The following is a 144179-nucleotide window of genomic DNA, read 5'->3' on the forward strand; positions in this document are numbered from 1 at the left end:
CAATGTACACGTCTACAGTCACCTTCCATAGGCTAAGTAACAAGCACTGCATGTACTTGGGATGTGGGAGGGATCAACATGGAGTATGCAGATTAAAAGCCTCACAGACACAAGGAGAATGTGCAAAATCCATACAGACAATGACCAGGCATGGGATTTGAGTCCAGACAGCTGAAGCTTTGAGGTCACCAAAACAGTCAAGTGTACTTAATTATTTTTACAATTAAATAATGGATCATAAATGAATATTGAGAAAATGCAATAATTCAATTTATTTATTCCTGCATAAACTAAATACAGCAATCACTGGGCTGGAATTTCAATAAAGTGCTCTGGACCTGGACTATGAAGCAGCCATGATTCCCCTGCCACTGTCTGACCATTGTCTCTGTTTTACCATCATTTCACTGGTGCATGAACCAGGACTATTCCATAAGCTATAGTGAAAAACAGAAACTGAAAATGAACATGCATAATTGTGTGTGATGGTAGTTAAAACAGAAACCTTGACAACCTTTAAGAAAAATCTGGATGAGATATTGGGACAGCTTAGCTATTAGCTATACAGACGGGCTTGATGGGCTCAATGGTCTCCTCTTGTTTGCCAGATTTCTTATAGTTTTAGGTACTATGGCTTTGTTCACAAGTCTTCGACAGGGCAATTCACAGGTAGATTAGCTAGTGCTGCCGAAAAGTATGTGAAAAAGACTCCTGTGCCTTCAGAGAGTAAATGGCACTTACAGTAGGCTTCCAATGTCACATTTCTGTTGTGAATTGCATGTCTGGTTTGGGTTTTGGTCGATTTCATTAACCCATTTTTTGATGCTTATTTAATGCAGTCATTTTTTTTTATATTTATTTCATGCACCGTCTTTTGGATGTTAAGTTCATGGACTCATTTTTGATGTTTATTTTACACATTCATTCTTATGATACTTTTATACACTTATTTCTTTTAATGTTAATTTAATGAGCCATTTTGTTAGTTTACATATTGATTTAAAAAATCACTTTTTTTATTTTATCCTCAATGATTTTTACTTTTTGCACTCTTGTTAATTTTGCATTTTACCCTTCAGGGCCACCCTAATTTCCTGCAGTCTTTATGAACACAAACACTCTAATATTTAACTATAAATTAAGAAAGTGGAATTATGTTTGACACTTTGAGATTATGTGTTTTTGTGAAGTTGTATCTAAACAGAATCTTTGTTTTTTTTTTTTTATTATTATTATTTTTGTAAGGTTTTAGGAAAATGTTTTACAGTCACTTTTTACCCAGATCCCAGTCTGGCCACTTTAATTTTTTCCTTGATTCTGCCTGGACTTTATGCTGGTTTTCTCCCTCATGCCAGACTCATGTATGCTAAGCTAATTGGACACTCTTAACAGGTCCCATTGTGGATGAGTGGACTTTCAGTCTAGTGATGTGAGGGTAAGCATTGACCATGCAATGCTGAACTGTAACCTTAGATGATGGCTTGGTTAATCAAAGACTGACTCATACCACACCATCATTTTTACTTATTGCTTGCACATTAACAATAAAAAATACTCCCTCAAAAAACTTTTAAGTTTTCAATATACAGTATATCATATTATATATATCATATACCTACAATTTTATTTTCCATGTCCTTCAGGATGGACGTGTTCAACAAGTTCTACGATAATATGCCTCAGGGTGTAAAGGAGAAGATTGTCCAGTGGGTGAAAAACAGTGTCATCATGGAGACGCTGAATTGCACAATGGGAAACCAGATGACCAGTGAAGCAGGGATGATAAAAGGTGTGTCATGACATGGATGGTTTAAATGTGAATGCAACAGAGTCACAGAGCCAGAAACGATTAAGATTAATGGACAACTTCAGTTTGGTGAATTGAATAACAACGGTCAATTTCATATATGTGCTTGTTAACAACAGTATGAAAAACTAGCCTTTGTCCAGCTGTGTGAATACTGCAGTATAGCTGTGACAGAATTTTGAAGGTATACATGGACAGGAGTGCCTAAAAATGTGAATTCTGGACTATAAAGTTTTTATAATAGTTTGGATAAGTCTTACACTTAGTACAGAGTCCCATTCAACTTCCTTACTTTCACACAGAAGATGTCTCATTTCATTCATTACTCAAAAATCTTCCATTAAGGAATGATATCTGCATCTCAGTGACCCATGATCTGGTGTTTTTCCTCTCATGCTTATACCTTTACTTGGCAAAAAGATTTCATTGGAAAGGACAGCAGCTATATAGTCTAAGACAAGTTAATGCACTGGTTAAACTCATCCTCTTCTAAACAGTGAAAGCTCGATTACAATACATAATGTCAATCCTACTAGAATTAATGTTTAATCTTTTTTCCAAATCAGCTCTTTTCTGTTACAGAGTCACATGCAGTTTAAGCCTATTTTTGTGGCAAGGCAAGACCCAGTCCTGGAGAGCACAATAGTTCGTCACAAGGCACAGTTGCACACACTAAAGCCACAACAAAATCCGCTTAGTCTAACATGCACACCTTTGGGACACTAGAGTTTCCTCAAGCTCTATATAGACAGTTATTGGGCAGAAATCAAAGCCAGGATTCTTCATCTTTTAGGAGGAACTGCTTACCACTAGGCTATACATGTGTAATCCTAATAATATTATTTTATATTTGAAATAAATGTATAATATTAATCAAACATAGGTTATGGTGAAGCAATAGGCTTAATAAGTAAGCTAAGGGGTCAGTTTACTATGTCCACATTTGTCAAAACTACTTTTTCTTTCAATAGGCTGAATTCCTCAGAAGAGCTGAATATTTGTTTTGTTTTTAAATTGTGCCACATTAATGCTGGCACACGTTTACACCCATGAGGCCCACCACCACCTGATCAAAGCACTGTGCAGTCCTTACATTGATGGATTGAAGGACAGAGGTCCACATGACCATCATCATCTAATTCTTCCACGTGAAGTATGAAAGCCATGAGGACTGGTTTAGATCATTGATGTTAGATAGCATTCCCAATGGGGTCTCGTGGCCTGGAACCTCTGCACATTTTCTTTTTTTTTTTTTTTTTGTTTTCCCCAGCCCTCTGGAGTTTTATTTTTTCTGTCCTCCCTGTTCATTGGGACTTACTTTATTCTTTGTTAATTAGTATTGCCTAATTTTTATATTGTTTTTTCTTTTTTTCTTTCTTCATCTTGTAAAGCACTCTGATTGACCTCTGCTTCAAGTATTTTGATCTAAATTATCCCTTAGAGGCTCAGTTTGATTGTGATTTGGTGACAGTAGTGGCATTACACTAAGCAGAATTCACTGGCATGTTCCTGGAGCCATTTAGAACTTGCCTAACCATATGACACACCCTAAAAAAAACCAAAACAAAACAAAAAACACAGACACAAATATGCTACTGGCATAAAGGGTTCATCCATGATAAGAAATATTGAATTATGTTACCTTTCTTTGCCCTCCATGGTTCTACATGACTAATACTGGACTAACTGTGGTTCATCTGTTAACCAGCAAAAGGCAAGTCAACCTCAATTTGCCCAGTCCATCAATGTCCTCCAAATTTTTTTTGTCACCTTACACTTGCATTCTCCTACTGTCCATGACTATCCCAACAGAGCTGCTGTTCTTGTCATGGTCATATTGGTTTATTTGGTACTCAACACCATGCAAAGTACAAAAGCAGTTAAATATGTCCTGACTAGCTGCATGTGGTCTTTAGGACAAAAAAAACAAACTGAAGTCTCTCTAGCAGCTTAACTATATTTGTGAAATTGGAGAAGCGTCAGCTAAATCTTAAGAATTATCTAGTACAGAGGATGTGGTCCCAACTGCGCTTGCTGCCCCACTGGCTTTCAGAAGAACACACTGCCGATACCATATCTTACCCGTATCACTGGTATATGAGTCCTATTAATCTATGTCTCGAGAAAATACCTCCAGATAGACAATGTTTTTAGTGAAAACTTCAAGCCTTACTCCACGTTGCTAAGGAGTTTACTTACATGTTGCTGCCCTGCAACGTTTGCCGCGTTTCTATGTTGTGTTTCTTCATCTGTGTCATTAGCATGACGTCGTTGTTGCACGGCAGCGTTTGCTGCACACAGCTCTTTCATAGTGAGAAGGGAGGTGCATGCGAGCACTGAAAAAATTTGAAAGTGCATGCATGCACCATCTAGTGGCTGTGGTTGAGTGTGAGCCGAGCGGACTGCTCCATACACACATACACACTGGTCTTTCATTTATATATGTCTAAAGTTTATTCTCCCCATGATTTACATACACACCACACAATCAGCTCAGCTGTTCTAAATGAGATGGATACAGTAGATGTACCAATCAAAGTGGTCAGAACATGTCACAGTTTGTCATGTACAGCACTAGCCTAACTGAGAATTACTTACCTTAGGTTTGCATGTTAGTTCAGACCTTCATCCCATCTAGGAGTGCCTCCTGTTCCTGTCAAGTGGGACTCACTAATAGGCATTATTGAAAAAAGGGACTTGTATTGGAAAGTGGTGTTGCATTGATGTAAAGTGAAAAATGCAGCTTCTGCATTAGAAGCTAAAATGAGAATATTTAAATAGTTCTTAATTAATTTTAATTACAATATTCCAAATGCTTAAAGAAAAAGTTCAGTATTTTTCAAGTCAAAGCAATTTGTTCACCATCACGGTATATATTAATTTACTGCATGAAATTGCGTTTTGAAGTGGAGCACATTTTCTAAAATTTAAAAAAATAATTAGCCCATTCTTGCATTGTATAGTTTTGGGGTACTGGGGTCCCATTGTGAAAAAAAGCTTTAAAAATTACCAAATACATCTATTATTCAAGACAAAAATGGTTCTAAATGTTGATCAGTATCGTGAGATTGCACACATATTGCAAAACAGTGTATCCATGATGCTTTAATAAGGGCAAAAGGCAAAAAGCAAAACATTGTTGTGAGGTTCAGCCATTTTAAAAGGAAGCCAGCTGTGTTCTTCACTTGGCCACTCTTCTTTCCACTGCATAATTCAGCCCCAGGGGGGTGGATTCAACAGAAAGTCATCTCAAATGTGGTCATTAGGACTGAATGTTTATGCCCAGATGTGATTTGCTGTCTCTGTTGTGTAGACAACTTTACAATAACATCTGAAAAAAGTCACACTTACTATGGCTTATATTATACAGATGCTTATTTTGTTATGTAGAATATTGAGATTGTACGTAGCATGCAATCAAATGGCAAGGACAGAACAGACATTGTAGGAATCCACCCATCCATCCATTCCATCCATCCATCTATCCACCCATCCATCCATCTTTCCTCTGCTTATTCAGGATAAGGTTGCAGATCACATCAGCACTGTCCCAGCAAGCACTGGACATCCATCCATCCATTATCCAACCTGCTATATCCTAACTACAGGGACACGGGGGTCTGCTGGAGCCAATCCCGGCAAGGCAGGAAACAAACCCCGGGCAGGGTGCCAGCCCACCATAGGGCACACACACCCCACACCCACACAACAAGCACACACTAGGGACAACTTAGGATTGCCAATGAACCTAACCTGCATGTCTTTGAGGAGGAAACTTGAGCAACCAGAGGAAACCCAAGCAGACACAGGGAGAACATGCAAACTCCACGTAAGGAGGATCTTTGAAGCAAACCCAGGTCTCCTAACTGCAAGGCAACAGAGTTACCATTGCGCTACCGTGCTGCCGCATTGGACAGGAGGCATGGAAATCCCTGGACTGAGTGCTAGTCCATTGCATAGTGAACACACAAACCGACACACATACATACTACCGACACACATACACATGCATACGACTATACTTCCTTAGAAGACTGGTGTCCTTCAACATCTGCAATAAGATGCTGCAGATGTTCTATCAGACAGTTGTGGCGAGTGCCCTCTTCTATGCGGTGGTGTGCTGGGGAGGCAGCATTAAAAAGAGGGACGCCTCACACCTGGACAAACTGGTGAGGAAGGCAGGCTCCATTGTAGGCATGGACCTGGACAGTTTGACATCCGTGGTAGAGCGACAGGCGCTCAGCAGGCTCCTGTCAATAATGGAAAATCCACTGCATCCACTGAACAGTATTACCTTCAGACAGAGGAGCAGTTTCAGCGACAGACTGCTGTCACTGTCCTGCTCCACTGACAGACTGAGGAGATTGTACCTCCCCTACACTATGCAACTCTTCAATTCCACCCGGGGGGGTAAACATTAACATTATTCAAAGTTATTGTCTGTTTCTACCTGCATTTTTATTACTCTTTAATTTAATATTGTTCTTGTATCAGTATGTTGCTGCTGGAGTATGTGAATTTCCCCTTGGGATGAATAAAGTATCTATCTATCTTTCTATTTATCTATCTATCTATGGCCACATTAGCAATGCCAGTTCACCTAAGTTTAATCAGGTTGAAGTTTAGTAAATTTAGTTCTGAAGTTTTAACATTGTCAGAGTTGTACTTCAGAGCTGTCATTTCTGCCTCAAAGTGCCAGGTTCCACATGGAGTTTTCATGTTCGCTCAGTGTTTTTATGGAGTGACTGAAATCAGTGAGTTTACTCACTCAAAAATGTTGTCCTCAGTTCTTTTATCACCATAAAATTTCATAAAACTGTAAAACCAATCATTTACTACAGTATTCAACATATCATAAAACGAAAACATGAAAGCTACTGGGTAGTAAATGAAGGCAAAATATAGTCATGCACAAATTCCCCTGTATTCAGCTTGTTGTGTTGGCAAAATTAGATTTTTATGTTTTTCAAATATTGGCTTAGAGGTCACTTCACCATCAAGTGTGAAACTGCTTATCATTATAGTACAGATGAATTTGTTTCTGTTTTCAAAATTACATAGCCTGCCTTGAAAAGTAAAATGTGATGCTCTTACAGTGCATTGGAAGTCAGAAAAACGCATGCTCACTTAGGTGGGAGGAGGAGGAGGAGTTGGAATATCATTTGTACCACAATGAAATAAATAAAACTGCAATTTGAAATAAATAATCACATTTCCCACTTCCTTCCATGTTCTTAATAAGCCTTGTCTGCCTACGCCCCACTCCAAATCTCTGGGCCAAGTGGAGGGCTCTCTTTAAACTCAGGACCCGGGAGTACTTCAAGAGCTTAATCTATTGCCTCTGAGAAGCTCTTCAGGGCCAGGCAGGATTTCAACAGACCCCGTGTGTTCAGTATAAAACAGTTCACTTTGGTGGCCCCCACAGAACCCAGTAGGACAGGCCCCTGGGACCACAACTCCCATGCTGCCCTGTGGGCTTCCATACTGGGGCTTGCCAAACAGGATACTGCTCCCCAGTTTATGGAGGGATGCTCTGCTCATAGCAGGGTGTCAAAATTACCTTGATTGAAAAATTCTTCTTCTTGAAGAAAAGAGGCATTTTGAAATAAGTAACAATGACATTAAAGAGATTCAAAAATGTGCCATTTGGAAAAGTTCCACTGTACTTAAAAATATGGACATTTTGATATAAAACTTGTAATACCTAAAAGTACCTACATTATTGAACCATATTAAAATAATGAAATTGTATCAATTATGCATTATTTTATATATATATTTAAAATCCAACGTCTTACTGTCTGTATGTCAGTCGCTTTTCACAAGAGAACTACTGAACAGATTTAGATTGGATTTATCTCTATAATTTGCTTGAACATTCAGGTTGATTTTGCAACTTCTCTCATTGCACTAAGTATCATAATTTGCTCGCAGGAATAATTTTTTTGTGCTAATCTGAGAAAGAGGCAGGGTCCTCCTCACTCAATGCGCCCATCTCTGTTCGAATCAGTCTACCTCTGGCCTCATTTTGGAGCATACCTTGCCTCAGTTTAGCTAGCAATACCTGTGTGTTTATTGATTTTTATAGTTTGTACTATTTCACTACTATGCGGTTGGAGCCTCGGGGGACAGCTAGTAGTAAATAAAAGGGAAGAACACCAAAAACATATGGGGCAGGCACTCCGTATACTTGGAGATTCAGATGTCTTTACAGAGATGAGTCCAAAACAGAACTGATTCTTTGTTAGCATTTTTATAGTCGGGTGGAGGAAGCAACATCATCAGGTCAGGAACTGGAAGTGTTGTTGACAGACCCAGGTTGGATTTCCCTAAGGTGGTCTCCAGAAGAAAGAGAGAAAGGGTCAGTGTGCTACACCGGTCCGGTGTAGGATTACCATCTTTCAAACCCTTTAGTTGCCTCCCATGTGCACGTGTGTGACTATATATATATATATATATATATATATATATATATATATATATATATATATATATATATATATATATATATATATACAGGGTGATTCTAAAAGGTGGGGCCCCGAGGTATGATGTATTACTGTGTTAAGAATTTAGCAATCCAAACGAAATGAAGATCACAACATTCCTGGATAAATGTAGGAAAAAGAGAGGCATGGCGATCTTCTGTCAAGACTGTCGGCGGGCAGCAGAACATCGGTGTCTGTCTTCCAGACTGGCACCTACAGCAAGCTCCTATGTACACAAAGTTAATGTTTTGGCAGTTCCCCTCTAAATATACTGAAAATCTCACAGTACATTTTCATGTGATTTTTAATTTCATTTTCATGTAATATTTTTTTATAATTGCCATTTTATTTATTTTATTTGAGTACAAATGGTACTCCACAGAGGAGTTCCCTTTAGCTCATAAGCTGGATAAGCTACTGATTAGAGATGTGGAGGCCCCTAACTTGTGTCCAGTCTTGCCATGTGAGAATGTGAAATGGAGTATACTGAGGCCCTGACCCAGCAACAGTTATACAATATGATAAATTTCAATTTATCAATTTATATTTATAATTTGGATTTTATATATAATAAAAATGCTAAATCTTATATTGGAAAGAAATGTGTTGATAGATTGGAATGTCATATAGATAAAAAAGTTAAGGCCTCATTTTATAAATTCTTAGTTTTTCATATTCTGATTTTATCTATGGCATGTTTGGTTTTATACCAAATATAAGTATTTTTAATTTCTGAATAAACCTTGTGGTCCGAATAAACAATCTTTACACAAAAAGTTTGCTGGCATTGATTAGTGGACACAATTACTGCATAAACTTCTTTTTTTTACTTTAAATGAAACAGATGGGCATTTCAGACTTAGTATTAACAATATCAGAAATTGTGATTGAAAAAGATAACTTTTTCTTCTCCAGGTAAATGTCCAGAGCCACCAGTTTGGCTGAAGTCAGATGCTTTGAGTACCCTTGGCCGTTTTCTGCCTCAGGTTTCTGACTCTGACCTTGAGCAAATACCAGCAGACGAGGTGTGTATTTTATTACAATCTAAGTTTGATCAATCAACTTGTACAAATGTAAAGTCACCTACAGTGACTTGCTTTTCAGTCTATCATATCAAAACAGAACAACATGCAGTTTTCGTAATAACCCAGGCAGTTCAGGTTCATAATTGGATAATAGGCTTAAATGGTGAAGTAATTGTTTTGTTTTTATCTGCTTCTTGGTTAGGGAGGCATCTTGCCCCAATGGTTACGTTTGCTGGCTCACATCCACAGACAGGACTGCCATTTGCAAGTTCTTCTATGCCACTTTTTTTTGCTAATTTATTACCTTTCTATTAATAAGACATGTGGAATCACAGACTATGCTGGAAAATTCAGCCAGTCAAGTCAGGAACCCACATTCGATAGAACAGAAGGCCATCACCACTTATTATCACTTGGCAGTCACAATTCCAGTGAGGCAATATGCATGTGTATTGCTTTTGGTATAAAGAATCCTCAGTCAAAACAGAACAACATGCAGTTTTGTAATAGTTCAGGCAGTTATATTCCTTGTGTTCAGGTTCATAAGAAAGTTGGGTTTCAGTCCAATTGGTGTGAGTGAACCATAGCTGGCAATGATGGCAAACAAGTGAATATTTTAGTAGCTTGCCCCAGTCTGAAAAATGATCTTCTTTCCTTCTTTTTGAAATCTTTTACTTAAGTGTCCTGGATGAGATTTCCACTCTTTCAAGGATTGCATTTAAGTTTTAGCTAGCTTTAAGGGTTACTCTCACCTTAGGTATGTCTGCATTTTAAGATGAAGCAGTTGTCACAGTATTAAGAAGTTTTAATGTGTTCCTGACCTGGTGTGTTCAATTTAGTTTCTTGTTTTAAAATGTTTCTAATAACACTGCACAACGATTTTTTTGAAAAGTATTGTTTCCTGATTGTGACAGGTACCTACGGGGTATGCACAAATATAGTTTTGGTTTTACTGCATCACGTAGGAGAAACAGACATTTATATGTTTACTGACAATAACGTATATAGTCACTTTTATGTTTCGCATAACCTATGTAATTCAACAGAATTAAACGTGTTTTGCTCCTGATTTTATTTTGTATTTAATGTCTGGTGCATCACGTTGCAGTGTCCAACAATAGTCAGCAAGCATTGACGGGTTCCAGTTGCCCTGGTATCATTTCTCCATCGTAGCAATGTCCTGGTAAAATCTTTCACCGTGTTCGTCACTGACAGCGCTGAGATTTGCGGGAAAGAAGTCCAAGTGTGAGTGGAGGAAATGAATCTTGAGTGACTTCATTGCACTTCATTGTCTTGTATGCTTTGAGAAGTTTGTCTACTAGCTGAATGTAGGTTGGGGCTCTGTAATTGCCCAGAAAATTGTCAATAATGTCTTTGAAGGCTTTCCAGGCAATTTTTTCCAGCCCAACTAACAGATCTTCAAACCGCTTGTCTCTCATAACATGTCTGATCTGGGGGCCAACAAAAATGCCCTCTTTGATCTTGGCGTCAGTTATTTTGGGAACATCCATCTTAAATAACGAAAACCTTCGCCTTCCTTGTTCAGTGCTTTCACAAAATTCTTCATGAGTGCCAGTTTTATGTGAAGAGGAGGCAAAAATATCCTTGCCGTGTCGACAAGCGATTCATGTGCCACATTTTTCTGTCCTGGAACTAACTTTTTACAGAGTGGCCAGTTCTGTCGAGAATAGTGCGACTCTTTGGCATGGCTATCCCATTCACAGATGAAACAACAGTACTTTGTATAGCCGAGCTGCAGTCCTAGTAACAGAGCAACAACTTTAAAATCTCAGCAAATATTCCAGCTGTACCTGCTATACTGGACATGCTTCAGCAAGAGTTCCATATTCTTATACGTTTCTTTCATGTGTGCTGCATAGCCAACAGGTACTGAAGGATAAACGTTGTCATTGTGTAGCAGAACAGCTTTCAGGCATAACATTGATGAATCAATGAAGAGACGCCACTCTTCCGGGTTGATCACAACCCAAGGCCGAGAATAATCCTTCAACGTCACAACAGAAACAAAGACTGTCGACTTTTGCAAAAAATTTGGTTATATCATGATGTCGGCCTCGAAACACAGACATTTTCGTACCTGGTGACAGTAAACACCATTCCTGCAGTCTCAAACCCAGCAGCTCGGCTTTTGCTTTTGACATACCCAAATCTCTGACCAAATCATTCAATTCGGACTGTGTTATCAGATGTGGATCGCCTGATGAGCATGGTTCAAAATCCGGGTCAATGTCACTGTCAGTACCCTGCATTGCAGTTTCTTCATCTGGTTCGTCTAAGGTCCAATCCTCTGGTGGTTTTGGAATTGGAAGACTGTCGTCATGTGGCACGGGTCTTATTGCTGAAGGCAGATTAGGATATTCATTTGACTTCTTGTTTTTGGCAGAGAAACCAGACACATTAGTCAAACAGAAGTAACAGTCCGTCACATCGTTTTTCTGTTCTTACCATATGATCAGAACAGCAAATGGCATCGTCTTTCGAGTGCCTCTGAGCCAGGCTCTCAGACTGTCGCACAGCAAATGTGAGGCACCCATTCCTTGTCTTCATCACCAATTTTGCAGCCAAAAAACAAATGTTAAGCTTTCTTCACAAGAGCAGTCATCCAACGTCTCTGAGTCACAAGTGTATATTCGCCACAGATATCACAGATATCTCAAGCTTACTGTTATATTGCTACAGATATTATACTTTACTATACTGATACTATATATACGCACTGACTATGTATATTAACCAAATGAGCAGGATCGGTGTATGCAAGCCACCTTTATAGCATGCTGAGACAGCATCAAGCTCGCTCAGACCTGTCCAGCATGTCAACCTCCACAGAACAGCTTCCAACCTGTTCAGGCTGCACAAACCGTTGTTGATAAGTCACTTACGGGAGCAAAAATGTTTGGATACAAATATAAGAAAAAATCATGACAAAACTGAAATGGTACGTGATGGGTAAATTTTGATGTGATGTTCATGATCAGCACCAAAAAATCTATAAGAAACACCCAACAGTGATCAAGAAGCAAAAACTTAGTCGTACAGATTACACTGCACAACAAAAAAAATTCTTACTCTTTTTTGTCATTTAATTTTTTAAAAGTATTTTCAAGTCAAATGGCTTTTTAATCATACTTAATTGTCCATGGCTTAACATTTATTTATTTGCACTGATATTCACAATTAACTCTTGCAAACAGCTGCTCCTTTTATTCACTTGCTGCCATTGTTTCCAATTTCAGCTTTGCAAATTCTTCAATCAAAATACTTTTTTTGACACATTTAAGCAGATGTATGATCTGAACCAGAAACAGGGAAAGATGTTAATGTCCAAACTGTCCTCACAATGCCTTGACTCTAAGAAGAGCGAGAGCGTGTTTGCCAGGTGAGTGGGTGTCAGTGACTACTTCTAAAGCCAAGCTGTCTGTAATATGTTTAAGATTTTTGGTGTCTTGCTTGTGTAAAGTTTTTTTGCTAAAACTTTAATCACTTCTTTGGTAAGTACAGAGGTCTGAACACTAGAGCAAACTATGGGAACAAGTCTCCTTGTATTGCTCTTCAACATTCTTGCTTTCAGAAACTCACCCTTTCACCTCTATATTTTGAAATCCACTTTTTCCTGGTCATTAATATAAAGAGTTGGAGCTCGCCCATTCAGGATTAGGCCCATGGCAGAAGAAACACTTCAATTCAGCAGCTGTGTTATTGTGTGTCTCAGCATCATATAATCAGTTAATTACCTCCACATAATTTTGAGCCTACCTAATCCAAATAAGGGTAATGGGATTGATTAATTAGTTAAAATATAAAGTTTAAACACGTGTCCATAGTTGAGATTTCTGCAATCCTGTAAAGTGGGCCTACTGAATTTAGTTTTTTACAGAAAACAAAAATTATACATCTGAATGAATATAATTAATATTTTCTTCAATCTTTAAACTTAAGATAACTGGAATGTGGTCTTGGAAATTTTAAATAATTGATGTTTAGATATCCTGTGACATTCAGGCATTGCTCTGTTCATGTATCAAGAGGCCCAAGGTGTGCCATATAAATCACACCTCACACCATTACACCACTACCACCCACTGACATGCCTGATATCCCACGGGATGGATTAATGGACTCAAATCCTGGTTATTTCTTCAGGCTGAATTAGCTGGAAGTGCAATTTATCAGGTCAAATGGCGTTCTACCAATCGTTCACCTTCTACAATTCATGGTCTTTAGCCATAGCAGCACCTTATTACTTTTTGTTGCATATGAAGACCCCAAATTGGAACTTTGGTTGTGTTATTGGCTGCCATACAAAGCACAAAAGAGTGTGCCTTCTAGTTTGCCTCTTTGCCGACCATTGTTTTATTATTTTTATTATTTTGTCACCTGTCTGCCACTCTGCCTAAGTTGAGTCATCATCTGTTCTCCCCTCTCATCAGTGGTCTGGCTGGTTGTTTTTAGGGAGTTTAAAAATTCTTGATCCACCTTTGACATTCAGTGCATGAAATCCCAGAAGAGCTGCTTCACTTAAGCTGGTGTGATGGAATTCCTCTACTGTGTTGCTTTCAGTGTTACTTAATTCTTTATTTTAGGTTATTCTACCACATAAATTGTACACACACAAGCCATTGGTACCTGCCTAGCTGTCACCAGATGATATGGCCTAGCAAATGCTTCAGTCAGCATAGGAGATATAATTCATTGTGAAATTATAAAAATATATTAATATTCAATGTTAATTAACAACTGTAATAAGTTATCTAAAAGCTACAAAGAAGATCTGACTCAAACCTAAATGAATAACAGGCTTAAGTGGTAAACTGATTGTTTTGTTTTTATCTGCTTCTTGGTTAGGGAGGCATCTTGCCCCAGTGGTTACCTTCGCTGGCTCATAGCCCACAGACAGGACTGTCATTTGCAAGTTCTTCTGTGCCACTGTGTTTTTTCCTAATTTATTACCTTTCCTCCCTTTTTCTATTAATAAGACATGTGGAATCACAGCCTATGCTGGCATTATCAGGAAGTCAAGTCAGGAACCCACTTTTGATAGAATAGAAGACCATCACCAGTTATTCTCACACAGACAGCGGAAAACGTCTGACTTGGCAGTTACAATCCCAGTGAGGAAATATGCATGTATATTGCTGTTGGTATAAATGAGCCCCAGTAGCCTGTTTTTTTTTTTTTTTATTTGAAGAAAATAACATTTGTGGAGCCGACCCGGACACAGACAGGCAGACATGTTGTAAATCACCACCACACGTATTTATTTACAATAATTAGGTCACTAAGACACAGTCCAAATAGTGGACAAACCCCAACACACAGTCCTGGCCACACAAATGCCTTTTCTTCGGCCTGCCTCCACACTCCTCACGTGCCTTGTTCTTCTTCCACCCGACTCCAGCCCTGAATGAAGGGAGATGGCCCCTTTTATCCATGACCCGGATGAGCTCCAGGTGTTTCCGACACTCCCCCGTTGGCCACGCCCTAGCGTGGCGGAAGTGCCGGCAGTTCTCCCGGCAGCGCTCCGAGTATCCTTTTAATTCTTCCCCCCAGCACTTCCTGGTGTGGCGGAAGTGCTGAGGTAACAGGTCCCCAAGGCATTGGGGCGCCTCCTGGCGGTGACCACGGGCCCCTACAGGGTGGGGCTTCCATGCCCTCAACCCGTGGCCCCCAAAGCAACCAGGATGGCAGCCCCCACGTGATCCAGGGTGGGCGCAGACCCACATCCGGTCCCTCACGGCGTCCAGGCCGGGTTGTTGCCCCTGGCATCCCTGTCACATTCCATACAATCAAATCTAACTTATACAATGAAGAAGATAACATTAAAAACAATCAATTTGAGCTTAACAAAACAGAATTCAACCCTCACCCAAGAGAAAGAGAGGGGAACTAACAGCAAAAGCAAATCTTTTAAAAACAGCAAAGAAAGGAGAATGTCCTTTCCCCTGACTTAAACGCTTACTCTAAAATTATATTAATAAGATCTTGCCATATTTTAAAAAGTTTTGAACAGATCCAGATTTTTTCCAATTTCAAATAGTATAGAACATCAGTTACCCACTGACATATAGCAGGTAGGCTGAGATTCTTCCAGTCAAGCAAGATAAGTCTACACGCTAATAGTAAGGTAAAGGCAATTACAATCAATTGGTCCTTCTCCACTTTAAGGCTATCTGGGAGTACACCAGACACAGCTATTAACAGATTAGAAGTGATTGTGACACAAAGGCTGTCTGATAGGCATTCAAAGATTTTTGTCCAAAATAATGTTAATATGGTGCCAGCCTGAAACATGTGGCCCAGTGAGGCTGGAGCTAGATTTTAACGCTTACAGGTTAAATCTTACCCTGGATACATTTTGGGCAATTTTAAACGAGATAAATGTGCTTGATATATGTTGATATATAGTTGAATGATTGAATGCCTTGCGTATATGGAGCTAGAGTATGTTCTATGCAAGGCTTCCTTCCACTCCTTTTCTGAGATATTAAGTGAAAGATCATTTCCCCACCATACCCTAGGATCTTTGAAAGGCAGAGACTTTAAGATATTTTCATATATTGTTGATATACTGTCTGACTGACAGAAAGACTGAACAGCATTTCTTCTTGAATAGAACAGGTGGGAGTTATGGAAAATTGGGCAGGTTCCTTTTAACAAAGTTTCTGATTTGAAAGTATTGTAAAAATTATGTTGATGGGAAGTTAAATCTGAAACATAATTGTTCATAAGATGTGAAGACATTATCTATATATAATTCTCTGAGTGTATTAATCCCAGACATTTCCAAAACATTAAATACTGTGTTGGTTTAAGAGGGTAGAAAAATGTGATTATCATGTACAGGTGCATTGAAGTACTTCCTACATTGGTTCCATATTCTGTGTGATATTATGAACAATTGGAGTATTAGTACATTCACAATATTTTGTATTTACTGGGGCACAAATCAAAGCAAATAAAGAAGTACAGCAATATGTTATTTCTATTACAGACCAGACTTGTGTATATACATCAATTTGTGTTAATGTCCAGAGCCTTTGTAGCTTGTATATTTTCCGCCCAGTAATAAAATTGAAAGCTAGGTAGTGCCATGCCTCCTCCTGCTTTAGGACTTTGTAGAGTCTCAAATTCCAAATAAATGAGGTTATAAGTGAGTCTAATTTCTGAAAGAACAATTTGTTATTATGTATGGCAATGCTCTAGAATAGAAAAAGAAGCTTGGGAAGGATTTTTTTCTTGACAGAATTGATTTTCCCTGCTGATGTGAGATGAACTGTACACCTGTACACATCTTATTTGATTTTTTCCATGCTGATAGCAAAATTATGTTGAAAAACACCTTTACATTCACTTGTGATGTTTACCCGTAGGTATTTAAACTGATGCAGTAGAGTTTCTTGACACATTTCTGCTAAATAATTTATTCGCTGAAAATCCTTAGTGTCAGTGTGTCAGAGAGAGGATATGCAGCATTGTTCATAATGACACTCAGTTTTGTTTCAATCCTCTCATTTGCTACTACCTGCAAGGAGTCCAGAGTGTGTCCCATTACTGTGCCTGCCGCCTTACTTAGCTTGTTGATTTGGTGGGCCTCTCCTGAAGTGATGTTTCCAGCTCAGCTAGCCATCAAAGAGTTGTAGAAAATGTGAAGGATGTCACTTCCCAGATTAAAGGAACGCATTCTCCTATGGAAAAAGAGCCTGCTCTGCCCTTTCTTATATAGTATATGTCATGAGATTAGTCCAATCCAATTAAATTAGACATATAAATGTTTTAAATAGGTAGCCACTTAGTACTTTTTTAGTCTTATAATCCTCTAAAGGTGCTTCAAAGTGGAATGACCAACAAATCTGAGTGAAGTCTGGTGGAACCTCCATCCATATTCATCAGACTTCCATGTTCTCAGGGAATGAAATCAAATAAGAGTGTAGGAAATTAATTTTTAAGGACAAGGAAGAGAGAAGGTCCTCAACTAGTTTCTTTTAGTTTTCTGCCTTTACATTCCCAAGAATTTTGCAAAATACATTTTTTTTAGTAAAGGAAATCTGTGTTTTTTTTTTTTTTCATTTTTTACTTTTACACCCGATCAAGACAATGAATAGATAACCCAAACTTGCATATTTCTGTATAAAGAATTTAAACAACAACTTTCTTTCTTTTGTACAATACAAATCTTTCTAACATTCTAACCATACATTTCTGCCTTTTCTGAAGTAATATAAAGAGAGAAAATTAAAATACTGATTAAGGGCAAAAATGTTCAACTAATAAATGATTTTGTGTTGTTTCCACCTTAACTAGCATTAAGAATAAGGAAGACTACAATTTTTCATCCCAAAATATACACCAAATAACATTCTGGGTATGGAAATATACTTATTACATAAGACAAAGATAACATTTTTAACAGCATTTTTCACTGAATGTGATATCTCGTGGAAAGTTCCAATTTCAGAAATGGATTCAGCACACCTAAATCTATACAGTTCGCAAAGTTTTTTGCATGGGAGGATTTTGGTGCAGACCATTATAATTTTATTACATGAGTTTTGCCATGAATCACAGAATAAGGTCACCATAATGGGATATTCAAAGTCACATACTGTATGACCAAAGGGATTTAGGGCCACACATCTAATATTTTACACCTCAGCTCTATTCAGCTAAAAAAAAAAAAACAGTGTTCCCACCATGAAACACTGATAAATTAGGATTATTCATATTTTTAGTGGAAGAGGCACGCCCTCCCCATTTGAACTGAGCTTTTTATTGTACAAAGTGCTTTGGAAGTTGAAAGATGAAGTAAATAAGAGGGGAAGAGATACAGATTAAGATAATATTATGAAATGAATACAAGGAAAAACAAGGTTGCTTGTGTTGAACCCTCAAGAGAGTCTCTTTGCCACCATAAAAGAGATGGGCACCTTATCTAAATTTCACAGTCCTGACTTATCTGAGTGTATTTCCTCTAGGACAATGGGCTTTAAAGTTAAAAAGAGAACACATCATCTATTAGCACGGACCAAATATCACACCCAATATCTGACACCTGCAATAAGTTAACATTTCATTTTTAGTTTGAGCATTCATTTAACCAGCCCTTACTGACGTCTTTACAACTCTACTTGACTTGAATCTTGCAAAGCTCATAATTGTTAAGGTTGAGCCAGCACTGAAAGTTTTCCCTCATACTTGAACGCTGCCATTAGTTTCCTTAAAGCACCTTTATTCAGCAATGTTTACCTAAAGATAATCCATTTCCATTAGATTTATAGAGGTAGAAAATGTAATTTGTCCCCAAAAAGGTAAGACATTAAGTTATTTATTGTGCTCATAAACCAATATAGTTGGCAGATTAGTTTTAGACATAAATGCAGTATTCCATTTCATAAATAAAACCTTATTTGTCAAATAATACCTTTTATGCATTAGTGTGAATTTGGACTTCTCCTTTGTTTCACACTGTCATTTACACAACTTTCAAAAGACTTCACTGAAGTTAATATTGTTTGTTTTCCTTATCACTCTGTAAAAGCAGCATCCATAAAAAAAACAATGACAAGTGTACCATTGTGTTCAATCTCTTGAATATTACGCTTTCACCTCTTTGAAAAAGCCACACAAAAGACAGAATGTATAATCCCAAGGGGCTCAGATGAACCAGCTCTGATAGTTTAGGCACAATGAAGCAAATTTGTTCAGAAATTAGAATTTCATTCTCTAACAATTGTGCTTCTTCCAAAAACAAATTCTGGGAAAAGTTGGCAGAGAGAGAATCTCTCTGCTTTTTTTGCTTTGTATTAATTAATTCAAAAGGATCTGTTTTGTTCTATTCCACATACGGACCTGTCATTAACAATATGCATTTCTCTAGAGCTTAATTACAGATAATAAACAACATAAAGCTTAGTAACAGTTTGTTTGTGCAGTTGATTCATTAAACTAGCAGCCTCTGTGGGGGATCCCTAGAACAGAAAAACGTTTCTTGTCCCTCCATTTTTCTAATCAGTGTGTTTACTTTTGTTTCTTTTCCCAGGCTTGGCGCTCTGGCCTGTTTCTATGACAATGTGGACTCACTGAACAAGAACCAGAGCCAAATCCTGTTACCTCAGATGTCTGGTTGCAAAAATCCTGGAACTAACAAGGTTCTTCCACATTTTATTACATTTTAATTTAAATATCTGACACATAGGCATATCAGACAGGTCTGGGATGCTGCACCTCAAATTAATTTATTTTTAGTAATTAATCAGCAATAATAGGCTTCATTTTTATTTGATCTAAAATTAGGTCAGTGTAAAGGTGTGTTGTCTGTCAATATAGATTTTGCATTTTCTCTCTGTGTAGTTTCCTCCTAAAATATTCCAAAGACTTACATGTTGGGATAATTGGTGACGTCACATTGTCCCTGCACGAGTAAATATGGGTTTGAGTGGAGTGATTCCTGCTCTAACATTTCTTCCAAGATTCTGTTAAAGGCTCTGTCACCCACTGACACTAAAGATGGGATGAATGGGTTTAGGAAATGAACTGATATGCAGCTGGATGGATAAATAGACTGACGGCTCTGCCAAGGCTGGTTTATGCCTTGTGTGTGTGAATCTCAGGAGAGTCTTCCTCTTCCTACAATCTTAAAAAATGAATGAAAAATTTAAAAGTACACCTTCATTACTGATTGTTTGGTGTGTGTTTGATGAACATTCAATTAAGTCTATTGATATCTTGCTACTCTGCGGTGGGCTGGTGCCCTGCCTTCCATCCTGTGTTGGCTGGGAATGGCTCCAGCAGACCCCCGTGACCCTGTGTTAGGATATAGCGGGTTGGATAATGGATGGATGGATGGATATCTTGCTACTGGAAAGATACACAATGATGGGTCATTAACATTTTATTCTTCATTTGTCATTTCTGAACATTGAAAGGCTCTTATCTGTGTGACCCAGCACCAGATTTTCAACCAGTGAGTTGAGATGCTAGGTTATCACACTTCCCCATATTTCCATTATTAGGTTGGTGGGAAAGTTGCTTTTGTACATGTGCCAGCCTACCTAGAGAACAGGAATCACTTTACCTTGGCTTGTGGTTTTCCATTGCTACAGCACCATTCAGTTCTAAACTGAAAGCAAACACCATTAAAAAGTATTATGTGATTCTCACTCCAGGTCAAAGCAGTCTGGGAAAAGCTTACATTCACTGTGGTCAAAATCACAGGTTAGCTGTTAAATTAACAGGATGTTATTGAGCACTGTAAAGTGCCATCATTAATGTTTGGGATATTATGTTTTCCTTGATTTATCCCTCTGCTCCACAGTTTAAAATTACAAATCAAATAATTCAGACGTGATTAAAGAACACATTGCATAATTTCATTTAAGGGTATTTGCATACTTTTGTCTTTTTTTTTTTTTTGCTGTGGAATGCTGGGGGTGTTAAACATATTGATGGGGATGTTATGGCTTGGGCATGCATGGCTGCCACAGGTACTGGCACACTTATCTTCACTGATGATGAAACTGCTGATGGCAGTTGCTCAGTGAATTCTAAGGTATATAGAGACATCCACTCAAGTTCGAGTAAATGCATCCAAACTCAAAGCGCTTAGTGGCGCTTCATCCCACAAGAAGATAAGGCTACGCAAATGAATAGAAAATTCTTGCAAGGTCAGTTACCCAATTTAAATCCAATTGAGAAGACTTCCATATTTTGAAGTGAAAATTAAAGGGGACTAGCCCCCAAAACAAGCATGAGCTGAAGATAGCTGCATTAGGGTCTTAGCAACTATTTGTAACTACAAAGAGGACTATTTCATTTATGTTAGGTAGAATGCCCAGAGGATCTTACTCCTTTTCTATGTTAACTAATGTTGTCTTATTTTAATTTCTTATTTTGTCTTTTATTTTTCTTTTCTTCAGTATGTAAAGCACTTTGAGCTACTTTTTGTATGAAAATGTGATATATAAAGAAATGTTGTTGTTGTTGTAGCAGTGCATCACCAGAACAGATCCTCAACACATGGTGAAATCTATGAATCACAGACTTCAAGCAGTTATTGCATTGAAGGGATATGCAACAAAGTGAAGAATATGACTGCTTAAAAATACACCTGCCATTACTATGTCACAAACATTATGGTACCCTGAAATGGGTGGGACCATGTGGACAAAGTATTGTTATTTTTACATGATGTGACTGAAATGTATGCATATACCCATACATGAAAGTCGCCAACATGCACTTCAATCGTGCCTGAATTGTTTGATTTGTAATTTTAAACTGTGAAGCAGAGGGATAAATCAAGAAAAAACAATGTGTCTTTGTCCCAAATATTACAGAAGGTAGTGTATACGTCAGAAAATGTCTTTCAAAACTTTTATACATGTTACGTTATTATATACAAGCGTAAACATGCTAATGTAAATATAATATGCTATTCTTATGACATAGTTAAAAATAAACCTGCAGTGTGACTTAGCTCTACATATGTCTGTGAATGTTGTGATACAGTAATTTTCCACTTAACATTTTGTTTAGTAACATTACAAACCTAGAAAACAACATATTAATAATAATAATAATTACAATGAGCTAAATACATTTTAACCTGTCTAAATGTTTTATTTATATAGCACCTTTCCCATGCTCAAGGCACTTCACAGAGTCTCAGAAAGAAACAGCAGGTATTTGTAACATTGGATACCCTGACCACTAAAACAGATAGATACAGGATACACAAAGCATTAAGTGGACAAAAAGACAATAAACCAGAGTAAAATGCTAAATTCAATTCTAAAAGAAAGCCTGAACAAATAACATATTTTGTGATATAACACGCGCACAGAAATTATACTGAGCACCTGGACAGAGGTAAACAAAAGAAGGGGCAGAATGTCAAATTAAGTTAAAATCCTCCCTGAACAAATGAGTTTTAAGTTAAGTTTTTAAAAGAATTAATGGAGTCAGCTGATCTACAGTAATTAATTATTAATATATTAATATATAATATTAATTAAATATTGAAATGAAGGCCCTGTCACCCACAGAGTGAAGGTTAGTGTGGGGCACAATAAGTTTGCCAGAATCAGAGGACCTTAATGGGAGAACCGGAGCATAGTGATGGAGAAGGTCACTCATATTTTAGCTGGCATACCCTAAGACATCTGGGATCTAATGATATTCCATAGGATACACTGAATGAGCTCTAAAGCTGATGCTCAACTGACCTGCTGATTAAGTCATTAAAAATTTATATTTTGCATAGCTTTCCTATGTGAGCAATAAATGAAATATTCATTATGATTTATTACAGATAACATATTGTGCATAACCCATGTATTTATATTATTGTTTACATAGCAATTTATACATCTATAAAATAAGCCTGTGATAGATAGATAGATAGATAGATAGATAGATAGATAGATAGATAGATAGATAGATAGATAGATAGATAGATAGATAGATAGATAGATTGCCTGCAGTGGGCTGGCGCCCTGCCCGGGGTTTGTTTCCTGCCTTGCACCCTATTTTGGCTGGGATTGGCTCCAGCAAACCCCTGTGACCCTGTAGTTAGGATATAGCGGGTTGGATAATGGATAGATAGATAGATAGATAGATAGATAGATAGAAAGATAGATAGATAGATAGATAGATAGATAGTATTTTATGTGTCCCAAGGGGGACATTTGACTTATTAGAGATGCTCAATAACAAATATCAACAAATAAACTCTTAAAAACACACCAGAGTGACTAAAAACAAAGAAAACTAAAAGGAAAGAAAATAATTGACTTGGCTAAAGATAAAAAGAGCAAAATGTTTAAATTAAAAAAACAAACTTAAAAGAAGCTATTTAATAATACTTTAAATTATTCATTTATGAAATAATTCAAAGTAATTACATAATTATATCAAACTAGGAAACTGATTAATTTACAATAGTTATTAAAAAGAGAAAGTTCAATAATAGGCCCCAAGAGGAATTAAGCAGTACAAATTATCAATAACACAATATTAATTAATCAACTAACACAGATACTAGATAAAATTAATGAGGCAGCTAAAACAAATAACAAAATAAAGAACGGCAAATTAAATAAGAGTGATTTCATTATAAGCCAAAACATGGATTAAAAACAAGGCCAAGGCACAGGAATAATATTCTAAAGAGAAAATCCTGATACATACTATATTAAAGAACTGTGCAAATGAAACTGTTACAAAATATATCCAAAGACACAAACACAACCTAAATGTGTGAACCATCAATGAAGAGCAGTGAACAACGTGGTCAATTTAAAGTCCTCTCAAGTGACTGCACCCCAAAGAACAACAGCAACTTACTGTGCCTGAGGCAATTTCCCTACTGGCTATGATCTACATTGAAGATATTTAACAAATAAAAGAAAAGGGGATGGGAGGAAAAGCATTTAACACAAAAAAATGAAGCTGAGATAAATCCTGACAGGATCTTTCACAGATCTCATGAAGGATCTCAGAATTTAGAATAATCAGAGGGACACAGGCAGAAACCCAAGGGCATATGGATGATAATTGTAGCATTTAGATACATGTTCAGAATGTGTGAAAATCCTGTTAGAGACAGCACATTACAAAGGGTTACCTTAATATTTTGGGATGGGACTTTGAAATCCAACAATGGTTAGAAAAAGAGCATGGACCCCAGAAATAGCTTTTTACATTTCATATTTAAGAAGTGTGGTTTATCTTTGAGCTTTCTAGTGTCAGCCTTACCTGAAGGCTATGCTAGCGACCACTGACCCTAGAATTGATCTTGGGATGCTAATAAATGGATGCCCCCTGCTAGGCATCATGCGTTGCATTCAGACATACCTATCATTTACTGTTTATTACTAACCATACCTTTCACATTTAGTTTCTTGGAAAATAAAGTTATCCTGTAGTCACTTAACATTTTGGTTCTTGACCTAATATCAGTGCTCACATGTTAATATTTTTGTGTCCTTCTTTATGTGCTTTTTCTGTTCTGGAATTTGTATTTAGTGAAAATTTTGTTTACTGCATTTGTTAATATTTTGATTGTTTGCTCTTTCCACAATACTAAAACAATTAATCTAGTGACATTTCCTTTAACACCCCCTTGTAAGGAGCAGATATACTTTTAAGGACAGCCTGTGTAGAAATAATGAAGTATTAGTAGGGTTTCATACATGGAATAATCAAAGAGCTCTGTCATACCAAAATAGCCAAAATGTTTTAAAAAAAAATTACATAAGCAAAGATCCAATACCATAATTTGTGTCTTATCTTTATTTATAAACAATTTTCCAAGGATTTCCGATGGCTATACCCAGGGTCCCAAATTTAATCCCAGAGGTTTCACAGTAGCTGCAGGTTTTTGTTTCAGCCCATTTACTTAATCAGATGTTGATCCTTGCTGAGAATGTAATTTGTTATCTAACTTAATGGCTTGTCATTATGTTTCAATCCTGATATTCACCCCACCGTATTTCAATTGGGTTACAGTCTGTATGAGTAGGTTGAAGGCAGAGTGTGGGTCAATTACTATAAATATATTGCACATACAATGTTCTTGTTGAATCTTGTGTTTCAGATCATTGCAGATATGATGAAAACTGCAATGGGATCAGAACCCTTAACAGCACAGATGTTGAAAATCCTGGGAAACACAACAAAGTCATTATCTGTCAGTCAGCTGTGCAGCATAAATGGGAGTGATATTCGAAATAACATTGAGGACCTTGGTAAGATCAGCTGGACCAAAGAACAATCAACAGCCTTGGTCCAAAAATACATTAAGGAGGTCAAGGTGAGTAGAGTTGTGTGCCATAGTTGCATTTTCCGCTGAAGTAAGTTTAGACAAATATGTTAAAAATGATTGTCATACAGTGAGAACACATAAAATGAACAACAGCTCTTTCCTTCAAGGATAAAATTCATTGACCCAATGAAAACCAGCTTGAAGGGGTACATGTAAGTTCAGGTTCAAACAATTCATACTCCCCGAGAATAATTATTAAATTAAATAGAATCAAAAAAATTAATGGTTAACAATGGCATAAAAAAGGTTCGCCAGGATTAAAATTTACATAGATTTAACGCTAGAATTACCAGAGCCTACGAGAAAACTCGTAAATCCGGTCCACCTTAAATCCGTTCGCACCTCTCCGCCAGTGTCTTTTGTCCTGTAAATGTGTCGATAACAGCAAGCAGCCTGCTATCCCATCCCCCCCCGCCCACTGCTGCAGTTCAATTCGCAAAGAAGTTTGTCAGTGCTCAGTGTTTATCTTGGAGTGAAGTGCTGGAGCTTTATAGGGTAAAAAAGTACATCGTCATTTGGAATACATACATTTCATGTGTGTTCAGTGTCATCAACAATCTCTGTAAAAACGTTAACACAGAAACGCTTTTCATGTTTTAGTAATAATTGACAAAATGTAGACATGAAATGTATAATGTGTGAATCCTGAAGTACAAATATCAAATAAACACTTTCACAAAAGGTACAAGTATAACAGAACAAGTGCACTTTTATTCAAGAATATAAATGAAGAAAAAAGAAAGCAGGTTACGGAAGGCGGTTGATACGACAGCTTGCATGGTGCAATGCTAAGAACTGCTGCCTTCCAATCAAGAGGTCGCGGTTTGGATATCAGCTCCTTCCCAAATTTACCATTTTGAGTAGTGTGCTGCTCTTATTGTTTATATTATGCAATAAAAACATGCATTTGATTTTTTACACCCCCTCTTTATTTAAAAACCGTGTCAGATCTTGTGCGCGAACGAAACTAGGAAAACTGTGGACGTGGATGTGAGTGTTGTGTGTGGCTGAGAATGACTGTGGATGTGATTTTTTTTTATTCAGTTTTATTCTTGAGTGTTCCTGCTCACACTGAATTAGTATGCACCTTCTGATAAATGATGTCAAAGCTGCACTGACAAAAAAAGAGAGACTTAGGTATATATGACATTTGGAATGATTCATTTTATAATCCAAATGTATTGTACTTTTCGGAAAACGTCTTTGCACTAATGCAACATTATATTCATTTGCATACGTTCATGCAGTTGTAATCATGACATGAAGCCTGAAGTCCAAATATCAAATAAACACTTTCACAAAAGGTACAAGTATAACAAAACAAGTGCGCCTTTATTCAAGAATATAAACGAAGAAAAAAGAAAGCAGGTTACGGTAGGTGGTTGATACGCCAGCTTGCATGGGGCAGTGCTAAGAACTGCTCATTCCCAATCAAGAGCTTCTGGGATGGATGCTGGCAGCTTCTTAAGTTTACCGTTTTGAGTAGAGAGCTGCTCTTATTGTTAATATTATACAATAAAAACATACATTTCATTTGCGTCTGTAACAGCCGCTGTAAATATATAGTACTTGTCAAAGTTAATGTCTTTTTTTTTTTTTTTTTTTTTTTTTAATTTTATTACAATCAATACATAGCAATCAAGTTTTTACAAAAAAAAAGAATTATGCTAAGAACAGATCGATCCCCACCCTTGAGAGAGAGAGCAAGCCAAGCGGTGTAAAATTTAAGGCTTGTAAAAATACCTAAATCAACAAATTCTCTGTGCTTTATAAACTCATTTCAAAATATTACTGATTAGATCCTGCCATGTTTTGAAAAAGTCTGCACAGATCCTCTAACTGAGTATTTGATTTTTCCAATTTTAAATAATATAACACATCAGTTTCCCACTGACTTAAAAGAGGAGAGTTTGGGTTCTTCCAGTTTATCAGAATAAGTCTGCGTGCCATCAGTGTAGTGAATGCAATCACAATTTGTTTGTCCTTCTCCACTTTAAGCCCCTCTGGAAGAACCCCAAACACAGCTGTTAATGGGTTAGGAGGGATTGTGAGTCCAAGACTGTCTGAGAGGTAATTAAAATTTTTGTCCAGAATAATGTTAATTTGGAGCAGGCCCAGAACATGTGACCTAGTGAGGCTGGGGCTTGGTTGCAACGTTCGCAGGTTGGATCATGCCCTGGAAACATTTTGGAGAGTTTTAGTCGAGACAGATGTGCTCGATATATAATTTTGAGTTGTATAATTCTATGCTTTGCGCATATGGAGCTTGAGTGAATTCTCTGCATTGCTACTTTCCACTCTTTTCTGATATATTAATTGAGAGGTCATTTTCCCAGTGTCCTCTTGGATCTTTGAAAGGAAGGGATTGTAAAAGGATTTTATATATTGTAGAGATGGAGTCTAACTCCTTGAAATTGAGCAATAATTTTTCCAGCGTGGATGAGGGTGCAAGATGAGGAAAATCTGGAAGGTTCTGTTTAACAAAGTTCCTGATTTGAAGATAGTGAAAGAAATTTGTAGCTGGAATGTTAAATTTGGAATGTAATTGTTCATAGGATGCAAAGACGTTGTCTATATAAAGATCTCTAAGCAAGTTAATTCCAAATTTTTCCAGATATTAAAACTGCATATGTTTGTGAGGGTTGAAAGAGGTGGTTCTTTTGCAGGGTGCCACAGAAAGAAGCTTCTCCGTCTTAAAATGCTTTCTACATTGGTTCCAGATTCTAAGTGAGTGGAGCACAATTGGGTTATTAGTGTATTGCCGATAGCGTGTGTTTATTGGAGCGCAGAGCAAGGAATACAAAGAAGTACTGCAGGATTTTACTTCTATTGCGGTCCATGCCTGTGTATGTTCTTCTATTTGTGTCCAGGTTCTTATCGACTGTATATTTGCGCCCAGTAATAAAACTGGAAGTTAGGTAGAGCCATGCCACCTTCTGCCTTTTGTCTTTGTAGGGTCGCTCTTTTGATGCGTGGATGTTTAGAATTCCAAATAAATGAGGTTATTGTTGAATCTAATTGCTTAAAGAACGATTTATTAATGTATATTGGTATGTTTTGAAATAAAAAGGAGCTTAGGAAGAATATTCATCTTAACAGTGTTAATTCTTCCAGCTAGTGTGAGATGAAGGGTTGACCATCTATGCAAGTCTTGTTTAATTTTTTCCATGCAGACGACGAAATTTTGTTGATAAAGAGCTTTATGTTTACTTGTGATGTTTACCCAGGTATTTAAACTGTTCTGCAATGATAAAAGGAAGGGTGTCTAATCTAATATTATATGCTTGCGAATTCACGGAAAGAGTACACTTTTATTCAGATTAATTCTGAGACCAGAGAGCTTTTGAAATTCTGTGAGTGCTGCTAAGACTGCAGGCACAGAATTTTCTGGGTCCGATATATACAGTACCATGTCATCTGCATATAATGAGATTTTCTGTTCCAGTCCTTCTCTGCTAATCCCCTTTATCTGATCAGTATTTCGACAATGTATTGCCAGTGGTTCAATGGCAATTGCAAACAGCAGTGGTGACAAAGGGCATCCTTGTCTTGTGCCACGTTCTAGTTTAAAGTAGTCTGAGCAAATGTTATTGATGCAAACTGAAGCTTCTGGGTTAGTATACAGTAATTTAATCCATGCACAAATGTTGGGCCAAACCCAAACTTCTCCAAAATAGTAAAAGGTATTTCCATTCAATCATGTCGAATGCTTTTCTGCATCCAATGATAATAATATTTCTGGGGTGTTTGATTTAGTTGGTGAGTATATTACATTAAACAGGCGTCGAAGATTTGAAGATAAGTGTCGGCCCCTAATAAATCCAGTTTGGTCTTGTGATATTACGAGGGAGCACTTTCTCCATCCTTCTAGCTATGATTTTAGAGAGTATTTTAACGTCGTTATTCAGAAGTGAAATTGGTCTGTATGATGCACATTGTAATAAGTCCTTATTTTGTTTTGGAAAGACAGTGATTAGTGCTTGGCTTAAAGGTTTGTGGAAGAGATTGGTTATCTCTGGCTTCTGTAAATGTTGCTAATAGGAGGGAGCTAGCTGAGCGGAGAATTTCTTGTAAAACTCTGCAGGGTAGCCGTCAGGGCCTGCTGCTTTTCCACCTTGGGTGACTTTATAGCATCCAGTAATTCTGATAATGACAGAGGTTTATCGAGTTCCTCCACACTAAAAGCGTCAATTTGTGGTATCTGTAATTTATCCAGAAATGCATTAGATTGTATATTGTCTTCTTTAAACTCAGTAGTATATAGGGATTTATAGTAGTCTCTAAAAGTGTACATTATATTTTTGTGTTCGATGATTTTATCTCCGTTAGTGTTAGTAATTACGAGATTGCGTTGCGTACATCTTGCTTGTGAATTTGTTGCTAAAAGCTTATTAGCTTTCTCTCCATGTTCATAATAATGATGTCTGGATTTGTAAATTAGTTGTTCGGTTTCTTTAGTTGTCAAGAGGTTTAATTCTGAATGTAGAGCCTGCCTCCTCTTATGTAGAGTCTCGCTTGGTAGTCTGGCATGTTCTTCATCTATTTTAGTAATTTCGCTTTTTATCTCTGCTACTTTCTTCGCTTCGGATTTATTTCTGTGGGAAAGATATGAGATAATCTGTCCTCTTAAGAAGGCCTTAAGAGTTTCCCAGAGTATTCCTGCAGAGATCTCAGGGGATGTATTTGTCTCTAGAAAGAATTCAATTTGTTTGGATATAAATTCAGTACAATTCTCGTCAGCTAATAGAAGCGGATTGAGGCGCCATCTGCGGGGTGAGTGTATGGGGCTTAGTAATTTCAGCTCCAAGATCATCGGAGCATGGTCTGAAATAACAATAGCATCGTATTTACAAGATTTAATCTTAGGCAAGAAGTTATTATCTATAAAGAAGTAATCAATCCTTGAGTAGCAATGATGTACTGGTGAGTAGAAAGAATATGTTCTTGAATTTGGGTTTAAAAACCTCCAGGGATCTGATAAGTTGTGATCAGTTATAAACTTTGTAATTATCTTTGCGGTGTTAGTTGCCGTTCCCCCTGTGGAGGAACTCTTATCTAAAAGTGGATTTAGAACACAATTAAAGTCCCCAGCCATTATAAGTTTATGAGTGTTCAGATTGGGAATGGATGCAAATAAATTTTGTATAAATTCCTTATCATCAACATTAGGTGCATAAACATTTATCAAAATCATTTTACAGTTAGATAAGTCTCCCATGACCATCACGTATCTCCCTTCAGGATCCAATACTACATCTGATGCTACAAATGGTACTGTTCTATGTATGAGAATGTCTTTTTTTTAGATTTATTCTCTCACTCACATTCACACTCCCACAACACCTTCCTGCCCCCCCAAACCCTGACGCTGTTTTCAGATAAGGACGTGTACTTGACTGGAAATAATTGTGCATGTCAGTAGTGTTTTGAAACAAAGGAACTGGAAATTACAGGGAATTCTCAGATGTTTTCCCAGTCTCGCTTGCGCACAAGATCTGACACAGTTTTCAAATAAAGAGGAGGTGTAACAAAACAAGTTTGTACCACGCCTTTATCTGAAAACGGCGTCAGATCAGGGGGGCGGGGGGGATTTTGGTGTGTGTGAAATCTTGAATCTTGAGTGAGAGAATAAAACTCAAAAAAAATCTTTGACAAGTACTATAAATTTACAGACGCAAATCAAATGTATGTTTTTATTGTATGATATAAACAATAAGAGCAGCTCGCTACTTAACATGCTAAATTTGAGAAGCAGCCTATTCTCGAAACTGAGACCTCTTGATTGAAAGGCACTAGTTCTTAGCATTGCACCATGCAAGCTGTCGTATCAACCGCCTGCCGTAACCTGATTTCTTTTTTCTTCAGTTAAATTCTTGAATAAAAGTGCACTTGTTTTTTTATACTTGTACCTTTTGTGAAAGTGTTTATTTGATATTTGTATTTCAGGATTCACACATTATACATTTCATGTCTACATTTTGTCAATTATCACTAAAACATGAAAAAAGTTTCTGTGTTAACAACGTTTTTACAGAGATTGTTGATGACACTGAACACACATGAAATGTGTGTATTCCAAATGACAATGTACTTTTTTACTAAAAATTTCTTTGAACCTAGCTGGTGAAGGATGTCACAAAGTTGTCCGTCGCCCAGTTGTCTTTTCGCCGAATTGTCTGTCGCCCAGTTGACCCTGAACAGGGTAGGTGGACTGGCGAGGCAAAACTGGTCCCTGACGTGTGTGTGTGTGTGTGTTTACCTTGTGATGGACTGGCTTCCTTTCCGGTGATTCTTGCTTGGTTAGGTTTCAGCTTCTTTACATCCCTGCTCTGGATAAGTGGGTTCAGAAAATGGATGGATTGATGGAGAGTTAGAGCATATTTTATTTTTTATTTACTTCATCAAAGAGGTACCTTTAAATTAAATATTTTGTCACAAGATGTGTGTGGCAGCACAGTGAGATTTGCTCACCGTACAGCTGTTTGTACAAGAAGGATATTCAAGCATAAGATGCAGGCACACAGACAAACGTGTGACTCTGTGGTTGATTCAGTCACTGAAACTGACTGCTTGAAAATCTGTTTTGGCAACAGGAGTGGACATTTGACATGTAAAAGAAAGTACTGAATACAGAATTTACAAGCTGAAGTGACATCTTTCAAGCTAAATGTGGAACAGTAAACTAATCCATAATTTATGTAGCACAGGCTAGGTGACATGCAAGAAACAGTTGCTTAAGTAGGATAAGTTAAATTGATTAAATTGATATTTGATGATTATTATTATTACATGATTATACTAGCTGTGACCTTAAAAAATTCTCCTTGCACATTTCTTTTGATAACATAGTGTTATTATTAGTCTATTAGGGTAGCCAGCAGCCCCGCCCCCTTAAACTCCACCCATGTCTGTAAACACTGGTGCTAACTCAACAGCACATTGAGTGCACTTACATGTACATAAATAACTGGGTTAAAATGGATAACCTGGTTAAGGCATAAATCTCTGTTTACATGTGCAAGTAATCTTCTGGAGTTCAAAATATGTGCATCTTGACATATAGCTATTTGGGGTTGGGCTATGTGGGTAGGGGATTTTAGAGTGCCCCTTAATTTTCAAAAATGGTGTGATTAAGTCCTACAAAGTACTTCGTACATGTGCTTCTTTCCTTACACCCAGTTCTTTTGAAATACTAATAATGCACATATTTTTACATTCAGTAAGATAAGTATTATGTTAGGTTACTCATAATGTCCATTACTTTTGGTAACTTTTGCTGCTCTTGAGATTGTGTTCCTGAGTTTAGCACTATACATTCAACTTGTCAACATAAATTTAGCTATTTCTGAAATATTAAGACAGATTATTTCACCCAGTTGATGGAATAATGCAATCCCCTGAAAATGTATCTCTGGAAATGCATTTTTGAAAAATTCCTCCCATTCCTGCTGAAAGTGTGTGCGAAGCAAATACATGCAGAGACTACAAAATCCTTAACAGTAACCCGTTTAATGCTTTCATGGCTGACATAATTGGGTTATTCGCTGATAAATTTACCTGGAATATTTAATTTAATGTTTCAATACATCCTCTTAGGGGCGGCACGGTGGTGCAGTGGTAGCGCTGCTGCCTCGCAGTTAGGAGACCCGGGTTCGCTTCCTGGGTCCTCCCTGCGTGGAGTTTGCATGTTCTCCCGTGTCTGCGTGGGTTTCCTCGGGCTCGGTTTCCTCCCACAATCCACAGACATGCAGGTTAGGTGGATTGGCGATTCTGAATTGGCCCTAGTGTGTGCTTGGTGTGTTTGTGTGTTTCCTGCGGTGGGTTGGCACCCTGCCCAGGATTGGTTCCTGCCTTGTGCCCTGTGTTGGCTGGGATTGGCTCCAGCAGACCCCCGTGACCCTGTGTTCGGATTCAGCGGGTTAGAAAATGGATGGATGGAATACATCCTCTTTCACCTGGTCCTCCTTTTCGCTAGCAAAATAAGGTGGATTTTCATGAGCAATAAAATTTTCCAGGTTTTCTTTGAAAAATTATGAAATTCTGGTGGATAAGATAAAATAGACACTCGAAACTCGTTTACAGTTTCAAGAGGTTGTGCCAGCTGCAGTCTTCAGTATCCTGGTAGTATGAAATCATGCTTGAATTTGGTTCTGTCTGTCCACAGAAATGCACACCAAACAGTAGCCAGTATCAGCGTGACATGATCTGCAGATCTCAACATCCTTTGGGTACTGTAAACTTCCTTCAGAGTGCTAGTGCTAACAAGATTGGGAAATAAGAAAACATAAAACAAGATTGGGAAATAAGAAACAGATTTTTAAAGAAATTTAGCTTTATTGAAATGACCGTATCTGATACTGAATGTATCCTTTGGAGTGTCGGCACATTTGTTTCAGTTGCAAATAAAGGTACTCTTGTTCCTGAATCACACATGGAAACAGCAAAACATAAAAAAAACATTCAAAATAGTGAATATGTTTGGTCGATGATCATAAACTTCATCATTCATTGTGGATCCAGTGAGAAGATCATTTGTGCAGCTGAAGGAACTTTAGCATTTAATTGTGTAAAATATCAAAGCAGCTATAAATCATTGTGCACGTGAAAAACAAGTAATAGTGAAGTCAGTGATTTCTCCTCCTGCTGTTAAAACTGTGATAGACAGAATGGCAGGCATTCCTTTTCGTAGTGTGGCTACTAATGCATGTAATCGGATTTCAGTGTGGAAATGTTTACCCTAATGATTCGGTATTTTGATAGGGAAAGTAGTGGAATACAGACTAAACTTTTGAACAATCAAAGGAAACCAAGTTATTTCACTTTATGTGTAAGTATCACTCAGAAAGGTTGGCCTTGTATAAAAGACTTTTGCTTTTTCAGGTGATAGTTCCACACATAAGAGCTGTCCAGCGGAGCTGCTGAATTGCAGATGTGCAAAGGTCCACAGCTGGACCCTTCTCAGTAATTCAGGTGTACCAATGAGAACTCCACCAGGAGAATGCTGCTCCCCAGTGTATGTGGGGAATATACACTATCTATCTATCTATCTATCTATCTATCTATCTATCTATCTATCTATCTATCTATCTATCTATCTATCTATCTATCTATCTATCTATCTATCTATCTATCTATCTATCTATCTATCACTAGATACAGTATATAGAAATGAGTGGAAAGAAAGGCAAGTTTTACATAAGATGTCCTTTTTCTTCGACAATGGTAACCCTGGGTTTCTCTAACCACAATAACGGTTTACATTGTATTTTTGAAACCAGGTTTATCGTTTAAAAAAGACTAATGTTTAGTCCAGCTGCTTTGTGAAGGATCTGCTTCTGAAAGGGGGTGTTGTATTTATTTATAGGTAAATGAAGATTGAATCAATTTTCTTAGCACTATAAGACCATATAAATTGTTTTTGAGAAGATCTTGCTAAATATTTAAGATTAGAAAATGATGTTTTTGCTGTTTCGTAATAAAACTTGTCTTTTCCATTTTGACTCCCCCCTATCCCCCCCATCATTTAAGGGCACCCAAATATTTAGTATAGTGTAGATTAATACAATTGATAAATAATTAATTAATATGGGGAGTATGCCAAAAATCCTAATAACAGTGCAAATAATATTAATGGGCATACTAGAACGATTCACATATTTAAGGAGAAGTCTTTAAAATCAAAGCATTTTGATTTTGGTCTTCCAGACTCCCAGCTCAAGTGACCTAGCCAAGATGGGGAAGTTAATCAAAGGTGTGCCTTGTTCTGTGATTCAAAACATGAAGGGGGACCAACTTTTCAATATAGCAGGATTGGAAGACAATGCCCAGGATCTCTCCCCTGCTCAGAAAAAAGCATTCATAAACACAGTGAGTACTTTTTGTTTTGCTGACTTAATGTGTGGATTACCAGCATTATTTTAATGGTATATGGGTAGTGCAGTGGTTAGCATTGGTGCAAGAGACCGAGTTTGATTCCCAGCTCAATCGTTTGTGTGAAACTTTATAATCTCTCTCAATGTCTATGTGTGTTTTGTTTTTTTTGGTGTCCTTTAATTGGCTCTACAAGTGATTTGGGGCTGGTGCTCACTGCAGGATTGGTTCCTGCCTGGTACCCGATGTCGCTACTTTAAGCTACGAGTCCCTCGAGCCTACATTGGATTAACTAAATTTGAATTGCAAATGTCTTAATGGCTTATTCTAATAGTGCTATAAAATGAGAGAAACTAAGCTCTCCATGAAGATGCCCACAAGGCAACTCAGCTCATAATTACTTAATAGTATCTTAAAAGACCTTAACTTTGGCTGTCATTATGCATATTGACAACAAAATTTGGCAGTGCCATTGTTGTCTACCTAGGCTGAAGAAGTTGTTTCTCATTAGATACAGAATACAGATTAGGCACCAAATTGTGAGAGATGTTGGTTTGAGTGAGAGAATCATCTCTGCTTATAAATGTACTGCGTTGAATGCTGTCCATAAAGATGGTGCCTATCGGGACATGTAGTATTTAATTCATATTAGTCATTGGTAAAGTAATAAACTGTGATCTTGACTTTCATTATTTTAGTGAAGGATGTAGTTTAGACCTTAGAGGTTGGGATTGAAAAAGCATCATGCACAGGGCCAGGTGGCCACCAGTGGTTTTGCATGCTGAAAGGATATTGTTAGTGTGGACAGTCCACCAAGAGACTTTTAATTTTATATTAGTTCTTCCACAAACAACAATGGTTAAACATCAAGTATAATTGTGGAATTCCTAATCAGACATAATAATGTTTTTGGCGAACCCCCAGAATCACTGGTGGTATTGTGCCACTGAGCATCTTGGCTGTAGAGTAGTGTGACTGATAGATAAAAACAAAATCATGTTTATTACTTTCATGTTTTACTGAAAGAAAATAAAAATTCAGGATACAGACTCTGAAATTTCCATTTGCATTGTATCAAACCAGTCAAAACTGTACTAGTAATCAGGGAAACATTTCTGTGTGCACATATCTCTTGCAATTAACAACATCCATTTGAATCCAAAAGCGGAACAGTTTCATATCACTGCATTGAGTAGGTGGGAACAAGCATGTGACCTCAGGGCTCTTTTTAATGTTCATGAGCAGTGAGAAGCTGTCAAGGCATTGTCATGCACTGTCCTGGGGTGCAAAGCATGCATGCTGTCCACAGAAGAGTACCTTCATGTTTTCTCTGACTCATTCGATCTATGCCAGTTTTCGCACAGCTCCCAGCCAAGGGCCAGCTGTCTCTGACTACTCACATGTACTTTTCACCCAACAGATTCTGAAGAATGTGAATATTTCCACTGTACTCCAGACATTTTCTGGCCCCTTAATCTCCACCCTGTCTCTGTACACTATACAGCAAGCCAACATCAACGCAGTTGACAGGATAGTGGGCAAGAACTGGACCAAATGCCAGGTGAGTCAGAAGCTAGAATGTCTAAAACCTTGCAAGTTTTTATTCTAAGAATTATTTAAAGATTTAAGAACTGTTCTTTAGTTTAAAGATTTGTAGGAAAGTAAAGTCAGCCATCAGGGTTTGGAATCACACATACATAACTAAAACAGAACACAGGGATTTCGTTGGTTGTTAATTTTGCACGTAATGGACAAAGCTAATGGAAACAAGGTAATTCAGTTCTGTTAGTCATCTAAGGATCATAATAAGGATAATGTGGGCATCAACCTGCTGCTGCTGTGTTAGCACTGTTGCCTCAAATCCCCCAAATGTCTGCGTTCAAACCATAGTGTAATCACTTTATCTCAATTTTTCCATGTGATAGTCTCGTTTTCCTTCAATTTAACAAAGCCTTCAATGTTTAACTAACTGATGACTCTAAACTGGCCTGCTGTGAGTGAGTGTGCCTTCCAATGGACTGCTGTCTCATCAAGGCCTAGTCTTTCCCTTGCATCAGTGCTGCCAGGACTCTTGCCCCCACAAACATGTAATTAAGTGGGTTTAAAAATATTGGAAAGATGGAACTTAGAGGGCAGATATTTTCACCAATGGATGATAAATGTTTGCAGGGCCATATATAATTGATTGTATCTGACATGCTGCAATCTCAATGGTCTAAAAGGTGCACCTCACTGTTTTGTTATAATTAATTGTATGAAAAGAAATAGCCAGTGTCTTACATGCTAAAAAGAGTTTGCTGAACACAATCCTGGGGACAACTTACCAAAGTGTATACAAATTGTCAGCATTAGTGATGTCCAAAAGAAAGAAGTTTCAATTTTACGTTAAAGTTTTCCAAAACCATCACCAAAAATTGTTTACACTATCAATTTTGCAATTGCAAAAAGCAAAACTCACTATCAGAATTTAAAAAGTTTTTTGGGTTAGAAAACAAGAACTATTGCTCCCTAAAGACATTTCCATGGCTACTTATGTTCTTTTCTGCAGATATGGCAGGTAGTCACTTGCTCACCTTTAAAATGCTCTGTTCAAATAACTAAACGAAAGGTATAATGATTATACGCTACCACCCCCAGAGCTGCAATACAATGAGTGGAAAAACTGGGTGACCAACACTATGTCCCCCTGATCTCACATCAGAATACAGAAAAAAAAAAAATATATATATATATATATATATATATATATATATATATATATATATATACATATATATATATATATATATATATATATATAGTATATATATGCCTCGCAGTTAGGAGATCCGGGTTCGCTTCCCTGGTCCTCCCTGCGTGGAGTTTGCATGTTCTCCCCGTGTCTGCGTGGGTTTTCTTCCGGGCGCTCGGTTTCCTCCCACAATCCAAAGACATGCAGGTTAGGTGGATTGGCGATTCTAAATTGGCCCTAGTGTGTGCTTGGTGTGTGGGTGTGTTTGTGTGTGTCCTGCGGTGGGTTGGCACCCTGCCCAGGATTGGTTCCTGCCTTGTGCCCTGTGTTGGCTGGGATTGGCTCCGGCAGACCCCCGTGACCCTGTGTTCGGATTCAGCGGGTTAGAAAATGGATGGATGGATAGTATATATAATACAATACAGTACAATTTATTTTTGTATAGCCCAAAATCACACAAGAAGTGCCGCAATTGGCTTTAACAGGCCCTGCCCCTTGACAGCTCCCCAGCCTTGACTCTCTAAGAAGACAAGTAAACTCCCAAAAAAACCCTTGTAGGGGAAGAAAATGGAAGAAACCTTGGGAAAGGCAGTTCAGAAAGAGACCCCTTTCCAGGTAGGTTGGGCATGCAGTGGGTGTCAAAAAGATTATAATCCCACCCGCAACACTTCCAAAACACAAATATGAATATTACCCCAGACGTATAATACAAACAAACAAAGACAATAATAATAGTCAATCACTGAAAGTCAAATTGTTTTAAATAGTTTTAGAGAATAAAAGACAAAGTAAATGATTTGGGGCACCTGAAGGTGAACCCCGTATATTGTAAAAAAACAACAAAAATGAATTTAGATCTATCAATGAACTGTCTTTAAAAGTCCCAGTGCAGACTGAAGTCAAGATGTTTTCTTCCATAGAACATACAGATGTTGGTTCACTAGATTGTCCTGAATAACAACATTAAGGCTACATTCCATGTTTCTTGCACATCTTTTTAAAAATTCCATTTTTTTGTTCATTCTACTCATTCTTTTACAAGAGAGCTTCCTAGTTAAGCTCCACTCCTTCCTATTCTTGACTGTTTGGACCACGTTCAGACTTTTCTACCTGTAACACTTGTTTTGCATCACCATCAAGACCATGAATTCTACTGTAGTTGTAAAAAGGTGGCATTATAAAAACAAGACAAAAATGATGCAGACACTTCTGACTCATTACACATGCACATACAGTGCATCTGGGAAAGTATTCACAGCGCATCACTTTTTGCACATTTTCTTATGTTACAGCCTTATTCCGAAATGGATTCAATTCATTTTTTTCCTCAGAATTCTACACACAATACCCCATAATGACAATGTGAAAAAAGTTTACTTGAGATTTTTGCAAATTTATTAAAAATAAAAAAACTGAGAAAGCACATGTACATAAGTATTCACAGCCTTTGCCATGAAGCTCAAAATTGAGCTCAGGTGCATCCTGTTTCTCCTGATCATCCTTGAGATGTTTCTGCAGCTTAATTGGAGTCCACCTGTGGTAAATTCAGTTGATTGGACATGATTTGGAAAGGCACACACCTGTCTATATAAGGTCCCATAGTTGACAGTTCATGTCAGAGCACAAACCAAGCATGAAGTCAAAGGAATTGTTTGTAGACCTCTGAGACAGGATTGTCTTGAGGCACAAATCTGGGGAAGAGCCCAGACTTGAATCCGAACATTCAAGAGAGATCTTAAAATGGCTGTGCACTGACGCTTCCCATCCAACCTGATGGAGCTTGAGAGGTGATGCAAAGAGGAATGGGCGAAACTGGCCAAGGATAGGTGTGCCAAGCTTGTGGCATCATATTCAAAAAGACTTGAGGCTGTAATTGCTGCCAAAGGTGCATCGACAAAGTATTGAGCAAAGGCTGTGAATACTTATGTACATGTGATTTCTGTCCACCCTGGCCATCGGACCTTACTTATTCTATGTTAATTAATGTTGACTTATGTTTATTTTTTGTGTCTTCTATTTTTCTATTCATTTTGTAAAGCACTTTGCGCTACATTTTTTTGTATGAATATGTGCTATATAAATAAATGTTGATTGATTAACAAAATGTGTAAAAAGTGATGCACTGTGAATACTTTCTGGATGCACTGTACACATGTTTACATGTGATCTCTTCTGCACACCATTAAAATCAGTTCACAATATGCATCACATCACTATGGAGGTACACTGTACTTTTTTCAAATGTGCCATATTACATATTTTCCATGCAAAGACACCCTTAAACACACTATATGGAAAGCTACTTGCTCCCTATGCCCTCCGGTTGTTACCTAGCAAACCACCTTTACTGTTTCTTACTCCTGCAGATGAGGACTCACATGCTTCAAATGCAGAGGAGCGTCACATTTAATTTCTATTCACAATGAATTGTGATCACCAAGACTGTTATCATAAAGGGCAAAGTGAGTTTCCTCTTAATGCAACAAACACAACATACAACGTTTAGCTATAGAAAATGTCTACCATTTGTTTCTCAAATTTGTTTGCATGAAACACTGTGTTTTGCTACCAATTGAGGTTCACAAAGATCCTTTTGCTCATCACTATTCAATGTCTATGAATTCAGAGAAACAAAATACAAATGCAGTGTAATGGTGTAAAAAGCCCTGACTCCTCTTACATTGTGTTCTTGAAAATTTCCCCTCAGGTACTGTTGTAAGAAAGTTAGAAAAAGTTTTTATTTCTTTGTTTTTAAAAGTTCTGTGTCTTAGGGGACATAATCATTTCATTGATTACCACAAGGAAGAAGGTGAGTTCCACTTTAATTTTGTAGACCATTCCTTCAGTTGGAGAGGCTTGTTCTTCTGACCTGTGAAGCTGCAGTTAAGATGTCCCATTGGGCATTTTAAGCCATTTTCAATTTCATTATGCTCATGTTCAGCCTTGTAGCCACTAGAGGGTGTTGTTGATCCCAAGTTTATTTTAATATCAATCTGAGGGCACAGGACTTGTAGAAGTAAACTGTACTTGAATGTTTGAGTTTATAATTATTATTATTGTTATTATTATTATTATTATCCTTTTTTTTCAGGCCATCTATTTGGTAAAGCAGGTGTTTTCTGGAAAAATCCAGCCCAGCGACATAAAGTAAGATTGCTATTGGAGAATTATGACACAAATATGGAGAACAAAATGCACGTAACTCAGTTAGAAGTGTTGCATTGTTTGTAAATAATATTGGATAAAGCTGAAGTGAGATGTTGTGCACAGTAGTATCAAGTACTCCCTCCAGACTTTTAGTCTGAATGCAATTACATGTTTTCCCAATTTGGTATTCAGTATGTACACATGGTTTATAGCAGGGTGGTAAATTCTGTTTTCAAGATTGATATCAATACAAAATCATAGTTATGAATACCTAGTTCTGTCTGTCCAATGGTAATCATTACATGTGCAAGTTTAAATTCCACATGGTCATAGATGTATAAAACTGTTCAGTTGTCTGAGAACCCTGGTTTAAGGCAAGAGAAATACAGACATTGTAACTTGTTTTGGGCTAAGTGAACTTAATTGAGCAAAGGATTAAAGTTATTAAAAGACATTTCCATTTCTGTTCCATAACACTCAAGGCCCCAGCTATCTCTCCAAGCCAGACTGACCACAGAAGCTATAGTAATTTCAAGATCCAAGAAATTAAAAACAATACTGTTTTAAAGTTTTGGGTGCATATCTGAAAAAAAAATAGAAATAAAGGTGGGCTAAATGTTTTTTTAGATGTTAATGTTTTTCAGACTTTAAAGCTGATGGTCAGAAGACTGCTAGACAGAGACATTGAGAAATTATAAGAATTAGAAACAGAAATGGAAATAAGGAAACACAAGAGCCTTTGTGTAAAGGTTGCTATTTTTCTGTGTGATGCTAAATATTTGTTAGTTTTGGAGTGTCATTGTAAAGCAAATAAATACAAAGTGTACGCACATGAAAGCAAGCAGGCACAAACTCACACAAGCACTAGCACCCTATTCAAAGTGAGTGTCAAAGCCCATGATTTTCTTTTTGCTTGGTGGTAATTAGTGATGACTGGTGCGAGGAGCAAAGGAGGTACATACAAGGAGGTAATTCTGCAGGATTGCCCCTCCATGGCTAACCAATTGGACAACTTCAGGTTTCCAGATTGTTTCTGTAGACTCATATCTTGGGGATTTGTAGCCTAGCAGCAAAACTGCAAGTCAGGTAGTGTCATAACTCTCTGCTTTAGAATTTACTTTTCTGTGGCCTTTTTGCATTCCAAAATGAGCAAAATTACACTTTCGACCAGCTCCTTAAATGAGGATTTATTAATATACAGTATACTAGCAAAATACCTGCGCTTTGCAGTGGCGAAGTACTGCCTTAAAATTTTTATTAAGAAGAAAATTAAACCTTTTTAAACGGAGGGAAAATATACCGATAATTATTTTTTAAGGATCTCTTTGTATACCACATTGTGAGTTCCGCCCTCTGGTTGTAATATGACCAAGCTGTGTGCTGAGCTTACTCTTGAGCATGCAACGTACAGTTGGCCATGTGAACAGTAATCTATCTGTCTATCTAATCTTGTTTCAAATCTCACAGCTTGGACTGCTGCTGTCATAATCGGTTTGAGTTTCATGGTTTGTTTCAATTACAACAGTATTTGCAGGACTTGTGTTGAAGAGACATTCGGCATCTGTCAAGCGTTGTAAGTATACAACCGGTTTCACTGATAACTTCACATCCAGCTTTTGAGAGTTTAAACATTCATAAACATCAAAGTGTCCACTACTCAAATCGTCACCTGTGAATCTAAGATGTTTAAGAGGCATAGGCGGTTGTCGAACGGTGTAAAATATTTGGCCATTTCGGTACACTTGAAAACGAAAACCGAACAATTCAGCGGCAGCCATCAACTCACATGCAGATCCATAGGTGAAGGGCTTAAGCATTTCACTCTTATAGTTCTCCTGTGTAGTATAATTATCTCCTGTACCGTCATCAGTCCACACCTTGAACCTGTCCCAGTCATTCAATACATAAGACACAATGTTCCTCCGGATATCAAGAGTAAGCCTGATATGGCCGTGCAATATGTAACAAAGAGAATGGAAAAGGTAGGTGCCATTTCCGGGCATGGAAACCACTCGGTAAGTGACAGTTCTTTGATCGATGGTGATCACCTCGATAGACATGTTAATGGGGGTACGGTTGGAATGATAAAGGAAATGGGTACCTGAACAATGTAAACTTAGTCTAAAATACCTACACAATAACTATAATCGTAATAAAAGAACAATAAAACAGGGGAGAAGCTGTGGATTAAATAAAAAGGCTGTAGTTATCAGCAGGGAGACGTGAATCCCGTTGCGAAGCAATGAGGGGAATGTGGAGACTGGAGTGACGGACAGCCTTATATAGGCAGGCAGCCAACAACGTGGGAGGCGTTGGGATGGGGGACCCAACGGCGTCTCACACGGTGACCGAGCTGCAGGGCTGCAGGCTATGGATGTATATATGTACGTAAGTAGGATTCAGTTAGTGTTGGTAACCCGCGTACCAAATTTATTGAAGATGGGCCCATAAGGAACAAAGACCATAGAAAATTTCAATATGGCGGCCGACAGTGGCATCATACCACCGAAATAAGTACGTACATTGGTTTCGGTTAGCGCAGGGAAGCCGCCTACCAAATTTCGTGAAGATGGGGCCATAAATAGGAAAGTTCAACATGGCGGACGTTGTCGACCGTTATGACCGTTACGCGTAGAATTTCGAAATGAAACCTGTTTAACTTTTGTAAGTAAGCTATAAGGAATGAGCCTGCCAAATTTCAGCCTTCTACCTACACGGGAAGTTGGAGAATTAGTGACGTTGGAAAGTTCAATATGGCGGGACGACAGTGGCGTCATACCACTGAAATAAGTATGTACATCGGTTTTGGTTAGCGCAGGGAAGCCACCTAACAAATTTCGTGAAGATGGGGCCATAAATAAGAAAGTTCAACATGGCACATGTTGTTGACCGTTATGACCGTTACGTGTAGAATTTTGAAATGAAACCTGCTTAACTTTTGTAAGTAAGCTGTAAGGAATGAGCCTGCCAAATTTTAGCTTTCTACCTACACGGGAAGTTGGAGAATTAGTGATGAGTGAGTGAGTGAGTCAGTCAGTGAGTGAGTGAGTCAGTGAGGGCTTTGCCTTTTATTAGTATAGATTAAAAATTCACAGAGAAAATCTAGTAATTTTTGATGGTATTCAGTTTAACAATTTTAATTTTGCACAGCTAATGAGAAATAAGGACCATTCAGAAAATCTTATTTCAGATGTTCCATTAGCTTATTTATATTAAATGTGGACTTGACTATAAATTATTTATGATTTTTTTTGTATGAAAATTGTTTTAAAAGAAGTTCAAACAAAATTGATGAAATGTAAGCTTAGAAAAAATATGCTCTCATTTATATTAACCTTGAACCTTAAAATTTTGTAGAATATCTAAAATATTTTAGTACAAATTCAAACAATAAGTAAGGATCTGTAATGCAAAGCCCTGGACATCTACATAGGGAAATACTTTTTTTAGGTTCTTATCTTCTTTTTATTTACAGAAGTAGTTATTATGCTGCAAAGGCGATGGTAGCAGCAAACCAAAAGAACTTAAGAATCTGGAAAATGAACGACTTTCCTTAGGGGCAAATCAGAAGAAAAGTCAGAGGCCAGGCAGAATATCTAAACTGCAAAAAAATACATAAGAAAACTACTCTATTCAAAGTTCAAAATAAGAATGAAAAATAAAAGTGGAAAGCAAAACAAAACTTTTAAAACCTCTTCTAAAAATATTTTCCTTCAGCTGCCAAGTATTTATTTTTTGAGTTTTCACAAAGTTAGGATAAAGACTGCTGTGTGCCATTATGTTAGCATTATGTTAGAGTGCCAATAGATAGCTTCATAAAACTCATGTGACACCACGTGTCGCACTCACATCCCAGGGGCCTCATGTATAAAATGTGCGTATGTACAAAAATGGTGCGTACTCCTGTTTCCACGTTTACATTGCGATGTATTAAAACTAAAATTGGCATAAAGCCATGCATATTCTCATGCCAACTCAGTTCATTGCATATGCAAGTTTTTGGCTTGGTTTTGCAAACTGGTGGCCCCCAGCGTCAAAGCAGTGCTACAATTCATGTGTGGTTTCCCTTTATTGTTTAGATTCACATCCCTGATGTGGCCTTATCAAATACACTGAAATTAACCGCATATCATTTATTAGTTTAAGGCATCTCTTAATCAACCTGCAACAATATAATGGACCACGGAATAGCAAAACTATTCCAAATACCATAACTGCTTTAGCGTTGTTACTCTCAGTGCACCAGTATTTTAACCCACTGTATCTGAGTGTGGAATAACAGCTCTACAGCAGCCCATCAGAAAGCTCTACGGTGAATTGTGTCGTGAGCGCAGAGGATTATCAGGATACAACTTCTAGCACACGCTGCCTCAGTATATACACTCACACAATCAATTAATTGGCAGTGCTTAAATCTAAATATACCTGAACTTATAGGTTTTAATCGTTTTTAACCATTAATTACAGTACAGCTCTTTCACTGTAAACATTATACATTTACTGTGTTTATACAGTTGTTTTTTTCTTCAGTTTATCTGCTAGACATTCAACTATTGAAGGATAATTATAGTATACAACATATAGTATACAACATATACTGTATGACAAACAGGAACAAATAATAAACATTGTACACATCTTTACAAAAGCCACAAATGTACCAAATGTTCATAAGTTGTTTATCAATAAGGAACAAGACTAAAATGCTTAACAGGTTTATAAGTAAAAGACACATTTTTCTGTTAAGCTAACAAAACTATTGTTAACTAAGAAGCAATTTCAAATTTGTCTTTATCTTTTGTTTTCCCAATTAATAATGTAAGCAACTGCACTTAAAACAAACTCACTGTCCAATCTTAAACAGTGTCTGTTTTAATTTAAAGGACAAAATAAAAAGGTATGAATACATTAAACAGTTTTTTTGCCATTTGTCTAACTGCACAGGGCGACTTGTCTGATTCCTTGTTCCCCGTTTATTACTCCACATTCTTTAATGTAAACTAGGTGACTCCGCCCCCTGCTCACTTCACTTGCCAACCTCTGGCTGAGCTGCTCAAAGGGCATTAGAGCACCCCTCCATTAGAGAAAGCAATTGTATTTAAAGAGATGGTACTGTATATAGAAGTGTATGCATGGCATGGGAGGAAGATGGTTTGGCCCTTAGTTTTTATACAATGAAAAGTTACTTGAGAATTTCACTACAAATGTTTATTTTAAATGCCAATGAATAACAAAATGTAGTAAAACGTAGAAGTAAAAAAGTAAAATGTAATAAAACACAAGTAAATAAAAAATGTAATTACATTAACGACTTGTCAAAAACAATATTATGATTGTTATATTCTTATTATATACTCTAACTTACATTCTACAAACATTGCATTTTTGTATTTCTGTTTGCATATTGTTTGAGGATATTTTTCTCTTGTTTGTTTATTGTACAATTCTCTTTAATGTTGATTTTTTATTATATGCAGCTTTTTTTTTAATGTTCATTATCAGCTCTTGACGCTCTTTTCTATCACAATCTAAAACTCAGCGTTCTTTAATAGATAATTTGCTTTTGTGCTTTGCTATTATAACTGACTGCATTGAAGGGAGAGTTACCACTCCACTGCGAGTGTCATAGGGTGGTACAGAGAGAGGATGTGTGCAGTAGGATTAATGTTTGGGAGAGCAGTGGCAGTGTGGAGGAAAGTATCTTAGGCTGAATAACATGGATACAGCTGAAAGGTTTTATTAATATAATAGAGAGATATCTCTGGCTCTCTTGTAAAACAAGATTTGACTTGCTTTGTTTACTCTACAGGAAGTTTGCTACAAAAAAACAAGACACACTCAACTATCATATTACCACGTATAAAGGAGCATTGCAACTAAATTACCATAAAGCCCAGGAAAGCAGTGGCTGAAAACATCATTTTTTCTGATTGGCCAATTGACCAATCATCAATTAGAACTTTTGTAGTGAAAATTGGCAGCTGATTGATCAAAGCATCTATAATAAGTTAACTGTAGGCCCATGTGTTTTAGTAGTATCTTCTTAATTTATATAAAAAATGACATTACATGCTAAATCACCCAGCGTCTGTTCATGCACAGGAGTAATAGTAATAACAATTATAAACATTATTAATACATTAAATATTCTTTGTTTAAAGTAGCTTACATTATAAGAACTGTACAATTATATTTCTCAGAAATATAGTAACCTTACCTACTGTATTAGCTTTACATATATAACTTTAACAGAGTTAATTCACTGGTACTAAAGGTATATAAAACAGGTTACACCATAATCTAAACACAATGACTAAATTTGAGTTGCTTCATTTAATGCGCACATACATAAAACAACAAAACAACTGGCACTTTTCCCTTCATGCCCAGGTGCAACATGCTAAACCGTCCAGTATTTTTCTGGAGTCCATCTGTACTTTATTAGAACATAGTAAGCCATCTGGTGTCCATGCATCCGTGGCCGGGCATAGCATACTAAATCGTCCAGCATCCATCTGTACCCAGGTGTAACAGTAATTGTACTCCACAGCAATGTATTTTAAAAAGTAGTTACTTTAAGTTAATCCCCTCAAGAATTAATAAAACCTAAAATACATTCTTCTTTGGATAAGCAGCAATCAGAAAATAAGTAATAAGTTACAAAACGAATCACGAAACGAGAAATAGAAAGTCAAGCTAGAATGTTGAATGAGTAGACACAGCAAGAAGCACAAAGAAAGACAAATGTAAGGGCTAGAATGTATGATCAATAAAAGCAACAATAAGCACAAAGAGAGAGCGATGTAAGAACTAAAACGGCCCATGAACAAAGGCAACAAGAAACACAAACAACAGACAATTCCATCCAACAGTTAATGACCAGACACTCTCTATATTAAAAACATTTTATAGAAAACATAACATAAATCAGGAGCTCCTTAGTATTTGATTCTAAAGGGGCCAGTATCACCAGGTTTTTGCAACTATTATGTTAGGATTATTGGTGCAATTTACCATCATGGTGGGATATTATATCCAACTAATGGAGAAAAAAGACACTTTATTAAAAAAAGTGTATACAAAGATATCTTTAGTGTCCATACATACAGGTTTAGTTTTATACAACCTCTATTCTTACAAATTAATAACAATAAAAATTAAACATACAGTACAATGAAAACATTTTTTCACTTGACATTTTCAGTAACAAGGGCACGATTTCTGTTCTATCAAATGACTTTACCTTTAATAGAAATGGTATATTCTGCGACCCTAATATCACAATAGCATATGGATTCCCTGTTCCTGTTTTTTACTTTCATTCTCTTCCAATTCTAGCATTGTACCATTGTGTTTGTTTTACTATAGTTGACTTTTCACTAATTTATTATAATTAAATAAACAATAATATCTAGTTTTTTAGTCTGTGAATATTGACTGTCTCGTAAATACTGACTGCAATGCTATTTTTAAGCTTTGCAAAGTTTTTTAAAATAATGGCAAGCAATGGTGTTAAGTTTAAGATAAACACAAAGAAATTTAATTGCTGGCAGTTGCCTTCCCAAATGGTTTTGGGCAAGCACCTTTTCTTTTATCACATTCTTCTCACATTTCCCTCCTGACAAAAATAAAATAACAGGATGTTTACCTTCTTATATAATAAGCTACCGTGGCTGTCTGTTTGTCTGTCCAGGATTTTAAATCACCTGTAGCTCCCAAACCATTTGAACTACTGATCTGAAATTTGCTACACATATATTACGTGAAGTCTACTATCTGCTTTTGGGGTGATGATTGACCTCCAAGGTTATTCTTTGTTTTAATTTAATTTTATTTTATTGTGGAATTAACTCTCAGCAGCAGCCAGCAGGATGGCCATGCGGCACATGCATATGGGCGCTGTTCTCATCCCTACCACCTTCGCCATCACTTCCCCTACCTCTTCATATCTTAAATCATTCTTGAGGCAGATTGAAGACTTAAGTTCCAGCTTAAGTGAAAAATTAAGGAAAACGTACTAAGTAATTGCAACACAAATACGGACTTAAATCAGTTTTAACAGCAAAAGATGCTAATGAAAGAAGAAGAAGTGGGCCGCTAGGGTGGGGAAAAGAAGAGCTGCTCAGGAGGCAGTAAGAGCATCAACCTCTGAGCAAAAGAATGCTAAATATAGAGAAAGAGCATGAAAACTATGAATGCTCAAGTCAAGTGTATTCCCTGCACGTTATCATGCAGTGTGCCATTACTGGTAGTCTATATTGCAGCATCCACCTTCCGAGAACTTATGCAAACAAAACTGCTAATTGCTTGAGAACCAAGTCTTCATCTTTGGCTTGCCGTAGATGAACTTCCTTTCATGAGAGTTTGTTTCTTCACTACTCTGTGGACTATGCAATGAACTGTTAGCACTATATTTATCTGTTACTGGAGAGGCATATTAGTGGTACTCTTGTAGAAAGCAAGTGTGAAATTAAAAATAATTTCTCATCCATTTCTAACATAATTTATAAAAATAATGGCAATCTGACCTGGCATTATATATGTAAGATTTAGAATGACTTAGTAAATTAGTGCAGTGCAAACCAGTACTACCTATTACCTGTTATGGCTACATGGACAATGCAGCCCATGCTTATTTTTATAGAGACACAAACAAAGTAAAAATAAATTACACAGGAGTCCGAAGACAAAAAGAAACCAAATAAATTCCTACAATCAAAATCGGCATATTAGTTGTAACTGTTACTAGAATGTAAGTTTCTGATAAACGTCAACACTGACATAGATTTAGTTGATTTATTTCTAAATCTGAAAGCTTCATGCCACCATCTTACATAAGAAGTTTGCAATGAAGTCACTTGAATCAATTGGTGCCCAACCAGGATACTAGCAAGAGATGTAAAAATGATAAACAACATGCACGTGGCCATAAAAAGGCACCAACAACATACGTAGCAGAGAAGCACTCATGGGGAAAAACCAAGTTAGAAAATGACAACTCAAAAATAACGTTAAAATAAAAGATGTTATATTCCACATATAATAAAAGAAGCTGAATGAATTTAGAAGTACCCAAATGAAATTCCCTACCTCAACCTTTTAGATACCAATCACAGATAAAATTAAACAGTACTTAACATAATTTTCAGAGAAAAGTTTTTCAACAATTCCGTCAGTATAACAAGTATATTGTATTAGCTTACTTAAGGTTTTATTTCTCTTTATTTGTGTGGCTTGCCTTAAACCTCTTTTAAAAGTGGATGCCCATGCTACGACACATACATTTTTCAGTTTAACTGATTTTAACTCTATAGCCCCATAAGTTAGCATCAACAGTATAAAAGGCCTTAAATCACTAAAAAATTTAATTTCGGTAATTGCTTAAAGCAATAGACAATTATATGTACTGCAGCCAGTAGATGGATGTTATCAGTGGACAACAGTTAGCTGGGGTCACCAGCCTTATCCAAGTGGTGGAGCCATTTGTTTATATTACAATAAACTGTAGTGCTACTCTGTAATGAAGTTTTGTAAGCCTGACAAAACACTTTTCATTCAAAATACTGTACATATTATTTTATGTCCTTAGTCACTTTCAAAATTTACAGCTGAGGTCTATGTTATTCCAAAATTCATCTCACATAGTGGGCAATTGCTTGGAATGTTGAAAACTTTCAGAATAACTTTTATGTGTCCAGTTTCATCACTGAACAACAAAATAGCCAAAAATCATTATGACAATGATTACTAATTGGAACAAACGACAAAAGAAGATAATACAGGGTAGGGGCACAGAAGTAATAGATAACAAAAGGAAATGTGAGAATGTCTTCTTAGATATGAGTTATATGGTGGATTGCCAAAGATGGCGTCAGAGCTGGTTTTCAAAGGCCAAGGAAGGAAAACATGGGTTAAGGAGGGTGGATGACAGAGGTAACGTCATAGTTGGCTGTTGTTCTTCCATTCTGCAAAGAGAGAAAGAAGAAGGGCATCAGGCAACAGCCCAACCCCTGGTTCGGAGAATGGTTACCGTCAAAAGGGCCTTTATGCTGTCTCCCTTGCACACACATCAATTGTATAAAAGTTACATTTACAATGAAATTTTAATAAATCTAAACTAAACAACTGTATAAATCAATTTCTAAAATGTCCTTTTTTTACTATTATCACATTTAGGTCTACAAGACCTAAAGTAAAGTCAAATGCAGAGAGAGTTATCAGTTATGCTACACTTTGAGAAAATGTCACACATGCAGTGACTATAGACATGTCCATTATCAATTGCATGGCAGTTTAGTCATTTGTTCCTTCTTTCAGAACATCTGAGATATTTATTGGACTCAGTCAACTTTCAATCAAGCCTTTGGTCCTATTTGGTTATCTTGATTTCCCTTCTGTCCTTAATTTACGTAATGGCTCCAAATACCTCTTCTAAGGTTGGTGGCTCAAGCAGGGATGTGTTTTCTTAGTAACTAACTGAATGGTGCCATGTCATTTATTACTACATAGCAGTTTTTTGAAATACGCATTTCAGTATTGCAAAATAAAAGTATAATCTGTCAGATTTCATCATGAAATGAGCAAGGACAAGGTTTACATATCATTATGATTAGTGTAACTTTGCCCCTCCTCAGCTTCTGTTTATTACCTTATGTTCTTAATCCATGAATCTTTCTCTGGGTCTCTACTATGCTTCTGTTGTGATGAGATTTAATTTTGCCACAATGAGAATGCTTTTCTCTTGTGATTTGCAAGGTTCTGTATTCTCTGTATTTCTGTATTGTTGTCAACCAACGACTCCTGGCTAATTATGAATTTTCGACTTGGAACCACCTAATTAACATCTCTCCGAAAGCATGTGAATGCAACATATAAATGGGCTCTGGCATATTGTCAATAACAATAATGCATATTGCTAACCATAGGGTTCTGCCGTAATAAATTGATGCCATAAAACAGGGCAGTGCCCATACCTCAATGTCTAAAATTTTCAATGAAAAGGGAAGACTCAGCTAATTAAAACAAACGAATGATGAAAAAATATAGAGCTTTGGTCTCGACTTTGTCCTGTTATATCTGATTTCTCGTCATGTTTTGACTAGTTGTTTCTCTTTGCTTCGATCCAAAGTATAACTGAATATTATTGTGTCACATTTCTTTAACTTATTTACACCTCTTTAATTTTGTGTCCTTTTATCACATAACAACTATGGCCAGAGATTACTGTACTATTGCAGTCTTCCTCCAGTCAAAGTAGGTTTTCCTCCACTAGTTCTGCCATTGTGAACTTAAGAGTCATATTGCTGAGTTCCTCAGACTGGACATTCACTAAGTGGTGTGGTCTGAGAGAGCCAATAAATCACAAAGTTCTGTCATCTGTAGTCTTGTAATCCTTGTTGTCTGGGTAGATCACACCTATAAACCAATAAACGTAGTGAACAGATTTAGGAAGGAGTCCCAGGCAAGCAGCAATGTAACACCTATCTTTTCTCATAGGTCTTCCAAACATGAATCCCAGGAAGTATTTTCAAGCTATGTTAAGAATAGTCAATCAAGACATTTTAGCCCAAATCTGTTAATCAGAAATTAATTTTATATAGTGCAGATCACATTTTTATGACTATTCACATTATTTGTTTAATAATTCACATACACAATTTGAGTTATAAGGGTTAGGTTTAAGGGTTAGGTTTAGGCTTAGGGTTTAGGTTCTCATTTGTACCTACAACCTTACCTAGAGTCACAAACATATTTTTGTGTATGTATCTATGTGTACATTGCTTTGCTTGTTGGTTTTTTAAATATTGATTATGTTTATTAAAAAAATTCTCCTTTCGGAATTATTAATGGTTGTGCTCTTCAGGCAAAATATGGAAATACTAATTTTTCTACTCTCGTTTATAGGAAACTTGGCTCCGCTATCCAGGGCATCACTTGTGACATGTTCAACTCATTAAGTGATCAGGACATTTTGACAACAGCAAGCATCCTGGAGCAAAATAAGGACTGGCTTTCCAGGCACCAGGTAGTAAAACTCATAAAAGTGTTATTTCTTGACCTTTACTTTTCAGATGAATGATTTCCGTCTTGGATTCACAATCCATGTGCAAAACTATCCCAGTTCTTCTCTCTACTTAATGATGTTTTTTATCAATACGCATTTTTGCAAGTAACTAATACCATTCATCTCCACCTTTATTCATCCAGAGCTTCTTTCACACTAGTCTCATCTATATTTTTCATTTGATATACTTTATTATTACCTGAGTAGAATTTGTCGTTTTGCGTGACCTTTGGAGATCAGAGTGCAGGGTCAGGCATTATACAGCACCCCTAGAGCAGTTCTTTTAGGTTAAGAGCCTTCCTCAAGGACCCAATGGACCCAGATACTAGCACAGATCCTTACCTTCAAAGCCACCACTCTGCCCTTTTGGCCGTCACTCTCCCCTGACATAAGAAACAAAAGAAATTTGAACCATTCAGTCTATCAAGCCCGTTTCTTTGTCTAATAGCTAATTTGTTCCAATATCTGATGCAGATTCTTCTTAAAGATTGTCAAGGTTTCTGCTTCTACTACATGACAAAGCAGAAGCACAGCTATGGTCAAAACCTTTCTGTGTTCTTAGATTAGTTAGATAGTGCCCATCCACTTCTCTTTGGCTCTGGTGGGAGCATTTCATTTCACATCTGGACTTGAGGACAATTTTGTGTAGCAACAGTGTCCTTTTGTTTATAATTTCCTATCCTTGAGAACATTTTTACAGAAAAATACTTGTGTTCTAGCACACTTGATTAAGGTGAAATGTTTTATAGCATTAAGATGGATACTTTACTTCCATTTGACTGCTTCAAAACATTCTGAATGGATTTTTATACTTGTATTGTAATGTTTTTCAGAAAACACAATGTAAATGGTACAGTTGCTAAGCAGCTTTACGATCTTTATGCACATTCCTGACTGTTTTAACATAATGAAACTTCTCAAGGCTATAACACAGTTTTCATTTCAATTTCAAAATTAATTTATAGCACATCTTGTTTATGATTTGATTCTTTCGGTATAGCTTACATTTGTTATTGCTGTGATTTATAGACAAGCAGATGCTCTTTCTGGGCATGTGCAAGAATGTGCCATGTAAAATTATTCATTTCTTAAAATCTCCCAGATACCAAATGGATTAAGTAGTGCAAAGCCCAATTTATTCTAGTGCTATAATTTAACCAACACTTTGTATACAAATTGTGTTTTTTTTTTTTCAACAGATGACTTGCTTTGCAAAAAAACTTTGGGCAGCTCTAAACACGACACGGGCAGATTATTTCAGCAGCATTCAAGATTCAGAAATGCAGTTAATCCCAACAGTTTTCTTAATGTTCTTACCGTAAGTGTAGCATCCCTACTTATTGCCTCAAGGTATTCCAAGGCTTAGAGAAATGTAATGTATGATTTGTCATGGTAAGGATTTTCCTCCAAAGCTATGGAGCAATAGGTAAAGCTTAAAATTACTAAGGAAGTTGACACAATTCTGCTAAAGTGTTAGCACATCTGCGTATTTCCAATGCAATAAAATAGGCAGCAAACAGAAATAGGTTTAAGGATGGACACCCAGTATACTTGAAAAAAGGCAGGCAAAAATGAAAAAATACATCTTCACAGATGTGCATTCAAGACAGAACATGACTAACAGGATGTAATTGGTCTATAAATATGGTGGGCTAGAGGAAGAGTCAGGGAGGCCGGAAAAGGAACTGAGTTGGCAGGTAGATGGGGTTCTGGGTACAGGAAGTGACATTATCAGTGGGTGGACCAGTGATGATGGCAGTGAGAAGCACTGAATTCGGCTAATCTGCAGAGGGATAAGAGGACAAAGGACAGCACCAACCCCTGGTCTGGCTGAGAAATAACACAATTTGAGAGAGTAAACATTCTCCCATGTGCACATGTGTGACACCAGTGTAAATGAACACTGCATTCTTAAAGCCAATGTGCTCTGGGACTTCAGTGACTTTGCATTTCATCCCCTATTCTGAATTCCTTAGCAAGTAAGCGTTCCTTTGTTTTCCACTGTATTGTCTGTTTTTTTTCAAAGTCCTTTCTTCTTGTTTAATAATTTGCACATTACAAAGTATTGTGACACCTAATGTTGGATAAAACTATGAGTATATACAATATGAGCAGTTATGCCTGGCACATTAACACCAGCATCTCCTACTGTCTTTGGCAACACTTATGGCTGCAAGTGTAAAATAAAGTTGAATAGATAAATAGATAGATAGATAGATAGATAGATAGATAGATAGATAGATAGATAGATAGATAGATAGTGTCGCAGTAGGGAGCAGTAGTGCTCCCTTGAACCCTCAGGTACCACGCCAAACACCTGGTAAAAGTGCTACAATTATTCTTTTTATTATAACAATATGCACTAAGCACCCTCCACTCCACACTATTCATAAATCACAATTACAATAATAAATCAATAATAATCACAATCCTCCACTCCCAGACGCATTGCCCTCCTACCACCCAGCTCAGCTCACCGTCTGGGAGCTCCCTCAGTCCTTTTATATGCCCTGACCCGGAAGTGTTTCCAATCCCCAGTCCATGTGATCTTGTATCACTTCCGGGTCAGGTAAAAAGTACTTTTCTTCATCCCGGAAGTCCGTCGCTCTTCCTATGACGAACTTCCGGGTCATAGTGTACAAATAAGTCTTTGGTCCTCCCTGCAGCTCCCTCTTGCGGCCCCTGTGGTATCCAGCAGGGCTGAGGATAAAAACTACATAGTCCATGACTCCCTGCTGGTCTTAGGGGCACCTCCATACTGCAGGGAGGGCTCCATCTGGCGGCTTGGGGGACTTGGCCGGGATAAACTGCCGGGCACAGTCCACAATAGATAGATAGATAGATAGATAGATAGATAGATAGATAGATAGATAGATAGATAGATAGATAGATAGATAAGAACTTTATTTATCCCGAGGGAAATTCTTTTGTCATATACATGCTCAGCGCAACAAGAGGAATAAAAATAAGGTAGTAAAGAGTTAAAAAGATCTGTAATAATAGTGCAAACAGAATAACTAAATAAACAGAATAACAAAATAACTCTAAACAAAATATCAAATAACTATAATTAATAGTTTGTATTGTAACTAATTGTTTGTATTATAACTATATAAGTAATTTGTGCAAAGCAACAAACAACTATAAAAAAACTATAACAGATATAATAAAATTACAGATTATTAGTGCAAGTGATAATGAAAAGTGACTAGTGTTTATGCTGTAAAATAATGAGATAGCAACATGTGATGATGAGAAGGATAACCTACAGAATGAGGAAGAATTATACAGTCTAATTGCCACAGGTAGAAAAGATTTCCTGTGGCGTTCGGTTCTACACTTGGAGGCGGTGAGTCTTTTGCTGTGTGTGCTCTGATGACCCATCAAGGAGGCATGCATGGGGTGAGAGGGGTTGTCCATGATACCGAGAAGCTTTTTCAGCACTCTCCTCTCAGACACCTCCGCTAGGTTCTCCACTCTTACACCCAGGACAGAACCAGCCTTTTTAATCAGTTTGTTCAGCCTGTTGACCTCAGCTGTCTTCAGCCCACTGCCCCAACACACAGCTGCAAAAAACACCACACTGTTTACCACAGAGTGATAGAACATAGTCAGCATCTTCCTCAATAGGTAAAGTCAGCTCTGCCCTTTCTTGAAAACCGTGTTGGTGTTCTTGGACCAGTCCAGTTTACTGTCAATGTGTACCCCCAGGTACCTGTAGTCCTCAACCACCTCAACATCAGTTCCTCTGATGGTGACGGGGTGGGAAAAGGAGCCTGTTTTCTAAAGTCCACAACCAGTTCCTTTGTCTTTGTGATGTTTATCTGTAAAAAATTTAGCTCACACCACTCCACAAAGCTGTCCACCACCCTCCTGTATTCGTCCTCCTGTTCTTCCCTGATACAGGCCACAATGGCAGAGTCATCAGAGAATTTCTGCAGATGACATGACTGAGACCTGTACCTGAAGTCAGACGTGAATGTTTGTGTGCTGCTATATATACATGTAACTTGTATGCTGAAATTCTTACTGTATATATACTTGTATGCTTATGGAACATTATTATTAATGAATTAAATAACATTTTAAGTAGAAAATACTTATATACAATTTTGAGTTAACACACTGTCTTCATAAGGAATTAGTCTTCCTTGCTTTTCTGCATAAAGAACTTCAACTTTTGCTTTAGACCAAGTAAAATATATTAAGCCGTGTGTAAAAACTAGAAATAAATGCCAAAAATATCTTCAGTTTGCCAAGAGTTGGACATAGAGGAAATGGCACACATGATTTCATGTCAACATGTAGTAAGAAAACAAATGCATTAATACAGATATCAAAATAAAGATCTGCCTTAAAAATCTGTACTCCGCAACTGAGTTGTCCAAATTGAAGTTTCAATTGTGTACTAATTCTCACATTCATTCCCACATGTTGCACACTGCATTCATTTCTGAATATATCAAATGTATGAAATCTAAAGTGTCACTTGTGATTTGTATATAGACATAAGGATTAATTTAATTTTCAGCTCCTATACTCTGCAGTAGTAGAAACCTAGGAGGAAAGTAGTAGTACTTCATAGACTAGACCAAAAGCATAACTTCTATGAGAAAAATTTCCTTAATACATTTTTAAATGGAAAATTACATTCTCCACACATCAATATATACTTACTCAAAATTACGGTATTAAATCATGACATCATTTGCTTTTAAATATAAAATGGAGCCCGGTGGAGAACTGAGAAGGATTGAATGGGTAGCTCTTTTAAAGTCAACATAGAATGGTGCCTGACCCTTCCTAAAATGTGTGCGACAGGTACTTGGGGAAATGATTAAAATGAATGCTAATGATCAGGAACACAGACTATGTCACTACTCCATAGATCAAGATCTGATGGCATAATTAAGCCCATACATAAAAAATGCTATTACTCCTTTTGCTCATTCTCTAATCAGTATTTTTGAGTTTGAATTTTGAAACCCATTTTGGCTTAGACACACATGTGTTTGACATTTTGGTTTTGACCCTCAGTTTGTTTTTTCACAAGGTTTCATCTTTGACTGCCAGTTTGGTAGAAGAATAAGTGTTTGGTCGTTTAGGCTTGAGAGTTTCCGAAGGTTTGTGGGTGGGATTTGAGCCGTGATCTGATCGTAAAACTTCTTTGGTGCAGAATGTGAAGGTAGAGACAACATACACTTATGAGACAGGCTAAATAAAGGCCAGTGTTTGGGAGCCAATAAAATATGGAAGGAAGGAGAGAGCTTCACTGTAGATCAAAGAGGATTGTACATTTTAGAAGACGTCATTGGACTGGCAATTTGGTCTCAAGAAAAATGTTTTCTTTCATTATTTCATATTATGTTCATTTGAGTTCAGCATATATTGTCATTCACCCTCTAAGCAGTTGCTGTTGCAGAAAACCTCTCTATGTTATGATTCTGTGTTTAGAAATTCCTGGGCACTCAATTCAGCTTCTTTTTTTGTTGATAGATGCTCCCAGTTTGTGTTTTCTGATGTGCTGCATCATACTTTGTTCTTATTTTTTTACTATTAATATTAGTTTCAATTATTCATAAATTAAATTGCACCATTTCTGTCACCATTTTGAGTCGATGTCATCACAATGGTTGCAACGAAGTGTGTATAAAAATGGTGCATCAGGCACATCATTATCTGAGTTTGCTGGTGTCTTCCAAAAACAATCTTTTGTCAGTGAGTGTGTTTACATGAACACGCAAAGCTGGTATGATGTTAGTAACACAGTTAAGGCAGAAACTCCACTTATGGAGTTTTCCTTTGGCAGAATGCTCAGACATCATTTAGCTGTATAAAAGGCATTTAAAGTGCCTCATCGACCACCATTAATCCAAAAAATAGAATGGCGTCTCTGTCTCCTGATTAGTGTTGGAAATGTTACTTTTAATAGTAACTTAGTTACATCACTCATTACTTATAAAAACAAAAACTAAACAAATATGTTATATATTTACTTATTATAAAATGTAACGTGTTACAGTGCATTAGTTTTTTTTTCTTTGCTTTGAAAAACTGCCCATTTGACCGGTCAGCATTTGTTATTAAATCCTAAGCCCATGTATGAACCTTCGTTTAAGCTAACCAGAAACACTGCAAAATGAGGATAATTTTCTTGTATTTTATAAATATGTTTAGTCCTTTATGTGCTGTGAAGTAAATAACATCCATCCCCTTTAACATCCTGACCTGTGCCGCCAAAGATTCAACATAAGGACACTGGCTGCTGTGCCACCCAATCACACTGTTTCTACATATCTATACCAAAAGGCTGGACTAAAACTAAACTGACACTTTATTATTAGGTTTATGTTACCAGACTGTAAGCAGCACCCTCTTCTACTTGGCTATATGAATGAGCCCTGTAAAGGAATGGTGTACCAGTATTTTTGCTTCTTGTCATAAACTCTGGTCTGTTAGAATTATAATAAAGCTGACATTTGTACTTCAATAAAGTAAGTATAGTGTTAGGTTACTTGTTACTTTAAAAAGTAATTGGACTACATAATGTAAGATACTTTCAATGCATTACTCCAAACACTGCTCCTAATATTGTGCTGCTGAGCTTAGCAGTCATCAACATAAAATTAGCATTTTCTAAAATACTGAGACATGTTATTTCAACCAGGAGATGGAATAATGTAATTGATCAAGCATTTGCCTAAGAAAATATATCTTTGTGGCTTCTGGATGCATGTGCAAAGAAAAGGTTGCTGCCCATGGACATTCACAGCCTGCAGAATCCTTAAGTGTAACCCAGTTAAGGGTTTACTTGGCCAAATAACAGGATTACTCATATAGAAATCTATATGTGTTAACTTGGTTTCTCAGATCCCAATATTCTCTAACCAGAATAAGGATGTACATAGCATTTTAAAAAGTGGGTTTCTGTGAATAACCAGGTTATTAAAGCACATGTAAATACACTGAGTGTGTGTAGTTCAGGCACTTTACAATTCCTGGTTCCTGACTTTTTGCCTCTGTTCCCACTTATAAGATTCTTTGTTTAGCATTTTGGTTGTGTTGCATAGGACAGATCTCTGGTTTCAGCTTTGACTTCAATTAATGTTTCCTCTCCTGGTCATTGATATTTCTGTATCCATGTGCAAGACATAACACTATATCTCCCTAAGTTAGAGTACTCCATTTACAAACAGGATAGATTAATAGACAGGCATCCTGTACATCTTGATTTTTTGAAAGTGAAATGTTTGAATTTTTCCATAACCATGATATTGAGTGTTTTATCTATTCACGGAAACTTTCTCTATTTGTGTTACTTTAGGCCTAGCCAAATTGCCAAAATTCCTGCAAAAGCTTGCTCATCCTTTCTTGAAAAGATGGCTTCTGCCGACATCACCCTTCTACCTCGAACATCTCTGACTCGCCCTGCCCTCAGGGACAGGGCATTATTGTGTCTGGTATGTATGATTCTTTCACCCACTCATTAAAATAAAGTATAATAAGCTGTTATTGAGTTGTTATTTTGTGGTTGGTGATACAAATGTTGGAATCTCTTGTAATATATGAATGATAAACAGCATGAATTGACTTACTGGAGACAAATAAAGAAAATATTTCCTGAGAAAATCTTGCTAAATTATTTTGAATATTGACACTTTACAATCTTGGTGTAATTAATTTAATTCTAGTGAGGACTAAAAATTAGGATTATATGAACCCAGACTCTTTAGGATGATAAATTGATCAAGTCAGATTTCCTGCAATGTCAGTCAGTCAGTCAGTCATTGTTCAACGCGCTATATCCAGACACAGGGTGATGGGGGTCTGCTGGAGCCAATCCCTGCCAATACAGGACGCAAGGCAGGATACAAACCTAGGGCAGGGCGCCAGCCCACCTTCCTGCAATGTGATGATTGCAATTACGATGTACTACAGACAACTGAGGTTAAGGGGCAAGGCATTTAGAATTAGAATCTTTACTCATAATTAAAGTTTTTTCTGCTATATATAACCAGTACATTGGAATTGTTATCCAAGAATGTTTACTGTGTGGCAATATGAGAAATGGTACATAAATAAATGATAAGCTGATTACATTATAGTGGTGAATTCATCATTGAGCGCAATCACACATCAAAATGTAAGAGATTGTCGCTGTGCGTATGTGGGTGATTGTGCCCTGTGATGAATTATCACTCTGTCTTAGAAGTTCATGTGTTATGACAAATGTTGCCAGGAGAGGCTCTGACAGAAATATTCCATGCAAAAATAAAATTTGTCAGTCTCTATTGTTAAAGGATAGTAATCAGACTATACATTTGCCCAGCACTGCTTGGAGTGAAAAAATGTTCTTAAAAGTGCTTGTGTAGGCTTTAATGCTCTGGCATCATCTGTATAACTGTTTGTGTGCTGGGATTGGCTCCAGCAGAACCCCGTGACCCTGTAGTTAGGATATAGCGGGTTGGATAATGGATGGATGGAATACAGTGGGATGGCACAGGCTTTATTTTGGCAGCCTCGGATATAGATCTGCTCAATCCATGGTAAGTAGGGTTTCAACACTGAGGGCCATTGGATCACAGCCCCATCCGATGTTGAGCAAAATAAACAATAATCTTCCCTTAGTAATTTATCCAAATAGTAACCAATCCTCAACTTTTTTTTCTTAAGCATTTTTTTCCAATTTCTCATCATATTCTCAATAGAATTTATATAGGAATATATTGCGTTGTGTAGTGTGGCCCCCAGCAGAATTTTTAAGCCAGTGGATTTTTTTTTTTTAAAAACATCTGACATAGCCATTTGGATAGTATTTTTATAGATTTTGATGGCCGAGCTTGACAACATCAAGTCAAAAAGACTCGATTTAACTTTGTTTTAAAAAACACTATGTAACACAATTTTTGTTCCTGGCTTCCAAAAGTTATATTTCAACTGCTTATGTCTAAAGCCTATGGAAAAAATGACTACCAATTTGATTTTATGACCTCAGCCCAAAAAATTTCGTATTTATAGTGACAAAACAAGGGAATTTTTATCTTTTTGTTCATGAGGTTCAGAAAAGAGTAGGTTTTCTAGATTTGTGACTGTACTGCCAATCGCTTTCTCGAAGAAGCCCCCAAATGTAGTCCCCCATCATGTTTTCGTTATACTGTCCTTGGTAACGACGTTCAAAGTCCAGTATATCCTGATGAAAGCGCTCGCCTTGCTCCTCTGAGTAAGCTCCCATGTTCTCCTTAAATTTGTCAAGATGAGCGTCAAGGATATGGACTTTGAGAGACATTCTGCATCCCATTTTGGCGTGATTCTTTATGAGACTCCGAACCAACTGCACATAGTTTTCAGCCTTGTGATTACCACTGCAACGAAACTGTTCCAAGCCGTTTTCTCCGTCCTGTTCAGCAGATTGGCGAACTGGTAGGATCCACCATGCAGAAGTAGCAGTTGCTTGAGTGGTCAGTCAGTTGCCGCCAAATTCGCGGGATAGCAAACTTCATGGTTCTCTTTTCTCCCCTGTACCAACCTTCAAGATTTTTCTTGCAATATTCGCATGTGAAATGAGGTGCCCAGGGCTTGTCTTGATCCCTGGCAGGCATGCCGAAGTATGCCTTGTAGGTCTCGCACATCTTACAACATGCTTTCATGGAATACTTTCTCGCTCTTGTCTTTATAAATTGTCCACAGACGTAGCAAAATGCATCTGCTGGGTGCAAGCAACCTCTTGATGCCATCTAAATCAAATAAAAAAAAATAAAATAAACCGAAATGTTGGTTCGAGTCACCTGTGCTTTTATACTTGTATGACTACTATTGGAAAGTCCGAGAATGTTCTAGAAAGTTCTAAAAGTTTCTTGAAAGTTCTAGATAATTCTGGAAAATTCTAGAAACTTCTGGACAATTCTAACAGTTCAAGAATATTCTAGAAGACTACTCAGTATTGAATGCGAGAAACAGACAAATTTCTAAATATCATTGTCCTGATCGCAAAAGCAAAGTTTTTGTGGAACAACAGCTATTTTCTATTTTTTGTAGGTATACCGGGTTAGGAAAACACACTTTGTACCCAGGAACAAAATAAAAATAAAAATTTGTTACATAGTGTAATGGACAAGGATATGATGAACCTTCTTAGATTTGAACAAATAGAGTAGCTTTTTGTCAGGCAGGTGTTAGAACATGAAGAAAAACATGAAGCCCATCACCAAAATTCAAAACAGCATCCGAAACCTAAAGTCAGCAAAATGAAGATATTTAGGTCTTAGCACTAATCTGTTGACCTTTCCCTTAATACACTAAGAAGTTATATAAGTGAGCCCAATGCCTGAATGCATATCTTTTTGTGTTGCCATCTTTTACAATGGCAGTGTGATAATACTGCTGATGATGTTGATGTGTCACATAATTGACCAACGGATGTTGCTGCCAAGAACATGGTTGTCCCCATGAACAACAAAAATGGCAATTCAATGATATCACAAAAGCCAAAGTAGCAACAGTAGTATTAAAAATATCCCCAAAAAAAATCATAAAGTTCCCAAAAGGTATTCATGAATTAGTTCAGTTACTATACTACAGCAGAAAGGGTGCAATGATAAACCTCAGTGTGCTTATCAGAAAGTTGTGGCCATTTTATGTCTTTTTCTGTATGAACTCAGTGTTGTTGGCTAAGAAGGGTACACCAGGAATATGAAACAGCTAATAGTTTCTCATGTTGCTCTATGGATCTTGAATGGAATGTGGAACCCTTTCCGTCTCCTTAAATCAAAGACATGTTCTTACTGGGGCGGCACGGTGGCGCAGTGGTAGCGCTGCTGCCTCGCAGTTAGGAGACCCGGGTTCGCTTCCCGGGTCCTCCCTGCGTGGAGTTTGTATGTTCTCCCCCTTTCTGCGTGGGTTTCCTCCGGGCGCTCCGGTTTCCTCCCACAATCCAAAGACATGCAGGTTAGGTGGATTGGCGATTCTAAATTGGCCTTGGTGTGTTTGTGTGTGTCCTGTGGTGGGTTGGCACCCTGCCCAGGATTGGTTCCTGCCTTGTGCCCTGTGTTGGCTGGGATTGGCTCCAGCAGACCCCCGTGACCCTGTATTCGGATTCAGCGGGTTAGAAAATGGATGGATGGATGTTCTTACTGTTTTACTGGTGTTAAGGCCTGGTTGGTGTTGCTATACCATTTTGACAAATCCACCACCTTCTTTTTCTGTGCAGTGTCGTTGTTGTCGATTAACAGCCCAATCACATTAGAGTCATCTTCAAATTTAAGCTGATTGTTGCTGTATTAACACTAATCTCATAGATGAAGACTGAATACAGGATGATGACTACATGCAGCCTTTTGGGGTTCTTGTTTGGTCAATTGTGTACCTCTGTTAGGAGATCCAGTATCCAGCTGCAGTTAGAGTTATGCAGACTTAAATATCTAAGCTTTAAGACCAGCATAGAGGGAACATGCTTTTGTGAAATGTTTTTAATCTTCTTCAAAGTGTTCATTGTGTCCACTGAATTGAAGCTCACAACCTGCAAGCATGCAAGGCTTTAACAGAAGGTTCTATGTCTTCCAAGTTTATTTTAACCTTAAAGCATCCTGCATTGATGTGAAGCAGCACACCTTTAAAAGCCTGCAATAAAAAGGCAGGCCACTAAAATAAAAAAAGGGAAAGAAATTGGGGGTTTGAGATGTGTCACTGAGCAGAAAACCACATCCACTTGACAGACACTTTAGAGAGGAGAAGAAATAAATGCCGAGTGAGCTGTATGTAAGTACCTGTGGCTGAAGGAGGACCAGAGCATGAAGAGGTAACAGAGGTTAAGTGCCAGTAATAAAGGGAAACAAATGAAGGCACAGGCTTAGAAAAAAATATTCCAAAAATATGCAGCACAACAATGCCAGTCATCTCTTTTCTTCTTTGCATGAACGAATACTGGACTGAGGTGAGTGAATGGTGAAGCTTATGAGCCTCAAGCTAATTGAAACCTTCTACAATCAATGCCAGTTCATTAAATGACCTTGTTTAATTATTTTATGATTATGTGCTCTGAAGTACTGGCAAGGAGTAGATAAATGACTACGCATAAAGGCTCACAATTATTTCTTCATTTTTATTTCTCCTTGCTGCGCCAAGTTTGCACTTCTTGTCATCTCTAAAAGTGCAACCACATAAAAATGCAATTTGGGCTGCTGATTAAATGCATTTACGATTACCTTCATATGCCTTTCTTCAATCAGCAAAAATATAGGTAATGTCAGCAATTAAAAAATATTTTAAAGGCATGAAGATTAATGGTATCAGGTATGACGGCAGCAGCGTAGTCCTACAGTGATTGCTTTTGTTTAAAGAATAACCGCTGTCTATAAATAGACATGTTAGCATGGTGAGCTTTGATTAGGCAAGTTACACAAAATTTAAAGAAAAATAAAAAAATTCTCATTGCATTTTTCTTCAATCCCTCCTTTTCCAAATGGCCTACTATTTGTGGCTGCTATTTCTGGAAAGCGTAAATCTTTTACTAATGTGAAAATGTTCAAACAAGTTTTTTAGTTGTATAGCACATTTCTGTATTAAAACCATCTCACAGAATATTATCATTTTAAGGCAACTATTAGGTCTGGTATCTCGGAGAAGCTCCTTGACCAAAGGTTACTCCCAGAATTATGAGGAGAAAGAAGACAGTTTAGCATCCAGTATATATGATGTACAGATGAACTGCTACATGTCATGATCTGGTGTTTATTTTTCAAATTTTTTACAGTTTCTCCTTTTTTTCTAAAAGTAATTGAACATTCATTTAGGGGATTTAGAGAAGAAGAAATCTGTGTATTTTTTGAATTAATGGTAATGAAAATTAATCATACTCTCCCACTGTGCCATTTTCCTTTTGCTGTGGGCATCTCATATTTGTGAGTTGTGTGTTTGTTTGCTTGCCAGGAGATTACCAGGTAAGACCAACTTGAGCATATGATGCTTAATGTCATAACCATGATATTATAAAGGTCATCGTCACACACTTCCTGGTTTTCCAAGATCTACATTAACTTACAGCCTTCCCTTGACTACTGACTTATTTTGGAATATACAATTCAATCGTGTTTTCTTTTTTTTTTTTCAGAACAAGACATTGCCATTAATATCTTCAAGTGACTTGCAGCAACTGGGACTCCTAGTGTGTGAACTAAACATGACAGAGATACCAGCTAGTGTTCTCAATACTAGTCTTCAGCTCTTCACCCAGTGCAGGCAGCTCTCTAGTAGCAACAAGGCCATTCTGGCCAAGAGGATTTTGACAACCTATGGGTAAGCATCATCTGTAGTAAACAAGAGAGTATATTTATAAGCTATGAGTGCAGATTTATGTAACCTCTTTATAAGAACTTTACACATATGAAAGTCTGTGATCACTAATGCAACATCATAGTATTGCTCCTGATTTTCTAAAAAGTCATTAGTGTTAGAAACAGTTAACATGGATCTGAAAGAACTAACTGCATCTCATTCCAAGGAAACCTTCATAAAGTCAAGGCGTCTTACTAATGCCAGCTCTTCAGCCCAGTTATTGTCAGTTTTTGAAGCACATAGAGGGTAGAAGTGCTGTAAAGTGATCCATCCTGGTTGGCATAAACTGTAATCAGTAGGTGAGCTGACCCAGGCAGTTGATACAAAAGGGGCTTTTGCAAAATGTCTTCCATTTTTACCATGTGTCATTTAGTATGTAATTTAGTAATGACTACCGGACGTACGTTAAATGAATGAACTAGGCATTATGTACTGTAAATAAAGGCATGCATAAAATATTCTCATGACAAATGTATTAGCCCAATCAATTGGCGATAAGTACAGTGTAGGTAAACAGAGCTCAATGAAACATATTTTATTTAGTAAACTGCGAATGTTGCAATTGAGTAATTTCTTGATAAGGAATCTATTCCTCAATTGATCTTCATTATAACTACTGTTATTATTATTTTTTTTTAACAAACACCATTGTATGTTGTTTTACAATGTGAGAGTATGCTAAAGTCAGCTATCTTATGTAGTGGGCAAAAACTACAGTCTGGCAATATGTGTGTTAGAATATGGATTGGAGAGCTACAGAGAGTGGTGATGTTGGTTCAGGATATCAGTAGTACAAAACTACTTTCTGTTGTAACAAAGGTGCTATATTGCGCCTGAACCGACACAGACTGACACTGAGGCACATGTATAAAATAAAGAAACTGTTTATTTTTCTTCAGCTGGAGGGCACGTCTTCCCTGTGTCCCCCAGCCACAACACAGTCCCAAAGCACAAAGTATAACACCAAAACACTCCTCTCTTGTACCACCACTCCTCCCAGGCAACCTCGTCCTCCTCCACCCAACTCTGGCCGCTGAGTGGTGGTCGCTGGCTCCTTTTATTGGGTACCTGGAAGTGCTTCAGGTGGTTGATTGCCGACATCCGGCTGCACTAGCAGTTGTGGCGAAACCAGTGCCCAAAAGGGGCCAGCAGCTCCTGCTGCAGCACCCCCTGGTGGCGCCTGCAGAACCCAACAGGGCTGTGGAGAACTCCATCCCCCAAGGAGCCCTGCAGGAGGCTGAGGCATCGCTCCAACCCAGGGGGAAGGGCTGCTCACCCTGAATATATAGTGAAGGGGCGTCCCAGCCGGGCATGGAACCTGGCCATCTGCCACACTGTTTAGGACACATTTAACACATGCTGTCTTACAAAAGCCAAAACATTATTATTAAAGGCCTCAGACATCATGCACAGTCACTTTTCTCTCCCTGTGTTCCAACTAACAATACAGAAGCATAAAGACTTTCAGCACTACATTTAAGGAAGGTTTTTATCCTTATGTCTTACGGTTACAAAGCCACAGGTTACTGCCTTAATGATAGTCCATCTGCATCATAAGAAGACCAGAGTCCACATAAAGTCAAGAGTGTAAATGGCCAATTAAACAAAGACAATTAAAAGACAAAAGAATGTCACAAAATAATAAACAAAAAGACTGAACTAAATATAAAATAATTAAATGAAAGAAAAAAATAATACATTACATTGCATATTACAATAACAAAACCAAAAAAAAAAAACTATTTACCAAGAAAATTAAATCAACAAACAAAAACACAAAAATAAAAGACAGGGATGGAACCCCAGCAAAATCATCACAGTTGTAATCGTAAATCTGTACAACCATGTAAACTGAAATCTTTCTATTAAAAAAGACATTTATTTGACTTTCACATGTTTAATAGGGAGTGTACGTATTTGAATTAGACTTTTAAGAACATTTAAAATGCCAGGTTATAGATTGTGCCATAGCTCATCACTTGTACCATCCTAAACCTGCAAAAGACCTATGGGAGCTGGCAATTAGAGATACCATTGATAATGCAATTGAGCTGTTAAGGAATCAAACTAAAAAATACAAGCTTACATATTCAAATTCAACAGCTGTCTCTTTCTTTGACTTTCAGAAAGTTTTGTAATGTACATATTGTCCAGGTAAAGTGTTTTGAAATAATGTTTACTATCAAAAGCATTATGTAAATGACTAAAAGATTGAACACAGTATTTTTATGGTACATCATGTACTGCGTTGTCTCGGCATTTGTAATGTTTCTGTACTAACAGAACTAACAACTCATACTATAAGGTCCAATGCCGAAAAAATGTATTTTACTGTATTGGATTAGTTATCAGCTGGTTTTATTTATGATTGCTGCCAATGCAAGAAAATAATGAAGATTACACCCAGTAATGGCGGATTCCATTTGAAGTGAGAAGTCAAAATTTCCGAGTTCCAAGTATGAATTTTCAAGTGGAATACCCACTTAAGTCACAAATATGATAGCAGATAAAGTATAAACTCTCACAACATTTACATAAATAAACACACAGCATAAGGCAGCTTAAAGTTAAACAGAAATCTATTTAATTCATTGAATGTAATACAAGTATTCCTAATATAAATTCCTCTTTAATATAAGAGTGCAGGCATGGCTAAGTGACAATGAAGCAGAGAAAATAAAAATTTGAATGGTCCTGGATTGTACTATATATAACAGTCAATATCACAGTTTTTTGGTTTGTTTGCATATAATGTGCAAGCACCTAATGTGATAGCTGTGTCTGTCTGTCTTTTCAAATGAAACAACTTGGCTTCCAATGGATGAAATTTGTTGAAATGTGAAATTTTATTCTTCAACGAAATTTGTCAAGATAATTTTCATTTCGATATCTTGAACAGATGTAAACAGTTTTAACATTTTAAAAACTCATTTTGAAAAGCATTGGTGAATTTGTGAACTTGTCGATCTTAAAATGGATGAACATTCATGCGACTTCAACTACAAATTATTTTACTGTTTCAATTTTACAATTTTAATATTTTGTTCATTCCTCTTTTTCACCTGTGATAGTCACTATTTTCGGCAAACAGATCCCCAATACAAATTAATGAAACATATCAGCAGAATGCTTGTGTGTGTAGGAAGTTACTTTCTATCACTGACAGCTTGAGCATATGCAGGACTGCACACCTCCATTGGTAAGTATAGCAAGGTGTGCACAGAAACCTCTGCATCAGCAAGTTGCTTCTGTTTTTTCAAGCCTTCCCTGTGCCTTGAGCACAAGCAAAAGAGCACATCTGTATTAGCATTTTATTCTGTCTAATGCTTTAAGTTGTAACAGGTAAGTTAAATGATCATCCTCACTATAAAAGAAAAAAATGCAAGCAAGGAAAACAAAACATTACTTAGATATGAATGATTTACTCTGTTATGTTATGCACAAGAGTAAATTAATATTTACTAAATAGTAACCTTTCACTGAACCAAATATACAGCACCATTATGTACAGATTATAATGGTTCACAATTTCACTATAATTTACTAGGTTAGCCAGACTTTGCGTTGACAGTGACAGTCCTGATTTCAAGCTATGTAAACCAGATAAACAATGGAAGAATATCAAAATGTCCCAGACTTAACAGGCTGCCCATTTAATTAAACATTGCTCCCCAACACAAACATCCTTACAATACAGCATACTTAGAAAAGTGAGAACAAAGCTCCAAGGGCTAAGACCATATACACCACCCTCATTACCGCCCCCCACCCTGTCTTCGATGTAATAAATGTATAATGGTGCAGTAAAAACTGTAGAGGGGGACCAACTACTATACAACAACAGAGCACAGCCATTTATTTATTTCTACATCAACTACTGTATAGAATGCTATGTGTTCATTTGTGAAAGTGTGGCTTTTTTTTCATGTTCCCTGATCCCTCACTGATGATGATGATGGCATAAAGCAGGCATTAAACAAACAAAGTTGGGCTTTATGCATGGGCATACCTGGTTTGGGACTGTGAAAATCTGGTCACCCTATAATTTTCCATCAGAGTGCCACGTTCTCCTTATATCCTAATCATCAATGGCTGTAATAAAGTTTGCCTTTCACTTCTTTTATTTCTTAACATTTGTCATAACTGAATAGCTTTACAATTCCCTTTTCATGAAAATTATAATGGTCATACATGTTCAAGCAAAGAACAAATTAATTATGTTATAATGTTATGTTATATAATTATGTTATGTTTATGCAAAAATGAGGGGGTTGCTTTTGTGTGTGTTTGAATGAGAGTGGTCTTTTAGAGATGACACATAGTGATGTATTACCTGAATGCTGAATGCTAAATCATTTTCTAACTTGTTATGCCTTGGGCCAGCCAGTCACCACCTCTACCTGGCCTTTCTATAATGTCTTAAACACAAGGTGGTACACAACTGTATAAACTGAAGTAAATAAAATGGTCTGGCAGTTGATAGTGATTTTTATGCACAATGTATCAACAGTCGTGCGTTTTTCTTACAGGAATTGCTCTACCTGGAAAGATACTACAATAACATCTCTTGGCCTGCTCATGACTTTCCTATCCAGCAGTGACCTTCAAACTTTGCCTAATGTGGTAAGGAAATCAATCCAAGTAGAGTTAAAATATATCCTCTTCATCCATCCATCTGCCCCACCTTCCCCACGACCCTTCCCTAGATATATCCTTCTCCTCTTTTTTTAATCTTCCTCAGATAACAGGTCTAGGGCCAAGACCTTTCAAAACTAGGCTGGTGAAAAAATACAAAAATAACTTGTTCATTTGTGTAAGTGTCCATTACATGTTTTCTAATCTGTTTGGCTTTTTATCACAGCTGAACTACCACTTTAGTAACCTTTCTGTAACCCTTGGGGAGGTAACAGTGTATTTAATGTCATTACTTTCCAGTTCTGCTCTGTGTACTTGAAGTTGTGGAACAATCTAAACAATTCATTCCGTTGCATTTTCCATGTCATCATAAAACATTTGAACTGTTCCAATATCCAAATCTGAAAACTGTGACAGCTGGTGGTTTCAGCACAGTTTATAACATATGCTGCTTGATAGGCGCAGCATGTCTTCCATAGGAAAATATGACCTTCTATTTGCATAACTATCTAGAATTCTTTTGTTCAGAATGGAAGCAATTATGAGTCAGCCTGAGCAACAAAACAAATAACACATCTGCCTTTCGCACCGTTTATTTTTTTTTAATTTGGCTTTTATACAAAGCTTAATGTAAATATTTTCTGCTACGCTACATTTGACCAATGCATTATGAAAGTTGAAAACTTGAAGGATTGATGAGTGGTTGGGTGGATAGATGGATAAACACAAAATATATACACCATCAGTCTAAAGTAGTTTTGTAAATTGTTGCTCCAAATATATGATGTGCTTGCATGCCTAGATGAAGTTCAATATTTCGGAAAGCATTCCGGGAGTATTATTAAAACAAATTCTAAACATCTTGAAACAACTTTGCATTTGCTTTTTTTCCAGCTCCAGCTAAAAGACACCTTAATGGAACTGATTTATTCCATACCGGATGTATCCAAGTCTCCTGCTGAATACGACACCTCTCTGAATACAGCAAGCCTGAGGCAAAAATTGTTTGCCATTATCATTGCACCTGCAGCCAGGAGGAAGCGAGCAGGTTGGTCTCAATTAATCAGAGCATGCTTTAGAGCGTGTTTCCATACAGCCTTGTCTTGTGGGCCACATTCTATATCCATTCAAATGTAGGGTTGAACACCATTGAGCACAAGGGGAAAACCAGCAGTGGACTCCATGCCTTTATGTCACAGAGCACGCTTATGGATACACTTACCATTAATCACAGTAATGTCCTTTATCTAGGAATCTAGTTAATGGTACTGTCAGGCCTGGAAAGTTCTTCAGAATGGAAACCAGGTACCTGAACCTGCTTCAACTTCCGGTGCTTTTCTGACAAGACGTGTCACCTTTAGTGGTACTTTTTGGATTCAGTAGGGCCAATTGAATGTGCAGATGTGCTCATCATCCATCCTTTCACACAAAATATATAGCGTCACAAATATTGTGGCTGAAGGTGATGCCCAGCCAATCAAAACACAACCTTTTTAATATATTTTCAGTTTCAGACATGTGGAAAACCTTTAATAATTACTAAAAGAATGGAAAACAAGCATAACAGTTCACAAATAAGTAAATTGGATTCTTTTTATCAATTAAGTCCTTCATTTACCTGAGCCAATCTCCTCTCTGGCCTGTTTCTTTGTTAGCAGAATTATTTTCCATTTAGCAGCCACAAAATTCTGTGGCTGTATTCCTAACTGCACTATCAGAATTTCAAAGGAAATCTGGAACAAGTGTGCTTTTTTCAGTGAATTCTCTAGCAAACAACATTAAATTGGATGCCTTCCCTTTTATCTTTGCAGGTCAGTTTAAATAACTAGGGGTAAACATCACAAGTATATATTAAGCTCTTTTTTAACAAAATTTTGCTGTCTGCTTGGAAACATTTAAACAAGAAATGCGTAGATGGTCAACCCTTCATTTTACTTGAGCAAAGGGAATTAACACTGTCAAAATGAACATCCTCCCTAAGCTTCTGTTTGTACATCAAAACATCTCCATATATATTAACAAATCGTTTTTTAAGAAATTACTGTAGATTCAATCATAACTTAATTTATTTGGAATTTGAAATATCCATGCATCCAAAGGGTGAACCTACAACAACCTAAATGAGAAGGTGGCATGGTTCTACCTAATTTTCAATTTTATTACCAGATGGCAAATATGCAAGCTATAAAAACCCAGTCATTGCCAAAAATAGATGAACACAAAGTAGCTTGGTCCACAATAGAAGTGAAATCCTTTATATTCCTTGCTTTGTACACCAGTAAATACAAGTTATTGTTAATACAGTATACTAACAACCCAATTGTCCCTCATTCGCTCAGAATATGGAACCAATGTAGGAAGCACTTCAAGTTAGAGAATATTTTATCTGTGGCACCTCTACATCCATTCCATCCATCCATTTTCCAAGCGACTGAATCCAAACATAGGGTCACAGGGGTCTGCTGAAGCCAATCCCAGCCAACACAGGGCACAAGGCAGGAACCAATCCCGGGAAGGATGCCAACCCACCGCAGGACACACAGAAACACACCAAGCACACTAGGGCCAATTTACCTAACCTGCATGTCTTTGGATTGTGGGAGGAAACCCATGCAGACACGGGGAGAACATGCAAACTCCATGCAGGGAGGACCCGGGAAGCAAACCCGGGTCACCGTAACTGCGAGGCAGCAGCGCTACCACTGTGCCACCATGCCGCCCACCTCTACATGATAACCACATTTTTCCACCCTATCAAACTTACAGTTTTTAATGTTTGGAAAGCATATGGGATTAAATCATTTAGAGATTTGTATATAAATAATGTCTTTTCATCCTACAAACAATTACACTCCAACTTTAGCTTCCAATCAACACAACTTTTCCACTATCTCCAAATTAGAAACATTGCTAAACGAAATCTGCCCAATTTTCCTCACTTCCCACCTATTTCTACTCCAGAAGAAATATTGATCCGTCTTGAAGACTCAGACAGCATTTCTACAATATATAAGACCATTTTAAAGTCCCTTTCTTTTAAAGATCCCAGAGTACAGTGGGAGAAGGGTCTTTCACTTAACATTTAAGAAAAGGAGTGGCAGCCATGCACAGAATTTACTCTAGTCCTATTTGCACAAAACATTCAATTATTCAACTTAAAATCTTTTATTGAGCACATCCGTCTCACTTAAAATTGTCCAAAATGTTTCCAGGACAAGGTTCAGCCTGTGAAGGTTGCAATCGAGCTCCAGCCTCACTCGGCCACATGTTTTGGGTGTGTACCAAATTAACATCATTCTGGACAAAAAATTTTAAATGTCTTTTAGACAGTCTTGTTGTCACAATACCTCCTAATCCATTAATAGCTGTGTTTCTTGTATTCCCAGATAGGCTTAAGGTGGAGAAGGACAAACAAACTGAAATTGCCTTTACTTCACTATTAGCACGTAGACTTATCTTGCTCAACTGGAAGAATCCTAGCCCAGCTCTTTTAAGTCAGTGGGTAACTGATGTTATATGCTGTTTGAAATTAGAAAAAATCTAATTCTCATTTAGAGGATCTGTTTAAAACATTTTCAAAACCTGGCAGGATCTAATCAAAAGCATATTAGAATAAGCATTTATAAGGGTAGAAGGACTTCTTTCCCCCTTTACTACTCTCAAAGTTTTACTCTGGCACTTGGCCTTCCTCTCTTTCTCACGAGTAGAGGTTGAACTGAGTTAAGTTTTGTTAAGTTTAACTTGATTGTATGGAACGTTACATGCTTTTAATAAATTCAAAAAAAGATTTTAAAAAAAGTTGGCAGTGAGATTTGATTTTCAGTTATTTAATTGAGAGGAAACCGGATTCTTTATTCTTTATAGCAAGAAGAACTGTATTGTTCTAAATGTAGGAAAGTATTAAGTTGCTGAAGAACCTTTATTTTTACACGTTATACAATCACTTTGTTAACATATCTGGTCACAAGTATAACAGCAGCAAACAGTAATACGAACATCTTTCTCAGCATTTAATTTTAATCCAAATCAAGAATGAATTTGCATATCAGGTGTTTCAAAACTAACCAATCAACAGGCTTTCTAATGACATGATAACAATGCTATGATAATTATAACACACTATGTTGCAGAAAAATATTTTAAACATCACCTTTGGCTGATATGTAAAAAGGACTGTGAATATAGTTTAAATAAGAAATAAATTTTTTGTGATGATTCCTTACCAAATCTTATCTGTACATCATATAATCCTTGGTGTGATAATTTAAGAATGTAGCATTTAAAACGCTTCTCAGAGTACACTGAATGATATATAGTGCATTGTGCAATTGACATTGTTGTGAAGCCATTGATTTATTTTAATACACTCTTATAGAGTTTTCAGTATTATTTTTTTAAAGTGTTTTTAGTGATATAAAATGATAAAGCTGACTGGGATTTTATTCCTCAAAATGCACATGTGTTTGGAATATCTGTTGGTACATCTGCAGTGCTCTTTGTGTTTTACACACTGAAATACAATTAATCTTCATCTTGTTAAAATTACTGCATAACAGAAAAGTGATAATATATTTAGTGCAAGATGGAGAACTTCCTATGTAGCACACAGCTCATTATAAAATTTAAAATACCCCTTTCTTTTTCATTATTAAAACTGCTTTCATTTTTTCCATCACAGTCAAGTAAATGCCTTGCATTTTAAGTAATAACATTTCCAATCCCTATATAAATAGAACAATCCCCTTAGATATGTTTGTAAACATTATCTACATATTGTTTCAGCCTTTAAAAATGCTTTAATACAGTTTCAAGGTAGTGGTAGTATTGGACACTACTGTTGCAGCAACTAAACCCAGGCACACACATTTACCCACATTCAGAATTGTCAGTTAAGCTAACATGAACGTCTTTACTGTGAGGAAGAAAATGCAAGTTATCTAGATTAAAACTCACATGATCATAATGAATCATAATGCTGACTCCACACAGACATTAACATGTGATGGAATTCAAAACCAAGCTCTTGTAGTGAGGAAGAAGCAGTGCTAAATACTGTGCCCATAATCTACAAAACTTCTTTCAATAATCTATTAATTTTGAGTGAATATTTTGCATTTTGAAGAATAATGTCTTTAGAATATTAGAACAATTATGACAAGTATAGGCTTGATAGTCCTATTCTCCTAATGTCTTGAAAGATAGATAGATAGATAGATAGATAGATAGATAGATAGATAGATAGATAGATAGATCTTTATTTGTCCGCAGGGGAAAATTTAGCTTTTTACAGAAGCTCTTTAAATAAATAAATGCATTGATAAATAGATAAATATGTTTTATATGCACACACACTATGGTCTGAGTACACAGCATAATAACTAAACAGGATGAAAATATCCGACTTGGCTGTCACAGATACAGTGATGTATAATGCAGAGATATTGTTGGTATAAAGGAGCCCCGGTAGCGTTTCTTGATACCCTTCTGTTGAATAATTTGTTGACTGACAGTCCCCAGTGTTAATGTGTCAGACGGAGGATGTGCAGCATTATTTATAATGGGACTCAGCTTTGTTTTAATTCTCTCCTTTGCAATAACCTCCAGACGGTCCAGAGATTATCACGTTACTGAGCCTGCTCTTTTAACTAACTTGTTGATGTGGTGGGCCTCTCCTGAAATGTTGTTGCCAGCCCAGCACAGCACAATACAGAAAATTGCACTGGTCATCACTGAATTATAGAAGATGTGAAGGATGTCACTTCCCACATTAAAGGAACACAGTCACCTGAGGAAGAAGAGCCTGCTCTGCTCTTTCTTATAAGTTCCCCTGTGTTCCGAGACCAGTCCAACCTGTTGTTGGTTTGGACATCCAAGTACTATCTGTACCTGATGTGTTTTGTCAAAAAACTGTATAACACAGAGGTCAAAAGAAATTATGGAATGGTTTGCGTGGTCTTTCAGGTGTCCTTTGTAATTTACTGGAGCCAAGCCCTGAATGTAATAGGTTGCTGTCACCATTCCCAGTTTCTTCAGCAATGCCCTTGAAGAGTGAGATGTAGACTTTCTGAAATGCAGGTTCCTATACCTTGTAGTCTGTTGTTAGGTCCAAAGCACACACCTTTCAAAACAAATATTGAAAGACAAAGAATGTGAATATTGCAGACAAGTACCACTTAGTTATACTTTTAATAATGGTTTAACCTTTTGAAATAGTTATATAGACAATGGAGTGAGCAATGGTACTAATAAAGGAACAATGGTGAAGGTCTTGCCTTTTCAGCTATGCCTATGGTGACTTGGATAAAAGTTACAAAGATTTCTGAGTTGAGTTCATTTTAGCAGGATAGCACTCACAAGTCAACCATTATTACCTTACCCATATATTATTTACAAAAAATTCTCAAAAATATGATGGTCTTCTCAAATGCTTGATGGTCATCTCAAATGCCTGTTCTTCTCTCCCTTTTTTGTAATCAGGATACTCTAGAAAGTTCTTTTCCATATAAAAGATCATATGGTTGACCTTTGGCTCTATCTTGTTTGGAAATGTGCCTTTAGATGTTCATATAGTACAAAATATGCCTCATGCAAGATATACCATATGTGTGTATAGTTGCAAGGTACAATTTTGAGTAAATAGAGCAAAAAGTCATAAATATGTCTGCATAACCATTTACAGTGACATATCAGTTATTGATTATAGTTCCTGGACACTCCATTATGTCAACCACATCAATGCCAATGCTTTTGATGGGCAGTCTGGTAACCAGTCACAGGCAATGGAGCTGAAAGTGATGACAGCCAAATTGCACTGTGATAAAAGGATGCCATAAGGTCCCTGTTTACTTTGAATATTCTGAGCCTATGGAGGAGAAATCAATGTTGAATGTGTTTTGAGTTGTGTTTTGTCATTACACTTTTATATATATATATATATATATATATATATATATATATATATATATATATATATATATATATATATATATATAGTGGAGGACTGCCGGCTTTGTATTCCGGCCCTCACCCCCAGGTCGCCAGGAGGAGCTCTCCCAACAGCAGGATCGTGCTCCGAGTTCCAGCAGGGCCTCATGGACTATGTAGTGTTTTTACACAGCCCTGCTGGATACCTTGGGGGCCACCGGGAGTTGCTATAGGGGGGCTCGTGGGCTCTTGTGTGCCCTATAACCTGGGAGTATGTCACAGTCACGTGACAGGAAGGAACGACGTGCTCCGGGTTGAAGAAAAGGACTGTTTACCCTGACCCGGAAGTAATAACGAAATGTGGACTAATTGGGCAGGAACACCTCTGGGTCAGGGGCTATAAAAGGACTATGGGCCAGTCCAGACACTGAGCTGAGCTGTGAGGTAGAGGTAGTGTCTGGGAGGAGGGAGAGAATAGTGTTGTTGTTGTTTGATATATGAGTAGTGTGCTTTGTGCACAGTATTGATAAATAATAAAAAATCTTGGACTTGTATCCAGTGCCTAGCGTGGTACCTGAGGGTTCAAGGGAGCACTAGCGCCCCCTACTGCCACTATATATATATATATATATATATATATATATATATATATATATATATATATTAAAAAAGCAGCAATAAGTCATACAAAATAGCTCACATTCACATAAAAAGAGCAAAAAAATAACTTCACACTCTGTAATAAATAGATTCATTAGTCCAGTTGGTGAATCAAGCAAAGTGACTGTGTGTAGATGTGTGCATAATAACATTTCAAGGGAAAGTTTAAATTAGTTCTCAGGTTTTAGACAGGGGAGTGATGGAGGCCACAGCTCGAGGACATAGACTATTTTTTAGTCTGTGCAGAACAGAATCACCCTATACTGCTTATCAGATGGTGGCAAGTGAAAAGGGGAATTCATACGGTTTGTTGTGTCTCTGCTAATGCTGCTACTGTACCCTTCTTCTTCAGAAAACTAGCACAGAGACTGTCCAAAAATCAAAAGGCCAGGCACAGTTATCTCCTTGGCAACCTTCGCCACATAATGCAGGGTGGCTGTGCAGCATTGTCACATGGTATGAGAGGATACAGTCAGTGGTGCTAGGATTTCACCAGGTGTTTTTGAGGAAGTGAAGCATATTTCACTTTCCTAAGGAAGTAGAGTCTTTGCTGGATCTCTTGCACCCAGGAAGAGATATTAAGAGATTAACTATATCTGCTGTTTTGTTGCATAGCATCCAAGGAACTTGATACTCCATACTCATTTCACTATTTCTCCATAGCTGTGGGGAAAGAGGTGGTTTGCCTTCTAAATACTAAAATCTGCAATATTGATTTCATGCTGTTTGGGACCACTCCGGTTTAGTTTATTATTGATGTGAGTTCCTAGATTTTTATATTTAGTCAGTACTTCTGAATGTTCAAATTTCCCTCTCTGATTGTCAAATACCATTTCTTTTATATATTCAGAAAAAGTTTTATTATTCCATTAATTCACAAAACATTTGATGCAGGTAATAGATTATCTATGGAAAAATGCAATTAAGAGAGTTTGTTATTCAAGGAATGAAAGCAGAATGAAAAGAAATAAACACATATAGCTTAAGAGGGAAGGACTAACTGGTACAGTCTGGGGAAGAAAGTGAAGTGGCGCATGCAAGTCATATATTTCCAATGTAAATGGAAGTGAATTTCCAAAAATGTATCTTACATTAATAACTTTTCAGATATTATCAAATCTAGTTCAGGGTTGCAGAGCTGGGCTTATGCTAACAGCTGATATAGGTAAGTCTGGTTGGCTGCCATGGACAAGCTATTTATTGATTGTTAGCTTTGGTTTAATTTGTTTAGAGGAATCATTGTTCCCCGTGTCTGCGTGGGTTTCCTCCGGGCGCTCCGGTTTCCTCCCACAATCCAAAGACATGCAGGTTAGGTGGATTGGCGATTCTAAATTGGCCATAGTGTGTGCTTGGTGTGTGGGTGTGTTTGTGTGTGTCCTGCGGTGGGTTGGCACCCTGCCCAGGATTAGTTCCTGCCTTGTGCCCTGTGTTGGCTGGGATTGGCTCCAGCAGACCCCCGTGACCCTGTATTCGGATTCAGCGGGTTAGAAAATGGATGGATGGATGGATGGAATCATTGTAAAATAATAAATATCAAACTCAATGTTTTTAGTAAGTAGCTCCTTTGCTGTATTTGAATTGCTTAGTTTCAACTTTGGAAATGCAAAATTGTTTTTTTATTTCCCTGTCTTTGTCTAGAGCCTTCTATCTTGTTACCACCATAATTTTAAGGTACACCATTATTTACATTTAACTATTTTAGCAACAGTAATTTTATAGAGTGTGAAATTTAACACAGTTTCTCACACACTAACATCCACTTTTTCTTACTAACTTGGGTGTCTTTCGTGTGAACTAATTTCTGTGCACTCAAGGGTTTCCTTCAAATTCTCTGATTTCTTCCCGCAACATGAAGATGTGCTTTTAGACTAATTGGTGACCTTCAATTATTACTGGAATGGACTGGTCTCCCATTCAGGGTTGATTAATGCCAGTGCTGGTGAGTTAGGCCCTGCCTGCCCAGAGTTTTGTCTTAAAGATAAGTGGGTAAAAAAACAGATGCATGGTAGGACTGACTTACTAACAGGTGTACAGTAAGTTTTTACTTAGATAACTTTGCAACTCTCGTTTAATTTTTATTTCTAATATCTCACAGATCTCACTTATGAAAAATACTAGGCATTTTTTGTTCTTTTATTTATTCTGAAAAGAGTGTCATTTTTCAAATTATATATTTTCTGCTAATGCTTAAGGAGATGCTGCACATGAACACTCAACTACATGAATCCACTCATATCATATACAATATATGCACTTTCCCACAATCAGAAATGAATAAAGTAAATGTCAGTTCAGTTCATTTCTAATCCTTCTTTCATGGTAAGGATTGTGTGGGTGCCATGGTGAGCTGGAACGATTGAGCCACTCTTTCCCCAGTTAACCATTCTGAGGGCCTTTTGGGGAATTCCTTCATGTTCCTAGTCCAGATGATAGATATAATCCCTTCTTCATGAACTGACTTTGTCCATGGGTCTACTTCACCCCAAGAGACACATGGGGCAACCTTACTATATGCTTTTATTACCTCAATTTCTTATTGAAACAAGCAGATGCAGCACTGTGAGTTTCTCATCCAGTAACCCTCATCCAGAACATGATCACAACACTATACAGGAACCTCGTTTCAGCTACTTTCATCTGTAATCTAATTCCTTCAGCCACTAATTAGAGCTCAGTTGGGTTACACGTTCTTTCATATTATAAATGAATATTGTCCAGACTAAAATTACTGCCTACCACCAACATCAACCATCTCTATTAATTTTTGGGCCATACATTATATCTTTTTACACTAAGGCCCTCATCTAGATTATACCACAAATGAAACCAGCCTCTCTTCCTCTTTTTCTTTTTCAGCATCCTGTGTCATGACACCCACAACACAGCAAATTATGGACCTAAAGGAAGATAACTCACAGTGGACACCTGATCAGCTACTCTGTATGTCAACGCAAACCTTTCTTGACACCTTTGCCATCCTGGGATCCGTTCAAAGTTTCAATGAGCAGCAACTTGCAGTCCTCAAGAATAAATCCATTGACGTAAGCAAAAAGTGATGGGTTTGCGTTTCCTTTCTTATAGACATATTGATGTGATTAGTGATTCCATCATTATTTAAGTGCAGATACCATTTGGTTAAAAAAATGAAGAAAAACAACATTCATTATTTCCATTCAGTATTTATGATGGTGTAACAATTATATCCTTTTTATATATGACAGGCTTTGGGGCCCCCTTCTTCATATACCATAGAACAGATCTTGGCTTTGGGGTGCCTCATGGTAGGATTCACCCCTGCAGAACTCCAACAAGTCAGTGTCACTTCCGTAGACATCCTCACAGGAATCAATGCGTGCCCAAACTGGACAGTGCAGAAGGTAAGTTGGGATGTGTTAACAGGAGTGGTGACTTGATGTTCAATCTCTTAAGCACAACAGGAAATAATCATCATGATATAGCCATATCAGTTAGAGAAACAGGTATGCTTTCAATCACCATTTTATAATACCTCATATCAGGTTCTTCCATTTAGATTGTGTTTAGACCATGGATAGTAGCTCACCATGTTTTTCTATCCAAGACAATGTCTGACAATTCTCTCTCTTATTTCAGCATATCCTATGATCCATCTTGTCTTTCCCTTCATCTTTTAATTACAACTTATCTGAGCAATAAATGTGTTACCCTTTCTCTAACTATATTGTTAATTTCCAGCATTAGCTTTTAAATTGATTTATAGAATGTATACATTTCATATTTTATTTCATTTGGTACACTTTATTAATCCCCAAAGGCAAATTGTCTTGTTGCATTACCTTTGGGGGTTAGCGAGCAGGGTCAGCCATTGTATAGCACCCCTGGAGCAATTTTCAGGTTAGAAACCTTGCTCAAGGGCCCAGTGAAGTAGGATCCGTTTTGACAGTAACAGGATTTGAACCAGAAACTTTCCAGATACCAGTGCAGATCTTTAGCCTCAGAGCCACCATTATAAGAAACAGTTTAAAAACTTTTGGACAGATGACTGTCTTTTTGTCAAGATGTTACTCTATGGACACAATAACTAAATCAATTACACAACACAGTTGTTAGCATATTAAAATGCTAGATGCTTGTTTATTTTGAACAAAACAGTTCCAGCAGATTTTGCTCTACAGAGATAATTATTTTGCACACATTGGTGCCCTAGCTGCAGCACAGTTGGGGAAGGATAATATATATTTTTTCAAAAAAATCATTAATTGTATTTCACATATTGGTCTGCAATATTTAGTGGTATAAATCACAGCTTTATGTGGAGAAAGTCATTTGTTGTACACATCAGATTTTTTTATTTTATAACCAATATTATTTAGCCTTTAGCTTAACTGTTAAGAACTCCTGTATCCAAATTGACTGATACATCCATCTTCAGCATTATAGCTGAAAATGATTGATTTTCTTTTGCCTTTGCTTTGCTGTTCCAATGTTTACGTCAATATGTTCCTCCTGAGTAAACCAACACTAACTATTGGGATTTTTATTGAAATTTCATTACCCAGTTCAAGTTTGCCATGTTAAAGTTTTTCCAAGTAAAAGGTGTCTTTTAAGACTGCATTTTCCATTAAGATGAATCCCTGAGCTCAGCAGGATAACAATTTCCACTCCTTTGTTATCTTATTGGATAAAAAAGTCTGTTGGCATACTTTAATCTTTGTCTTCTTTATTTTAAGCAGCAAATAAGCCTCTCTTGGGCACTGCACACAGAGAGTGAAAAATCTAAAAATGTCCTGTACAATCCTTAGTAATTGTTAATTTCTCAATAATCAAGCTCATCAAATGCAGTTCTCAGGAGTGGGGAGCAGGTGCCAGTCCCAGGAGCATCAGATGCCATATAAGTACCAACATAGTTTAATATAGTCAGTGATCAGTAATTAGCCTTAAACACTTGCCTTTGAGATGTAGATGGAAAACCAGAGTAACAGGACCAAAACGCACACAGACATAAGAAAAGACTTTACACAAACACTGTGAAAGCAGGGACATATGAGTCAGTAGCACTCACTACTGTGCCACCAAGTTATATTAAATAGCTGTATTTGTATATACAGTAAAACAAATGGAAAAATTCCAGCAACAAGAACAAAATAAACATGATTTATTTGAAATAAAGCATAAAATAAAAATTCTTAACCCCCCCCGAACCCCCCTATCAGACTCATAGGAGCTGGTGTCTGTCCTAAGAGCATCAAGCATAATCGAGCAATCAGTACTGATATAGGCTAAAACTCATAAACCTGCTTCCACAATGGTCAACACAGAATCACCAGTTAACTTAACATACTTGTTTTGGGGATGTAGCAGGAAAACCAGTATACTAAACATAGAGAGAACATACAAAGATCACACAAACAGCAACCAGTCAAGGCAATTGAATTCAGGATATTGGCTCCATGATGTAGCAATACTTGCCCTAGTGCCATCCCACCAGACAGGCTGTGTAATTTATATAAAGAAAACCAATGCACTGACTGTCAATCCTTTTTTGCTGACTCTCAACCTTTCCATATGACTTTTCAATGTCCATACATTAAGAAATCACTTTCAAGATATTTGGAGTAATGTCCATCCTCTTAAGATGAACCTTTGATGGTCTCATTCTTTTTTGATATCCAGTAGGAAGTTAATAGCCGTTTTTTTCCCTATAGTTTCTTCTTAATGTGTTTTACTCCAGCGTTGCTTCTATTTTTTAAATGGAATTCCTCATGTTCTGATCTAATGAGATTTGTTTTGCTTGTAGTATACCTGTAATAGGGCGGCACGGTGGCACAGTGGTAGTGCTGCTGCCTCGCAGTTAGGAGACTCAGGTTCGCTTCCCATGTCCTCCTTGTGTGGAGTTTGCATGTTCTCCCCGTGTCTGCGTGGGTTTCCTCCGGGCGCTCCGGTTTCCTCCCACAGTCCAAAGACATGCCGGTTAGATGGATTGGCGATTCTAAATTGGCCCTAATTAGTGTTACAAAGTCTCAGGTGTGAATGGGGAGCAGGTGTGTTAAATTTGGTGTTATCGCTCTCACACTCTCTCATACTGGTCACTGCAAGTTCAATATGGCACCATACGGCAAAGAACTCTCTGAGGATCTGAAAAAAAAATGTTGCTCTACATAAAGATGGCCTAGGCTATAAGAAGATTGCCAACACCCTGAAACTGAGCTGCAGCACGGTGGCCAAGACTATACAGTGGTTTAATAGGACAGGTTCCACTCAGAGTAGGCCTCTCCACGGTTGACCAAAGAAGTTGAGTGCACATGCTCAGAGTAATATCCAGAGGTTGTCTTTTGAAAATAGATTTATGAGTGCTGCAAGCATTGCTGCAGAGGTTGATGGGGTGGGGGGTCAGCCTGTCAGTGCTGAGACCATACGCCACACACTGCATCAAATTGGTCTGCATGGTTGTCGTCCCAGAAGGAAGCCTCTTCTAAAGATGATGCACAAGAAATCCTGCAAACAGTTTGCTGAAAACAAGCAGACTAAGAACATGGATTACTGGAACCATGTCCTGTGGTATGATGAGCCCAAGATAAACTTATTTGGTTCAGATGGTGTCAAGAGTGTGTGGCGGCAACTAGGTGAGGAGCACAAAGACAAGTGTGTCTTGGCTACAGTCAAGCATGGTGATGGGAGTGCATGGTTTAGGGCTGCATGAGTGCTGCCGGCACTGGGGAGCTACAGTTCATTGTAGCTGTGACATACTGAAGCAGAGCATGATTCCCTTCCTTTGGAAACTGGGCCGAAGGGCAGTATTCCAACATGATAACAACCCCAAACACACCTCCAAGATGACCTTTGCCTTGCTAAAGAAACTGAGGGTAAAGGTGCTGGACTAGCCAAGCATGTCTCCAGACCTAAACCTAATTGAGCATCTGTGGGACATCCTCAAATGGAAGGTGGAGGAGTGCAAAGTCTCTAACATCCACCAGCTCTGTGATGTCGTCATGGAGGAGTGGAAGAGGATTCCAGTGGCAACCTGTGAAGTTCTAGTGAACTCCATGCCCAAGAGAGTTAAGGCAGTGCTGGAAAATAATTGTGGCCACACAAAATATTGACACATTGGGCACAGTTTGGACAGTTTTCATTTAGGGGTGTACTCACTTTTGTGAGCCAGCAGTTTAGACATTAATGTCTATGTGTTGAGTTATTTTGAGGGGACAGCAAATTTACACTGTTATACAAGCTGTACACTGACTACTTTACATTGTATCAAAGTGTCATATCTTCAGTGTTGTCCCATGAAAAGATATACAGTAATAAAATATTTACAAAAATGTGAGGGGTTTCCTCACTTTTGTGAAATTCTATCTATCTATCTATCTATCTATCTATCTATCTATCTATCTATCTATCTATCTATCTATCTATCTATCCAGTAATGGTGATCTTTTCAGGTCCACAAAATATTTTGACTGAGTTCTTGGAATATAGAAAATCAACAGTTTTAGAAATGTCTGTTGTGGAATATTGAGAGCACTAACAAGCCATGGAAAAGTTTAATGAACAACAGGACTAAACTTCTAATTAAGAAACTGGTTGAGTTTAAGGCACTGATTTTTCTGGTCATTTGTTGGTCATTGCTTCACATTTTATTTCTGTTTGGGTGTCATTTAAGGAATAAACAAAGCAATTCAGAGGATTGAATCTTAAAAAACAAGTCAATTAAAATGCAGGGAAAAGAAATTAATTATCAGCAAAAACTGGTCACTAATTAAGAAAAGGCTTGAAAAGAATGAAAACTTGATAATTAGAAACATCCAAAACTGGAAACAACCACTCAGTGAATTTCCTTTCTAATTTAATACATTAATTTTCATTTTCAGAGAGCAGTCCTTGTACAAAGATTAATCAATCAGACGGGTTTAACAGTTTCTACCATGGGAATGGTGGAGCTATCTGGACTTGGAAATTTCATCTGTGGGATGACAGCAGAAGAGATTGCTCAGATAAACACCACTTCCTTCAGGTAATTGTAAAAGGTTCTGTCATCACTTTTAAGTCAATGCAACTTTTTAAGTCAACTAGCGCCATATCCAGTATTTGTTCCTGCCTTGCACCCTATGCTAGGTGGGATAGGCTCCAGCAACCCCTGCAACCCTGGTCAGGTTTAAATGGGTTAGAAAAAGGCATAACATAACCTAATTATCTGTTGATTTAATAAAGAAATAAATTGTTTTTCCTCTAGATGATTATAATATTAAACACTCCTTTGGGTACCTCAGTATGTAGTCGAAAATATTAAAAGCTGAGCACAATAACTGGAATAACAGTTCTCTTTTTTCACTGCTCTTTGTAGCATCTCAAACAGACAATTACACTAGACAATTTTAACAACTGAAACAACAGAGAGATAAAAAACAAACCCTGATGCCTGTAGAAAACTATATAAATAGGCTTTGCTCTCCTTTCTTAGTGAAGAAGGCGATCTCCCAACAGAACTCAGTACTTCTGCTACTACAATCTCACTATACCCTTTAGCTGTAGCTAGTGAGATATGAGCCTTACCCACACAATTTCTCCAATAAGAAATTCACTTGCATGTTTGTTCATTTTATGAATATATTAGTTGATGTCACAAAGGGAAAATGAGCTAATATGAAATATAAAAACTGATAAACTGTTTTGGTATAAATCAGGCATGTGAAGGCACTTTGATATCATTATCATTATTAAAAAAGACTTTGCAGAAAAATGTTTGTCTATGACAGCTGCAAAACAGATATACAGCTAATGAGATATGGCTCATCCTCTGTTGATAACCTTATTCATGTATTTTTTTAACTACTTTTATACATTTATGGGATCATTATTGTTATATTACAGTGTCCAGTGAAATTCTTGCTTGCATGTGATCAACATGCAAAATGTCACTGCTCTCTGATGCCTTGATTAGTGAGTATAACACACATATCTCAAGATTTCTGCCTTTTTTAGCTGAATAAGCTCAGAACACAGTTTACAACAACATCTGGACATTAGGAGACAAATTAAGTTGCCTTCAATTGCTAATGATGCTTAGCTGTATTTACAAATACACAAACACGCTTACTCTTTATATTTATTTTGTAGTGTAGCTGCAGGCTTCGTAATGAAGCACTTTTACAGATTGTCTGATGACCTTTGAAAAGTATAGACCACCGAACCACAATGGGGGAAATAATCATGATAACTAAAAAAAAAATGAAGAATTTTTAAAATCTATGGTGTTTTGTCTTTGTAGAGTAATATTTTAGTCTACTTTCCCCTATTGTATTATTAATATGTAGCCTTTGTCAGAATGCCTCAGATCTCACAGACTTACAACTGTTTATAAAATATTATAGTATATACTGTAACTTCTCTCCACCTTCCCTCCTACATCTATAACCTCAGGCAATTAGGTGTAGTAAAAGACAAGCAGGATTTAAGTTATAACTTAAACAATGTATTTTTGAAAATATTCATAAAGAATAACAATATTCAAAGTACATTTAAATATCGGCAACCATATAACCTGAAAAAATGGTGATATGTAGTTCAGGCGGCACAGACTTGCTAGTTACTAAAAATGTCTCTAGTTAAGGCATCATTTGTGGTCAGCTTTCTTCAGAACTGGCTGCATGCCTGTTTCAATATGGCTGCCGAGCTCTGCTCTCCATTGTGTTGTCCTTTCAGTTCATCAGTTTGGTAAGAGAGCGAGATGTTCCAGATATTAGTAAGAGAGAGAGAGTGTGAGGGTGTGAGCAAATTTATAAATGTTCTGTCCAACCCCTAGAGCCAATAGGACGTCATGGTACTTAAAGGCTTTTGATACAAACCAGTTCCAAACAGCCAATGGAACTTCAGACCAATGGGGGAATAGAACATCTTAACATCTGCCAACCCCCCAAGACCATATGTTAAGATAAAGCTTGGCAGTTAGGCAGCCTGGCTTTCTTGCAGGGGTTGAAAGACTTTAGCAGAGAAAAACTTGTCAAACCTTTAGCAGAGAAGCACATGTCAAACTGGTTTAAGGCACATCCCCCAAATCCTGTCGTAAAATTCAAAGAGACTCAGTCCTGGTGGGGGGAAGGAGTTCTTAAACCATCAAACCATTGCTGTTATTATCAATAATGTAACACTACATTACATTGGTTTGCCTAAGTTACAAATAAAGACATACAAAATATTTATCAAGTTATATGCAAAATTTCACATCACAACAGCAGACTGTGTGATATACATAACAGTTGTGATTCATACCATTTGAAAACACAGCTTGGATATAAAACACAAGTTATTGGTGTGTATAGAAGAAAGGTCAACACCAGTCAGTTACTCTTGAAACAGCAAGACACCAAGTTGTAAGTACTAAAAAAATCAATGAATTACAAGGGACAGAATGCCACAATCTTGAGGATTAGGTTGTCTGTATACTCTATAAGAAGTTGGTCCCTATACTATGAGACAAGAGAAAAATGAAGAGCTCTTCACCTACAAGGTGAAACTCTGTTTAATTGAAAGAAAAGCAAAAAAATAGTGATGAGATCAAAACCCAAATGAATGAAAGGCCTCTGCCACTTGGCACACAATATCAAGCTCATGTAATGTACAGAATAGGAACTCTGTCTTCTGATGGTTAGTTGGCAGTGTTGAGCAGAATACTCTAAAAAACTATTTAGATACTGAATATACAGTCCTTATTGTATTCTGATTGAAAACTCAAAATGTGAAAATGATTCTGAATACTTTACAAATACTTTCAGTAAGTGATGTACAGTAATCCCTCCTCGATCGCAGGGGTTGCGTTCCAGAACCCCCTGCGATAGATGAAAATCCGCGAAGTAGAAACCATATGTTTGTGTAGTTATTTTTAGATATTTTAAGCCCTTATAAACTCTCCACACTGTTAACATTATTAGAGCCCTCAAGACATGAAATAACACCCTTTAGTCAAAAGTTTAAACTGTCCTCCATGACAAGACAGAGATGACAGTTCTTTCTCACAATTAAAAGAATGCAAATAGATCTTCTTCTCTTCAGGAGCAGAGAATTTCAGAGAGAGAGAGAGCGCTCGCAAAGAAAAGCAAACAATCAAAAAATCAATACATGTGCTTTTAAGTTTGCCGCAGCATTTTTTAGAGGAGTCAGTATCTTCTAAGCAAACAGCCTCTGTGCAAACAGCCCCTCTGCTCACATCTCCTCCGTCAGGCGCAGAGAACGTCAGAGAGAGAGAGCGAGATTAAAGCAAACCATCAAAAAATCAATAAGTGTGCTTTTGGAAGCACCGCGATAAAGCGGCATTTCTTAGAGGTGCATCTGTATCCACTAGGCAAACAGCTTCTGTGCAAACAGCATCTCTGCTCACAGCCCCTCCGTCAGACGTAGAGAATGTCAGAGAGGGTGAGATAGAGGCAGAGACAAGCAAACAATCGAGTACCGCACGGGAAGCATATCGTATATCATTGAGGAGTTTTAGTTAATATGTAATACATGCTCTGATTGGGTAGCTTCTAAGCCATCCGCCAATAGCGTCCCTTTTATGAAATCAACTGGGCAAACAAACTGAGGAAGCGTGTACCATAAATTAAAAGACCCATTGTCTGCAGAAATCCGCGAACCAGCGAAAAATCTGTGATATATATTTAGATGTGCTTACATTTAAAATCCGCGATAGAGTGAAGCCGCGAAAGTCGAAGCGCGATATAGCGAGGGATTACTGTATATCTTATTTCTTAAAAATGGTATAACAAGGTAAACATATTTAAATTAAATTATGACCTGAAAATGCACTTCAGTCTCACATAAAACAGAAGCTTTACTCTTCATCAATGACAGGGAAACCAACCTTTTCAGAAAACGTTTATTATTAAATGTTGAAAGTTTGAAAAAAAAAAATCTTAGCTCAAAGTGTGTTTTAGCCATTTTACAATCTTGAATTGTTCTTTTAAGGATTATGCTTAATTAAAATAAATAACACAAAGTCAGGTTGTGCATGTTTCACATGGCATACTTACAGTTAACTTACCTGTCAACTAAATAATTCACTAAAATATAAGTATTTGCATATAACTTATGCACATCATCAGAAAGATGTAAAATTTTTATTTTCACATCGAAAGATTGCACTTTATATTTCCTCTTAGCCTTTGAGGAATTGTGTTTACCACTTAAAAAACACTTAATTGGTTTTTAGGACCCATTTTTCCACAGAAATAACGGTTGCATATGTAACCCCTGTTTTACATGGATCCTTCAATTCCTGCCATCTGCCGAAATAAGAGACAACCATACGTGCATGTAAACTCCAGCACGCTCCACATTGTGGAACTTTGACAAACAAAGTAAGCCACAGATCCCATTTAACTAATTAAATTGGGCTCAAGATACTAAAAAGAAAATAGAATAGGCAGAATCAGCAGCGTATTGCAAACCATTTCACATTTTCTTCTTCATCTGTAGGGCTGCTGCTTAAAATATCAAATAATTATTTAACCATTGCTTCTTAAAGTACAAACAAATATAGGTTAAATCCTGTTATAGCGAATACTGAAGTTATGAAATTTTCAGAATAGCGAATACTTTTTGTGGGCTCCGAGAAAGTGAGGGAAGCGACTTTCTGAGTTTCTGAGTGCTCTGCAGAATTGCAGAGGAAATGAGAGTAGGCGGCTGTGCTCCCACCTTGCCGTGAAGTGGTACCATTTACCTTATTGGAGCCCTGAAGTTGTCCCCTCAGCATACATGTCTGACATGGTATTGACAGTCCATTTCTGCAATGAGGATAATTAAACTTCCTCTTAAAGGTTTTAATAGTATAGTACTGAAGAAATAAGATTGTTACAATGGATGAAAGTATACATGTTTCAGGTTTAAATAGACTGGTTCTGGTGTTGTATATGTCTAAGGGAATAGTTAATGTAAGGATTTATAGGTATATTTGAATTAAAACTGGATTTCTCTAATTCTGGTTGGGTCTATCTAAAGTCATCAGAGTAAATTGTGGCAAACAGTAAACACCACAAATGGCAGGGGGTGCTGCTTTCTTGGCACCTCATTATTGTTTGGTAGAAGTTTGTGGAAAAACAGAAAAGCAGCATAAGGTCAAATTGTGTGGAGAATGAAGAGACTTCTGTGTACTTAAAGGTATAAAACAATAAGAATGTTTCTGCAGTATCTAGCAATGTAAAACACACATATAAGTAATTTCTGAAATTAATGAAATGCTGGGGTATGTAAACTAATTCAAGTTCTCTTAAAAGACAGAGGTTTGCCTTAAAACAGACTAGATCAAAAGAAAATCTGTAAGCCCTGAGTTGTATTTAAAAATCTTCACCAGAGGCAGGTACAAGTGTACTAACTGCCAACCTCCTGCCATTCTTTCAGATGGCATGATATCAATCGGATAAATCCAACAGTTTCTCATTTTATGTTTACCACCTTCTTGGATAGAAAAGTATTATGGAAAATGAGTCACAGAAAGTACTAAATCAGCAGAGTAGGAAGAACATAAATTCAGAGGTGGGTAAAGGTTAGACTTGTTTGTTTGGCATGCCACCCTCTTTTATTATTTACTTTTTTGTGTATTTGTTATATTAACAATAAAGGCATCTATTTAGCAGTTTTTCTACTCAAGGAATTAATTTTTGCCTTCATTTTTTCCAGAAGGAAAAAGCTTTTATTTTCTGCTGTTATTTCATTACACCACTTTGTTCTAAAATGGATACCACTTTGTTCTAAATTATCCAGAGGATTAGTATCTGAGATTTAGGTAAAACATAGTGTGAGTTAGTGATTATTTAGTGTTTTCTTATTTGGTTCAATGAATTACACTTCTGGCTTTATGACTGATTCTACATTAGCAATTTGGCATTGATGAAGCACAGTCTTGATTCTTGGTTACCAATAATATGCCTGTTTATTTTTTATTTCATCCACCTCCTGGTCCCCTCTCATGAAATATGTTATCTCCTTAAGACTCAGACGACGCTCTTTAGAAAGAAGCTGAAACTTATTTCATCAAGAAAAGTTGTCTGATCACAAAAATAACAAACCTTTTGTCCTTTGTCCACAAATTAAAACTTTAATCCAGATTAGGATTTAATTTGAGGCCTGGTATCTCTCCCTAGGCACGTGACACTCCTAACTGATTTTTGCTAATTCTCACTTTAACTTAATTTCTCTTCTCCAGGATGGCAGTGGGAATATTGTCTACAGTTAACTGCTCATTAACTGTCATGGAAGAACTGATGAAGAAGGCTGTGAGTGCCTTTGGTCCAATCAGCACATGGACACCAGCTTGGATCAATGAAATTGGCAATATCATTGGTCAGTAACCTAGACATTTTGTGTCATATCAATATAACATGCCCCTCAGAAGAGTGGGTGTTTTCTTATGGCACTGCCTAAATTTAGTGTAGCTATAGGGAGTGGACAAGATGTAGAAATATAGTAAACCAATAAACAGATATTACTCAGATTTTAAGGTGTAGTATCACTGCTGCTATAGCTCTAAGCTGTGCAAGAATGTAAGTTTAGAGATGAGAGTGTATATTGTTCAGACAATTTAGGTTTGAAGTATAAAAGACACAAAGAAACTGATTAAGAGTTGGGGAAACTGCCCGTGTATAGTGTGCACTGCTCAGGAAAAGAAATAGCACTGAGGTGCCAGTCATATACATACAAAAGTACACGTTAGACAATTAACAGTTGCCAAAGGGAGGTTTTATGGAGTGGAACCGAAAGAAGTACAGTCGTAGGGGAAATGAGGGTGACTGTGATGAAGCGAAGTTAAGGTGACGTCAGTGTAGGAAGCCAGAAGTGAGGACATCAATGAGGGACCGGAAATTAAGTCATCACAGGGGGACTGTAGGCTGATGCGGAAGTAAATTTTTGATTAAGTCTTTCTCGGAGCATCTGTTTGTTGGACTTCATATCTTCATTTTTCTTGGTGAGAAAGAGAGAATGGCATTAATGCGCTGTTTGGTAGTCCCCTCCTGTGGTTTTCCACTCTCTGTTGAGCCCTTTGGGTGCCCCCTAATCATTCGTGTGTGACAAGGTCTAGAAAGAATTACCCAGTAGAAAGCCAAACTAGCTGATGTATAACATTATCCTTAAGGATGGTGTGACCAAATGAGTCCGAATGTGGATATTAGAACATTAGAGCAATCAAGACAGCAAAACGTCATTCAACCCAATAAAGCTTATGAATCTGGTTTACCTATTTTTTTCTTAGACAGAAATATTTAAATAGGCAATAGGTAAATGTATAAGGAAATAAGAAGAAAGAAGACAAAATAATCCAATTAAAAGCAATAAAATGATCTTTTAAGAGATGATGTCACTGATCAGCATTCTAATAGTCTCATTTATTTACTTATGTCAGCCGGAGCTTCAAGTACTGACCTACAGAATCTGAATGTCTTATTGTTGCCTATGATCACCCCAGCAGCCATCGCCCTGATCCCACCGAATAGATTTTGTGTGAGTTACCATCTAAGTGATTTGTTTTACTTACTTTATTTTCGAACAATACCTCAATGGTCAAATTTGAGTAAAAAATGGAAAATTAAGAGCCATCACTAGATGTTTACAGAGCATGAAATGTAACAGTGCAATAAAAATCAAAAACAGCAAGTGCAAATGAAAACAAAATTTAACACTGATAGACACTGGAGATAAACTGCAAATGTGTTAACCATATTAACCTGTTTTCATCATATGTTTATTTATTTACCTGATATTTGGCTTAGGTGCTGTCACCCGATCAACTGAGAGCCTTGGGTCCTACGAATGCAGCCATGGTAACAGCAGAACAAATTGCTATGTTGAATTCTGACCAGAGGCAAGGACTCTCAGATTCTTTAGGAGTTGTCATACCTCGGGCTACCAACCCCGAAACCTCAACGAAAACTACAACCATTGTTGTACCAGTACCACTGAAAGGAGGTAGGAACTCCATTATGATTTGTTGTGAGTCCTCAGTTTGTTTTATTTTAAAAATAATTGGAAACTCTTTACACTTGTCAATCTCAGGATAGGTTGTTGGCCATATCCAAAAAAGAGTGGTCATAAATAAAGGATGGAAATCAAGTTTTTTAATATTATGTTATGTAAGGAAATACTACCTCTTTGCATTATGTGAAGAATGCAAATTAATTTTTTGAAAATTTAAAGAAAAAAATAAAACAAGATTTAGTGACATGAAGTTTTCCAGTCTAAAGTTACATATGTCCTTTTTTATTTATTTGTTTCCTACAGGTACATCACGTTTGGCACTAGTAGGCATCTTGGCTCTATTGCAACCTCTCTTTCTACTGGCCATTGCACCTTAAAGCACTGCAACCTGCACAAAGCAGCCAGCTCCTAGCCACCGCCTTTGAGATGGTTCTTCTCCTACTTTTTTTTTTATTGTTCCCTTTCTCTTGCACAATGCTCATTGCCAATTGAGGAATGAATGTATGCTGTCTTCATTAAGGCAAATATCAGGGATGCTCCTCTATTTATATACTTTTTGACTACATAAAGTGGTAGACTACATAAAGCATTTAGTTTGGACACATAGATAAATTTTCAACTAGTTGATTAATTTAATAGTGGCTAATTCATTTCGATTTCCCATACGTTTTCTTTATCATCTAATAAGCTATACTTTAAGGTAACCATATTTTTGCATACAATGTATAGCAAAATAGTGTTTAGGATCTTGCAGATGTCTGCTTAAATTTCCCATTTGTCATGTGGAAAGTAAAAAGAGATTATAACATGTCTCAAACTTGATTCAGACATGCAGATTGGACCTGATTAAAAGAGGGTAATACTGTACTTTAATTTCCAGGCTACAAATTTGATTAATGAAATACCATGAGCACTATTTTAATTGGATAATGGCAGTGTTAAGATGAGATCATTGGCTCTGTATAGTCATCACAGACAAGGCATCCAGGTAGCACTTCTTTATGTACTGTGTATTTGTGAGCAATTACCAATTAAAACATCCTTGATCAGAACTAAATTATTAGGTAAATATGATTTTACGTCTTCAAATCCCAATAATAATATTTCATCAGATTATCCATCCAACCATCATCCCGCTATATCCTATTTACAGGGTCACTGGGGTCTGCTGGAGCCAATCCCAGCCAACACAGGGCACAAGGCAGGAAACAAATCCTGGGCAGGGCGCCAGCCCACCGCAGTCATTAGATTATATTTACAATATAAATTTACTGACTGGCTCCAGCCTTGTTTCGGTATTTGGCACCCCAGAAATTGAACTGAGCAATTGTGAAAATGCAGGGATAGATGGATTACAATAAAATATGTATACTGTTAACTGGACATTCTAATTTGGTCAAATATAAGTGAGTGTGACTGGCAATGAACTGGCATTCTATCCAGGTTTAGTTCTTTTCTTGAGTCTGCTGCTGCTATAGTTATTTGCCATTCTGTACAGTACCAAATAATTGTAGGAAAGAAAATAATGAATGATTTCTATAACTGCTACTCTGTGTGTAAAATTGAGAATATCAAGGAGGTTCATTAAAATAAGGACAGAATGTCTTTGTTTTTATAAAATATTAGAAAAACTAATTTGGCAAAAGAGTATCACTGACAGGCAGTGTGGTGGCAACAGCATTATTGCCTCATCGATCCTGGGTTCAGGGCTTCAATACCATGCCTGTCTGGAGTTCCCACCTTCTTTCCATGTCCTCATTGGTTTTTCTTAGTGGACTCCAGTATTTAATCTCACGCCTCATAAAAGTGTGTTTGGATTAGCCCCATTTGGGAGTGTGCAAATGTGAGCTCAGCATTGGGCTGATTGGTCTAACTTCCTGTGACCTTGATCTGGATTTGTATAATTACCCACAAATACTCTTTGTACAGAATCATTACCTAATAATGTAGTCTGATTTATTAGCATACTCAACAAGCAGATAAACATGATTATTAATATATCATATATAATTTGATCACATTATACATACTAATTTTGTGAACAGTTGTCTTGATAAACTAAAGTGTTACTAAAGAATGGATACTGTTTAAAGTTTTAAGAAGACTTAAGTTTTAAGAAGAATACAGATACTCACTCGGATGTCAATAATATAAAGGAGAGATGTACTGCACAATATTTTGCCTACCATCCAATCTCTACTTTCTGATTTTCTTTTATTTTTGCATGCCTTTAAGTTTTTGAGTGTGACAGCAACATTCCCTTCATAAAATTATCTTTTTTCACCATTAACATAATTGTTTTTTGTGAACATTTATATATGTTTAATATTATTCCAGACATGTGGGGGATAAATCGCCAATTATTAAAATTGAAATGATTGCAATCTGTGAAATATGAATAGGAAAACACGAAATATATAGTACATATTAAAAATGGAACATTGCCCCTGCACTAAAGCTGCTGTAAAGTATGCACATTTATAAATTTTGTAACATATGACATGCCAGTCATGCTCCTCAGTATCTTTTGGTTTTCATTACAGCAGTTTATGAGATGCAGTAGCTGGTTAAAAATGAACAAACTTGTCAATATCAGTATGCTGGAATGTGAGAGTATATGAAAAATTATGACGGCCTCCAAATTCCTTCTTCTCAAAAACTGCATTTAGCAGACTAAGTAAGTGGATGGACTTACTGCATTAAATTCTTTTTTTACTGAATCAGTTTTAAACTAAACAATTGTGTTTCATCCCTGAATACAGCACATCAGGGGCTTACTGGAAACGCCTGGACACCTGCATTTGCTATAATTATTTTGAATTAAAGTTGTACCTCAAGGCTTTAATTGAATAAGTAGACATATTGTTCCTAAGAATCCCATCTCAGAGAATATGAAGCATGCTACTCTTTCTAGTAAAGCAAGCATTAATTACATACATAAATTTACATATATCGAAGCAATTTATTATACTTCAAAATAGTTATAGTAAATAGTGCATATATTGTATAATGACAGGAAAACACATTGCTGAACTATATGAAATTATTTCAAGCACAGCATGGCATTCAGCTGTTAGAAAACAAGAAAGGGGACTTAAAAATTTGTCTGGATATTTAATTTGGCTTCTAAAGAACTGAGAGGATACTTCTGCAGTGTCCTGCAAAACATATAATATTGATATGTAAGAGTGTTACTGCATTGCATTAGAGGACTATGATGAACTGATAAGATTATTTTTGAAAATTTTGTCTTATAAACCTTGTCATCATTTCGGATTGTTCTTATGTGTGCAATTGAAAAATCACAAAATCCTGCCAAACTTTAATCATGTCATGAATACTCTTCACCCTCACGATATTGCCCAAAGTTAATTCATTTTCTGTGCCTCAACTGAAAAGAATCACAGTTCAAGAGTTAGTATTGTAGCATTTAAAGGTGAGCATCTCAGAGATTCCTTAAAGCTTTCAACTTTTGCCATAGGCTCAGCGTGTCAAATTTGACTAAAACTAAATTGTATGATTCATTGTGATCTTATTCTAATGTTTTCATACAAATTTAAGAACAAAGATATAGTTCAGCATGGTTACCTGTAGGCTATCTGGTAGACATGACTTTAACAAAAGCTTTCTACAGTTTCTACCTGCTGACATTGACTTTTTTTTTTTACTAATATATGGTCATATCCCTTTTATTTATGGTATTTGTAGCTGTTGGGTTGGTCATATTGCAACAGAGAAAATATGAAGGTGCATTTTCTCAGTGCTGTATGTATCTATGGTTTTCAATGGCTTTATTATATATATATATATATATATATATATATATATATATATATATATATATATATATATATATATATATATATCCTTTCCAAAACAGACCCCCTTTAAGCTGTATTCTGCCTGGGCTTCTATATAAAGACAATGTGACTGCTACAAGCAGCTGCTGAAAGAGCAGTAAATCATAATAAATAGAAATGCATTCCCACTCCTTGGTGTCACATTCTTGAGTTGTGGTTGCATGTCTTTCCTATTTGAGGAAATGAATGAGTGTGGAATGCACTGGCAAGAATGTCTGGGTGGGCTCCAGGGGCGTCTGACTGGCTGACTGCAGTGGGGAAATAGGTGTTAAGCCTGGGCTGGGGATTTTTTGCACATTTGTTTGTCGGCTCCATCAATCTCTCTACCAGGATTTATTTTGTATAGAATAGTGAGTATTACTGTATTCTGTAGAAACATTCACAGTATGTTACAAAACAAATAATAAGGTATGTGTATATCATAGTAAAAACCATCAGGACAGTATTCCAAATGCTCAAAACACAAAGAGAGTAATTAGGGTCATATATTGAGAAGAATATTGTCTGAAACCATTTGATTTAAGATTCATAGATTTGAATGAGATTCTTCGTTAAGAGATCCACCAGCCTGTCCTAAACAAATGACAGCTCAGCTTAAAGCAAGCAGGCAGAAAGCAACAGATTATGTGTACGAATTGTGAATGTCGTAGTGTATGGACTGGCATCCCAACTGGAATGAAGAAAGGTAATTTACCTGGACGGAGACCAATATGGAAGGACAGCCTGTATGGATGCGCATTCTGAATGGGATGGTTTCTCTTCCCTCTTCCAGTCAGGAAAAATAATTAATGAATTTGGAGAGATGACATCCAAAGAGAAGTCATTCCCAGAGTACAATGGGTGGCAGAGTACAATGGGCTACATGGGACTTGTAGTTTGGGAATGCAGCCCCGTTAAGTTCCTAATGGCCTGCTGCTGTGAAAGGACTTCTCTGCTCCATGGAGTCAGACTTGCCTGGAAGTGCTTCCTGGCTGCAATGCTATTGCACTGCAGGTACTGCAGGGTCAAGTATAAAAGAGGCAGCCTAACTTCACTCAGCAGGTTGGAGTTGGGAGGAAGAGGACAACACTTGTTGAAGTGGAGTGGAGAAGAAGCAAAGTGGAGGAAGAGCAGGAGGATTTTTTGTGTGTATATTCACTGTAAGGAGGTATCTTGTGTAACATCTTGATTTTAGCTCAGGACTGAGTCACTGGAATTGTGTATGGGATTTGAGCACCTGTGACACCCCCTAGTGGCCACAACATTTAGAGATAAATATGAAATGCATTATTACAAAGATACCACATGCACAGCCTAAGTGTATCAGAAACAGCAACACTTTCAAAGTTACAGTAAAGACTGGTAGATTAACTACCAATTGGGTAATAGCTAATGAGATTTATCAGAACCTAAAATCTATTGTACCCTGTCTCTGATAGAGTATGGCTCCAGCAGAGTTCTAGTTAGGAACAAAAACACTGAACACTGAAGTCAAATGAATTTCAGTTCTTGTTACTTCACCTTAAATGCTGGGGCAGATTATGGTGAAAACCTAATTAGTTGTTTTAGATTTCAAAATTAAAGGCTGCTTGTGAAACTGTAGTGATATAGGTCATGTATATGTGTTACAAGCTGGTTCTCCAAATTTAAGTAAAACAACATTTTAATGACACAAGATATCTGTTGTTGCCTGTCAAATGCCTGCCTTTCCTGAAGCCATGTCTGTGAAATGAAACTTTTCTTTAAGATAAAACTTAATGCCACACAGAAAATGTTTCCAGGACTCATATGATAATGAATTAATAATATTATTTCAGTGTTTTTCCCAGTCAGCTTGTGAGATGGGATGGAATGAGCTATTATGAGAAGAGACTATCTTCTTCTAATATGCAATAAGTTTTGGACATTTTGTAGTCGACAATAGATATCATCCTTATGCCACATTTTTCACATTTTGAGTATACACTTGGATTAATTCAGACTGCTCCGATATAGTACACAGATTGACCATCTCTCTGCAAAGAAGAAGAAGCTAATAAATTGTCCACATAATGTTTCAAGACAGATGCAGGGTCAACTCTGTTTCTCAGCTGAAACAAGTCCTGAAAATCTGAAAAGTCCAGAGGCTTTGGAAAACATCTTATATCACCTTAGTCCCAAAGGTATCACGTCCTAGTGAGCTGAATGACTTCCGGCCTGTTGCTTTGACGTCACATGTGATGAAGACCATGGAGCGGCTGCTGCTTCACCTCCTGAGGCCACAGGTCCTCCACATCCTCGGACCTCTGCAGTTTGAATACCAGGAGAAGGTGGGAGCGGAGGATACCATCATCTATATGCTACACCGATCCCTCTCCCACATGGACAGAGGCAGTGATGCTGTAAGAATTATGTTTTTGGACTTCTCTAGCATCTTCAACACCATCCAACCTCTGTCTCCTTAGGGACAAGCTGACTGAGATAGGAGTAGACTCACACCTGGTGGCATGGATTGTGGACTATCTTACAGACAGACCTCAGTATATGCGTCTTGGGAACTGCAGGTCTGACATTGTGGTCAGCAACACAGGAGCACCGCAGGGGACTGTACTTTCTCCGGTCCTGTTCAGCCTATATACATCAGACCTCCAATACGACTCAGAGTCCTGCCACGTGCAAAAGTTCGCTGATGACACTGCTATTGTGGGCTGCATCAGGAGTGGGCAGGAGGAGGAGTACAGGAAGCTAATCAAAGACTTTGTTAAATGGTGCGACTCAAACCACTTATACCTGAACACCAGCAAGAACATTATTCAAAGTTATTGTCTGTTTTTACATGCATTTTTATTACTCTTTAATTTAATATTGTTTTTGTATCAGTATACTGCTGCTGGATTATGTGAATTTCCCCTTGGGATTAAGAAAGTATCTATCTACAGTGGTGTGAAAAACTATTTGCCCCCTTCCTGATTTCTTATTCTTTTGCATGTTTGTCACACAAAATGTTTCTGATCATCAAACACATTTAACCATTAGTCAAATATAACACAAGTAAACACAAAATGCAGTTTTTAAATGATGGTTTTTATTATTTAGGGAGAAAAAATCCAAACCTACATGGCCCTGTGTGAAAAAGTAATTGCCCCGTGAACCTAATAACTGGTTGGGCCACCCTTAGCAGCAATAACTGCAATCAAGCGTTTGCGATAACTTGCAATGAGTCTTTTACAGCGCTCTGGAGGAATTTTGGCCCACTCATCTTTGCAGAATTGTTGTAATTCAGCTTTATTTGAGGGTTTTCTAGCATGAACCACCTTTTTAAGGTCATGCCATAGTATCTCAATTGGATTCAGGTCAGGACTTTGACTAGGCCACTCCAAAGTCTTCGTTTTGTTTTTCTTCAGCCATTCAGTGGTGGATTTGCTGGTGTGTTTTGGGTCATTGTCCTGTTGCAGCACCTAAGATCGCTTCAGCTTGAGTTGATGAACAGATGGCCGGACATTCTCCTTCAGGATTTTTTGGTAGACAGTAGAATTCATGGTTCCATCTATCACAGCAAGCCTTCCAGGTCCTGAAGCAGCAAAACAGCCCCAGACCATCACACTACCACCACCATATTTTACTGTTGATATGATGTTCTTTTTCTGAAATGCTGTGTTCCTTTTACGCCAGATGTAACGGGACATTTGCCTTCCAAAAAGTTCAACTTTTGTCTCATCGGTCCACAAGGTATTTTCCCAAAAGTCTTGGCAATCATTGAGATGTTTCTTAGCAAAATTGAGACGAGCCCTAATGTTCTTTTTGCTTAACAGTGGTTTGCGTCTTGGAAATCTGCCATGCATGCCGTTTTTGCCCAGTCTCTTTCTTATGGTGGAGTCGTGAACACTAACCTTAATTCAGGCAAGTGAGGCCTGCAGTTCTTTAGACGTTGTCCTGGGGTGTTTTGTGACCTCTCGGATGAGTCGTCTCTGCGCTCTTGGGGTAATTTTGGTCGGCCGGCCACTCCTGGGAAGGTTCACCACTGTTCCATGTTTTTGCCATTTGTGGATAATGGCTCTCACTGTGGCTCGCTGGAGTCCCAAAGCTTTAGAAATGGCTTTATAACCTATACCAGACTGATAGATCTCAATTACTTCTGTTCTCATTTGTTCCTGAATTTCTTTGGATCTTGGCATGATGTCTAGCTTTTGAGGTGCTTTTGGTCTACTTCTCTGTGTCAGGCAGCTCCTATTTAAGTGATTTCTTGATTGAAACAGGTGTGGCAGTAATCAGGCCTGGGGGTGGCTACAGAAATTGAACTCAGGTGTGATACACCACAGTTAGGTTATTTTTAACAAGGGGCAATTACTTTTCACACAGGGCCATGTAGGTTTGGATTTTTTCTCCCTAAATAATAAAACCATCATTTAAAAACTGCATTTTGTGTTTACTTGTGTTATATTTGACTAATGGTTAAATGTGTTTGATGATCAGAAACATTTTGTGTGACAAACATGCAGAAGAATAAGAAATCAGGAACGGGGCAAATAGTTTTTCACACCACTCTATCTATCTATCTATCTATCTATCTATCTATCTATCTATCTATCTATCTATCTATCTATCTATCTATCTATCTATCTATTTTACACTACAATATACCAAACAACAAAGTAATCTTGTTTAGTAAGTGGATGGCTGGTTATCCCTTTGGAGCTTTTGGAATGTTTCTTAACGTTTGGAGGACAAAAGTTGTATATTGAATTCCACATTAGTGATGACATGCTGTTGAATCTTTACTCCATTTTATGCTTCCACTTTTTCCCTCACATTGAGCAATCACAAATAGGAGGGCAGAGTGTAGAAATACAAGACTGGTCACTTCATTGACATACTAGAAGACAAATCAAGCAATCAGTATAAAGAGAAGTGAAGGCTGAAAGTAAGGATGTAGTCAGATGAAAATCAAAGTGTAAAAAGCACCCATTAAGCTATACTCATAAGTAAAATTATATAGTGAAGAATTATAAATATAAGAATTCATCAAGGGAGCACACGAAACAAAAGATATAATAAGGGAGCTTGGAAATTCCACAGGGACTCAAGTTAAATAAAGCAGTATTTACAAAAGGGGTTTCAGGGGATGCATCAGTAATTGCTGGCAACAGGCAACAGCACACTGCTGTGAATAAAATGTGAATCTATAAAAATAATAATGCTTAGAATACATTGCATTTTAAGACACTAATCAGGACTGTATAACAGAAAAGCAAGCATCAGAAACATTAAAGGCCTTTAAAAGTAATAGTCAAGATGAAATTCTTTTGAGAGAGTAACCACCAGAAAAATTAATTTTGCTTTGCCCACATAAGCCCTTTCCTCAGATTAATTAAAGTTCAGAAAAGAACTTCAAACAGCTCACATCCTCAGATATGAAGCAGCTGCCAACAGTGGCCATGTACTTAGAAACCTGGAAGTGCTGATGTCACAAAGGTGCCGATCAAGATGGAAAAATATAAACAAGAGAATAAATAAAATTGTTTTCTTAAAAGCTAATCAGTGGAATACATAAGCAATCTCGGAAAAGGAGTGTCCTTCTTAAGGCCTACAGAGCTACCACAAAGACTGTCCTGACCAGCTGTATCCCTGTCTAGAATGGGCATTGCAGCATGTCACACTGTCAAGACCCTGCAGCAGACCATGGAAATGCCTTTGAGCATCACCAGGGTTTCTCATCTTTCCATTGATGACATTTACCGCAAATGCTTTATCTACAAGGCCTCTACCATGGTGGATGACCCCTCTCACCCTTCACATGGACTCTGCCCTGCTGCCTTTTTACGAAAGGTATGGCAATATCCTCTGGAAAACTCTGTATAGAAATGCTGGAAAATTAAGACATTTTATAGGTGTGCAAGATATATATATATAAATTAATTCATACATTTATTTCCAGTAGGACTGACTACAGCAATGTGTTATTCACCAATTGTTCTAAATATTCTTTATGCAGCTTTCATGCGCTGGCTCCCAGTTAAGCTTGGGGCTGATTTCAAAATCCTCCTTCTAACATATAAGCCCTTAATTGACCAAGTCCCTACTTACTTCTCTAAAGTTATCATTCCTTACAAATCAGAGCATACACTGAGATCTCAAGATGCCAACCTACTTAAGATGTCAAAATTTAATAAAACAACAGTCAGAGGTTGAGCTTTTAGTTACAAGGCCCCAAAGCTGTTTAATGATCTACCTGCTAATATAAGAGATGCCCCTTCAGTCTTAGATTTCAAATCCAGGCTGAAGACTAGTGTTGATCAGCAAATTTTGCCATAGTGTTATTTACAGTGAATTTGCTGCATTTGAGTTCACCCTTATTCGTCAAATTATCTACTGATAATTTGGCCTGTTTAGGAGAATTTTTTTTCTTGATACCAGCACCCCATAATGTTTTGCCAACTTGGATGGGAGAACCCTTAGGATATATAATGCTGATCATTTGCACTACAGACTCTGTGGGACAAGTTATCAGTGCTTGTAGCCAAATTGATCTTCGAGTTCCACGTCAATATAACAGGAGATGCATGCCCTATGCATGCCTAATAATTAGCCACGTGGTGTGGCGAGAGTGAAAACATACCTTGAAGGAGCCTAACAAACAACAGAGGACACTCTGCAAAATAAAAATATTAACAAAAGAATTATTGCTGTTTACAAGACATTTCTATCTTTTTGATAGAATAAAAAGTACAAAGTATCAGAACAGTTTAGACAGCCTTCAGAGCGATTCATGACACACCACTTTGAAAATTCTGTCTTTAAAAGACCTAAATATTTTTTCTGACTTTTGACTACGATTTCGGCATTTCCATTTTGTTTTAATGAAATATATGATAGCGTATTTCTGACTGTGTTCTTTCTTCTTTGATCGCACAGTTGGCAGAACAGCCGTACAGCTCAGGTCACCAATATGGCCACAATAATCAGTCCAGTATAGTTGGTAGACAATCCCCAAGCCCTTAGGGGAACTTTAAAGATGACTGCACCATTATAATCCTGCCAAATCTAGTTCAGATAGTCCTACCCCTTTGACTTTAATACAGTTCGCCAAGTTTGGCGAATATCACAAACATTTCTGTGATTTAGAGGAACTCACAGTGAAGCAAACTTGGCAATATTCACTACTGAAGACTCACCGCTTCAGTCTACCATTTATAAACCATTACTAACCCTCCTCTATTCTGTTTCCCGTCTTGGTATCTAGATGTGGCACTTGTGCCACTGCTGTACTGTCAGGCTTTGCTCCTACATATGGAAAAGTCATCTCAGATAAAAGAGCATTGCAATCAATCGAAAGGCTGGACAGCCAGCACAGATACTTACTATAGAAAACACCAGAGGGGGAGGATGCCAGCTGGCCGAGATCACCAGGATTGTGACTTTGTTTTTGACTGTCTTTTACAATTTTAATCTCCTTCATTGTCAACTGTCCATAGCTAATAATGTTTCTACCTTCTACCTAAGTTTCTACCTTCTTCTCCGTGTGTTTTAACAAATCTACTTTTATGTGTACCAGTTCTGTATTTAGTAATTAGTATAATTTCTACTTGTATTTTAACTTAGGATTGTTCACAGCTTTCTGCACCTGCACTCAGTGAAGAGCAATATAGAAAACTAATTCGTAGTTGTATAATAGCCTCATATTTGAGTCTGTCAGGCTCCTCCAGATGCTGCTCCATTCAATCATCTGCCTCTATTATTTAACAAAGGTTTAAACCCCCTATTATACTGGCTAGTTTAATGTTCCAGCCACTTTATACCTCAAGTTACTTGATTTATCACATAGGGACTGTTCTGCTTCTTGTTACTTATATCTACATATCTTTATAGGCTGCTGCTTATGTCTGTCTGCTCCATGCAGCTGCAACTGTTCATTTATTGTGTATTACTTGTCCTTTGACTGCCTTGTGCATTAATAGTATTGCATCACACCATTTCATTGAAATGTGTTGTAGTCAAGTACGTTTTATTTTGTACTTGCACTTAAAGTAATGTATTGTAATTTCTTCTAATTCTTTATATAGTGCTGCTGTATCTTTTTATGCAGCCTGTCGATCAAACCTACACTCACCTAAAGGATTATTAGGAACACCATACTAATACGGTGTTTGACCCCCTTTCGCCTTCAGAACTGCCTTAATTCTACGTGGCATTGATTCAACAAGGTGCTGAAAGCATTCTTTGGAAATTTTGGCCCATATTGATAGGATAGCATCTTGCAGTTGATGGAGATTTGTGGGATGCACATCCAGGGCACGAAGCTCCCGTTCCACCACATCCCAAAGATGCTCTATTGGGTTGAGATCTGGTGACTGTGGGGGCCATTTTAGTAAAGTGAACTCATTGTCATGTTCAAGAAACCAATTTGAAATGATTCGAGCTTTGTGACATGGTGCATTATCCTGCTGGAAGTAGCCATCAGAGGATGGGTACATGGTGGTCATGAAGGGATGGACATGGTCAGAAACAATGCTCAGGTAGCCCGTGGCATTTAAACGAGGGGCCTAAAGTGTGCCAAGAAAACATCCCCCACACCATTACACCACCACCACCAGCCTGCACAGTGGTAACAAGGCATGATGGATCCATGTTCTCATTCTGTTTACGCCAAATTCTGACTCTACCATTTGAATGTCTCAACAGAAATCGAGACTCATCAGACCAGGCAACATTTTTCCAGTCTTCAAATGTCCAATTTTGGTGAGCTTGTGCAAATTGTAGCCCCTTTTTCCTATTCGTAGTGGAGATGAGTGGTACCCGGTGGGGTCTTCTGCTGTTGTAGCCCATCCGCCACAAGGTTGTGTGTGTTGTGGCTTCACAAATGCTTTGCTGCATACCTTGGTTGTAACGAGTGGTAATTTCAGTCAAAGTTGCTCTTCTATCAGCTTGAATCAGTCGGCCCATTTCTCCTCTGACCTCTAGCATCAACAAGGCATTTTCACCCACAGGACTGCCGCATACTGGATTTTTTTCCATTTTCACACCATTCTTTGTAAACCCTAGAAATGGTTGTGCGTGAAAATCCCAGTAACTGAGCAGATTGTGAAATACTCAGACCGGCCCGTCTGGCACCAACAACCATGCCACGCTCAAAATTGCTTAAATCACCTTTCATTCCCATTCTGACATTCAGTTTGGAGTTCAGGAGATTGTCTTGACCAGGACCACACCTCTAAATGCATTGAAGCAACTGCCATGTGATTGGTTGATTAGATAATTGCATTAATGAGAAATTGAACAGGTGTTCCTAATAATCCTTTAGATGAGTGTATATGCATTACTCAAGGTGAGGCCTCAACAGTGTGTTATAAAGCATAATGTTATATAATATAAAATATTATTTAAAACAAAATATACTTTATCCAAATGATCCTAGATTTGAGAAACTGCTTCATCTCTAGCTGCAAGACATCACATGTCCAGATATTACAGGGATTTTGATGGGTTGGGAAGGGACAAAAAACAAGATAAACCGGCAACCTGTCTGATGTTCAGTGCCATTTCTATCCTTTGTGTATCCCTAAGCAGTATACTTATTGTGGGTCCTCCACCAAACACCACGTAAAGAATGCTTTGCTTGCTTATGCCAGGAAACATCCCTGCTGATGCATCACTTGACACGCAGGAAGATAAAATTATTCTAAAATACAATTCAGTGATACAACTGTGAACAATGGAAGAAAGAACACCAAATACTTCAATGGTCACTTAGCAATACTGCCTATTGGGTATAAAGCTATATTTTTCAAGTCAGTTTCATCTGACTCAATTAAGTTTTCTACATTTAATATGGATCATATTTGTTTTCCTACCACGTGAAAAGAAAAAGATCCCATAGAATCTAAATTGTGCATCAAAAATGATATCCATATACTGTACATATGGGAATCTCACTTACAATGGAATTTATGAATGCAGTCTTCAAGAGTCAACCTATTGATTGTGTTTCATTGTTTTCTTTATTTTATTCATTTCATTTTTGAAGAACACAACATTCCATTCACTCAGTCAAACTTAACACACCAGAATTCAACCACTGCCTGAGAGAAAGAGAGAACAGCCAACAGCATAAGAAAATCTTAAAAAACAACAAAGACAATAGAATATCTTTTCCCTGATATTAAGATCTAAGATTTAATTAATTAAATCTTCCCATATTTTAAAAATGTTTTGAACAGATCCTCTAAATTAGAATTTAATTGTATCCAATATTAAATGGCATAGAACATCAGTTACCCGCTGACTTATAGCTGGTGGGCTTGGATTCTTCTAGTAGTAAGGTAAAGGCAATTACGTTTTGTTTATTCTTCTCCACTTTAAGCCCATCTGGGGGTACACCAAACATAGCTTTTAGTGGATTAGGAGTGATTGTGACACTGAGGCTGTCTGATAGAAATTCTAAGATTTTGTTCAAAATGATGTTAATTTGGAACATACCTAGAACATGTGACCCAGTGAGGCTAGTGCTCGATTGCAATGTTTGCAGGTTGGATCTCGCCCTGGACAATTTTAAATGAGATAAATGAGTTTGATAAAAGTTTGGGGGTCTGATATGTACAGTACTATGTTATCTGCATATATAGTAGTGATATTTTCTATTAAAGTCCTTCTCTGGTAATACCTTTATCTCTGATACATTTAGAAAGTGAATCGCCAATGGCTCAATGCTGATTGCAAAGAGCAATGGTAATAGGGAGCATCCCTGTTGAGTACCACATTGTAGTTTGAAATAATGTTAATGCAAATAGTGGCTTATGGACTGGTATATAGTAATTTGATCCATGCACATATGTTTGGAAAATCCCAAATTTGTGCAATGTGGTGAATAGGTAGTCACATTCAACCATGTCAAATGCTTTTTCTGCGTCTAAATATAATAAAATTGTTGGTGTGTTAGATTTTATGGGTGAAAAAAATAAATTGAATAAAGTTTTGTTTGGGAAGATGGTAATACTCTTTAATTTAATATTGTTTTTTTTATCAGTATGCTGCTGCTGGAGTATGTGAATGTCCCCTTGGGATTAATAAAGTATCTATCTATCTATCTATCTATCTATCTATCTATCTATCTATCTATCTATCTATCTATCTATCTATCTATCTATCTATCTATCTATCTATCTAATTCATTCTTGATGAAATGTGTCAGGTAGATTTTTGTTGTCTATAGCTTCTATAGTAGAGCTAATGTAAATGAAAATTTTCGTCTGGGTAGCCATCAGGGTCTGCTGCTTTCCCACATTGGAGTGAATTTATAATGTATAGTAATTCTAAGAGTGTCAAATGTTTATCCAGTGCCTCTGCACTAAGAGTGGTATCTGTAATACATAAAATAACACATTAGATTGTGCCTTATCTTCTTTAAACTGAGTAGAATATAAGGACTTACAATAATCTCTAAATGTGTGGGTTATACTTTTTTGGTCAATGACATTATCTCCATTTGTGTTGGTATTTTCTATTATTGCGTTGCAAACTCCCTGCTCATGGATTTGTTGTGCTAAGATCTTATTAGCCTTCTCTCTGTGTTCATAGTAATGATGTCATGATTTGAAGATGAGCTGTTCCATTTCTTTTGTTCTCAAAAGGTTAAGTTGATCGCAAAATCTTTCCTTGCCTTTACAGTGCCTCATGTGGAGACCTGGCGTATTCTTGAGCTATTCTAGTAATTTTGCTGATTAACTCTGATGCCTTCTTGGTTTCCAACTTATTTTTGTGGGAAAGATAAAAAATAATCTGTTCTCTTAAAATAACCTTCACAGTTTCCCATAGTATTCCTGCAGGGACCCCTAAGGATGCATTTGTCTCTGTAAAGTAATCCATTCACTTGGAGATGAATTCAGTATAGTTCTCATCAACTAAAGACAGTTATTTAAGATGCTAGCTATGAGAGGAGTGTGTAGGGCATAGTGATTTAAGTGCCATGATCAGAGGGGCGTGGTCAAAGATAACAATTGCATCATACTTGCAAGAGTGGGCAATAAATTATTTTCTATAAAGAAATAATTAATTCTTGAGTAACTGTGATGTACAGATGAGAAGAAGGTATATCTTCTTGAGTTTGGATTTAAAAATCCCCATGGGCCTGATAAGTTATGATCCATTACAAAACTGTGTGATTGTTTTTGCGGTATTAGATGTTATCACCACTGTAGTGAAAGATCTATCCAGGTTTGGATTTAAAACACAATTAAAGTCTCTGGCCATTATAATTGTATGAGTGTTCACATTAGGAATAGATGCAAATATATTTTGGAAGAAACCTTGATCATCCACATTAGGTGCTTAGATATTTATCAAAACTACTTATCTGATTTTGGCTTTGCATAAGTGCTATTTATTGCTGTAAAATTCAGTTCATTTCGCAGTTGTTGAATGGGAAAATACAAATGCGAAAATCTATTGTACAACCTCTTCAATACGAGTCATAAATATTTGCTTAACTTCTTCAAGATATGTATGCACCAAGTACTCTAATTTCATTCTCCATTTTACTCATATTTTCTTGTATTTTTTTCATCAGTTTTTGCAAAGATGTTTTTAAAACTTTCAGCAAAGTTATTGCTTAAACGGTGTTTTATATCCTGAAGCAGCTTGTCTGTTCTGTTGTCAATTTATCATTTCTCTTGAATATATTCTTCTTTACACCCTTTATGTCCTTCCTCTTTATATCATTTATATTCCCCAAGTGCAGCAATCATTATCTTCAGCTCAGGTAGTTTGTTTCCATCTTCTACGTGCTCCAAAGACTGGGTTGCAAGTCCAGTTGGAGTTGATGCTGTTGACTCACTAGGGGCATTGGTAGCAGTTGACAGCAGAGATATAGAGGCCATACTTACATAACCCGTTTGAAATTGGTGAATTCTCACTGCCCACCTCACTCGCAGTTTTGCTCCAACACTTACTCTCGGCTGGAGCTGATGCTGCAGGGTGAGGTCCCGACTGGTACATTCCTTCACCTGTCTCTTCCAGCTCAGGCTCTAGCAGGCCGTATTATGAACCTGAGACCGGTTTATACTTTGATGAAGCATTAGCTACATGTTCCTTCTCTTTATGAACCTTTGGTCTCCAGCTCATGCTTTTAATATACTTCCAGCATGTCCAGCATTAAAATAGTGTCAGAAATAAGAGGTGTTAGCCTGTTCTCCACAGTACCAAAATATCACAGTACCTGAGCGCGCCAAAACTCGATATGCATTCAGCCCAGGTCAAAATCCTCTCCACCTTACTTTAATCCTCACTCTGGATCTTCATCTCTTCCATAACCAGATTAGCTTGTAACTTCTATCCTTGCTCTGGATAGTCGCCCTTTCTCCCCTATTTCATGCAGCTCTTACAGGATGTATCAAGGCTTTTTATGTGGTCAATGATTGCAGTGCATGTGACATTTCTCAAGTTTGCAGCTTATCTGAGATGCAGTTGAGGCAGGCCAGTGCAGGGGTCTGTGTTGACAGAAGCATCGCTTCAGTTTAGTTTAAAAATTCATTAAAAAATGTATGGTAACAAGCGAGAGGTCAAACTTTTAACATTACTAATTAATAACATTAATTAATTACATTTAAACCATTAATAATTATAAACAAATTTTAAAGAGAGCCTTTGTAAAGGGTGACGCATAGTGAGGCACCTGGATTTCATATCTTTGAATGATCTATTGCCATTCAGATGTTAAAATACTACCTGCAATGGGATATCACCTTCATTCATTTTCCCAACTGAGTTGTTCCAGTGCATTGTTAGAAGGGAATACCCATCCCGTTATAAGGCACAATCTGACAACACTAGTATCTACATCATCATGGTGCCATCACTTGTGTCTACGTCACCATAATGCCATATGGCTAAAATTATTTAAATAATGACCAGACATGCAAAGTCGATTAAACAAAAGCAAAAATCTGAACAACTGCCAATTCATTCGGATTTTTAAAAATAAACATTCTAATTGAGAGCATAAATCATATACACAGTACATAAATCATACACAATAAAAGTAAACTAAACTCCTATGCAAAACATTGAAATGTGTGGCAGTTGCTCCTATGTGCAGTAGCCAACAAGTGGATTAGGTAAGTTGGAGCTGAGTGAAAAACTACAGAGTTAGACCTAGGCCATATACTAACATGGATCATTTATTTTTTAATGGATCTTTTCTTTCATTCACTTTGGCCTTTAGTCTTCACTGAAACAGTGTTTTTAACTACCAAACACACTGTTTCAAAAACATGAATCAAAAAAATTGTACATTTTTAAACACTGGATCTTGCTCAGCAGTATGAAATGGAAAATGGAGCTTTCAGAAAAAAAATAAATAAATAAAAATAAAATTGAAAATGGAGCTATTGAAATTGTCATGTTACAACAACAACAACATTTATTTATATAGCACATTTTCATACAAAAAAAATGTAGCTCAAAGTGCTTTACAAAATGAAGAATAGAAAAATAGAAGACACAATAAAAAATAAAAATAAGTCAACATTAATTAATATAGAATAAGTAAGGTCCGATGGCCAGGGTGGACAGAATAAACAAACAAAAAAAAAAACTCCAGAGGCTGGAGAAAAAATAATAAAATCTGCAGGGATTCCAGACCAAGAGACCACCCAGTCCCCTCTGGGCAATCTACCTAACATAAATGAAACAGTCCTCTTTGTATTTAGGGTTCTACTCTTTGTATTTAGGGTTCTCATGGAAGGATTTGATGATGATGGTCACGTAGACTTCTGGCTTTCAGTCCATCAATGTTGGTGCATCATGATGCTTTGAGTAGGTGGTGGTGGCGCAGGCCGCCACCACAAAGAAACCGGAAAAAGAAACAGAAGAGAGAGTAGGGGTTAGTACAGATTTTAGAGCCACCATGAATAGTTATTATGAAGAATTGAACATACAGAGTATCAGGATTAAGTTAAAGTGAAGTTATGAGAAGGCCATGTTAAAGTAATGTGTTTTCAGCAGTGTTTTAAAGTGCTCTACTGTATTAGCCTGGCGAATTCCTATTGGCAGGCTATTCCAGATTTTAGGTGCATAACAGCAGAAGGCTGCCTCACCACTTCTTTTAAGTTTATCTTTTGGAATTGTAAGGAGACACTCATTTGAGAATCTAAGGTTACGATTTGGAATATAGGGTGTCAGACATTCCGATATATAAGATGGAGCAAGATTATTTAAGGCTTTATAAACCATAAGCAGTATTTTAAAGTCAATCCTGAATGACACAGGCAACCAGTGTAGTGACATCAAAACTGGAGAAATGTGTTCGAATGTTACATCCGACATCTGGTCTGTTAACTCCATATGTGATCTCATCTTTAATTTAGGGATAGTCATTTCCTAACTTCTTTACATTAGCCAACTGGTACTTCCCCTTGAAACACTCAAATACTTTGCTGTATATATTTTGGCAGGACTTCCAAGAAGACATGAAGCTGTAAATTGCTACCTAAGGAGCATCTAAAAAGTATGGAATTTTCTGAATACTTATACGAATGATAGAAATTCATTTTTATAATCTTTCACTTTCTCATTATGGCTTATTAAGTGTAGAATGACAAGAAAAAATGGCAAATGTATCTGTTTAAAATTAAAGTTAAGGGGTCTGAATCCACTTTATATTTGGTGCTGGTGTGGAAACCAGGGTACTCACAGAAGAGTCCACACAGTCTCACATGGTGGAGGACATGCAAAATCTTTATAGGCAACCTCTGGGTTGAGAATCTAAATGGGGCCCCAGATGCTCCCCAAGCTGCCTACCAACAGCTATGACCCTGTCAATTATGGCAATGAGCTACACAGTCCAATTAAGACATTAGCTGATACAGTGTTTTTGTACTATGAGCTCAGTCTTTCCACCATTTGTTCAAGGTCTGGAGAGTGTAATTCTTTCACAGAGACACGTATGCATATCCTGAGTTTCTCAGAATGTAAAAAAAGAAAACAGTTAAACTCTGGTTAGTTGTACACAAGTCCTTGAGCACTCTAGTCGTCAACTAAAGTTCATTTATAAAGACAAGCTGAATACTGTAAATTCATATATAATAAAACGAAAAGACCTACTCCAGGATACAGTGTCGCATTTAATTTATTACGTTACGCTTTAGTTGTCTGTGCATCAACCAGACCTCAAGCTATGTCGTCAGCTCATCATAACAGTGCAAAGCTGCTCTGCCACATTGGTGGGCAGCCCCCTAGTCATGAACATGAAACCACGCTGGCTGTCCAGGACACAGGTTATGAGCAGCATAAACAGAGTTAGGAACCAGAATAACCAGTTAAAAAATGCGCACATGGCATGGCATAACATTCACATATGTTCAGAAGCTTAGCAAACTGTTTTGAAAGTTTCTAGTGTCTTCATCAAAATAGTTACTTATCATATTGTGTTTATTAAATATTTACATAACAAAGAGTCATTTTCAAAAATAACAACAGTAATAGAATCGAATTGCATGTGTTTGTAAAGTACATAAAATACATGTTATTGAAGAACACTTCGAACAGAGCCCAGATATGTTTGAGGTCACTCAGTAGCTTTGAGAGAAAGCAGATTCAAAAGTGATCAAAAATGGCATTGATTGATGCAATGCTGTTAATTGTCGGTTAATTGGCGAAATGTACAGTATGTTAAATTTCTTGCAGTTTTCAAAGAAGTGTCCCAATGGAGTGGTAAAAGCTCTCTTAAAGTCCAAACTCTTTTATGCAAACCATAAAAGTGCATTTTTTTACTGTATGTGTGAAATGTCTCCAGGGCCAGCCCAAGGGTACACGGCACCCCTAGGCAATGGTGGTTATGACTTTAAAGAAATGCTACAAAGGTGGGGGGATCCCTCTCAAACAGCATGGCACATTCATGTTTCTAAATGAAATTGAAGGGGGCCTTGAAGAACAGAGTGTGTTCATATACACATTTTATGTACACCGCACTATACTAACAGCCGATAAAAGAGCAGGTCTTGACTTTGATTAATCTTCGTGTCCACAAGTGTTTAGGCACCCTTAGGCTGGTGACTACTCAGCCTTAGCCTACAGCCAGATCTGCATGTCACTGAGCAATGGCTAGGGAGCTCATTCTCTTTCTTTCAATTCTAACTAAGTTAAGTTGCTTGTATGTTTTACATTTACGGTTTAAAACATCATGTAACTGTCCTGCTGCAATTTCAAGGAGCAGGAAAATTGAGCTGCTGGGACCACCCTGACATCACCACTCCTGGACTTTGGGCTTTGCAGTGAGCTGAGAAGGCCTATTAGTGGGAATCATTTGCCTAATGTGGAGTTATAGTAAAGATTGTGTCTTAGATTTTTATGGTTTTGTCCATCTGTTTAAAGGATTGTGATTTCTGGATATGGTATTCAAACATTATTTGTTTAGGATTGCCTCTTAGGCGACCCCATTATGCCTCTTATTTGCTCATTTTAGCAACTTCTTTGCATTTTGATATATTTTACATAAATCAATTTCTTCTGTAGCCGAGGATTGGACCGCCAAGGTCCCCGCCTTCGGCCACCACCCAACTCACACTGCACCCGTCTCTTTGGCCTCTCCTACAGGTGGTGAGCCCAGGGGAAGGGGGACCCACGTTGCCTCTTCGGGCTGTGCCCGGCCGAGCCCCATGGGTGCAGGCCCGGCCACCAGGTGCTTGCCATCAAGCCCCAACTCCAGGCCTGGCTCCAGAGGGGGCCCCGGTGACCTGTGTCTGGGCCAGGGAAAACGTCGTCCAAGGTTTTTGTTCTTCATAGGAGGTTTGGTTTAACCGCTCTTTGCTTCATCCCTCACCTAGGACCAGTTTGCCTTGGGTGACCCTACCAGGGGTATAAAGCCCCAGACAACAGAGCTCCTAGGATCATTGGGACACACAAACCCCTCCACCACGATAAGGTGGCGGTTCAAGGAGGAGTGGTGAGTAGGTGGTGAATAGACTTCTATGGTGGGGGAGGATGCCAGTCAGGCCTGGTAGGCCCAAATGTGTTGTGAGGGTCTGCTGGGAACGTCTGGCTTCAACTCACACCTCTGGCAGAACTTTGACCACGTCCCGAGGGAGGTGGGGGACATCGAGTCCGAATGGGTCATGTCCCGTGCCTCTATTGTTGAGGTGGCTGACCGGAGCTGTGGCCGTAAGGTGGTCGGTGCCTGTCGTGGCGGCAATCCCCGAACCCATTGGTGGACACCAGCTGAGCAAGGAGCCCTACCAGACCCTTTTGTCCTGTGGGACTCTAGAGGCAGCTAATAGGTACCAACAGGCCATGCGGAATACGGCTTCAGTGGTTGCTGAGGCAAAAACTCAGGCATGGGAAGAGTTTGGGGAGGCCATGGAGAATGACTTTCGGACGGCTTCAAGGAGATTCTGGTCCACCGTCCGGCATCTCAAGAGGGGGAAGCAGTGCAGTGTCAAAACAGTATATGGTGGAGATGGTGTGCTGCTGACCTCGACTCAGGACGTTGTGGGTCGGTGGGAGGAGTACTTCGAAGACCTCCTCAATCCCGCTAACATGCCTTCCAATTAGGAAGCAGAGCCTGGGGACTCGGATGTGGGCTCCCCCATCTCTGGAACTGAGGTCACCAAGGTGGTCAAAAAACTCCTTGGTGGCAGGGCCCTGGGGGTGGATGAGATACGCTTGGAGTTCCACAAGGCTCTGGATGTTGTAGGACTGTCTTGGTTGACATGTCTCTGCAACATCGATGACATCGGGACAGTGCCTCTGGATTGGCAGACCGGGTGGTGGTCCCCCTCTTTAAAAAGGGGGACCGGAGGGTGTGTTCCAACTATAGAGGGATCACACTCCTCAGCCTCCCTGGAAAAGTCTATTCGGGGGTTCTGGAGAGGAGGGTCCGTCGGATAGTCGAACCTCAGATTCAGGAGGAACAGTGTGGTTTTCGTCCTGGTCGCGGAACAGTGGACCAGCTCTACACCCTTAGCAGGGTCCTGGAGGGTGCATGGGAGTTTGCCCAACCAGTCTACATGTGTTTTGTGGACTTGGAAAAGGCGTTCGACCGTGTCCCTCGGGGAATCCTGTGGGGGTGCTCTTTGAGTATGGGGTACCGGACCCCCTGATAAAGGCTGTTCGGTCCCTGTACAACTGGTGTCAGAGCTTGGTCCGCATTGCCAGCAGTAAGTCGAACCCATTTCCAGTGAGAGTTGGACTCCGCCAGGGCTGCCCTTTGTCACCATTCTGTTCATAACTTTTATGGACAGAATTTCTAGGCGCAGCCAGGGTGTTGAAGGGGTCCGGTTTGGTGGACTCAGGATTGGGTCACTGCTTTTTGCAGATGATGTTGTCCTGTTTGCTTCATCAGGCCGTGATCTTCAGCTCTCTCTGGATCGGTTCGCAGCTGAGTGTGAAGTGGCTGGGATGAGAATCAGCACCTCCAAATCCGAGACCATGGTCCTCAGCCAGAAAAGGGTGGAGTGCCCTCTCAGGGTTGGGGGAGAGATCCTGCCCCAAAGTGGAGGAGTTCAAGTATCTTGGGGTCTTGTTCAAGAGTGAGGGAAGAATGGAGCATGAGATCGACAGGCGGATCGGTGCGGCGTCCGCAGTGATGCGGGCTCTGCATTGGTCTGTCGTGGTGAAAAGGAGCTGAGCCATAAGGCAAAGCTCTCAATTTACCAGTCGATCTACGCTCCTACCCTCACCTATGGTCATGAGCTATGGGTAGTGACCGAAAGAACGAGATCGCAAATACAAGCGGCTGAAATGAGTTTCCTCCGCAGGGTGTCTTGGCTTTCCCTTAAAGATAGGGTGAGAAGCTCAGTCATCCGGGAGGGGCTCAGAGTAGAGCCGCTGCTCCTCCACATCGAGAGGAGTCAGATGAGATGGCTCAGACATCTGATCAGGATGCCTCCTGGACGTCTCCCTGGCGAGGTGTTCCAGGCACGTCCAACCGGGAGGAGGCCCCGGGGAAGACCCAGGACACGCTGGAGGGACTATGTCTCCTGGCTGGCCTGGGAACACCTCGGGATTTCTCCGGGAGAGCTAGAAGAAGTGGCCGGAGAGAGGGAAGTCTAGGCATCTCTGCTTAAGCTGCTGCCACCGCGACCCAACCTCGGATAAGCGGAAGAGGATGGATGGATGGATGGTCATAAATCATTGATTTATAAAAATTCTTTGTTACCCTTTTTGTGCAAAAGCCAGAAATTAACAATGGCTGCCCTCCTTTGCTTTATTTTTGTAATAGAGTTGTTTTGCCAGTTCCCTTTTTTTGGGCTTGCTCAGGCTGAAGCCAGCAGGTGCTTTAGAGGCCTGGCTAGGCCTCTGCTGGGCAGATCAAGTAGGTTTCTGGCCTGTACCCTAGTTTGTTTTGGAGGGCTCACCATTTTTGACTTTGAGGAAGACTCCATTTCATAACACAATTAATCTAAACCCCATAGAATATTTTCTCAGAGGCAGTAATGCACAGAGATAAAGGACTGACCCTACTTTGATGTACACCCAGACTCTAAAGTCACGTGACTACTTCATAATTTATACTTATCAACAGCTTAATAAGGTAGGTGTTTTTTTTTTTCAAAAGCAAAAGACAGCATATGAAAGCAGGGGTAAGGTGTGGAGTCCACAGCACATGACAAATATTTTGTTTTAGAATGTATGTAACAAGACCATAATAAAGAGCTTTGTTGGGTCTAAAGATGACTAACAAAGCATCAGTGACAATAGTTTCAAATACATACTATTAGTCACATACTGTTGTGGAACAAGAGATTAACAAAGGCTTTTGTTTGTATTATACAGCAGTAAGTGTTCTGACACTGACAGGATAAGCGGTCAGAGTTTCACAAAGGCCAGGAAGTGAGCATAGTCAGGACTAGCAAAAATCGTAGCCAGAATTCAAACAGAATCTAGCAACAGTACCAAAGTGTAAAACAAACATAGTCATAAATCAAATAAAAACTCAAGTAGCACAAATATAAATGTTTTAACTATCCACAAAACTGGACACTAGAATGACCCAATGGGAGCCTATTTATATTGTCACACAGGTGACATAATCAGGAGTGACTTACAGGAGCAAGTCCAGTTTCAGAGCAACCCCAGAGCATTGCATAGTAAGGAAGCCAAAAAATGGTAGCCCCCCAGAGAAAAACCAAATGATGTTGAGGTGAAAATAAAAATAGTGATGACAATGATAACTTCTGAAATAAGCTTCCAATGAAAGAAATTAACGTGTAGCGGGGCCACATAGGTATTGTTGTTTATTGTGTTTCACCCAGTCACGTCTCGTCTCAGCACCTCATTTAAACTAATGTGTATCTGTTTAAATGTTGTCCCCGTAATAAGAAACAGGGAAGGGTGTTGCAGGTAGGACACGTCAGGACTGGGAATTTAACAGTTACATCTGGCTCATCATTATTTAAAACCAGCAGGCGGGAAAGAAGAGGCGAGAGGGAGAGAGACGGAGATTCCAACTACCGACAATCGATCGAACATCATTCTGCTATTTTTTTCATCGCGCCTTGTTCCAGTTTGATTCTCACTTCGCCGAAATCACATCAACACCATCGTCGCCAAGAAATCCCGGGGTTGGACATTATACTCCACCATCCGCAGAGAAAGCACGATGAGATCGTTCTGTTTTTCGGGAGATTCAAACACATCCATTTTGATCAGTCATCCGTATTCTGGACAGTGATTTTACCCGGAGTCAATTTCACATTCATTGTCATTCAGTACTCATTCATCACTATTGTTTGTGTGTTGTGGTTGTTATACGTTTGCAGGTGTTTTGTTATTGTACTGGTGTTGTTTCACTTAGCTGCTTTGGTGGAGGGATATATATATATATATATATATATATATATATATATATATATATATATATATATATATATATATATATATAAGTAGATATATTTTACATCGCGGATTTATATTCTTGTATTTTTGTCATTGTATTGTATTTAATACATTCCACACTTATTTTACTTATTTGCTTTCATTTGCTAGTCTTTAACCATTGATTGGGGGAGTTGGGGAAAAATTATTATTTGTTAGAGGTACGGCTTGGTATTGATAGGTTATTCTCAGTAATTCATCCAGGCCACAGGTCCTGGTAGTGTGGCTGCCGCCTGGGTAGGAAGTCGGCCGTTACAAACGTTCCCTCAGAATCTTATTAAAAAATACCCAAAAAACTCTAAATTTGCTAAATAAAAATCAATTCTTTCCAGAAAAAATTTAAATCAAAATCAATACATAAAAGAAATTGACTAACAGAGGCCTATTACAAACCCTTTAGAACCCATTTCTAAAGTGTTATCCTAACTTCATTGTTTTCAGTTGAATTTTTGATGCTGGTTAAACAGAAAAGAAAACATTAATATTAATAACAAAATGTTGATCTTGGAATTGCATACGTTAACGTATTTTTAGTTAACTGACTATATCAGAACAGGCAATATATATTTTCTGCATTGTGCAGCAGTCACTATTAATTGCCACAGCTCTAGAGCAAAGCATTTGAATTCTGGTCTGGTCACTGTCTGTTTGGAGTTCACACTTTCTCCCCGTGTCTGTGTACATTTTTCTCTGAGTAATTCACTTTCCTCTCAAATCTACAAGGCATGTTTCACGTAACTAGCTAAAGTGTAATGAAATGCTTTGGATAGAACACAGCTAAAAATGAATTTTAATTTTTAAGGACTGTACCAGGCATTGAAAAGTATCATGAGAAAAATACAAAGGTCAGAGAAGTCAAACATAACTGATACACCAAAGCCATTTCACTAATCAGGAAGAATAAATCTTTTATAAAGGAGATTGTAGCCAAAGATGCAACACTAAATATTTTTTTCCACAAAGTATGTTTTTTCAACTAGAAGCAACAGTAGGATACTAACTGCTGCATTCCACCATATTACATAGAAGGAGAGTGATGAACCAGTGTGTCATGTAATCTTGTTATTGAGTTCCCCCCAGAGTTGTCTTAACAACATCATTGGTCCCCGGGCAAAGCAGTGCACTGGGGCCCCTGTTTTGATAGCAAAACAGAAACATACATAGGCATCAGAAACACTGTGGGACCCTATGCCTATTGTGCCCATATGTTAAGATGGCCCTGGGTATAACAGCCACTAGAACAACATGGCTAAAGCCAAACAGTGATACACAGTAGATAACTTCCAAAATGATTCCTTGATGACAATCCTGCATAAGGTTAAAAAAAATAAGCACCATGAAGTAAAATAATAAAAATGTAAAAAATATGGATGAAAGGTTCCATGGAAGCTATAGTGTTGATTCCTGGCAATGAATGAGGGTGTGGGTTGATCTGTGCCTAGCATCCTAAAAAGCCCAGTCCCACACCATCCTGAATTTGATTATACAAGCTTTAAAATGGATGGATATTTGTAATGTATATTGTATGGTCGTGTCTTAAAAAAACTGAAAAAGAGAGTCTTTCTATTTTGTATAAGTTTGAAATTGCAATTTCTCATTTTTCTTCTAATGGACACCAGGCAGAGCCTACTCATACATAAAACACTTCCAGAGATTAGCGGTCTTGATTGTGTATGCATCAGAATAAAGTGTTCAAGTGCATCATTCTTGTCTTATTTTTGACTACTGATTTTGCTAATAAAGCTTATCTTTATTCATGTGTATTATGCGAACCCAATTTGAATTTGCCAGCCTCAGCAAGAGACATGACATAATTACTTTGCACATTGGTATATGATGGTGAATGTGATGAAAAGCACTACTTACAATAAAGTGTGATTAGTTGTTAGTATTAGGGAAAACAGTGTATAAATGTTCAATGAATATTAATCTGCTCTGTTAAAAATGTAAACAAATATTATTGTCCGGCAAGAAAACAAGCGGTCACAGGTCTATCATTAGGAGAAACATTTTAAAAAGATGTGTAAGATTACATCCATTATTTATAGTTTGCAAAAAGCTGCTTCATTTGAGATAGCTTAGTCTTTCCATTAATTTATTTTATTGTAGTGTTCAGATGCTTGTCTTTCTGGAGATAACTGCATTAGCTGGTGCTCAGCAACAACAAAAATGCAGGGATATTAAGTGATGTGAAACTGCTTCTCACTCTGGGAGATCCTGCGGCTCTCTCTGTCCTTTTCCTTATAACCTCAAACACAAAGGCACTTTATTTGACTAGATTATCTGCCTGTGTACAAGGCTTACAAATGCAACTCTGTAAACAGACACCAGCTTATAATCAATCACTTTCAGTTTGTAAAATGGTTCAGAATGTTCAATATGCTGCAGTGACAGTTTGTAATACAGGGCACTGGGACACTGCACACACCCCCAAAATATTTTAAAAATTGTGGTTAAGTTAATTATGTAATGCGAAATAATCATGAAATGAATCTGTTGATTTGCCCAACGTGTGTGGTGTCAGTGCATGCCAACATCCACTAAAAATTGGTTCCGACTTGTAATGGTTTAATTTCTGTGTGAATTCCTTTAATTCCTTAGTGAAGTGCGCCGGCCAAATGAGAGTGAATAAGTCTTTGATTGCAGGTGACCTGAAGCTGCCCTTTTATTGGTTGCTCTCAGATTTTTCAGGGAATGCAGCTCTCTATGCCCCAGACACTCCCATATTTATTGGCAATAAATGAGTATTGTTTTAGGTTTTTTTAATCTAAAGTGACTGGGCAATTGTCGGCGTGCTATTTCAAGTTCACGTCAGTGGCTCACAGTTCACACCCGCCAACACGTAACTACAGATGAGTGAACGTGGCTTTATGGTGGTAGCAACTTAAAATGGAACTTCAGAAACCAAAGAAACTTTGTTTATTTCTTTAATGAAATACCCCTTTATAAATTGTTCACTTGAAGACAAAACAGAAATAAAGGAACTTGGACAGGAATGACCTGATTTAAGAATTCAGCAACAGGCAAGAGATCAAGGACGAGCTTACACATGGACTTTTTCCACTGTTGTTATGACAAACAGAGTTGACTAACTGGATGTGGTGTAAGTAATGCCTTTTTTTGCTTTCCCTGTTTGCTGTTTCAAAGTGTTGAAGCGTTGTAGTCAATGACAGGGGTAGGAGACCTAAAGCATCTTTCTGAAAAATGCAAGTGGCATGAAAGTATCAGCAGTCATTTAGAGAAGTGTTTTACAACCAGTGTGCCACAGTTCTGTGGTGCATCATGAGAGCTACCCAGGTGTGCCATGGAAATAATAGTGTAGCGCACTTGGCTCTGGAACTGAGAGGGACAAGCTCCGCAGATGCCCAAGACCAGTGTGAGGAGGAGAGGCCTGCCTGGAGAAGCTGGCATAAAAGCAGCTCTGTGATAGCCATGTTGCAGACTTAGAGCACTACTAGAACTCATCTGCCTTGAGTGTGTGGTTGGCAGCGAGTCTCACAGGACCAGTGGGTAGTGGGCATAGGAGTTACCTCTAAGGCAGAGATGGGTGGGCAGGGGGTTTGAAGCAACTTTGAGATGCCAGCAAAGTGCTCACCAAGTGCCATGGCTGTGAATGCTTATATTGGAGCTGTTTTTTTACTGTCTTCTCTGGCAGTCCATCCACCTTTGGACAGTTGAGCATGTGCATCAGATATAATGTTTGTGGATAGTAAGATAGTGGTGTTCCTTGGGATGGTTTTGGTTGCAAAAAGTCTGCCACCAAAGCAAAAAAGGTTGGGAAACACTGATGTAGATGGCCTAATTTTTTTGGCAGGCTTAGTGAAATGACTCAATTTAATCAGAAGGTTATTGAGAAATGTTCAGTTCTGAAGGAAAGCAAAACAAAATTTATGTTCAAGGAAATACCTGTATATGTATCCCGATCATAAAGACAGAATAAGATTTAGTTTGGACTGAAGTACAAGACAGGTTGGGGAGGGAGTTAAGTTTTAAGATGTGGGGGTCTGTGGATCTTTCAATGTGAATTTGTGTCCAGGTGAGGTATGCCGGGCAAACTTGCATAGGACTGGGCAAACTGGCAGCAAATGTAAAATAAAATTAGGGTGGGAATGACTCTGATAGTGCAAATGATAAGGTGGGATGCAAGACTTGCGAAAAATCAGGGGAATGGTGATTAGATGGTGAGGATTAATGGAGTACAGTGGCCAAGGACTGGGTACTCTATTAACAGAGGCAGAAAAGATTTGGATTCGACTTATGCTATGGATGTGTTTTATAGGAGAGATGGAAGTGCATGTTATTGGAAGATTACGGAGGCGGGGTAGTGGACATTATGGTGTGGGTTTCGTCAGAATGGGGAACTGGGCAAGTTGGCAAAGGACGGGGAAATTTAAAGACAGGTGTAGTATACAATTCAGGTAGCAGGTGCAACTGTTCTATTTGAGCAAGTTATCGGAAAAATAAGGGGACTGTGGATGTCATTTATTGAAGTTTTGGAGCACAGTAGAAATAGGAAAGCTGGCATCATATTGGGCAGCATGATTGAAAGGGTATAATACATTTTATCCTGGATTTGTTCTATGGGTCTGGTACTGGACAGGCCAAAATGCACACTGGCACTATAATGAGGACCACAAGAGCATGTGGAATGACCAGATAGACAGAGTGATGTGAAAGGCACTATATAATAGATAAGTGCTGTTTCAGGTTGTTCCCCAAAAAGATGCACCCCTGTCCAATTTTTTTTTGTTACTAGCCACCACTGATAGAGACTCTTTTAAGGCAGTATGTCTCTTATGAAGAAAAATCTCTTAAATTCTTGGCAAATATTAATTGCTTTAATTAATTACCCTATCACTTTGACATTATACAATAGTGTGCAAAGGCACCATAACATGGCCATTGATGTATTAGCTGTAGAAGTTTCTACAGTTTTTGATTACAAAAAAGGCAGTGAACATCTTCCAGTTATGATTTGTATAGTAATGCTTCTCACCTTGCCCCTCAAATGTTTTTTTGCAAAGTTAAACTTTTGCCCTTATTTATCCACAAATATCATGAAATCTATAACAGAAAAATTATTGGTGATTTGGGACTAGACAGAAAAATAACCTATTTCTAATTTATGAGAAAATGATTGTTACATAAGATGCAAAGAAGGCAACTGTAAAGTGCCTATTCACATCATGACACCAAATGGAAAATTTTAATCTAATGGTATTTACAAGGAAATACATTAGAATTATAACCTTAACACAGCATTTCCATGCAAGCTTCATGACTGTTATGACCTGATTTAAAGGAATCCTGAAATTAGAAAATCATTGATGCAAGAGGTTTTTTTGTATCATCCACTTATTCAAGAAACCGGATATAATGACAAAACAACATTAAATCAAGAAAATGAAAATGACAAGCATGATAGTATGCTCTGAAGACAATGCATAAAACTCAGCATTTAACCTCCATCTGACAAAGACAGAAATATATTACTGGATAGCCCTGTTTAAAATGGCTTTTTACATGTCACAAAAAATCAAATAAATAAGAAGGTTCTGGCATGTTTACTTTAGAATTACAGTAAAGAGTTCTTGCAAGAGTACTGAAAAAAATTCTGACTAGATCCTTGTAAAAAGAACCAGATTTTTTGTAATTTGAGATAATAGTGTGGTGAAGTGATATCTAGCATATACTGTATGTTGATAAATATTTTGCATGTCTTTATTTGTAAACTAGATAAAGCAAATGTAATAATAATGTTTCAGGAGGCATACTTTATTAATGAGAACAATGGTGATTTGATATTTACCTAACCAACCCCCCAAGCGATTAGGAATGACTCAGGATGTGAAATTTATGGCAGAGGGGACAAAGAATCAGACCAGCTTTTTAAGGGTAACTGTGCCTGGATTTACATGAGTGCATAAGCCATCCCCCACAGGAAGTTCCTAAACTGCCTAAACAAAGTAACTGGGGGATGAGTTGTACCTAAGGTTGTACCTAAGTTGTACCTGCTTTCATTTTCACCTGGGCCAGTAAGGGACATGCAAATTGATTCTATTAATATGAAATATGGCTGGTTTTAAATCAGAGACCATTCTGTACCACAACTCATTGGTTTGTGGCAAGAATAGTATAAAGTTGGTCACCTTGTCTTTATCTCTCTCTCATACCATCTAGCCAAGAAGAGAAGACCATGATTAAGCCATCTGTATCTCCGCAGCCATACCTAGATAAGCATGCAGCCTGTTTCAATCCTGCATTCAGAGAACATGTGGTAGCAAAATAAGCTAGAAAGAAGATAAGCCGAGAGCCGCCTATGGCCGCAAAATGCACTGCTGCTTAGGCTGTAATGCTATGATTCTCCAACAATCACATTGTATTCTGCTTCCCTAATATTTCTGGGCATTTTTTATCAATAATGCATATTTAAATGCGTAACTTAACATCTTCCTGTTACTTGGCTCTGTCTTATTACCTGAGCTTACAGATGTAGATGGGAAGTGGGGAAAAAGTGTTAAAATACCTGACCAAAAACTGCTAAGTGTATGAGATTTAAGACAGTTTATTAAGGTCTACACAATAAAGACTACAAAGGGGATAAATAGGGTCACCATAGGATCCTACAAAACAAAACAATAAAAAATCACTGTCCCACTGAGTTATAGATGGTGGATTAGATTTCTTACAGTTGAGCAAAATAAGCCTTCATGCAATTAGTGTGATGTAGGATGTTACAATTGATTTTTTACAGCACAATCTTATAACATCTAATATGACTCCAAATATTGTTGTTAAGGCATTAGGTATGATTTTAAATCTAAGGTTGTCTGAAAGATGCACAAATATTTTTTCCCAAAATGGTTTACGTATAGGACATTCCCAAAAATGTAGTTAAATGATGGTTTATTTTTAAATGGCTGAATTTCATTCGTTTTCTGAACTTGTAATTGAACTTTTTAATTTCCCATTGAATTTTTTTATATTCTCTGGACTTGCTGTCTGAACCTGCCTCCACACTTTCCAGTATTACCTCATGGATAGATATAAGTGCAAGAAAAGGGAAAGTTGGGTATACAGCTGGCATTAAATATTCTAATTTGTACGTGTCACTAGAAGACTAAACATGGAGGTTAGAGGAATATTCCATTCAAAGATGTTTTTTTTTTATATTTCTAACCTTGTGTGGTTTATAGTGATGGCCAAGAAAAATTTAATCTCATATTTTCATGGCAAACTGAAAGAATGTGAGCCAATGGTGCCCAATGCTGGATATCAACAAACAATATCAAAATGTCCATGAAGAAATCTCACATTACTTGTGTTCACGTCAAGTCGTCCAATCGTACTTTCATAACATGCAAAATGCATGCATTTTTTGGTAAAATATTGTGAAAAGCCTGTTCACAAAGAATCGTGCTTTTGAATTGAAAACAGGACTGTTGACCAATGAATGAGGGGAGATGTGAGTCTTCAATTCAAAAGCACAATACCATGTGAAAAGGCTACCTGTTTGTGAACAACTCAACTTTAATTTCTTAATGTAAGTATTTAATGATGTTTTCTGTTGTCCACCATTTGTCACCATAGGCTTCCATTCTATCTGAAACATTGATATCTCTGTCCTCCGTGAAAACATGAGATTAGAAATGCTTTATCGACCATCACTACAAATCACACGGGATAAGTACCATATGAAAAATATTTTTGAGTGTAGTATTCTTTTAATAGTTTAAAGCAACAGGATTAAATCAAACAAATGGTCTTCTCTTCATCAAAGACTTTTGTGTTGTAGGCACTTAAAATAACAAGTGTAGTAGCCTTGTTAAATTATTCAAGGCACACTTCTTACTCCCACCCTTCATGCATGAAAACGCAGAAGACAGCTTCGAAAATAAACACACTTCACATCATGAAGTGCATCTTGTACTTAAATAATTTTCACTCACATTACATTTTAAAAAATGAGTTGATCTTTTTACTAGCAATAAAACAAAGAGCATTTAGGTATTAAATATTTTAAATGGTATGGTTGAATGGGACGAGGGTGAAGTAGGCATTATATTGTAGTTTAATAGTATGAGAGAGCGCAAACACAGATTTGTAACTTAATAATACAGTGGTACCTCGGTATACGTCTGCTTTGGAATAAGTCCAACTTGGTATACATCCTGTTTAGAGGTGAAATATTTTGCTTGGTATACGACCTTTGTTTGGAATACGATTTGTGTGCTAGAACAACACGTGTGGTATACCGGGCGCACGCCTTCAAAAAAAAAAGGGCAAAGTTTTAACCTGTACAGTAATCCCACGCTATATCGCGCTTCGACTTTCGCAGCTTCACTCTATCGTGGATTTTATATGAAAGCATAACTAAATATATAACACAGATTTTTCGCTGCTTCGCGGGTTCTGTGGACAATGTGTCTTTTTACTTCCTGTACATGCTTCCTCAGTTGGTTTGCCCAGTTGATTTCATACAAGGGATGCTATTGGCGGATGACTGAGAAGCTAACCAATCAGAGCACGCAGTTAAGTTCCTGCGTGCTGAATGCAGTGTTAACCAGGAAGTCTCGTCTCGCTCATTCAGCATCAACGTGTTTCGCTGTGTAAAGAGTTAACTTTTGTGCTCTTTTGTGTTTATCTTTGTGCATAGTCAAGCCCTTCATTATGGCTCCAAAACGATCTGCTACTGCTTCAGGGGCCGTGCCCAAGTGCAAACAGAAGATGTTAATGTTTGCCGAAAAGGTAAACGTTTTGGATTTGTTGAAGACTACGATTCTTTTTATTTAAAAAGTAGGAAAGGAATATAAGATCTACGGCCGCAGTGTCCTTTTAACCAGGGTGCAAAACGAGTTGTAAGTGGATGTAATAAAGCAGTAGTCTGGATGGAATCTGCTTTAGGGATTTGGATCGAAGACTGCCAGAAGAAGAACAGCAGTGCTTCACAATCGCCTGAAGAGACTTCTTTGGAAGAGCTGTAACGCTCTCCTTTGTTGTGCAGTAAAATTTATGTATTTTAGTATTAAGCAGTGTTTAAATTATTTTATACAACCCCATCAATGTATAATATGCCAATAACAATTGGATTTTTTTTTCATGGGAACGAATTAATCATTTTTCCATTATTTCTTTTGGGAAAAATTTGTTTGGTATAAGCCCTGTTTGGTATAAGTCCAAGGATCTGGAACGGATTAAGGACGTATACCAAGGTACCACTGTATCTTGTTACAGACGTCATGAAAGTTTGGGAAAGCCACCCATATATTGTTCCATGGCTTCAAAAATGAGTTAATTTGAACAGAGATGTTCACAGATTTGAGGCCAAAACAGAACTGATGTTACTGAGGTAAGATGGCAGCTTTAAAGACAATAAAGGAAATTACATCATCGGGGCAGGAACCGTAAGTGATACCATCAGGACCGGAAGTGACATCATCATCGGTTGTGGGACCAGAAGTAACAACATTATCTACACCGGAACCGGAAGTGATGTTATCGGGACCGGAAAGTGACCTCCTCATTGGCGCTGGAAACGGAAATGACGTCATCAATGGCGCCGGTATCCTTCAGGATTTCCCGTGGGTGGTCTGCAAAAGATTGAGAGAGATAGTCAGCGCAACCCGCTGCCCCCTGGTCTGGCATGGAATTACTATCATATAGGCCCTTCAGCTGTCTCCCAATCACACGTGTGTGACAATCTATTAGAATGAAGTAATATATGTAATATATATGGAAACATCTAAACTTTTAGTAATCCTTTTTGTTGTAAAATAATAATTGATATAACAGTCTACATCATGACTAACAGTAAGAGAGTCCATAAATTGATTTCTCATTTAAAACACACAAGTGAGGGAAACAAGACATCACTTACAATAACTGAAAATGGAGCTCTCTTTAGGTTCTGACCTCTGTTTGTCCTACTAGTGATCCTTTATTCAACTGTTCTGCCAACTGCAAGCTGAATAAGTTTCTGGTAAAATAGAAATATTTAAAGTCCACCCATGGGGCAATGCAAGACCAAGTTGTGACGTGACTTACTGAGTCAAGCATGACCCCATACACTGATACAGCAGGAAATGCAATTGCATTGCCTTTACTTGTTATGGTTAATCCCAATGGAAAAGACTAAAACTGCCACAAATGCAGCTTTCCCAACTCAGAATCATTTAAATAGAATTTAATTTATAAAAGTAAATAATTTTCAAAACTATCAAAATTACTCAAACTTCAAAAATGCATACAAAATATAAAAACAAATGAAAGAACTAAAAATATCAAAAATCAGAAGTGTAATAACCTGTGCCAAGTCAATACCCAGAAAATTTAATTGAAAAAATTACAAAAGAGAAGAACACAACTATTAGCACAAATGAAACAGCAAGATGGCTGTGACAGCAGGTGTTTTAATATGGCGCTCGGGTAATCCCTGACTGCAAAACTGTGAGTCCTAAATTAAAATATAAATAGAAATACTAACCAAGCACACACCTAACAACATAAGTAATACCTCAAAAATTACAGTAAGTAGATGAATGCCAGGACTTTAATTCATTAGAAAGAAACTTTGTTATCTGATGTAGATGTACCAAAGGAATAATAAGAATACATACTTTAGACAATGGTGAGGGTAGGTGGCCTTTAAAATGGCCATTAGTTATTCTGCAGCCGAAACTGCCTTCTCTTTCCAAGGCTTCCCTGGTCTTCTGTACTTCATCCATTTCCTTAGGCAGAATCTCCAGTAGGCCAATGGATCTTAGGAGAGCAGTGCCTCCTGCTTCCAGCTAAATGTTTCCTTTTCAGTGCTCTGCACTGACTCCCTTTTTGCTAACTCAAATGATTCTGCTACTTGAAATTTCTTTTCTCCACTTTATACCCTCATAAAATAGCATATAATCTGCATTTTAATTTCTAAAGATGTAGCTGTACAATTTTTTTTTTACTGGGCAATACTGGGTACCTGCGAAATAAATAAAAACATGTATACAGTAATAACTTTGCGTTCTACAGTATACACAATCTACAACAGACAATGACTATTTCATGTAGGGAGGTTGCACAATAACTATTGTACTACTGTAGTAAAGAGCTTCATTCTTAGAGGATTCGTTAACCAAGGTATTAAAATACTGAATATGGTGTTTACCACATACCTATTCTAATTATTATTAAAACCATCAATGACAAAATTGATAAGAGCATTTTAAAACATAGACTCATCTCGCTGAGAATTTCCCTGAATGTAATCACATACAGTATTTCAAATATTTTTTATCACTTTCCCAGCTATGTAAAGTACATTTGTGATGGTGTTCTCTGTGAAATATGCCATTGAAAATAAGATCAGGCTTGCTATTAACTTACTGCAGCTCACAGTTCCATTAGGAGTGGACCTCACTCTCATAGATCATATTGCAGACAGGCCAGACATACAAGTCATCTAACCAGCTGAGGTACAGACAGGCCCAGCTCCAGGTGGTCATTTAGCCCCCACCACACTGTCAGGCTGGCCCACCTTGTGGTATAAGGCAACGAGGCAGCTGCCAGAGGTGGCACTGTCATGTAACATTTTTTTAACATTGCGAAATAAAACAAATTATGTGTGAACTTTAGGAACTACATACACATCCAGTGCTTTATTTACTTACAACCTTTAAACATTATGAGAAATATTTTCAATTTAAAAGTTTAAAATTTCACATAATGCAGTTTTCCTTGCCAATGTATACAGAAAGAATTACCGCATCTTTGGCCTCATGTATCATGTAATTCTGGTTTAATCTGTCCCAAAATTGCAGATTTGGCTAAATCCAAGTTTTCTGAAACGAAATTAGCCTGATTTCCATGAATCATGACTTACTTTTACCAGATTTCACATTAATTCTGCTTTCTGGAGCAAACATCTGCTACAAGAAAAGGAGTTGACAAAGAAGACTTACTTTTTTGCACATACAAGTTGAATACCTTTCTATGACACTCATGGCATCTGTTACACTTTATAGTCTGGAGTACTTGCCAATTCTGACAACATCTGTAGGTTAAGGTCAAGATCAGAGTAAACTTTAATAATCTGCTGAGATCACAAGTTTAGTCTATGGTCTGACTTAAGCATCCAGGACTTCCAGGGACTGGCATTTAGTTCAGTTATCCTTAGAAAAACTGAAGATTAATAGATTCACAAATGGAGACATTGTGGATAATGTTTCAATATCCAAAACATAATGTTACAAGTTTGTGGAGAAAAAGGAAGGTAAATTAAATTAACGGAAGTAACAAGGAGAAGAAATGTCAAAAAGTAAAAAAAGAAAAAAATTAAATACTAAAAATCAGACTTATTCTTCTTCAAACATATATGCTAAGCCAGGAATCAAAGTTTAAGCCGGAAAAAATGTGTGTGGGCCAGGGGACCATCTTCCTGGCTCTGATGAGGTAAGCAATACCACTCCAGGATTAAAGGGGGTGCCGGTGCTTACTGTATCTTCTATTTTCACTGCAGTTCAGTCAAGATGACCAACGAAGACGCCTAGCTATACCAACAGTGGCCAGAATTGGCAATGTCCTTTCTGCCTCGGACATCATAAAAGTGGGAATCACTCAAAAGATGCAATTAATTTGGACAGGAGCCATCAACATGGACAAGGCTCCTGCAGATGGATCTTTTTGGCATATTGCATAGGTATTTAATATGATAAACCAAACTTCAATAGATAAGTAATTATTGTAAAAATAAACACAAATCATAGCACAAATCAAAATGCACAGTACAAAAACAGAAGACAATATGGTGTAGTGTGACATCATTTATTGTAACTACTAACCTTCATGGCTTGTTAAGGGAAATTGGATGCTGTTGTGATGCATCCAGAAGATTCAGCTACCCGTTGCATTATACCCAACAAAATGAAGGTAATTAGTACTGTGGATCGAGACTGTTTCTTTAAAATTAACTCATCAAGAACACGGATACACTTGTCAAGAGTAAATTTCACACAAACATTTGGACATGTTTCTTCAAACAGAGAACCATAGAAACATGGAATAAGTTGCCAAGTACTGTAGTAGACAGTAGTATTTTAGGGTCCTTGAAAGCTAGATTTGATGTTATTTTGGAAAAAAGTACATGGATTGGACTGAGGAGCTTTGTTGGGCTGAATGACTTGTTCTCATCCAGATTGTTCTAACATTTAAATCAAAGAATGATGTACAACAACACATGGAATATTTGGACATACAATCACTTTGTAATTGAGTGTATTTGTGTGTAAATATTTATGTTTATTGGATGAAACTGTTAATTATTCATTCCTATTGTCATATTCTATTTGTATATCTGCAATCAGTAATGTTTCAATGTTTTGTGCTGTACTTAGTGCTTAAAGCTAACACTAACAATTTAAGCAGTATACAGTATATAAAAATAAAATTAGTTTCGGCTGCTGTCACATCCAGCAGATATACAGTAATTTTAGCTGTAACAATGCTTTAATAAAATTATATTCAATTTTAATCATTTTTAAAGAAGACAGTACAAAACATTGATTGCCTTAAAATGTTGTCAGGTACAGTAATTACCAGATGTTTGGATGTTTTTGCTTTCATTCATTATTTTTATAAAATCACCTACTGTATATACCATAGCATTTTCAAACCCACTCAATCCATTTTAGACTTGTGGGTGGTGGAGCCCATCCCAGCAGCACTGGACACAAGGCAGTAACCAAGGCTGAATGGGGCACTCAGGCGCATACCCCATGTACTCATACAGGTCCAATCTGGAAACAGCAAATATGTGTTTGGAGATGTGGGAAGAAAACTTGGAGAGAATCCACACAAAAATAATGAGAACTGAGATGAGATTCTACACAGACAACAAATGAGAGTAGAATTCAAACACAAGATGCTGGATTTGTTTGAGAGCAGTGCCACCCACTGTACCACCCCGTAGGCATCTGTTTCCAAATGACTGTTTCTACATTGTTGAATAAAACAGTAAATGTTGTGTATATATTCATGTTTTAAAAACTTAATCCTCATAAATATGAAAGAGCATATGTTATTTTGCTTTTGTAAGACTATATGAAATGAAAGTGAGAGGAATTCATTTGGGCCATATTGTCAGTCAGTTATTCTTTAGCCCATTTAGTCCTGACCATGGTTGCAAGGAGCTTATCCCAGTGAACATAGGTCACAAGGCAAGGAATATACCCTGGACAAGGTGCCAGTCCATCACAGGGCAAACACACACACACCCCAAGCACACACTAGAGCCATGCCAGTTCACCTAATGTTCATGTCTCTGGACTGTGAGAGAAAACTGGTGCTCCTGGAAGAAATCCACACAGAAGACACAGAAGAACATGCAAACGCCACACAATGAGGACCCAGGACACGACCCTGGTCTTCTTACTGGGCTGCAGCAGCACTACCACTGTGCCACCCTGGCCCAGATTCTGAGCACATTTGAATACATATTAAGAAATACCTAAATTGCAATGATTTAGCAATACATTTCAAATGCTCAAACAAGTAAGTTTGCAATGGTGCTACATAACTACAATAAATATAATGTTTTGTTTGATTTTTTTAAAAAAAGCTTTGTGCCATTTACTAAAAAATAATAAAGTAAGAAAAAAAATCTCTTTTGAGCTGACACAATATGCTCAATAACTCTCAGTCTTCTTTTGCTATAGTCTCCCTGGAAAACAATGTATTAGCCTGCCTGATGTGTTAAACACAATAAATACACTAAGCAAACTGAGCCCATCTTATCTTCTCACCCCAAATGTTACATGCAGTGATGACGTGTTGTGTAACACAATGGCTCTGGGGTAGGCGTTTTAGTGAAGGTAAACAATTTTGAAGCCCTGCTTGGTATAAATAGCTGCTTGCTAGTGTCACCTGGCAGATAGTGGCTGGAAAATCTGAGAGGAACACCCTAAAGAAAGAAGAAAAAAAAAGAGAAAAAAATGGGCAGGCTGCATGGATGGTCCCTTTTTGACTTCATCAATTGGGTTTTCCTTATCAGTATGCTGTTGCTTTGTGTAGCTACTTATACTAGTGGAGAATGTTACTTTAATGCCAAAGGTAAGCTTTCTTTTCTTCTTTTAATATATGTGACTGTTTTAGGAGATCAGTGTGCCACTCAGCACCAGATTTCACTGGTGTTTTTACTCCTTAATTTCCCTATCTCCTGATATTTGTGGCCACTGTCTTGTTGTATTGGAAGGCAGAGATAATGAAAAGAGTGCTTCACATTGTTATTAATTCAAGGCTAACAGTATTATAATTACACAATTCAAGACAAAAAATAAATAAATTAAAATTTGAAATAAAATGTCAATATTTATGTCTAGAGGAGTACTTTGTATTATTTAATTAATTTTACTTACAGCGATATACTTCTTCCAAGGTGACACAGTTGTTAGTACTGTTGTCTCGCAAGGTCCAGCATTCTTGGTTTGAATTCAGTAACCAGGTTTTCTTCTTTTTTCATTTGAAATCATTTTACAATAATTATATATGTGAATGCATGGTAACCCTCATGCTCTTCTTGCAAAGTATCAAGAAGGAATTTTGCCTATAGGATAGAAGACCAATCTTGTGCCAGTAAATGATTTCACAAATGAGTATTTCAGCTAATATTTCTAGTTGTTTCTTAGGAGGAATAACTGAAGATGCCTAGGCCTTTAACCTCATTTTTTAACCTTTGGCTAACAGGAACCTGTGAATACAAGAGTCAAGTATTTGGCTTTGGTGAAACTTGGCTAACCAAGGACTGCTACCAGTGCATCTGCCTCAAACCTTTTGGAGTGGGCTGCTGTGATGAGTAAGTGTGGTACTTCTACTATTACTGCAAAGAATCACCCTCTCTTGTTATATGTGTAATCAAAACTAGCTTCAACAATTTTCCTGATTTAAATTATAAAATGCAAAATTGAGAGAAAATAAGACATTTATTTTAATATAATATTTGTCTTTTACTTAGCTATTGAGAATTTTGAATTTGTAGCTTTGATTTTTTCTGCGTGAAGTTTGAGCATTCCATTGAACCAATGCAAAATGTGCAATTCTGGCCAACTGGGACTAAAGTCATTCCCAGCACCACTTTTAAATAGGGCAGAAAAATGGTTCTGGAGTGGAAATCACTCCACCATAGATAAACCCCTGCTCAGATCCACATACACTCATCTGGGGGCTAATGTAGAGTTGGCATTTAACCTGTCATACACACGTGAGGAAATCCAAAGTACCCAGGGAAATACTCATACAGACACACAAATATGCCAGAGTCTGAACTCTGAACTCTAATGCTGGGAAACCACTGGTCATAATTTCAGCTCATTTTCTGAACTTGCTTTACTCATTAAAAACTCATGGAAAGATGAAGGCTGCCAAGAGCAGCACAGAGCAGAAGAAAAACGTTGATTTGACAGGATATCATCATACAACACTCTCAAGCACACATTTACTCATACTATACCATTTCATTAAACAACTTTTTTAGATATAGGGTTAGAGTGGAGCATCTAGCAAAATCCAAATGAGAACGATTAATTCAACATAGTCAGTTCCCAGGAGCTGTAATGCAGGAACAGTGATTTTGAATGGGCAGTATAGAAGTAATAAAGAAATGTCTGGATGCTCTTTTAAAACACTAATAACTTGTATGATAAAGGCAACTTCCAGTATATTGAATATATTATACTGAGAAAGTGTATTATAGTGGGAAAGTGCATCTCACTTCAGGTTGCTCTATAGGTGATACTAATTAATGTCCAGTTAAACAGCTAACTACAAAATGATAAAAAGCAAACAGTTACATTTGCACAAAATAATCTACAAGTTTATCATAAATATTTTGTGCATATCTAAAAGATCACTACATGTTTTGTATAAGAATCATATCAAAGGTCATAAGCTAAGTATTTTTATAAGACTAGTTTTTGGGTGAAATGCTACAACCAATAGAGCTGGTGCTTAGCAATGCCCTATGCCATGTCTCTCATTAACAACAACTTCTGTTGTAGCAAAGTAATGACATTTAGTCTGTAATTACCTGAGCTTCTTTGACATGAAATACTCAAGCAAGTTGCTCCCATAGGCTAGCACTAATTCATTTAGCTTTTCACTGATTGTGTTAGACCATTTACTTGATGAAATCTCTAGGAAATCTGAATCGAGTTATGTAGGTTATATTAAAAGTTCACAAAGTTAAGTTTTTATAAGCTTTTGATTCTTTCTGCGTATTTATCTAGCTCTGTCTGTGTCATTACAGCAAACACTCACTCCATTGATTTGGCACTTAAGTCTTTGGCTTGTAGATTGGCTAAGTAAATTCATTGTCTTACATATGTCGCATCCTAGTTTACCGATATGAACTAATAGGCTGGAACTTTTTAGAATTCTGAATAACTGCCTTGCTCAATTGCAGTGTCTACTTTTCTGTGGCTTCCAAATTATTCAACGTTTATTCCATTATGAGCAAGGAGGGTGTGATAAGGGATCTCTGGGGTTTGTGGTCATATTGCAGGTGGGTTCTGCTTCTTACAGCCTCTTCTATTTCTTTCAACCATGAAAGCATGTTTCTGCATGCAGAAACATATAGTACAGTATTATATGTACTTTGTACTGAATAGCTCGGCAAATAATTAACCTCTCCCACATGTTAAATTGATCAATCTGAACTCCTCAGGATTCCACTGTGATGATGCGGGTTCGGCTCCACGCTCCTATCACTGTTTGGAAGCCTTTGAACCCAACACCGTCGGTAATGTCACCGATGAGCTAGACAGTTGAGGCAATAAACAATTGAGCAAGGGGATGGTAAAGATGTGCAAGTGCTTTTATTAAAATAGTCAACAAAACCAGTGTTCAATAAATAGTGCTGTGCAGTTCCAAGTTCAAATAAATAATCCAATAAAACACGTGGAGGTTAAATACACAAAAAAACCAATGCTTTAAAAACGAGGTTAAAACGTTCTGTGTGGAAGCAGTCTTTAAAAACATCAGGCTCAGTGCTTCTCCTATGCTGGCGTCTCACGTGCTTCTCCCATACGGGCCCATGCAACAGGCGAGACGCTCTCTGCAGCTGCCCTCTTCAACTCACACGAGACTGGAGACCTCCCGATCCCTGGCTTCAGTCTGGCACTCATCCCAGCCTCGAGACTTGGTTCAATCCAACGGCCAGGACGCTCACAATGGACATTCCCCGAGCAAGCTTCCCGACTTCCGCTGCGTTTATGGCCTTCTGCGGCCAGTCACCTTCCCCTAGTCACTCCTGCTATCTGGTCGCTCAGCGGGAGCAACATCAACTCTAACGCCTGGGTGTCGGCCTAACACCCAGCTTCCTCGCAGCTGCCCGCGAGCACTTGTTTGCTCGCCCACACGCTCTCACCGACTTGCTTCCTCGCTCCCTGTAACCTCCATCCTTTCTTCCTTTTCTCTCATTTTTTTCTTTTTCATCTCATTCCCAACCGTCTCGCGCTTCTTTTAAACAGCGAGGGGCCATAGCAGCTGCAGCACATTAGCCACAGGAACAATCACGGATGTGGGCAGTCCCTCACCTGTGCACTCGGTGAGAAATGCCCACACGGCAGATCGCCCCGTGGCTTGCTATGGCCACTACGGCCTTCATGAAGCCGCAAGCGCGGTGATTATTTATTTAAAAAAAATGGCCTTTGCTCAACGAGCTGTGGACCCATACCACATCCACACTATGGAAATTTGCCAATAAGTGAATTAATGTAGTATTTTTAACGGCTGATTTTTTTTCTTATGTATCCTTCATGGATTTGACACCCAAGGAAAAAGAAACTACTTTTCTTAAAACTGCAAGGTATGTGACTGGGACTTGGTATACAATTGTGGGTTAGAAAGAAAAGTGCTAGTATGAGAACTGAGGAAGGGTTTAAGTAAAGATTTTAAAAGTTTGCATTTTCAGGTGTTCCTGTCCACTTCAAACACTGGTGATATGCCAATTATGTTAAAACATTGCCATTTTGACACCCATTCTTCATGGTTGACACCATTTTGTGTTCTGATTTCATGAGTGCCATTATATTGTTTTAGTTATGGTATCCGTGATGACACATAGTCTGGGATCCAAGCTTTGCAATTGGGACAACAAAAGAAACAAATAATGGTATCAGTGGAAATGAAATCATACTAGTGTTAAGAATTTTAAGAATAGTTTTTTGTTTTTTAGTTTGGATTTTTGTTAAGGAGTTTAGCTCCCCGTTTTTCTAACTTCTTTCACAATTTCACTTCCGGCCTTTTTATTGACTTTTCTACATTTTATTCTCTAAAGAGAGCCTTACCCAGTCTTATGTTTGAATGAAACTCTTATTGACTAGCCAAGTAACATCATGGTGATAATGTTTCATTAAAAATACTTTCATTGTTCTTATGCCCTTCAATGATCTGATACCACATTTGGGGTTGATTTTTGACTAGTATCCATCACTGCTGGAATATGCTCCGCCCTCCATGCATCCTAAATTGACTAAGCTGGTTTGATAAAAATATATTATGTATTCCTAATTAGTCTGAATCATGTCATACATTGTTTCTTTGCCCAGTTATATCTCATCCATTTATCCACCTCTCTTGCTATTACAACTGGCATTTAAACAATACCTTTACAATAATTATGGCCAGTGAAATCCTTCTCGTCTATGTAAGATTAGAGTCTCAGACAATGCTAAAACATGGGTGTGACATCAAATGCAAAAATATAACATATGGTCATATTAGCTTGCCATCGTTTGTTATTAATCATATTTAATATATGAGCAATCTGTCAGGTCAGATTGGGGAGCATGCAGTGGTACAGCATGTTTCTGTACCCACCACAAAACAAAGCAGCTTGGGATCCCAGTTGGCAACCCCCCTGGCAAAGACGAGCTCTAGTCCCAACCTCTGGGAATGACCGTCTATCTGCTGCAGCCAGGTGTTACGTGGGTGTCCCATTGGCCTGGTTCAGCCACTCGGGTCATTAGCCATGAGGATCCTGCAAGTCCGATCACCCTTGGGGAATCACTCCACATGTCCGTAGTACTGATGCTCCCTCACAATGCAGGTAATGTGCCTCAGTTGGGACTCCATGAGCAACTGCTCATTCGGCACAAAGTCAAACCAGCGGTACCCAAAGATTCTCCGAAGAAAAACAGTACCAAAGGAGTTTGCTCTTCATCTCAGGACATTAGATAGTATCATTGCCTCGCAACCATATACTGTAGCAAAACATTAAGCAACAGGACTCTAAAGACTTGGACCTTAGTCCTTTTGCAGAGATATTGGGAGCACTACAGATCCTTTTCCAGTGACCTCATGAGTCCCCATGCTCTTGCAATTTGTCTACTGACTTCATATGAAAAATCACCAGTGACAGGAATGTCACTGCCTAGGTAAGTATACCTCTCAACAAGGTCGACAGTCTCTCCACAGACACACATGCTGCTGATGGCTGTGCCCAAGAGCTCATTAAAGGTCTGATTCTTCGTTTTTATCCAGAACACTCGCAAGCCCAGACACTCAAACTCCTCGCTCAGTCTCTCAATAGCCCTGATTAGAGCCTCCATTGACTCCGCAAAGATCACGGCATTGTTGGCAAAGTCAAGATCACTGAATCTTTCTTCACCAACAGATGCCCCACAGCCGCTGGACTCCATGACCCTGCCCAACACCCAGTCCTTGCAAGCACTGAACAGAGTAGGAGTATGAACACATCCCAGACTAACCCCAGAATCAACTGGGGAAAAACACAGATGTTCTGTCTCCACTCTGGACAGCACTCACAGTATCAGTGCACAGGCCGGCCATGATATCTAGCATTTTCCGGGGGATCCCATTAAATCTCAGTATGTTCCACAGGGCAGCTTGATCAACTGAGTTGAACGTTTTACGAGGATCACCAAAGACTGCAAAGAAACTCTGCCAATATTCACATTTGAGCTCAATGAGGACCCTGAGTACCAGAATATGGTTGATGGTAGACTTCTAAGGTGTAAAACCAGACTGTTCCGGTCATTGGTAGGAGCAAGTGATCACGGATCCTATTGAGGATTGTCCTAATAAGGACCTTACCTGGCACTAAGACCAGCATTATCCCCTGGGGTTGCCGCAATCCAGATGATCACCCTTCCTTTTCCAGATAGGGGCAACAAGTCCCATTTTCCAGTTAATTGGGATGATGTTGGGATGATGCCTGTCTGCCAAATGGAAGCAAAGATTGTTTGCAATGCCATGAGGACAGCCTTACCACCAGCCTGGAGAAGTTCACACCTGACACCACTAATCCCTGCAGCCTTCTCTATCCAAACCTGGTTCACTATGTGTGCAATCTCAGTGAGACTTGGTGGTTCACAGCTAATTGGATGATCAGCCTCAAGAACTGTGGACCCAGATATGTCCAACATCCTAGCCAGAGGACAAGCTTTAAACAGCTGCTCAAAGTAGTCAGCCCATCGGGACACGACTGCAGCATCATCTGTAAGGACCATTCCATCAACAGCCTTGACTGCAGTTCTCCAAATTTGGATTTGCGTGATACTTTGATTACCCTGTAAGCAGGATGTGGGTCACTTCACCATAGATGTTGTGTGACTTGCTCACAGATTACTCTAACAAACACCTCCTTATCTACCCTCAGAGCCGCCTTTCTCAATTCCCGGTATAGACAGGAGTTGCCATTAAGCTGTGCACTGCAACTCCTCTGTGATATCCAGGGTGACCTGCAAGAGGAAACACCAACACAACCCTCAGCAACCATCAGGGTCTTGTCACAGAAGGTTTCCCACATCACATTAGGATCGGCAGTTGCACCTAAGCAGAGTATTTATTAAAAACCACGACATGCAAGCCTAATTAATGGAATATAATTAGGGATATATCATTAGTACTAGCGTATTGTACTGTGTTAGCCATTATGAATGTAGAGAAAAGCCAAGCAAAATGACACCTTTTATTGGCTAACTAAAAAGATTACAATATGCAAGCTTTCGAGGCAACTCAGGCCCTTTCTTTAGGCAAGATGTAATGGAGATGTAATGATGTAATGGAGATTTTCCTTGGATGAGATCTAAAAGTGACAGTCTGACTATAGCTCATTTAATGACCACTAAAATGCATTGCCATGTGAACTCAGGTTTAACACTCTGGTAGTGCAGAAATCAAGGAAAGATAGGGTATTGGGGTGGGGATAGGATTAGGGGATTCCCACTCAACATCAACTGGTTAGATTTTATACATTGCCTGTGGCAGTGGGAAGAATAAAGATGTATGTATCACTTTTGTGACAGGCTTGTTTTATAAAGGGTCTTAAGGACCATCTCACTGGCAAGAAGGTGTGCCTGTTCCTTTTTAGGTGCCAAATTCATCAGAGGTCTGTGGCATTTTATAAATGCAGTAAGAAGTTCCTGCATTAGTATAAAAACCACACCAAGTTAACAAGACAAGACTATAAAATGTTTTTAGGAAATAAGGTGCTGATGTGTTTAACTTATGGTTCTGCTGTTTATTTCACTCAAATTTTTCTCTATTTTGTTTTTCCAAGTGGACAGCAACCAGTGGATTATCCAGAGTGGTGTGAAGTTATCCGGACGCCTGACTCCTGCAGTGTGGCTGTGGTCATGAGAGGAAACAACAAAATACCATGCATTGACAACCCAATCCTGAATAACTTGCATGGCAGTGAGAAGCAGGCATGGAAGGAGCCACATGATCTTCTTTTCTAATATGTCAAATGCTAGTATAGAATGATGCAGTGAAAATACAGAATTCCAAGTGGCCTGCCATTTTTTCTGTTCATTAGACATATTTAGTTAGAGACCTGCAGTCAGTAGATGACAGGTGTGAAACTGTGTAAATGTACACTAATATGATCACAGTTTGTCCATCACTTTATTATGTTCTCTTGAATGTGCATGGCTACTTTCTCACCCCGTTTTCAGGAGAACTGCAGTACTTTCAAATGAATGTTTAGCAAATTAAAATCTAACATAGTAATGTAAGGATAACTTGCATTTGCTTGGTTCCTCCAAAATAAACTGGCACAATGATCCTACATTTTAGGGCCTAAACTCAGGGTCAGGTGAGATTGCACAACTATTCTACAGATTAGTAATTTGAGATAGAGGCACAATAGGCTTGAATGACCATGTTTTATTTGTAATAATAACTTTTTCTCTTGTTTCATGTTATTATGCATCAGTTTAAGCATAATCTAGAATTATATAATCCTACTAAACATAAAAATGACCCACATAAACCCACATTATTCCAGTGAAATTGTAGATTTAATGAAAAGGAGACAAAACATTAGTTTAAATGCTTTTCAGACAGCTGGGTTCAAATCCTGGCTTAGTCATTCCCTTTGTGGAGCTCATGGTTTCCTGATGTATAAATTGAAAGTTTTTATTCAGGTTTTCTCCTTTTTCCTTATAAAACCTAAGCACATGTTAATCATTTTAATATAAAATAAATCAAGTTAAAGTAAATGGAATAGCCTCAGATTACTTAAAATGTACTTCTAATGTAAAAAGTATGGTCTAACAAGTATTGAAAAGTAGTTATTAATATTTAGGTGGTTTAAAAGTGCAATATATTAAATTTGTTACAATATTTTTACCTACATTTTTATAGATAAACAAGAATAAAATATTATGCTTGAACACTACTTGAGACCTACAATTGTGGACATAGTAATTATTATTTTTACCAAGCAGCTCTGAAAGTCATGTAAATATCTGTAATTGATTTAAATGAGTATTGAGTATTAGTAGATTGTGTAATACATGCTTTTAAAATTATGTTTTAATAGCTACAATATTTTATGAAATCCATTTAAACTTTGTGTGCACTTAGGAAGCAGTTTATCTCTATGTGCATTATGGCTTGAGTCTTTTTTCACAGTTAGATAATCCACTCTTTAATGTAGTACTGTTTGTAATCTGTAAATAGCTATGAATTTTAGTGAATTCTCATGCATTAAACTGAAGTGAGTTTTTGCTTAAATGTTGTTCCTATTAACTGCTCTGGAATC

At 37.7% G+C, this 144179-nt stretch overlaps 2 protein-coding genes across 2 annotated transcripts; both read left to right on the forward strand.

Annotated features, from left to right (window-relative positions):
- Positions 1-34938: 34938 nt before the first annotated feature.
- On the forward strand, positions 34939-95085 carry otoa (otoancorin). The gene is made up of 16 exons (XM_039772641.1): positions 34939-35028; positions 36452-36592; positions 40854-40909; positions 52814-52934; positions 54173-54291; positions 60298-60433; positions 66079-66263; positions 70832-70925; positions 71832-71985; positions 81378-81562; positions 81743-81898; positions 86369-86511; positions 92692-92828; positions 93886-93983; positions 94253-94448; positions 94761-95085. The coding sequence occupies exons 1-16, from the start codon at positions 34939-34941 to the stop codon at positions 94832-94834; spliced, it is 2085 nt and encodes a 694-aa protein (XP_039628575.1). The 3' UTR covers positions 94835-95085.
- A 39974-nt stretch (positions 95086-135059) lies between these two features.
- LOC120538351 (prostate-associated microseminoprotein-like) lies at positions 135060-144151 on the forward strand. Its single transcript, XM_039767826.1, has 3 exons — positions 135060-135223; positions 135857-135965; positions 142692-144151. Exons 1-3 carry the CDS (start codon positions 135106-135108, stop codon positions 142870-142872), a joined length of 408 nt encoding a protein of 135 aa, XP_039623760.1. The 5' UTR covers positions 135060-135105; the 3' UTR covers positions 142873-144151.
- Positions 144152-144179: the final 28 nt, after the last annotated feature.

The sequence above is a fragment of the Polypterus senegalus genome, chromosome 1 (assembly GCF_016835505.1).
Source record: "Polypterus senegalus isolate Bchr_013 chromosome 1, ASM1683550v1, whole genome shotgun sequence".
NCBI classification, from domain to species: Eukaryota; Metazoa; Chordata; class Cladistia; order Polypteriformes; family Polypteridae; genus Polypterus; species Polypterus senegalus.

Excerpts from the sequence above, each read along its gene's own strand:
- otoa (XM_039772641.1), top strand. The coding sequence starts at position 34,939 with ATGAAGGGGGACCAACTTTTCAATATAGCAGGATTGGAAGACAATGCC. Across the intron at positions 66,264-70,831 it reads AGGATTTTGACAACCTATGG|GAATTGCTCTACCTGGAAAG; the intron begins GTAAGCATCATC and ends TTTTTCTTACAG. Across the intron at positions 92,829-93,885 it reads TGAAATTGGCAATATCATTG|CCGGAGCTTCAAGTACTGAC; the intron begins GTCAGTAACCTA and ends TACTTATGTCAG.
- LOC120538351 (XM_039767826.1), top strand. The coding sequence starts at position 135,106 with ATGGGCAGGCTGCATGGATGGTCCCTTTTTGACTTCATCAATTGGGTT. Across the intron at positions 135,224-135,856 it reads ATGTTACTTTAATGCCAAAG|GAACCTGTGAATACAAGAGT; the intron begins GTAAGCTTTCTT and ends TTTGGCTAACAG. Across the intron at positions 135,966-142,691 it reads GGAGTGGGCTGCTGTGATGA|TGGACAGCAACCAGTGGATT; the intron begins GTAAGTGTGGTA and ends TGTTTTTCCAAG.